Source organism: Protopterus annectens, chromosome 4.part0, assembly GCF_019279795.1.
Source record: "Protopterus annectens isolate FY-2018-M chromosome 4.part0, PAN1.0, whole genome shotgun sequence".
NCBI lineage: Eukaryota > Metazoa > Chordata > Ceratodontiformes > Protopteridae > Protopterus > Protopterus annectens.
The window spans coordinates 993,185,634-993,329,812 of record NC_056733.1 but is presented as its reverse complement, the minus strand read 5'-3'; positions in this window follow the sequence as shown (position 1 = coordinate 993,329,812).

The window sequence follows — 144,179 nt, the reverse complement described above, 5'->3', positions numbered from 1 at the left end:
GAGTTTGCTGCCCTTCCCACCTCAAAAAATCGTGGTCGAATATTCCTCCCCCCTGCAGCCATTCCAATGTCCCATTACTTGGCTATTTTGCCCCATTTACCATAAACATTGTAATGTGCATACTGCTTTACTTCTACAATGATTTGGATTTCATTTAAAAGTTTTATTTTACATTTTACACCACAAACACTAATAGACATCTGCTAAACAAAGCAAAGTAGTCTCACAATGAAAATAGACTTAGCATTAACATTTCTCTGCCCTTGAAACTCACATTCATTGGAGCAGCATTGAAATCCACATTCAAAGAAAATATATCTGGCCAGTGGAAGATAAAGATTAACTTTTGGCTGTTTTCAAATCATAGGCCCCCTTGCACACGAAACATACATGTGTTCCTTGATACATCTTCCTGATTGTATTAAATTATATTCCTTGTATAATACAGTACAGTTGTTAGAGGGTGTTTTACATTTATTGTTTTGAACATTTTTCCAGTAAACAATGAAACAAAATACATGCACCAATAATGACAAAACTACCCAATTCAGAACATTTCCATCATAAAAGTCTGCTCAAATTTCTACAATGCACCAGTATCTGTAAATATACACAATCTTTGCAGAAGTAAAAATCATTTAAATAATTCCACATTAAAGAAATCTGTAGCCAATGAAGAAGTTGCTGCAATCAAACAACTTTATATTTCATTGTTTCATCTACAAATAAAGTGCCTGTTGCCATTGAGGAATAAATTGCCTATGTTACATTAAAAAAGTGATAAAGCTAGTAATATTGCAATAGAGAATGATTGGCAAACTGAGAACAGGTTCATAGTTACTAAGCATCTCCACCAAAGAGGACATTCTCAGGACTGCAGCATCCACCCATTTTAAAAGTACAACACAGTACAGTATCAGCAATGCATCTACATACTGTGGGAGTAGAACCCACAGCCTTCTACATCAAAAGCAAGTATTCAACCTGTTATGCTATTAACAATGCAAGCAGACTCAGCATAAGCAGCACTAAACTTATCTTCCCCCTGAAGCTCTCAGATACTTGTAAAATCCACTTGACACTCAACCGTATCTCTCAATTTTGCAGCAGAAGAAATCTGGAAAAAGCCAAAATTTATTGGGTGGGGACAAAAGCCCAAAAACAGGAACACATTTTAAACATTGCTTGTATAATCTTGGAAAGATGCTAGAATAAAATGTGTTACCACCATGCGTTTCACTGACAAGACTTGAACCCAGGACCCTGTGCACTATATCAGTGCAACATACCACTATGCCAACTCAGCTCTTTCTTGAAAGACAGGAAGACTGAAAGTTAAATGGCTATCATTAAGTGAATTCTGTTCTCACCATAGCTGTCAACCTCTTAGCACAAAAAACCTGGACAAAGCCAATAATGGGGGACAAATTTCAAATATTGATCTTATAAATTTAGAAAATTGCTAGAATAAAAGGTTTTGTGTTACCATGTATTTTCTGAAGAATATGAAGTCTGAGATTCAAATGTCTGTCATTATTTAGTGAATTCAATCCTTCACTGATTACAAAAATCCAGAAAACCACATATTTTATGAGGAACAGAACAGAACAAAAATGATATATCTTTGTATGAGCCTAGCTTTTAGAATTAACAGATTATAATGTCCTTATTTATTTAATCGGCCTTGGTTTGTCCACCCTCAACAGTGTTTCTTCACCCTATCTACTTCCTCACTTCTCAAATTTCTAATTCATGACTCCCCACATTATGCCCTTACTATCAGTCTTAATCATAACTACATTCTCTGCCTCTATGAAGCAAAAATTTCTAAACACGGAACTCACATGAATGCACAGTTCGAGTTACTTTAACAGTGACTCAGTTGGACTTCAGCTATGCAGCCAGTATACACTATAGTATATTAATGATTTTACTTTTTAAAATTATTTTTCTTTTTTTTTACAGCTGGAGAGCTGCAGTCCTGCAGTCCGATAGTACAAGCCACTGCAGTTTATAAGGCATAGGAGGTTTTTGAGTTTTAGGAAGATAGATTTTTGTGCCTCAGCATATAAAGGTCTATATGTGTGGTAAATAGTATGTGTGAAGGATGCAGTGTGTCTGTTCTTGACAACATTGTTTGTTTGCAAGATCTTTGCCTCCAGTGAAATTGTGTATGTGTATTTCTTGCATGCTGTGTTTGTTTCTTTAAGGATTGAATGGTTGTCTGTGAACATGTGAAAATTGCTACATTGTCTCAGGATGTACATATCTAACAAGCTGGCTAAGAAGACATTTGGAAATTGCATATCCATGTTGTCTGGACCTGCATTTGGGTGGTCTACTGTAAGTTGTGAACAGTGTTATAGAGAGGTCTGCTTGGGTGGTCTCTGGGGTTTGGTACTCTACTAGGTTAGATGATTGTATGAAGATTTGATAGTATTGCTATTTAATGTGCAAAATAGCTGCTCTAAGCTTGTTTCAGCAAAATGGTTTTGTTTTAGCCACACTATGTTACAGGTTCAGATCTAAGGATAGTTTTATTGATAAAACATTTACATTCTGGGCATTTGTGTCTGTAATGGGCACTACTAAATATCTTGATGTAAATACACTAAGAAATATTGCTTGTGAGTGTAATGCTAATGCAAAACAACTGAAACTACCTTGACAAGGGAAAGTATTTGGGACCTTTACAATCATTTAAAGGCAAAAACAACAAATGAAACAAAAATAAAACAGCAGCACTCTAAACAGTTAACTGAACTGTAAAACAATAAAATAAATCTCTTATCTGGAAAGGATGAAACAGGATTAACTCAGGACCCCTCAGAGTGTGGTGAGGGCACCAAGCAGATGGGAGCTTTGAGAAAAAGAGCAGGAGACAATTTGTAGCATGGAAGGTTTACTCAAGTGCAATGCTGGTTTGGTGAGTGGGCACTTAGTGTTATGGATATATGGAAGCCAGTGGGTGGTAAGACAGACAATAGCAATGAAACTAGAGAGGAAGGGTCTTTGGAAGTCAGATAACCATAAGGAAGGAAACCAGAGACACAGCCTTTTAAAACCATAACTTGCTGTGAAACAACTGATAATGTGTGACTGCAGTGGATTCTGTATTAGGTTTCTTCATTTAAGGTTTGGGTAGTTCCATTTATTATTATTATTATTATTATTATTATTATTATTATTAGTAGTAGTAGTAGTATTTATTTTTGATTTTTTTATATTACAGTTTTATATTATTTTAAATCTGATTTTACCTTAAAGTTTTTTTTTTTTTTTGCAGTTTTAAAAATGTTTTCCTATAGTCAGTTGGGGAATAAAACTTCCTTTTCCATTCACTGATTGAAAAGGAATTAAATCTATTTAATTAGTAGGAGAAGATTAGAAAAATTATTCCTTATTCAGTAGCATTATTGATTAGCTGTATTCTTATTTTAAGTGCTGTATAATTACATTGGTATGTGACTGCATTGCATATTGTACTTTATTTCTTCATTTTAAGGTTTGGATGCTTCCATTCTTATATTATTTTTATTTTTATTATATTATACTTGGTTTTACTTTAAGTTTTGTATCACCCGGAGGATTTTTTTCTTGGAGTTTTAAAACTTCTTGGTATAGAACATTTTGAAAAAAAATCACTGCATTCATTGATTGAAAAGGAGTTACGTCTAGTTAACTGGTGGGAGGACCTATGAAATAGGATTTGTATTTTGCTGCATTTTTCTTGAGCTGCAAGCCCTGTGAGACTACTGCTGGTGTGAGACTGCACTGCTGTAAGACTACTGCTGGTGTGTGACTGGACTGCTGTGAGACTACTGCTGGGTTGTGACTGCACTGGTGTGAGACTACTGCTAGTGTTTGACTGCACTGCTGTGAGACTACTGCTGGTGTGTGACTGCACTGCTGAGAGACTACTGCTCGTGTGTGACTGTACTGCTGTGAGACTACTGCTAGTGTGACTGCACTGCTGTGAGACTATGCTCGTGTGTGACTGCACTGCTGTGAGACTACTGCTGGTGTGTGACTGCACTGCTGTGAGACTACTGCTGGTGTGTGACTGCACTGCTGTGAGACTTCTGCTCATGTGTGACTGCACTGCTGTGAGACTACTGCTGGTGTGACTGCACTGCTGTGAGACTACTACTGGTGTGTGACTGTACTACTGTGAGACTACTGCTGCTGTGTGTGACTGCACTGTTGTGAGACTACGGATGGTGTGTGACTGCACTGCTATGAGACTACTGCTGGTGTGACTGCACTGCTGTGAGACTACTGCTGGTACATGGCTGCACTGGTATGAGACTGCTGATGCATGACTGCACTGGTGTGAGACTACTGCTGGTGTGTGACTGCACTGCTGTGAGACTACTGCTGGTGTGTGACTGCACTGCTGTGAGACTACTGCTGGTGTGTGACTGCACTGCTGAGAGACTACTGCTCGTGTGCAACTGCACTGCTGTGAGACTACTGCTGGTATGACTGCACTGCTATGAGACTACTGCTGGTGTGTGACTGCACTGCTGTGAGACTACTGCTGGTGTATGACTGCACTGCTGTGAGACTACTGCTCATGTGTGACTGCATTGCTGTGAGACTACTGCTGTTGCGTGACTGCACTGGTATGAGACTACTGCTGATGTGTGACTGCCCTGATGTGAGACTACTGCTGGTGTGTGACTGCACTGCTGTGAGACTACTGCTGGTGTGTGACTGCACTGCTGAGAGACTACTGCTCGTGTGCGACTGCACTGCTGTGAGACTACTGCTGGTATGACTGCACTGCTATGAGACTACTGCTGGTGTGTGACTGCATTGCTGTGAGACTGCACTGCTGTGAGACTACTGCTGGTGTATGACTGCACTGCTGTGAGACTACTGCTCGTGTGTGACTGCACTGCTGTGAGACTACTGCTGGTGTGACTACACTGCTGTGAGACTACTGCTGGTGTGTGACTGCACTGCTGTGAGACTACTGCTGGTGTGTGACTGCACTGCTGTGAGACTACTGCTGGTGTATGACTGCACTGCTGTGAGACTACTGCTGGTGTGTGACTGCACTGCTGTGAGACTACTGCTGGTGTGACTACACTGCTGTGAGACTACTGCTGGTGTGTGACTGCACTGCTGTGAGACTACTGCTGGTGTGTGTCTGCGCTGCTTTGAGACTACTGCTGGTGGGACTACACTGCTGTGAGACTACTGCTGGTGTGTTACTGCACTGCTGTGAGACTACTGCTGGTGTGTGACTGCACTGCTGTGAGACTACTGCTGGTGTGTGTCTGTGCTGCTTTGAGACTACTGCTGGTGGGACTACACTGCTGTGAGACTACTGCTGGTGTGTTACTGCACTGCTGTGAGACTACTGCTCATGTGTGATTGCATTGCTGTGAGACTACTGATGGTGTGTGACTGCACTACTGTGAGACGACTGATTGTGTATGACTGCACTGCTGTGAGACTACTGCTTGTGTGTTACTGCACTGCTGTGAGACTACTGCTGGTGTGTGACTGCACTAGATTTCTCCACCTACCTGCACTGTCCTTCTTGTGCTTTTAAACTTTGTGGTTTTGAGCTGACACTCCTACTGCAGATTTTAATTTGGAAGGTCCTCCTTCTACTGGCCATTGAAAGATCAACTTTGGATGACCCTTATTTTAGACAGTTAAAAGTTGCTTTACTGTTTCATATTATCTCACTCAGTGCACACTGCAGTCTTCAGAGTGTTAACCATTTTTTTCATCTTTTCATCTTCCATTTAATATCTCTAACATCTGGGACTGGGCTCAATCACTATAGAGCCTAGGAACTACTTCTTAGGAATCGGTTTAGAATTAGTTATTCTATATTTGCTCCTGCTGAGATAAGGAACAGAGTGTCATTATTTCTTAGCCTTTCTAGAAATTTCCAGTCACTGGAAAGCCCAAAAATTGCTTGTTCTGAACCATCTCAGGATTGGTACTACGGCTTTACTTCTGGTGAAAGAAGGAACAGAGGAGCACTGTCTCCTGCTGGTCCCTGAATTGGTCATGTATATTGGACTTCAATGAATGGTTGTGTTGCATTTCTGGTGATAACCTTTAGAGGGTCTTTGTACAGCTTGGGGGTCTACTGCATCCAGCTGCTTTTGGTTCCATCTAGGCCATCTACCAAGAAAAGACTGCAGTAAGTGCACTGAACCCCGCAACATCTGAGTTAATATTAGTTCTCAGAAAGCAACTTGGGATTAATGCTACACATCTGCTTTTGGTGAGAGAAGGAACTGAAGATCATTAATTCCTGGTTACATGCACCTTTACTGAGACCCTACAAATCCTCTAACCAGAGAGATATCACCTCCAAAAGTCAACTACAGGCCTCACAAGGGCTACTGCCTCTTTAATACCTAGAACCATGGATCCGCTCTTCCCAACTGTCTCTATAGCCAGCTTGGTTGAAATGGACATCCTGAGGTAATGTAGCAATTGTCTCTTGTTTACTGACAATCACCTACTACTTAAACAGAGTGACAATTTGTATGAGAGATGACATTATTTAATGTTATTGGAGGTAAAACTCATATCTAGACACAAAAAATAACAAATAAGTTGTCAGTATGATATAACCCCACTAAATCAGTCAATTACACAGCAGGTCTGACCAAACACCTAGACCTACTTAAGCTAAGGCTCTCAAAGTAACCCTGTCTAAACCACAAAGGTCTCCTAAATGTAATTTAAGAAAAAAGTACTCTTGGCAGCCTCACAAACACACAACACAGGCAACTCATAAGTTGAAACATGCATCTAAGAATCACAATCTCTCAATTTATTTATTTCTTTATTTATTGCTATTTGTTTACCTGGATTGTTCACTGAGCCATTGAGAGCCCATTTTCAGTGGAGGACCAGGGAGAAAACCTCCACAAAACATGAATATACAAGAGAATATAATTCTTCTTCTTCTTCTTCTTCTTTTTTTTCGTTAGGACAGGGATCAGCGGATCACCCTGTCCACCTTCCACAGAAGGCACACTTACACTACACTAGGGGGGCCAATTTAGAGTGTCCAATCCACCTGCAGTCTTTGGGGGAGGGAAACGGAGCACCGGACCTGGGACACTCACTACAGGAGAGGCATGCAGACTGCACTAGAAGGCAACCCTAGCCAAGGATCTAATCGAGAAGAACTGTTGCACCAAGAGAATATAATAATAAGAGAATATAACAACAAGAATAGTTACAAAGCATTTGCACATAAGCAAAAATAATTAACAATTAGTTAAAGTAAAGGTAAGTCAGAAGTTATCAATATGGTACAACTAAATGCAAACATTAAATATAGGATAAGATAAGAACAATAAGGAAAAGGCTAATGTTACATAAAAGCTTCTGCCATAATTTTGTCCAGGTTATCTCCAGACAGTTAGCAGACAGTGGTCACTGAAGTATGAATAAACATCATGAAGTAAAGGCAGTCATGTAATAAAGGGAGGAAGCCTGATGTAGGTGCAGTTCCATATAGAAGACAGTTATCTTTGTAAGGAAGCTTTAAATGAAATATAGTTCTGATCAGCTGTTATTATACGTGGTAGGGCATTCTAGGTTCTGGCTAAAGAGCAAGAGTAAAGAAGCTGTCTAGCTGGTGAGTTTGGTTTGTGGACCTGCAAAAGGTGTTGATTCTCTGATCTGAAAGACCTTTTTGGAAGGTAGTATCTAAACAATGAACTAAGAGTGGGACAGTCTGTAGGTTTGTAAATTATTTTGTGTGCAGTTGTTAACTGCAGGTAAGACAGATAGTAAGGAAGTTCAAGCCATTTCAGGGAATGTAGAGCTGTGCAGTGATTGCCAGAATGCACGGCATTTGTAGCAAACTTGGCAATTTTAATGTAACATGTTTTCAGCTTTGTTTGCAAGGCAGAGTGTAGGATAGTGAGTACAGGGGCACCATAGATGAGAAAGGGAAGTAGTGGTAGCCAGGGTTTGTTTAGTGATAGCGTTAAGGAAGTGTATGTGCCTATAAAGAATGACTAGCTTTTGGTGGGATTTGTTGATGTTATGCTGTATGTGCAGGTCAAATTTTAAGTGTTCATGTATTATTACTCCAAGTAGTTTAGTGTGAGTGACAACTTCATTTGTTGTGTTGCTCTGAGAAAGTATGGAGAACTGGGCTTTGGTTATGGGACTTTTTTCTTGGGCATAAATATAATTAATTTGGTTTTGTTTGGATTGGTAGACAAGTGATTATTGTATAACTGGGTCTCTGTGGAGGAAAAGGCCAGTTGAATGCTTTGTTGAAGTTCCCACATGGAATTGGTAGAACATATGGCAGTAGAGTCATCTGCATACTGAATGAGATATCCCTGACTGAATGAAGAATGGAGACTATTAATAAAGATGCTGAAAAGGAGGGGACCTAATACAGAGGTTTGGAGAACCTCACTAAAGCTGTGAAGATATGTAGAGAGAGACAGTTTGGCTATTTAACTGCCTGTTGTCTGTCCAATAAGTAACTTGAGAACCAGTTAATTGAAGAGAGGGAAAGACCAATTTTTAAGAGTTAATTTAGAAGTAAAGGGTGAGAGACAGCATGGAAAAACTTGAGATAAGTCAAGAAATAGGGAGGAGACAATTTTGCCTGAGTCTTAGGCTTTACTAATTGTATCCAAGAAGGATAGCAAGGCAGTCATAGCACTATGACTGGGCCTAAATCCATGTTGTGAAGAAGATAAGATTTGGTTATTAATGAGAAGTTGTGAATGTATACATTTTTCCAGGATCTTGGAGTTAGGGTCAGAATCGGTATGGGATGATAGTTGGAGATGTTGGTAGTATTGACTCCTTTGTGAAGGGGCAGAATAGAAGCTTTTTTTCCAAATAATTGGGACATAGGATTCCAAGATAGATCTGTTGAGGAGTATGCTGATAGGCTAGGCAATGGCTTCGGCTGCCAGCTTTAGATATTCTCTGGGAAGGTTGTTGGCTACATTGGAGGTAGGGTTGAGTTTGTGAGGGATTCCTTACTGTAGTAGTTGAATGGGATTCAGTGTGACTGCAGGGGTAGTAGGAGTTGAGGCTTCATAGGAAGGAAGGGAAGATGTAGCAAAAGGGGAGTGAGAGAAAGAGGGGATGGTGTTAATGGTGCAATATAGCTAGTGCTATAGTACAGTTGGGGAAAGTTAGCAATAATGTTTGCTATAATAGTAACAAAGTGAGGGTTAAAGAGACTGGCTATTTGTTGTGGTATTTTGTTATGATGTGGATGATGATTGTTTTTTGTGCCCAGGTTAAGAAGTGATGTTATGGATATCCAGAATTTCTTGGGATTCTGCTTGTGGTTGGAATGAAGTTTTAGATAATACTCTTTTTATCTTTGGTTACCTGTCCTTTTACCTGGTTTTGAAGCTGTTTGAATTTCAACAGGTTGGGGGGGGTTATTTTTGAGCCATTGTTCCCAAATTTTGTCTCTAGTCCAATTCAAAAGTCCATAAGTCAAATCTCCAAACTTATCTATCATCCTAGTCATATGTGACTCAAATCTGAGGCACAAAGACACTGGGCAGTACATGGAGAGGGTCATAGTCAGTAGCCTCTCAGGTGCTTGAATTTGCCACATATAACACAGTCATAGTACATGTGGGGTGAATGACTTGAGACTCACTACCCTGGACTATATGCAGAGATATATGATGGAGCTTTGAAATATATGTCCAAGGCAGGTATGAGCCTGGCATTGAGCAGCATTTTTATATCTCCAAGAATAATGCTACAATACGAACAAACTATCATTGACTTCAACAGTTGGCTTAGCTTCTGACATCATTTAAAACAGCTCTAATATATGTCAGCCTGGGAAGAGATGGCAGACAGTCCTAACTGCTTTGTGAAGAATGGCCTGCACCTATCCCCCAAGGGTTTTGTATATTGGTTAAAATCTTGTTCACTCCTATAGTGCCATTTTTAGACAATGTTAGCCCTCAAAAGGTTTAAACATGACAAAACCAAATACAGATAACATAAAGGTATTGCCTTAAAAAAGTCTCCACTCCTTACTCTATAAAATATTGTTATATGTCCTATTTTTTATGTAGGGAAAGCACGTAAACAGTTTAGAAATAAAATAGCCGGACATTTGTTTTATATCAAACATGGTAGATTAACCAATGCTTTAAGTAGACATATTAATACACATAAGGACCATAAATTCAAATTTTTGGTTATTCAACAGGTTGTTAAAGCTTCTCAGGGTAGAATTATAGATATTCATTTAGATATATGTGAGCTTAAATGGCAGTTGTGTTTAAATGAAATGGAATACCCAGGCATTAAAGAAACTACTGTAATCACATGCATTTTAAAATTGAATAATATTTTAGGTTAATGCTTTTATTGTAGTGTCATTTGTATACAATAAATATATGTTTTTATTTATGTATGTTACTTTAACTGTTAATTGATGGTTAATTAATGAATTCATTAATTAAGGATTTGGTTTGTTTTATAAAGGCTGGGTGAGTCATTTTTCATTGTTCTGAGGAAGTCCATATTGGTGGGAAGAAAGCATTAAACCTTTGTGAATAAAGAATTGTACCCTGCAGTTGTTGTGCTGTGCTGTGCTTTTGTGGTTCTACAGTTTTTTGTGGCACTTGGTTGATTAGACAAAAATAGCCTCTCAGGCAAACGACAATCACAAAGCCTCCTTTAAGTATCTTAGAAACATTAGAAACAATGCCCAGCACTGTGGAGAGCTTCGAGTAAATTATATCACATACTTAGACTGAGATGACATAGCCAAATGCTAGTGAGTAAATTTAGCTCTAACATTACCACTTTTCCCCTCCTACATTCTTACATCTCATACCCACATCTGCAACCCCAACAGTCTCTCACAAACAAGTCCACAAGGCACTATCCAAGGCAAAGAGCACTGCTTCTATGTGGCCAGATAACATACCTGGATGCTTACTGGCCAGTCTGAAATAGGACCTTTCAAGCCGCAAACAGAGGCTATTATATATCAGCCTCCAAAAATCTTCATGCTGGACTAATGGAGGACAACAATTGTCACCCACTTGCAAAAAGGTGGGATGTCAGTGGACCCAGAAAGTTATAGATCCATAAGTCTGACTAGCTTCATTTGTAAGGCTATGGAAAGGAGCATTATGGAACTAACAAATAAGGACATAGTTAAACTAAAAACTCTTTACCTAAGTCAGTTCAGATTTGTCTCAGGCAGATCCTGCTTACTTAACTTGTTTTATTTCTTTGAGGTTACTGAAGCAATGGATGAGGGCAAATAAGGACACATCACATCACAGTGGGTGCTCAATGAAACCTACAAAGATGAAGACAGTGGACACGTACTTGCTTTCTCTTTTTTAAATGTGCCATAAATGAGCCTTCATTTGGTTATATAGCAGATGACCCAATATGAGACAGAATGGTAAAATTAAAGTAAAATTAAAAGCATGAAAAAAAGATCAGAGATGAGTAGTTTGGAATAAAGGGTTACCACAATGGGCACTGGAGATGCTCTCAGTTTCTAAACATGAGCATGACAGCTAATATGTCATAATGTAAAACTTCATGAAAATATACTCAGATCCTCAGAAATTTATTAATGATTATCTTTAAGCAGTGCTGCATGAAACCAGGGGGTCTCTCATTACACTCAGCAGATGGGACTACAACATGCAAGTACATATACTTATACTTTTCCATCATGTGGGCTTACCAGTGTACTATAATTCAGTCTTGACCATGCCTCTCAACCTCTTAGTGTAAGAAATCTGGACAAAGCCATAAATAAAAGTGCAACAAAGGCCCAGAAACAGGGACAATATTGCTCTTACAAACTTAGAAGCTTGATAGAACAACAGGTTGTGCATTAGCATGAACCTTATGAAGGGTATGAAGTCTGAAACTCAAATGTCTGTCATTATTTTCTAACTTCAGTCTTTAATGATTTGCCACTAATTTGTGAGAAAACCACAATTTTATGAAAAACAGTCAGAAAATATGAGGCAAAAATCTGGACATTCTGCAAAAATCTGTACAGTTGAAAGGTATGGTCTTGACCCATAAAGAAGACATCCTAGGCTGATATAGTAAATGTCTCTTTTTAACATAATGGTGCAGGGTCTAATGATAGTATATTTTAACAAAGAGACCCAATACAGTAGTTGTGAGAAAAGGTGTAAATTAATGGACACTGGTTACACAAGAGGTACAGATCATACAATATAGCAACATTATGTTAGCTCATGTGCCATGCACACATGGGCACAAATAAACCATTTTTTGCTTGACAGCCTCTAACACCTGAAGCACAAATATTAGTGGACTTGCACGTGGCACAGTTTGAGCCTCACCAGGATAATTATATCTGTTTATACCTATCCTGTTATAATGTTAACATCTTATTATACTAATCATCAAAATCTATACTTGTATTGCCTAGATAAAGCTCTGAAATGAACAAAATAGCAGAATTAATTTTTAGACAAAAAGTAAAACAAAAAAAAATGTCTTTTTATTTCATAACTGGGTAAACCCACTGGACACAGCTTCCTTCTTCAGGGGCATCTGGAATCACTGTGTGTTTTAGCAAGTTGTTCATTCTGACACAGTATGGAGTTGGAGCCTGAATGGATCAAACGCCACATTACAGGAGGGAGATTGGTGACAGCTCAGAGTGTTGGTCCTATGCAACACCTTTAAGTCCTAAAGTCTCAGGCATCTCATTGGTAAGTCACTCATAGCAGAATAGCAACCTGCATCATTCTTCATCATTGTCATCATCATCATACCCCTTATTTCCATTCTCTACATGGGGTCAAGGGTCAAGGTCTAAATCATTCTACATGGTTCTACATACTTTTCCCAGAGAACAAGTCATTGCACCTCTGTACCCAGATATAGGAGGTCCAAATGGATGTGTGACTTGTACTATCTTTATGTTAAACTGACAAAACAACTTAAGTTAAAATGGCAGAAAGAGACCCAAGTAACAGATGAAGATTTAAAGTTTTCTACAGCAAAATGCACATTACAGCTACTGCAGAAATATAACAGCACAAAGCTCATTTAACCCCGAGTGCTAACAAACCTACACCTCCATTAACTAGACAAACATCTAACCCAAGTCCAACAGAAGAAGACAGTATGTCATTGTTTATAATGTTTTGTAATTCTATAATCACTGCACATGTGGTTTTATATTACATGTGTATTCCACTTTTGTCAGTATACTATGTAGCACATTTGCTCTTATGTAATTATAAGAAAACAGGAACTGGAACAACTCACCAAGCCTGAATCAAGAACAACGTTAGGATAACTGGAATCTGTTCATGCACAGCAGAAAATTCTGTAAAAATCCTCCAGTACTAGTTAAGTACCAAGCCAAACAGTACAAGTAGAGTACCGAACCAAACAGAACAAATTTCTTCCTCAAATGGTAAAGGAATGACAGTCCAGGTAGTTCCACCGCAAATCTTTTATTAACAAAGTAAAGACCAGAACAATAATCCAAAAGTGAACCAAGCGCTTTCGCCTGGACAATTCCAGGCTTTTTCAAGGATAAAATGCAAGTGTGGCCACACTGTATAAATACACAAGATAATCGGCCAATTAAGCAGTTAAGTTAACAATTGGAATAAAACAATCAACTTTTAAAGTGCAATAGTGCTTCAAACATTATACTTTGTTTAACAATGTAATCATTTAATGTCAACGAACATTAACCAGCAGCTAAACAAGTTTAAGTGCTACTGAAAATGGCAAATCTCTTCTATATTCATTAAATATGTAAATGAAAACATTGATAGTCATAATTAGTAAATTTAAACTGCACTTGAAAAAAAATCTCTCTGTTAGTCATAAGGTAAAAACATCAGTAAAAGTATTTTCTTGATTAAAAAATGTAAATATTGTAATAAAAAATGTATTAAAAAAGAGAATGTCACATTGTTTGAGGTTACTAATATATAAAAGTTGTGTAACATTAATACAAAATTAATTCTTTTGCATTCACAATTTTCCTAATATTAGTTACCAAATCTATAAATAAATTAATTAATGTGATAATCTTTCTTTTAAAAACTAGTGTAATATAATTAAATGTAAATATTTATGAAATTTCTTAAATATTAAACACTAACCAAAACCTAAAAATATTTATAGTTTATTCCTTTTCATTTTCAGTATGCTATTAATACTGATGCTCTCATTCATCCCTGGATTTCTTGAAGCATCTAATTTGAGTTGCCAAGTTTACTCTCTGGTTTCCAGGTATACTTATGTAATTATATCAATTTTCTGCAAGTATGCAGAAAGTGCTCAGGGGTACATGGGTAATATGTTAACCACTTATGTGGACGCTGTTTTCCCAGTTCACTACTCATATAACTACATTTTATCCTCATAGCAAAGCTTATCATAATACTATGTGTTAAGGGGTAACATAGCTTGTGGCACAGCTCAGAAGTGGTGCGTGAGTGTATTATTACAGTTTTACACTTTGTCACAATACTAGCTTGTATAAAGTAATACTGTGTTACTGTTCCACGTTGCTTAATACAGTAACAATGATCAACACTGTATACACACATGCTTGTACTGCTCAGCCTATGGCGTGCTAACAGATAACAGCTTCATGTGTATCCACGCATGACCATGCTGCATGCTACACTATAACTATCTGTGATATTTTGGATATATCTGCAGAATCCAGGTTTCCGTGATTAAACTTATTCTGGTGATGAGAAGTGCATCATATGCATATTCTTCGGGAAAATGTGCTTTTTTTGTTATTGCAAATTCATGGAGGTTACATGAGTTGCAACTATGTGCTACCAGACCCTGGCAAGAGACACGTTTTGCAGAGAATACGATTTTGAAACATTGCAATAGATGTTAATGAGCCCAATTAGTGATGCATGACATTCGAGAGTTAAATATGGTGCTGGTATATCATACAAGACCCTAGTATTCTGAGATGTGCACATGTATGAGATCAAGAACACTATATAAGGACATACACATCTCTAGTATTCTGACATGTGCACATGTATGAGATCATGACCACTATATAAGGACATACACATCTCTAGTATTCTGACATGTGCACATGAATGAAATCATGACCACTATATAAGGACATACACATCTCTAGTATTCTGACATGTGCACATGTATGAGATCATGACCACTATATAAGGACATACACATCTCTAGTATTCTGACATGTGCACATGTATGAGATCATGACCACTATATAAGGACATACACATCTCTAGTATTCTGACATGTGCACATGTATGAGATCATGACCACTATATAAGGACATACACATCTCTAGTATTCTGACATGTGCACATGTATGAGATCATGACCACTATATAAGGACATACACATCTCTATTATTATGACATGTGCACATGTATGAGATCATGACCACTATATAAGGACATACACATCTCTAGTATTCTGACATGTGCATATGTATGAGATCATGACTACTGTATAAGGACATACACATCTCTAGTATTCTGACATGTGCACATGTATGAGATCATGACCACTATATAAGGACATACACATCTCTAGTATTCTGACATGTGCACGTGTATGAGATCATGACCACTATATAAGGACATACACATCTCTAGTATTCTGACATGTGCACATGTATGAGATCATGACCACTATATAAGGACATACACATCTCTAGTATTCTGACATGTGCACATGTATGAGATCATGACCACTATATAAGGACATACACATCTCTTGTATTCTGACATGTGCACATGTATGAGATCATGACCACTATAGGTTCATAGGTTCATAGGTTGGTACTAGGCTATCAGCCCTAGGGTCTATACAAGCCTAGCCATAACAATTCCCTGGCTATTTCTTCCCACATTATTTACTTTCCTGGACCCCTGTCTAGCAGGGCGACTGATGTGATCCCTGGGGTGAATTTCCTTTCTCCCATCCAATCGTCAAGGTTCCTCTTGAAGAGGTCCAAAGAGGCACTCTGCTTGACATGTATGGGCAATCTGTTCCAGAGTCTGGGGAGTCTCTGGGTCAGGAACCTATCCCTCCAGCATGTTTTGTTTATTGTGATGACAAGGTTTAGATCCCTGGAGCGTAGCTCTGAGGGATTGGGATTTCTTTCTTCCATGTCCAACAGCTCTGGGTTTGACATGGCCTTGTATGTTAAGCAGAGATCGCCTCTGAGTAGACGATATGCAACAGAGTATAGCTGGAGTTTTTTAAGGCGGTCAGCGTAGGGCATCTGCTTTAGGCCTGTGATTCTTTTAGTGAGGTATTTCTGAGGCCTTTCCAGTTGTTGCAGATGTCTTGAGAGGTACATACCAAATGGGGCGTTGTATTCTATAATGGGTCTAATGAGGGATGAGTACAGTGAGACAATGACCTCCTTTTTTCTGGATGAAAAGCTCTTCGTGATGAGGTGTGCCACATAGAAGGATTTCCTGACTGTTGTGGCAATGTGGTTATCGAAGGTGAGACCACTGTCCATCTGTGTCCCTAAGTCTCTTATCACACTTTCTGTGTTTAGTGTACTGCCACCTATATGGTAATTCATGGATACATGTTTTTTCCCAAAGGGGATAACAATACATTTCTTGGCATTGAGCTTGAGCCCATGGCTCTGGCACCAAGCATCTGTTTCTGTAAGGCCCTTTTGTAGAGTATCCACATCATTTGGGGATTCAATAATGGCTCCCAGTTTGCAGTCATCTGCAAACTTTGTTAGCTAGAGTCCCTTAGTGTTGACCTGTACTTCAGAGAAGTAGCTGCCAAACAAGAGCAGCCCCAGGACTGAACCCTGAGGTACTCCACTTGTCACTTGTCTGGAGCTGGATTTGGAGTCGGCTACTTTTACAGTGTGGGTTCTATCAGTAAGCCATTTAGCAACCCATTGGGTGACATAGGGATTAATGCCCAACTTAGTAAGTTTATCTATGATTCCAGAGTGGGGGATGGTGTCAAAGGCCTTGGCAAGGTCTAGATAGGCTGTGTGGACCACCTTACCCTTGTCCATGGCTCTGGAGACTGATTTAAAGAAGTCAATCAGGTTCAGGAGACAAGATCGGCCCTTCACAAACCCAAACTGAGTGGGGTCCAGTGTTTGAAGGTTGCCAATGTCTTTGTTTATAAGTTCCATGATAATACACTCTATGGCCTTGCAGATAAGGCTTGTCAGACTGATGGGACGGTAGTTTCCGGGATCCAAGGTGGATCCCCCCTTGTGGATTGGGATAACTGTAGCTCTGCGCCACTCAGTGGGCACGAAACCTGAGGTGAGGCTATGATTAAACATGACACTTAGGTGAGGTGCCACTTCATATTGTAGTTCATGTAGTACACAGCCCGGGATGTCATCTGGTCCCATGGATGCTGTATTCTTGGCTTTCGAGAGTGCATTTTGTACCTGTGTGGCTGTTATTACTGGAATTTGGCAATCTTCCGGTATTGAGATGGGCCATTTAGGGGGTGAGAAGGGGATGAAGTTGGCACTAAATCGATCTGCCAGGATATTGGCAATATCCTTCGGATCAGTATATTTAATTCCATTCTGTTTTAGCTCAGAGCAGATCTGAGCATTGCCATTTAGATTCTTGACATAGTTATAGAATGCTTTGTGCTTGTCTTTGGAATCTTTGGCAATTTTATTTTCGTAACTAGCTTTGGAGGATTTTATGAGGCATCTCAGTTTCTTACTGAGGCTAGTAAGGGAGTTTTTTGCAACCTTGGATTTTCCTCTTTTCTGCAAAAGTTTCTTCCTTTTCTTGTAAAGTTATATATAAGGACATACACATAGTATTTTGACATGTGCACATGTATGAGATCATGACCACTATATAAGGACATACACATCTCTAGTATTCTGACATTTGCACATGTATGAGGTCATGACCACTATATAAGGACATACACATCTCTGGTATTCTGACATGTGCACATGTATGAGATCATGACCACTATATAAGGACATAAACATCTCTAGTATTCTGACATGTTCACATGTATGAGATCATGACCACAATATAAGGACATACACATCTCTAGTATTCTGACATTTGCACATGTATGAGGTCATGACCACTATATAAGGACATACACATCTCTGGTATTCTGACATGTGCACAAGTATGAGATCATGACCACTATATAAGGACATACACATGTCTAGTATTCTGACATGTGTATTGTATGAGATCATGACCACTATATAAGGACAGATGCATCTCTAGTATTTTGACATGTGCACATGTATGAGATCATGACCACTATATAAGGACATACACATCTCTGGTATTCTGACATGTGCACATGTATGAGATCATGACCACTATATAAGGACATACACATGTCTAGTATTCTGACATGTGCATTGTATGATATCATGACCACAATATAAGGACATACACATCTCTAGTATTCTGACATTTGCACATGTATGAGGTCATGACCACTATATAAGGACATACACATCTCTGGTATTCTGACATGTGCACATGTATGAGATCATGACCACTATATAAGGACATACACATGTCTAGTATTCTGACATGTGCATTGTATGAGATCATGACCACTATATAAGGACAGATGCATCTCTAGTATTTTGACATGTGCACATGTATGAGATCATGACCACTATATAAGGACATACACATCTCTGGTATTCTGACATGTGCACATGTATGAGATCATGACCACTATATAAGGACATACACATGTCTAGTATTCTGACATGTGCATTGTATGAGATCATGACCACTATATAAGGACAGCTGCATCTCTAGTATTTTGACATGTGCACATGTATGAGATCATGACCACTATATAAGGACATACACATCTCTAGTATTCTGACATGCGGATTGTATGAGATCATGACCATTATATAAGGACTTACACATCTCTACTATTCTGACATGTGCACACGTAGGAGATCATGACCACTATATAAGGACATACACATCTCTAGTATTCTGACATGTGCATTGTATGAGATCATGACCACTATATAAGGACATACACATCTCTAGTATTCTGACATGTGCACATGTATGAGATCATGACCACTATATAAGGATGTACACATTGCTAATATTCTGACATGTGCACATGTATGAGATCATGACCACTATATAAGGACATACACATCGCTAGTACTCTGACATGTGCACATGTATGAGATCATGACCACTATATAAGGACATACACACTTCTAGTATTCTGACATGTGCATTGTATGAGATCATGATCACTATATAAGGACATACACATCACTAGTACTCTGACATGTGCACATGTATGAGATCATGACCACTATATAAGGACATACACATCTCTAGTATTCTGACATGTGCACATGTATGAGGTTATGACCACTATGTAAGGACATACACATCTCTAGTATTCTGACATGTGCACATGTATGAGACCATGACCACTATATAAGGACATACACATCTCTAGTATTCTGACATGTGCATTGTATGAGATCATGACCACTATATAAGGACATACACATCGCTAGTACTCTGACATATGCACATGTATGAGATCATGACCACTATATAAGGACATACACATCGCTAGTATTCTGACATGTTCACATGTATGAAATCATGACCACAATATAAGGACATACACATCTTTAGTATTCTGACATTTGCACATGTATGATGTCATGACCACTATATAAGGACATACACATCTCTAGTACTCTGACATGCGCACATGTATGAAATCATGACCACTATATAAGGACATACACATCTCTAGTATTCTGACATGTGCATTGTATGAGATCATGACCACTATATAAGGACATACACATCTCTAGTATTCTGACATGTGCACATGTATTAGATCATGACCACTATATAAGGATGTACACCTTGCTATTATTCTGACATGTGCACATGTATGAGATCATGACCACTATATAAGGACAAACACATCGCTAGTACTCTGACATGTGCACATGTATGAGATCATGACCACTATATAAGGACATACACATCGCTAGTACTCTGACATGTGCACATTTATGAGATCATGACCACTATATAAGAACACACACATATCTAGTTTTCTGACATGTGGATTGTATGAGATCATGACCAATATATAAGGACATACACATCTCTAGTATTCTGACATGTTCACATGTATGAGATCATGACCACAATATAAGGACATACACATCTCTAGTATTCTGACATGTTCACATGTATGAGATCATGAACACAATATAAGGACATACACATCTCTAGTATTCTGACATTTGCACATGTATGAGGTCATGACCACTATATAAGGACATACACATCTCTGGTATTCTGACATGTGCACATGTATGAGATCATGACCACTATATAAGGACATACACATCGCTAGTACTCTGACATGTGCACATGTATGAGATCATGACCACTATATAAGGACATACACATCGCTAGTACTCTGACATGTGCACATGTATGAGATCATGACCAATATATAAGGACATACACATCTCTAGTATTCTGACATGTGCACATGTATGAGATCATGACCACTTTATAAAGACATACACATCTCTAGTATTCTGACATGTTCACATGTATGAGATCATGAACACAATATAAGGACATACACATCTCTAGTATTCTGACATTTGCACATGTATGAGGTCATGACCACTATATAAGGACATACACATCTCTGGTATTCTGACATGTGCACATGTATGAGATCATGACCACTATATAAGGACATACACATCTCTAGTATTCTGACATGTTCACATGTATGAGATCATGACCACAATATAAGGACATACACATCTCTAGTATTCTGACATTTGCACATGTACGAGGTCATGACCACTATATAAGGACATACACATCTCTGGTATTCTCACATGTGCACATGTATGAGATCATGACCACTATATAAGGACATACACATGTCTAGTATTCTGACATGTGCATTGTATGAGATCATGACCACTATATAAGGACAGATGTATCTCTAGTATTTTGACATGTGCACATGTATGAGATCATGACCACTATATAAGGACATACACATCTGTAGTATTCTGACATGCGGATTGTTTGAGATCATGACCATTATATAAGGACTTACACATCTCTAGTATTCTGACATGTGCACATGTAGGAGATCATGACCACTATATAAGGGCATACACATGTCTAGTATTCTGACGTGCATTGTATGAGATCATGACCACTATATAAGGACAGATGTATCTCTAGTATTTTGACATGTGCACATGTATGAGATCATGACCACTATATAAGGACATACACATCTGTAGTATTCTGACATGCGGATTGTTTGAGATCATGACCATTATATAAGGACTTACACATCTCTAGTATTCTGACATGTGCACATGTAGGAGATCATGACCACTATATAAGGACATACACATCTCTAGTATTCTGACATGTGCATTGTATGAGATCATGCCCACTATATAAGGACATACACATCTTTACTATTCTGACATGTGCACATGTATGAGATCATGACCACTATATAAGGACGTACACATTGCTATTATTCTGACATGTGCACATGTATGAGACCATGACCACAATATAAGGACATACACATATCTAGTATTCTGACATGTGCATTGTATGAGATCATGACCACTATATAAGGACATACACATCTCTAGTATTCTGACATGTGCACATGTATGAGATCATGACCACTATATAAGGACATACACATCTCTAGTATTCTGACATGTGCATTGTATGAGATCATGACCACTATATAAGGACATACACATCTCTAGTATTCTGACATGTGCACATGTATGAGATCATGACCACTATATAAGGATGTACACATTGCTATTATTCTGACATGTGCACATGTATGAGACCATGACCACAATATAATGACATACACATCGCTAGTAATCTGACATGTGCACATGTATGAGATTATGACCACTATATAAGGACACACACATCTCTAGTATTCTGACATGTGCATTGTATGAGATCATGACCACTATATAAGGACATACACATCACTAGTATTCTGACGTGCACATGTATGAGGTTACGACCACTATATAAGGACATACACATCTCTAGTATTCTGACATGTGCACATGTATGAGATCATGACCACTATATAAGGATGTACACATTGCTATTATTCTGACATGTGCACATGTATGAGACCATGACCACTATATAAGGACATACACATCTCTAGTATTCTGACATGTGCATTGTATGAGATCATGACCACTATATAAGGACATACACATCGCTAGTACTCTGACATGTGCACATGTATGAGATCATGACCACTATATAAGGACATACACATCACTAGTATTCTGACATGTTCACATGTATGAAATCATGACCACAATATAAGGACATACACATCTCTAGTATTCTCACATTTGCACATGTATGATGTCATGACCACTATATAAGGACATACACATCTCTAGTATTCTGACATGCGCACATGTATGAGATCATGACCACTATATAAGGATATTCTGACATGTGCATTGTATGAGATCATGACCACTATATAAGGACATACACATCTCTAGTATTCTGACATGTGCACATGTATGAGATCATGACCACTATATAAGGATGTACATCTTGCTATTATTCTGACATGTGCACATGTATGAGATCATGACCACTATATAAGGACATACACATCGCTAGTACTCTGACATGTGCACATGTATGAGATCATGACCACTATATAAGGACACACACATCTCTAGTATTCTGACATGTGCATTGTATGAGATCATGACTACTATATAAGGACATACACATCCCTAGTACTCTGACATGTGCACATGTAAGAGATCATGACCAATATATAAGGACATACACATCTCTACTATTCTGACGTGCACATGTATGAGGTTTCGACCACTATATAAGGACATACACATCTCTAGTATTCTGACATATGCACATGTATGAGATCATGACCACTATATAAGGATGTACACATTGCTATTATTCTGACATGTGCACATGTATGAGACCATGACCACTATATAAGGACATACACATCTCTAGTATTCTGACATGTGCATTGTATGAGATCATGACCACTATATAAGGACATACACATCACTAGTACTCTGACATGTGCACATGTATGAGATCATGACCACTATATAAGGACATACACATCGCTAGTATTCTGACATGTTCACATGTATGAAATCATGACCACAATATAAGGACATACACATCTCTAGTATTCTCACATTTGCACATGTATGATGTCATGACCACTATATAAGGACATACACATCTCTAGTATTCTGACATGCGCACATGTATGAGATCATGACCACTATATAAGGACATGCACATTTATAGTATTCTGACATTTGCACATGTATGAGATCATGACCACTATATAAGGACATACACATCTCTAGTATTCTGACATGTGCATTGTATGAGATCATGACCACTATATAAGGACATACACATCTCTAGTATTCTGACATGTGCACATGTATGAGATCATGACCACTATATAAGGATGTACACCTTGCTATTATTCTGACATGTGCACATGTATGAGATCATGACCACTATATAAGGACATACACATCGCTAGTACTCTGACATGTGCACATGTATGAGATCATGACCACTATATAAGGACACACACATCTCTAGTATTCTGACATGTGCATTGTATGAGATCATGACCACTATATAAGGACATACACATCTCTAGTATTCTGACATGTGCACATGTATGAGATCATGACCACTATATAAGGATGTACTCCTTGCTATTATTCTGACATGTGCACATGTATGAGATCATGACCACTATATAAGGACATACACATCACTAGTACTCTGACATGTGCACATTTATGAGATCATGACCACTATATAAGAACACACACACATATCTAGTATTCTGACATGTGCATTGTATGAGATCATGACCAATATATAAGGACATACACATCACTAGTACTCTGACATGTGCACATGTATGAGATCATGACCACTATATAAGGACATACACATCGCTAGTACTCTGACATGTGCACATGTATTAGATCATGACCACTATATAAGGACATACACATCGCTAGTACTCTGACATGTGCATTGTATGAGATCATGACCACTATATAAGGACTTACACATTGCTATCATTCTGACATGTGCACATGTATGAGACCATGACCACTATATAAGGACATACACATCTCTAGTATTCTGACATGTGCATTGTATGAGATCATGACCACTATATAAGGATATACACATCGCTAGTATTCTGACATGTTCACATGTATGAGATCATGACCACAATATAAGGACATACACATCTCTAGTATTCTGACATCTGCACATGTATCAGGTCATGACCACTATATAAGGATATACACATCTCTAGTATTCTGACATGCGCACATGTATGAGATCATGACCACTATATAAGAACATACACATCTATAGTATTCTGACGTGCACATGTATGAGATCATGACCACTATATAAGGACATACACATCTCTAGTATTCTGACATGCACACATGTATGAGATCATGACCACTATATAAGGACATACACATCTATAGTATTCTGACATGTGCACATGTATGAGATCATGACCACTATATAAGGACATACACATCTCTAGTATTCTGACATGTGCATTGTATGAGATCATGACCACTATATAAGGACATACACATCTCTAGTATTCTGACATGTGCACATGTATGAGATCATGACTACTGTATAAGGACATACACATCTCTAGTATTCTGACATGTGCACATGTATGAGATCATGACCACTATATAAGGACATACACATCGCTAGTACTCTGACATGTGCACATGTATGAGATCATGACCACTATATAAGGACACACACATCTCTAGTATTCTGACATGTGCATTGTATGAGATCATGACCACTATATAAGGACATACACATCGCTAGTACTCTGACATGTGCACATGTATGAGATCATGACCACTATATAAGGACATACACATCTCTAGTATTCTGACATGTGCACATGTATGAGGTCATGACCACTATATAAGGACATATACATCTCTAGTATTCTGACATGTGCTTTGTATGAGATCATGACCACTATATAAGGACATACACATTGCTAGTACTCTGACATGTGCACATGTATGAGATCATGACCACTATATATGGACATACACATCACTAGTACTCTGACATGTGCACATGTATGAGATCATGACCACTATATAAGGACATACACATAACTAGTACTCTGACATGTGCACATGTATGAGATCATGACCACTATATAAGGAGAAAATGTAGTTGCCTGATACCAGTATATGTCCACTTATCTATTATATCATATCATATCATCTAGGTTGTATCACATGTTAGGTCTGTGTTGCATATGTACATAATTATAGTGCTCCAGCCATATGCTAATGCTGAGGAACACTTTTAAATGGAAGATACAAGCTGTATATTGTGATTCTATCTATATTCATGAGGCTGTTTAATGTAGATAGCAAAATTTCATTGTAATACTTTCTGTGGACACCTCTTATGGATACCAATGTATATTTTCAGCATATGTACATTGTGCATAGCTATGTTATATTGTTAGCATTAGAAAGTTATTTGCCATCTGCAACTATCTATAAAGGTATGCATGTTGTGTAACTGTGCATACATGTAAGTAGGTGCATATCTATGTAGCTGTGTAGAAAAATGAATCATTTAGATGTTCTAACAACCTGACAGTGCATACTTTATCACTGTGTGTGTGTGTGTGTGTGTGTGTGTGTGTGTGTGTGTGTGTGTGTGTGTGTGTGTGTGTGTGTGTTTGTGTGTGTGTGTGTCTGTGTGTGTGCATATGTGTGTGCATGTGTGTTTGTGAGCATGTCCGTGTGTGTGTGTGTGTGTGTGTGTGTGTGTGTGTGTGTGTGTGTGTGTGTGTGTGTGTGTGTGTGTGTGTGTGTGTGTGTGTGTGTGTGTGTGTGTGTGTGTGTGTGTGTGTGTGTCTGTGTGTAACCATAATGTAAGCAAAACCAACATACACTGCATTGCTCATTGGATCAAATCTGTCTTATCAGCAATCCTTTTCCCTTGCATATCACACATGTATGGTTTGCTACATTAACTCTTTAATTATTCAGACAACTTAGGAGTAGTTTTTTGAAAGACATTTCAGAATCTAAGCCTGAATTTACTTTTTCTTCTGCCATTATAATGCACTACATATATGAACATGAAAAAAAACATGCCTCTCAATTATCATAGATGTTTATTAGGCTAACAACCACAAGGGCCTTTTTAAGCCTAGCCATGCATCCCAAATCTCTGACAAGTTCTGATACCCTTGAGAAGTGTAAGCATGGGCCTGGGAGCTGAACCATTTACAGGTTACCTGTTTGCATTAGAGACATAGGCGCCATACCAGGGATGAATTTCCAGTTTCCCATCCAATTGTCCAAATTGCACTTGAATTAGGTTAGGGAGGAACTCTGCATCACATGGATGAGAAGTCTGTTTCATAGACGCAGTAGTCTCTAGGATGCATACCTACCTCTGCAGCAGGTCCTATTTATATCACAGGCAAGATTTAAGTTTTAGAATGGGTAATTCTGGTATTGTTTGTTTTGTGGATATGCAGAAGGTCCATCAGAGTGGGGTCTGACAATGCCTTGTATGCCAGGCATAGATCTCCCCTCAAAAGCCTATAGGAGACAGAATACAGGTTCAGGCCCTTGAGGCAGTCTGCATAGGACATATTACTTATAGCCTGTATTCTTTTAGTGAGGATCCTCTGTGGACATTAGAATTTTTGGATATGCCTGGTTAGGTACATACCAAAAGGGGCACTGTACTTAATGATAGGTCTGATGAATGCCAAATACAGTGGAACAATGACTTTCTTGGACTTAGATGCCATACCTTTGTTTATAAGTTGTGCAACACAGAATGATTTCCTCATTGCTGTAGATATGTGATGATCAAGGGCTAGAACACTATCTATGTGTGTCCCTAAGTCCCTGACTACTGGGTCATTTCTAAGGGGTGTGTTGTCAATATGATAGTTACCAGGGATGGATGACTTCCCAAAGGATACTATTATACATTTCTTGGCATTTACTTTTAGTCCATGTCTCTGACATCAGTTATTTGTCTTTGTCAGCCTTTCCAGGAGAACATTTGTGTCAGTGTGAGATTCAATGACAACTACTAATTTGCAATCATCTGCAAATTTAGTCAGCCAGAGACCATCAACATTGGACTTGACTTCTGAGAAGTAAATCCCAAAAAGGAGTGGTCCAAGGACTGATCCCTGAGGGACTCCACTTGTGACTGGCCTCTTTGTAGAGATGGACTCCCCAAGTCTAACTTCCTGGGTCCTGTCTGTGAGCCAGTTGTTTATCCACTGGGTGACATACGGGTCTGTACCTAACCTCTTGAGTTTGTCAACAATGACCGAGTGGGGTATTGTGTCATCAAGATTGAGTTTTTCCACAGTATTGTTACTTCCCTCCTCTTTTGTTTAAAATGTGAGCTTACTAACACTGCACTTTTATTTATATTAAGTTTATTAATGTCTTCTTGTATAAGATGTATCTCCTGTAAGCAAAAAAAAAAAAAAAAAAAAAACATTTGTGCATTAAACATTTTCAAATATTTTAAAAGACTTCTCCTTTTATAGCTGTTATTCAGACCATTTATACTGATGGAAAAGCATTTCATACTTGGATTACTACCATTTGAATTGTTTGCCATGTTCATATAAGTTTAAGAATGAGCAAACATGCTTAACTGAAGAGAATGACAAGCTTTCATTTGATGTAACAATATGTATAAACACCATAGTCACTCAATACAAAATGCTAGTCTATAAAACTTTAAAGAATGATATAAAAAACTATCAAGCCCTCTCATGAGAAAAAAAAACTTCCATGAAAAGTCTAGCCATTCAAGTGAACCCTCTATAACTTCTTTAAGAGTAATTTCTTAGCCATACCGTCTACACACTTTATAATAGAAAGTAGCCTGCTATCTTTTATGATCAATTAATATAATATGTTTTCCATAAATATGCATGTGCTTAAATTCCAGAAAACCTTTTAAAACACAGTCATATAATTATTACATTATGTTCTTTGACATCATACCAATATAATTCATACTGATACTTAATAGTTGACTGTATTAGTCTAAAGGTACTTATTAATGAAAATTATTTTAATATAAATGCTCTTATACTTTCTATTCTGATTTATTTACACAATATATACATGTAATCTTTTACCATTCTTATAAAGTTTTTTATCCTATATTTGCAATGTACCCAACAGTATTATGCTGTGAAGTAATTATGCTTGCTTCACATTATTTTCCTATCATATTTATTTTTGATGTCAAATATTATAGTGTTTTAAGTAGTCTTTTATATTATGTCTTTTTCACTAATTCAGTAAAAAGTTCACTATTTGTAAATCTAATTCAAAAACAATGCCTTTTTTTATTAAATTAAGTGGATATCACTTTAAAAATGTGAGAAACTCAAACAGATCATTTTAACCATTGGTTGAAGTGCTTACATCACATTTATTTTTATTTATTTATTTATTTAACATTTGTTGACCGGGAATGTCCGACTAGGTTCCATAGAGCCTGTTTTCAGCGGAGGCCCAGGGAGAAAATGCTCCAGATGCATGTCTTTGGAATGGAGTAATGAGGAAACCCACGCGAACACAGGGAGAACATGCAAACTCCACACAGAAGGCACCCCAGCCAAGAATCGAACCGGAGAACCTCTTGCTGTGAGGTGACAAAGTTAACCACTGCACCACTGTGCCGCCCAATTAATCTGGGCCATTTAGTTTCATTCTGAGCAGTTCACAGATTCAAAGGTTCTAAATGATTTAGAAATGGAAAATTCCATCCAGATAAGAAGAAAATAAATACTACAGTTCATGACCTTTGGTAGGAAACCAAGAAACAAGTAAGTGAAGATTTTAGGGTGGGAGGTTGGCGTAATAGTTAAGGTGCTTACCTTTGAAACACAAGGTGCAGGGTTTGATTCTGTCATGGGGTAATTGGCTAGGCTTAAAATGGCCCATAAAGGGGTTTAGCTAGTACTAACCAAAATTTAGAAACAGATTTGAGTGTAACATGGGCTTTTAAAGTGTAACGGTTTTCCCTGCTCCATATGACTATGTAAGAAAGCCAAGCAAAGTCTTTACATTTTAATAAAGTTTTCACATTTCTAAAATGGCTTTCAGAGCTGTTATACCAAATTCTATTAACCCTATAGTTAGTACTAACATCTTTCTTTATATTTCTAAAGTAAAACAACACTATTATTTTTTATGCCCTGACAATATCTTGTAGAAAAGGTATGAAAATAAGCACACGACGATTAACTGTTAACAAAGAACATTATCCTATTTAGGATGTCATTCATGATTCAGTATGGTAGTAAATCAGGAAGTAGTGATAATTAATTAAGTTATCACCTTTTTTCTTACTGAAGCTAGTAACACTTTTCTATAATAGCACTATGTAAAAGAATATATAGAGTTATGTACTACATTGAGAACTTTTCATTCATCTTTTAATCACTTTGTTTTATTTTCATAGAGAAGGATGACACTTCAGTATTGAGACAATCTATTACTATGTATTCTTGAATGAAGGGAATATTCAGAGTATATTACCAGATCATGCATTATCTAATGGTCAAATTACTGGCAATATATTTATATGAACAAGAATAAAATATTTTACCTTTTGTCCTTTGGAAATTAATTATTTTGGTTAAAATGTATTATTTTTTGTTGTACATACCAGATTTATTTAAATTGAATATCTGAGTAACTGCTATTCCATTTGAATAAGATGCAGTTGATTATACAAGAGAAGCACAGGGGAGAGTGTATGACATTTATTTGTTCTTTAGTTTTTTTCTTCTTCTTGATTGTTGTATTTCAGTCATTTTTCTCTGCTTGGCACTTTATGGAAAAGCTAGTCCAGTCCATTTCTTCGGTTTGATCCATAACATTGCTGGATGACAAAAAGATACTGCTGCATCCAATGTGTCAAAGATTTTGGGACCTTCAGAAAGGAAATTTTTCAGTCTTGCGGGAACCAGCAGATGTACTTTATACTGTCTCTTTTTCAGTTTTTTTATTAATTGCAAATATTCCTTTCTCTTAGAGATTACTTCTGCTGAGTAATCATTATCAAACTTTATTATATTGTCTTTAAACTTAACTGATGTGTTTGACCATGCAGTCTTCAGGATTAGCTCTTTATCCTGAGAAGAAAAAAATCTCACTATTATTGATATCAGACTTTTCCTTATTTTATTAGGTGATGAAGAAACTGTCATTGATCTATGGGCTGTTCCTATTTCCAAAGAAAGAGACTGTGGCAAATTTAAGACACTTGGAAGTCAGGATGTAAGAAAAATTAACATATTGTCTTCATCAGTCTTTTCTGGCAAACCATAAATATGCAAATGATTTCTTCTGGACCTATGTTCTAGGTCGTCTATTTTGCTTAGTACAGAAGCAATTTGTTTAGTGAGAAAATCAAGCTGCAATTCTTGCGCTCTAAGTCTATCTTCAAAGTCAATTTGACTTGAAAAAATAGAAGTTGAGGTTATGGAGTGCCTGTGAAGTGAAGGATTTGGTGTAGAAGGTCCAACACAGGTTACATCACAGCATGATGGAACAAGTCCCTAAAGTGAGGAGAAACAGGAAGATCAGGAGACATCTGAAGAAGAAATATGGACATGGGAAAGAAAAAGACATTTAATATTGTATAATATTTATGCAAAGGAAAAGCAAAACTAATCAATACAAAAGGAGCAGCACCAAAGATATTTGAAGAGAAATACAGGCAAAGCAATCTGGACATGGGCAACTTTACAATACAAAAAAAAAAATAAGAAGACAAAGAGTAAAAGTAGAAAAGGAGATTAGCAATGTAAAAGTTAAAGAAATAGAAACTGAGTTTATGGAGTACCTGCAAAGTGAAGGATTTAGTGTAGAAAATCTAATACAGAAAGCACCACAACAGGATAGAGCAATGGACATCCAAATTAAGGGGAAACGAGTAGAATGGGAAGCAATTGGTCAGGTGCCATATGAAGATATTCTGGAGCCTTCCACAGGAAACCAGTATAAACGTTCCATGAAGTTGGGCAGCAAGGAAATGAACAGGAAACTGTGGAAACTCTGACAAAGTCAATGTTGAGGAGTGATAGGGCAAGGAGTTCCCATACGACAGAGCAACAGATGGCACAGGATGAAATTGAAGAGAATGTGCCACAGGAAGATGCTATAGAATTTTCTGTAAAATGCACACAGGAAATGGAAAACAAAAAATGTGCCCTTACTTTAGAAGAAAATGAGCTAAAAGAAGAGTTGCTTGATTTAATAGCGATAGATATACTAAGATCAATGGAAGAAATAATCTGCAGAAGGTCAATAAAACCCCAAAAGTCAGAAGTTTGATAAAACAAATTAACACATTAATTAGGACTATCCATGGAGATCCATGTGATATAACAGAAGTAAACAGGATATATTACTGTGCAGCTAAATTAATAACAGATACAATAACACAAGAACACAGGGTAGTAAGGGAAAGGAAGGGGATAAATCAAATACCATCATGGAAATATCGAACAGAGAAAACTGTAAAGCAGTTAAGACAAGGAGTGTCATTGTTAGAGGAATATAGAAGAGGGAACAGATCAACAAAAATACTCAGAAAGATAGACAGTAATAAAAGCAATGTGCAGTAATATAACAGATCAGGATCTATCAAGCACTGTTGTAAATAATAAACTAAAAATATCAGCACGGGCAGAAAAACTTAATAGATACACAGAGAAATATAACAGAACAGTACAAAATAAGCAACTTATTGGTGACCCAAAAAAGGTTTTTATAGAAAATTGGGAAATGGGGTAAAAGGAATTGAAAGACCACGCAGAAAGTATGAGATAGATACATTTTGGAGAAGTATTTATAAAGATCATGTGGAACATAACAAAGATGTTAAATGGATAGAAGAAGTAAAAAAAAGATTTTTTTTTTAAGTGCAACCTGGATAACTGGATGGGGAACAGAAAATAACCCTGGGATTTCACCTATGCCCCTGCTGGACAGTGGCATAGGGTGCTGACTTGTTGGAACATGGGCTAAATTCTTGGCTAGACTTACAAGGGCCCCAGGGCCAATAGCCTAGTAACTTCCTATGATCCTATTATCCTATTTAAAGTCTCTTCCATAGCAGCAATGAGAGTTTTGCTGCATTATTAGTTCTTGTAAATGATCCATTTGTTTGTGCATTTTTCTTTGAAAAAGTCTAACTTATTGTCCATTTTGTCAAATTTTAAAGATAAGTCATGCATTGTAGATAACAAGGATTGTAGTTCCTTTCTCATTAACTGATCTTGCAAGGTATTCTTTGAAGAACTCTCTTTGGAAGCAAGTTAGATCCCTTTTTGCTTCAGTTTTGATAAGAAAACAATTAATAAAAAATAAAATACTCTGATATTGACTTCTAGAAGCAATAATAGAAGTAACTCAATAAATATATTAAGACTACAAATACCTTTTTTTTAAATTTTCCTGTCAGAAATTGATCTGATACCAGAGCTAAGAAAAAATGCTGTCAGCACCTCTGCATCCTAGACCCCCCATTGTTTTCTTCTTTAAATCAGTAGGTATCTGTCAGGTAGTAATCATTAGAGATTCATTCTTCTTGACATCCAGACAATGTCTGTCAAAGCAAAACTTGTTTTTCTAAGTTTTGGCATTTTATTCCCTCCCATTATTTTTAGCTGTGTCCAGAATTATTAAGAAAAGTAGTTGATAAGTATGCCATACCTGTGTAATGAAATAATAGATATGCCTTACAAATGAAATTTTATTAGTTGCAAAACCTATCAAAGTTCTAATAATATTAGGAAAATAGAAAGTTTCACCATAAGTTACACAGTCTGCAGTAAAAAAAATAGAAAATTATTCTATCGTAATGGAGATATATCCAGCTCTATGTGCCAGTCTTTTATTATTACTATAAGTGAAAGCACCATGCTTATGTAAGTCTAACAATGTAGTTCTACAGGAAAACTGACAAAGCTCATGTAATCCATTACTATACTCTATCATGGGAAGCATATATTTTGCAAATTGATAAGAGCTAATAAGTGCTAAGACCTCCCCTGGGGTATTTAAAATCACAGGGTCATATGTGAATACTAGACTAAGTGCTCTGAAGGGCCATTTTAATCCTAGCCTGTAACCTGAGGCCTGAATCAAACCATGTACCTTGTGTGTTAGGTGAAGACCTTAACCATTATGCCAAACCCACCCCTACTCGTTTAATATCCAACATGCATGTTATGTGCAATCTAGAGGATTGGCATTTCACACAACACCCAGAAAAAACCCACATGGTAATTTATCTGAACAAACTCCATCCTTTCATTACTTTTGTTTTAAGAATATTAATAAAAAAGAGCTTACATGGTTGGGAGGGTAGCCTAATGGTTAAGGTATTTGCCTTATAAACACAAGGTGCAGGGTTTGAGTCTCACAAGGGATAACTGGCCAGGCTTAAAATGGCTCACAAGGGCAGTTAGCCTAGTAGTAATCTATGAACCTATGAAGACGCACCCAGTCTTATGCAAATGCAGAACACACAGTGCACTATAACATATTATCAGAGTCACCTAAATGCAGTGCACTAGAACACATTATCAGATTCACCTAAACACAGGGCACTAGAACACATTACCAGATTCACCTAAACACAGGGCACTACAACATATTATCAGAGTCACCTAAATGCAGGGCAGTAGAATACATTATCAGATTCACCTAAACACAGGGCACTAGAACACATTACCAGATTCCCCTAAATGCAGTGCACTAGAGCACATTACCAGATTCACCTAAACGCAGGGCACTAGAACACATTACCAGATTCACCTAAACGCAGGGCACTAGAACACATTACCAGATTCCCCTAAATGCAGGGCACTAGAACACATTACCAAATTCACCTAAACACAGGGCACTAGAACACATTACCAAATTCACCTAAATGCAGGGCACTAGAACACATTACCAGATTCACCTAAACGCAGGGCACTAGAACACATTACCAGATTCTCCTAAAAGCAGGGCACTATAACATATTACCAGATTCACCTAAACACAGGGCACTAGAACACATTAAAATATTCACCTAAATGCAGGGCACTAGAACACATTACCAGATTCACCTAAACGTAGGGCACTAGAACACATTACCAAATTCACCTAAATGCAGGGCACTAGAACACATTACCAGATTCACCTAAACACAGGGCACTAGAACACATTAAAATATTCACCTAAATGCAGGGCACTAGAACACATTACCAGAGTCACCTAAACGCAGGGAACTAGAACACATTACCAAATTCACCTAAATGCAGGTCACTGGAACACATTACTAGATTCACCTAAACGCAGGGCACTAGAACACATTACCAGATTCACCTAAATGGAGGGCAATTGAACACATTACCAGAATCACCTAAATGCTGTGCACTAGAGCACATTACCAGATTCACATAAATGCAGGGCACTACAACACATTACCAGATTCACCTAAATGCAGGGCACTAGAACACATTACCAGATTCACCTAAATGCAGGGCACTAGAACACATTACCAGATTCACCTAAATGCAGGGCACTAGAACACATTACCAGATTCACCTAAATGCAGGGCACTAGAACACATTACCAGATTCACCTAAACGCAGGGCACTAGAACACATTACCAGATTCACCTAAACGCAGGGCACTAGAGCACATTACCAGATTCCCCTAAATGCAGGGCACTAGAACACATTACCAAATTCACCTAAACGCAGGGCACTAGAACACATTACCAGATTTACATAAACGCAGGGCATTACAACACATTACCAGATTCACCTAAAGGCAGGGCACTAGAACACATTACCCGATTCACCTAAACGCAGGGCACTAGAACACATTACCAGATTCACCTAAATGCAGCACACTACAACACATTACCAAATTCATCTAAATGCAGGGCACTAGAACACATTACCAGATTCACATAAACACAGGGCACTACAACACATTACCAGATTCACCTAAATGCAGGACACTAGAACACATTACCAGATTCACCTAAACACAGGGCACTAGAACACATTACCAGATTCACCTAAACACAGGGCACTAGAACAGATTACCAGATTCACCTAAACGCAGGGCACTAGAACACATTACCAGATTCATCTAAACGCAGGGCACTAGAACACATTACCAAATTCACCTAAATGCAGGGCACTAGAACACATTACCAAATTCACCTAAACGCAGGGCACTAGAACATATTACCAAATTCACCTAAATGCAGGGCACTAGAACACATTACCAGATTCACCTAAATGCAGGGCACTAGAACACACATTCACCTTTTAACATTGCACTCCTCCTCATTCTACTGCAGGGCTCTCTTTCACTAATTTGTCTGCTATGTGGCACTCACATCTGCATGGATACATGGGCTTTATTGTATTTTAGTTTTAGTATAATTCTGGGCTTCCTTATGATCTGGTACTGTAACCTCGCTTGTACTTGTACTGCTTTTTAGTTATACCCGTATGGTTGGTTAACTTCTGCTTTGCAACATGGGCTAAGACTGCAACTTGTCAGATTTGTTCACTTCTCTACTGTGGTAAGCAAACATAATAAGTAACTAAAGTAAGTGACAAAACACGCAATGTTGAAAATCCTAGGCCAGCTCAGCCATCATATTACATCTTACAATATTGATTTGCTGTATTTGATTGCTGGGAAAGTCTGACTGTGCAATAAAACCCCTTTTCAGCTGAGGCCTGGGATGAAAAGCTCTAGATGGCAAATGTCTGCCTATGATGCATACAGTTTACAGAGATAACAATTATTTATTTATTTATTGACACTTGTTTACCAGGAAAGTCCACTGGGCCAAACATAGCCCATTTTCAGTGGCGGCCAGGGGAGAAACGTTCTGATGTACAAATACAACAAGGTCATAACATTTTTCCTATTTACAAAAGTCTCCACAATATAAACATTGGCAATAATATGATACAACTTGCTACATAGCAAGATTTAGGAATAAAATGAAACAAATACCAATAAGCAGATGATGCAAAAGTCAACCAGTTCACAAAATAATCAAATTTTCAGAAAGAATAAAGCAAGATGTGTTGATCTGAGAGTGGAGCAGCTGCTGGTTATATATCTGATATTAAGTATGGAATGAACAGAAAAGCAAAGAGAAAAAGCTAAATAATTTACATAAAGTAAGAGTGCCTAAAATGAGGATGCAAGGGATTTAGTAATGCTTGATAGGGCAGAAGGACCCTTAGAGTAGAGGAAAAGGATGCTTTAGGAGGTTGGATAGTCAAGGTCTGGGGAAAGGGAGTTAGGTGACAGTGTTAGACAAAGAGGACCAGCTGCAGATCCAGTTGGAAAAAAAGTGTTCATAGATGGCAGTCTTGAATTTGATAGGGAGTTGTTCAGAGTGGATGGAGGAGGGGAGATTATTCCAAAGTCCGGCCATAGTCCAGGAGTACAGGAGTTTACCTGCAGGTAGATTAGGTTTCTGGACTTGGAGTAGGTTTTGATTTTCTGTGCGTAATGACTTAGTAGGGACATATAGAGAGAATAAGGAGCAGTGTGAAGGGCAGTCTGGTATTTTTTAAATTAGTCTATGAGAGGTACTTAGTTGAAGGTGTAGTAGCTAATGAGGGAATTCGAGCCAATGAAGATTTTTTTAAGACTGTACAGTGATGAGATGAATGGTGGCAGTTAGATGCAAATTTGGCAATTTTGTTGTAACAAAAAGACTCTAATTTTAGTTTTGGAAAGGACTGCAGATTAGTTAATAAGGGAGCACCATAGCTAGGGAGGGAAGAAGGTAGGAGAGTGCAAGGGCTTGTTTGGTTGTAGAGGAAAGGAATTTATTATGCCTGTAGACGAGGCCAAGTTTTCTTATCAGTTTTAGAGATATTAGATTGGATATGTAAAGCAAATTTTAGGTTGTCACCTATAATTACATCTAAGAGTTTGGTGCTAGTTACTAGTTCAAGTTTTATTGAATTTAGAGAGAGAATGTTAAAGTCTTGTGTGTTGATAGAAGTATTTTTTTTGGGGGGTGAACAACATGAGTTTGTTTTTTCTGGCATTTAAGGAGAGATTATTTTTGTGAAGCCAAGTTTCAACAGTAGAGAAAGCTGTTTGGGTCATTTGTTGAAGGATATCAGGGTTTGGTGCAGAGCAGACTATTTTTGAGTCATCTGCATATTGGACTAAGGAGGAATGTGGTATGGCTTTGTGTATGTTGTTAATGAATATGTTAAATAGAAGGGGAACAGGGACTGAACCTTGTGAGACACCTGTAAGCTTGTGGAAGTAGGGAGAGATAGAGTGTTGCCATATGACTGCATGTTGCCTATTGGAGAGGTAGCTTTTGAACAATTTAATAGATTGAGAGGATAGTCCTAGGGAAGAAAATTTAGAGAAAATGATAGAATGGGATATAGTATCAAATTCTGTAGAAAGATCTAGAAAGAGAGCAGATGCAATGTGTCCAGAGTCATGTCTTTTATTGATGATGTCTAAGAAGGATATTAGTGCAGTGGAAGTACTGTGTCCAAGACGGAATCCATTTTGGGTTGATGAGAGGATGTTGATGTTTAAGAGATAGCGGATTAGTTGTTTTTGGATACATTTTTCAAGAATTTTAGAAATAGGGGAGAGAAGAGCGACGGGTCAGAAGTTAGAGATGTCAGAAGATGGGCCCCCTTTATGGAGGAATAGAATAATGACTTTTTTCCATAAGGAGGGAACATATGATTCTTGGATTGATCTGTTAATAATAATGCTGATAGGATAAGATAACATTTTTTACAGTGGCAGTGGGAATAGGGGAGAGATTAAATTCAGTTTGAGTAAGGCGTTTACTCCAGTTTTGTGTAGGAATATTTATTGAAGTGGTATTATTTGGGAGGTAGGAAGAGGAGGAAGAATTGGGCTGATGATTGTTAAATAGAGAGGAGGAAAAGGTGGTTGTAAGGTTATATATTGTGCCAATGAAGTACGAGTTAAATTTGGAGGCAATAAGGTCTTGAGCCATGTCTGGGAAAGAAGAAGGGTTGGTTTTAGTGGCAGGGTTCAATAGATTATTTATGGAAGACAAGAAGTATTTGGGGTTATTTTTCTTGTTTGATTGTAGGTTCCAGAAGTATTGTTGTTTATCTTTGTGAATAAGTTTCTTTGAAAGGTTGTGGAGTTGTTTGTAATGGATTAGGTTGCCAGAATTTAGCCAAATCTTGCAGGCTTTGTCCCTGTTTCTCATGGTGTTTTTGTAGTTTTGGAAATCCAAGGGGCATGATTGGATTTGGTTCTAATGGATCTAATAGATGCCAACTGTGGAGAATGCTAAGAAAGGTATTATACAGACGGGCATCATCTAGTCGTAAGGTTTTAAGACAGTGCCAATTATGGGTACTAAGAATAGCATTAAATTTGTGGGGGAAGAATTTTGATAAATTCTGTGTGATTCAAATGTTATGGGATTTTAAGAGAGATGCACAGATACGGATGGTGTAGGCTGGGAGATGATCACTAAAGGAATTTACAATGGTGCTGACAACTGGATATTTAGAGGGGTCTGAGACCAGGATCCAGTCCAGAATTGAGCCATTGTTAGATCTGAAGTTATATCCAGTAGTAGAAGTAATAAGCTGAGTAAAGTGGAATAAGTTAATGCTTTTAGGGGATCGGATAGAGGAAGTAGCAGCCCAGTCTATGTTCATGTCAGCTAAAATAATTATTTCATTTTTTATTGAGAGGGTGATCCAAGAAAGAATGTTTTCTCAAACTGGGATATTATTCCCAGGTGGAATATAGATGACTATAATACAGATTTTGTTTTTTGTCTGAGTTGTTAAAGTCAAAAAAAGAAATTAGGATCTCAGCATTCAGGAACTGAGGAATAGGATTAGGAAAGGTGGAAAAGTTAAAGGTATTAGGGTGAATTAAGGCTACACCACCTCCTTTTTATGTTGTCTGTCAGCCCTGAGTACATTAAAGTTAGGAGGAAGGAATTCAGGGTCTGGATGTTGGGTTTCAGCCAGGTTTCAGCAGCTGCTATGATGTGTGTATTATTTTGGGTTAGAAAGATGTGAAAGTCAGAGTTTTTTTTGCAGATTCTTTGAAAGTTAAGGGTTGTTAAATGGAGGCATTTAAAGAAGGAGGGACCTGGGTTAGGGTATATGTCACCTGAACGTATAAGCGAGGAGATGAAGAGAATACATTTGTATAGAGAGTCTTTCAGCATGGAGAGAAAGAGGGAAGGAAGCTATACTAGACTACTGTGTTTGAAGGATGGTTAATAGTAGCAAACATCAGGGGTTTACTGCAAAGGAGAGGAGAATATGGGTAGAAGCTAGGAGAGATTAGGGACTAGTAGTGTTTTCTAGGATTAGATTGTGAGAGTTGGGTTGAATCTAAAAGTTGGGGAGTATGGGCCAAGTGTTGTGAGGTTAGAGAGGAGTAGCAAGGCTATAGTAAAAAGGAGTCTGTATTTTATGGATGTGGCCAAGGGGGACATAGTGAGTGGTAATCTATAGTGATAAGAATAGGATCTAGTGGCAAACATGAAGTTCACATTTACACACAGTGTGCAGGATTACAGTCTTCAGTACACAACGTTTCATTTCCATTGCACTGAACTGGAAAAAAGGCAGTGTAGAATCCTCAAAACACGGAAACATTCATACAAACAACAGGGATAAGCCATGGTCAGAGGGAAGATTTTAAATCTGGGCTATTTTCAGTGACTGTTGTATGTGTTAAAGATAGTAAAGCAAACAAGTACTTTTTAGTTGTAAGAAATATAGGCTTTATAGTATACATGAGAAGAAAGTCTGGACAAAACAAGATTAAGTTAATATGCTGTGATCTTGGGTTGCTGGGGATGTGTGCACAAAAGTGCACAGATTATACTAAGTGTGGAATTAAGATAATTTATCTTGTTTTTACAAGAGGGGATGTCTAGATTGATGCTCTTGGCTTAAACTGTAAACATGTTTTTTAAAACAAGTTGGCTTTAAAAGGACAAAATGATGAAAGCCATGAAAAATGCTAAGTTCCTTGTATCTGAAAAGATATTAGTATATTTTTTCCATTAGCATCCATTCTCATTGTGAGTCAATATGTCTGCATCTGAAGGCAGTTGCACATTCTGTTTAGAGTACAATTTACAAAGATTCCTTCATGTGTCTGTAGAGATGCAATTTTTTTTTCTCATTGCTGACTACTTTTGATATCTGCGTGTGTAAGCACTTAATCTTGAGAGTTCTGAAATGTCTTTGCTAAGGGAAACACAAAAATTTAAAAATACACTGGCAGGCAGTTCAGAGAAAAGCTGGAAATAATAGGAACTAAATAACAGATAGCAGCCTCCCTTGTAGCTTCAGTACTGTAATGCATTTAGTAGAACAACGTGCAATTTAGTTTTAAAAATAGCTTTTGCTTTTTACCTCAGGGCTAAAAGTTAATATTTTGTGAAAGCATACAAGCTGATTTTCATGTCTTGGAGGAGAAAATAAATGACAACAGTGTAAGTGGGAACACTGCCTGTAATATGCAGTTTAGCATGGGTAAACTTAATTTGGGGTTGGATAATGCCTCCGGATGCAGCTGTTGATTTGGATTAGTTGTTCCTATCTGGAGGGTTTGTTTCCGTACTTGTTTTGCAATATTTTTGCTGTCTAATGATATGCTTGTGTTTATCCTAAAAGATTAAAATATGTCATGTGCCTTTTTCTGTCCTTTAGTAGGCTAAGATAAAACTGACATTTCAAACTAAGGCTAAACCTGGAGTGCATGCTCTTCCAGAACTTTCCTTCAGAATCACTTGCATCCTGCAGCTTTACTTCCCATCATGCACCTCCATACATCTTCACGGATATGCCCATAAATAATAATTATGCCGTGGGTTTCTGTGTGGCATGTGCACCACCTGTGTTCCTTATAATGTAAAAATAGTCCTGGCATCTCCCAGATATAACTAGTTATTTGCATGAAATGGCCAGCCATGCTTTGACTTTTCAATGGAAAAAGTTAAACTGGAGTAAAATCAGGCATGCCTCTCTTATTTCTCCCTCTTTGCTTAGATAAGCCATGTGAATGATATATTTATAGATTAGGTTAAATCAAAGAGAAGCACTACCTTGGAAGTCTATCCATAAGTTTCTGTCTGTAATCTGTAGAACATCTAAATCCACACAGAAATGTGTCACTCATCTTTGAAGTAGGTACATATTCATGAACCCAGCATACCTGTCGGTAATTGAGTTGTTAAAATCTGTGCTTTGAACCTGTATTGTTCATAAGTGATTTATCTCATTCTTGAAATAAAATGTTTTATTTGTACACTATCTGTGAGAAAAAAAAATGCATTTGGACACTAATTATATGCTTTGTGTAACAGTTACCTAACCTTGTTTCTATCTGATAAATGTATCTCTAAAGTTAAAGAAATGCTTTGGATAGCAAGAATAACATCTCAATAGTTCACCAGTTCTCCTTATGTGTCATTGGAAAACATATGTTTATATATTTTAAATTATTTATTATACAAGATCTCAAACAAAACTATCAGGTGAACAAGATTGTTAAACGGACTGATTCAAAAGTTTTGATTGTACTAGATGCCTTGTAAAAGAGGGATTGTGTGGTAGATGTTATGGGAATCAAACCTGTTTCTGCAAATCATGCTTAATTTGATTTATGTTAATCAGTATACTACTGTTACAACTCAGCAAAACTTGAATAGTTTATCTGTTTTTTTCTTGCATGGATATATACAACTCATTGCAATAATGCAAAAATGGTAACAAAGAAAAGTTTCTTCAGAAATGTCAATGTGAGGTGATGAAAGATATATTTGTTTTGTTAGCCAACATCCCTGTGGTTAATGTTGCTTTCAAAGCTGAAGAGAAAGCAGATTGAAATATATTATTAGTTCTACAAATTCTCCTGTGGAAGAGAAATGCAGGCACTTCCAAGAGCAGAGTATGATGCCAGTCTGACCCTTTTACTTTCTTCCTCACACCAGGGAGGACAAAATGAAAGCACAATGTTTGGGAAAATTACCTTGTAGTCACCCTGATGGGGAAAGTTCAGAGTAGGAAATTAAATTCATCAAACTGCATAAGAACAGCTGTCTATAGTCACACGTTGCTGATTTTAAATGTGCGGTCATTTTTTCTTCTAAGCTGGGAACACAGTGGAACCATTGTTTATTAACTCTTTGCTTCTCAGAATACCTAAACACAAAACAGCAGCTTGAGCTGAATTTGATTCTGTGATTTTTGCTTCCCACCTTCATTTTACAGGATTTCTGATTGCGCGTTCTGCATCTACACATATGACAGCTGACATTTCAGTGACATGCAGTGCACATAACTTTGCTCAAAGTAAACAATAATAACATTCTTGTTTGCAATATTTGCTACAGCAAACCAATTAAAATATGTATGGGCAGTACTCACAGACATAGTGTATAGTGACTAATATTGTTTCACAGGTGAATGTCTGAAAAAAAAAAGACTACAACCAGATGACTGGCAGCAGAATACAAGTATGGGATAGGACATACACTACTACTTGACAAGCTATAAACTGCTATGCAGAATATATATTAATGTGCTACACTACAGGAATATCCGTGGTTGTACAATTTGTGTGTGCTGAGGCTGTTATTGTCCATGGTGTTGTAGTGCTTTTAGCACTAGTCATACATCTGTACATATACATACTCCTCCATGATCATGCCAGAATGGCTACCATAACTGCCAGTGGTATATTCTAACCCCAAGGCATGCTCTTATCACACACACTCTCACACACACACACACACACACACACACACACACACACACACACACACACACACACATACACACACACACACTTTTACCCCTATGCAATAAATAGCATAAATATATACAATCATGGGGCATGTATCCTACACTCATAAAATATTAATATACTGTACATAAAGTCATTGAATCCAAACTTATCTGAAGCCATATTATTTCAAACACAAACTTATTTGAAGCCGGTATGCTACAACAAATACATTGATTTCTGATCAATTAAAATGATACAAAAGTGGCTTTGCAGGGGCAAGCCTTCCTGTTCCTCAACTCCTGGCATTATAAATATATTAACTCTATTACTGACTAACAATGCAAGGTAAGTGAAAGCTTATCCAACTGCACTGCTCTGTAACCACACCAACAGAATCCTCTTGACTACTGCAAAGCCAGGAACAGGGGCACTTTCTCCAACATACATTCATGTTACACCCCCCCCCACAGAAAAACACAGACTCAGAGAACATTAAAGCAGCATCATAAATTAATTGCTGCTGTTTGTGGAGCACAGCTACTAAACAGTTGCTTTGATCAACAAGTGTGTAAATAATAACCCACTAGACAGAGCAATAGGGGCCCTGAGTGTAATAGGAAAGTGCTCTCAGAGTCCTTGGGAGATGCAGTAAGAAGCAGATGTGAACTAGTAGGCAGGCAGGGGTAATATGATGCACAAAGGTACATGTTTCAGACAGTAGTGTGGGAATGTCTGTGTTCCAGACATCCAGGGTCATTATACCCTCTCCCTCTGTGTAAACACTAATTGAACAAATAGAACATCTACATATATATATATATATATATATATATATATATATATATATAAAACATCATATTTCTGAACCCTTTTAATAAAACGTGTTTCTTAAATAAAATCAGTGTTGAAAATTTCTGACTGTGTTTCTGCTTAACCAAAATGATTTTATGCCATGTCATTAATAATGCTAAGCATTGCTGTCTGTGTTTACATGCTTTTTATTACATTATCCAAAGGGACCACACAATTTAGTGCAGCAAAACAAAACCTTCACACTGTATGAACCTTACAGATATCCCATTAACCACTTATATGCCTTTATGGTGGTCTGTTTATTTATTTATTGATATTTGGTGACCAGGAAAGTCTGACTGGGTCAGGAACCCATTTTCAGAGAAGGCCCGGGGAGAAAGGCTCCACAGTACAATGTTAAGTCATAAGTTTAAACAATTACAAACAAGAACATTAGCATACTAACATACATAGTGTAGACCTAGATTAATAGTACAATATTGTTAAAACATGCAATCAAATAGGGGCTTGCATGGTTTACATATAAGTAAATTTACCATTTGCTGTGGTTTGTAGCAATAAAAATCAATAACTCAGTTTAGAATGTTATCTTGATTAGCACAGCCAAACTGTGGAAACAGAGCGTTTTGACTTTGTAAGTAATAGGGATAGACGTTAGTAAGAATTTAATGTTGGGGAGAGCAAATGGTTTTAATACTAGTAAAAGAAGCAGGGGGTTACTAAGATGTAAGAGATGAGGGGAGATTAGCACAAGAAATTAGATTAAGATGTATAGCGGAAAGATCATATGAGAGATATGGTAGGGGTTGATGAATACAATATCAGTTTGGTAGGAGTGAGAATTTATGAATAGGGTAGTGCAATAAGAAAGGAGGCATTATGGAGGTTAGGAAGAGAGTTGTTAGTGATTCAGGAAAGATTAAAAGAGTTTATGAGATAGGTAATTGACTTTAGCAGACTGCTATTTGATAGGATAAAAGACAGGTGTAAAGAGGTTAGATGGGTAAAGGGAGAGTGGGGGAGATAGTTTAAGTCTCTTAGATGATACTTAGGTGCATGAGCAAATGTGAATGTTGAGGTAGTAGTCTTTCAATGTAAATTTGAAGGTCTTAAGGAATTCTATGGCAGTAATATTTGGAGGTAGGGTGCTCTATAGTTTAGCAATGCCATAGGAGTACAGGCTTTGCCGGGCTCTTTGGGTTGGTTTATATACTTGTAGAAGTAGTTTGTTAGTGGTAATGGAGATTTCTCAGTGGGGTGTAAAGCTGAAAGATAAGTTTAACGTAGGGCAGCTGTCAGGTTTATAGATTATTCTGTGACCTAGAGAGAGTTGTGCTAAATTCAAGTATTGATGGAATCCTAGCAAATTTAGTTTTTTTGAGGGCAAAACAATGTTGGGTGTGATGTGGTACACTAGTTGCAAGTTTGGCAATTTTATGATAGCATGATTGTAGTTTGTTCTTTAGGGTTGTATGAAGATGAGTATGAAAAAGAGCCACATAAAGAAGAGGGGGGAGTAGGAGAGTATTGGCTGCTGTTATTTTAGTAGAAGCATCTATGAACTGTTTGTGCCTGTGAAGTTTGACAAGTTTGATGTTTTTTTTTAATTATATTAAGTGTGTGTTCTTGAAAGGTAAGTGTATTGTCTATAGTAATACCTAGAATTACAATTTCAATGTGAGCTTTGTTCTGAGAATATATTTTGAATTCATGTGGGAATGGCTTTGAAGAGAAAAATAAGCTTAGTTTTATTTGGGTTAAGTAGTAGTGCTTTGTTTAGCCAAGTTTTGATAGAGGTAAAGGTGTCTTGTGTAATTACTAAGAGATAGTGGGGGTTGTTGGATGTAGCGATAGTAGTGGAGTCATCAGCATATTGGATGAGTGTGCTTTGGAGGGAGGCAGTATGAAGGTTGTTAATGAATATATTAAAGAAGAGGGTTCCTAAAATAGATCCTCGGGTGACTCCAGTAGTGTTCACTGGGTATTTGGATAGGCTAGTTTACTACTTGACACACTGTTGCCTTTCAATTAAATAGCTGAAGAACATTTTTTGAGTAGTTTGGGAGCAACCTAGTGATGAGACTTCTTGTAATAGTTTAGAATGAGACACTGTGTCAAAGGCCTTTCATTGCTCTAGTAAGATTACTGATGCCAGTTGGCCCCTGTCCAGAGCTTTGTATATAATGTCTGTGAAGGATAGTAATGCTGTGGTAGTACTATATGCAGGCCAAAAAACATGTTGGGTAGGTGTAAGGAGATTGTTGGCTAACAGAAACTTCATTACTTTTATGTGTATTCACTTTTCTAATAGTTTAGATAGAGGGGTCTAATACAAATAGTTCATGCATACAATATTTAGATCTCTTTCCTCATTATCATAAAACTCCTCAACACATACAACTTGAAGCAGTAATAAAACACAGAAGCACTTCTCTTTACTTTTAGTTACAGGCCATCTTCTTTCTTGCTATTTGCAATCCACCCCGGACACGCATAGACACAAATTTAGCTTTTGCCCAGCATGTGTCTGCAGTAGTCAGGAAATCATTCTATGCTGTGCAAGCACTCTGCATTACCAGGCTATAATTCATGCTACACCTTTCCGCTACCTAACCTGGACCAAAACACTAAATGTGGAGGCGTGTCCATATTCATTAAGGATATCCACACCTCCAGGATAGCTGCTCAGCATAATGCATCCGCGATTATCCAAGTGCAACTAACTCTGGGCAAGACCGCAATCCAAATTGTAACCTGCTACAGATCCCCCACCATGCCCCAGGATTCCCACTCCTCATTTCTTGATACACTGGAAAACATTAGGGTACAACCCAACACCCTAATAATGGGTGATTTCAACTACCCCACCATTAACTGGGAAAACTACTCATGTACCAACTTTTTTGCTCAACATTTTCTGGAATTCATAAATTCCAATGCCTTGAATCAACTTACTCACACCCCCACCAGGGGCAGCAATATCCTAGACCTGGTCATTACCAACATAGACAACTGGTGTTCCACACCAGAGGTCATTTCCTTGTTGGTCAGATCCGACCACAAGCTAATCACCCTAGACATCCACATCCCACCCCCATCCCCCCACTCCCATTAGGGAAACTACGGTAGAAAACTTCTCCAAAACCAACTTTACGCTTCTTAAGACAATAGTGGCAAACTTCACGACACCCATGCAAATGAACAATAGAGGTATGACTGTTGAATCCTACACATATGCACTTTATAAGCACTTACATGAGTGAAAGGATCATGCTATCCCTAACAGAACCAAGATGCTATCCTCCAAAAAAGGAAGCCAATCTGGTGGTCCCCTGCCATAAACAAACTCTACAACAGAAGAAAGAAACTGTTGTAATAAAGAGTAAAATCCCATGACTGGAGGAACTCCCTGGTCAGCCTCAGTAAGAAGCTGAGATCCCTTATAAAAATCCTCCAAAGCTAGTTACGAAAACAAAATCGCCATTGATTCTAAAGACAACTACAAATCATTCTATAGCTATGTCAAGAATCTCAATGGCAACACTCAGATCTGCTCTGAGTTAAAGCACAATGCACTAAATATACAGAACCAACTGATATTGCCAACATCCTAGCAGATAGGTTCAGTGCTAACTTTACCCCCCCACCCCCTAAAGGGCCCATCTCTATATTGGAAGAATGCAAAGTTCCTGTAATCATGGCTGCACAGGTAAAAAACACACTCTCCAAAGCCAAGAACACAGCATCCATGGGACCTGATGACATCCCAGGCTGCATTCTACATGAACTGCAGAATGAACTGGCACCCCACCTAAGCACCATGTTCAGTCATAGCCTCACATCAGGCTTTGTGCCCACTGAATGGCACACAGCGACAGTTATCCAACTTCACAAAGGGGGAGTCACCACAGACCCAGGGAACTACAGCCCCATTAACCTAACGAGCCTGGTCTGCAAGGCCATGGAACGTATCACCATGGAACTTATAAAGACAATGGTAATCTCCAAACTCTGGACTCCAACCAGTTCAGGTTTGTAAAAGGCAGATCATTGTCCCCTAAACCTGATTGACTTCTTTGAAGCAGTCACCAAAGCCGTAGACAAGGGTAAGGTGATTCACACAGCCTATCTAGATCTTGCCAAGGCTTCTGACACCATCCCCCACTCTGGAATTATAGATAAACTCACTAAACTAGGTATAAATCCCTATGTCACAAAATGGGTTGCCAACTGGCTCACTGACAGAACCCACACTGTGAAAGTAGCAGACACCAAATCTGACTTCAGACCAGTGATAAGTGGAGTACCACAGGGTTCAGTCCTGGGTCCTCTCCTGTTTGGTATCTACTTTTCTGAAGTACAGGGTAGCACAAAAGGTCTTTGGCTAACAAAGTTTGCAGATGACTGCAAACTAGGAGCCATAAACTCCTAACGATGTGGACATCCTACAAAAGGGCCTCACTGAGACAGATGCCTGGTGTCAAAGCCATGGCCTCAAGCTCAATGCCAAAAAGTGCACTGTCATCCCCTTTGGTAAAAACTCTGTACCCATGAGCTACCACATAGGCGGTACTCTACTTAACACTGAATGTGTGATAACAGACCTTGGGACACAGATGGACAGTAGTCTCTTCTTTGATAATCACATCACCACAGTAGTCAGGAAATCCTTCTATGTGGCACACCTCATCACAAAAGGTTTCTCATCCAGGAAAAAAAGAGGTCATTGTTCCCCTCTACTCATCACTCATTAAACCCATTATAGAGTACAATGCCCCTTTTGGTATGTACCTCACAAGACATCTACAACAACTGGAAAGGCCATAGAAATACCTCACAAAGAGGATTACAGACCTCAAACAGATGATCTACACAGACTGTCTCAAAAAACTCCAGCTTTACTCCGTCGCTTATCATCAACTCAGAGGCGATTTCTGCCTAACATACAAAGCTATGTCAAACCCAGAGCTGTTGGACATGCTCCACTTAAATAAATCCCAATCCCTCTGAGCTACATGCTCTAGGGACCTAAACCTTGTCACCACAATAAACAGAACATGCTGGAGGGATAGATTCTTGTCCCAGAGACTTCCCATACTCTGGAACAAACTACCTATCTGTATCAAACAAAGGTCCTTATTAGCACTCTTCAAGAAAAATCTTGATGATTGGATGGGAAATAGGAAATTCACCCTGGGGATGCCCTCTGTGGCTCTGCTCAACATGGGCACAGGAAAATAATGCTCTTGGGTGGCAAAAGCCAGGGTACCTTTTTGGCTAGGCTTATATAGGCACTAGGGCCAATAGCCTAGTACCTACCTATGAACCTATGAACCTATGAAGTTATAAATAAAGGTATGGCATCTAGGTCCAAGGAAGTCATTGTTCCACTGTATTCATTGAGTACAGTGCCACCTTTGGTATGTACCTAGCCAGGCATATCCAACAAATAGAATGTCCACAGAGGTTCCTCATTCAAAGAATACAGGGCAAAAGTAAAATGTCCTGTCCAGACTGACACAAAGCCCTAGCTTTGTATTCTGTCTTCTATAGGCTGTTGAGAGGAAATCTATGCCTGGCATACAACACATTGTCAGACCCCAGTCTGAGGGACCTCCTGAATAGTCATTGACCTTAAATGGACACTGTCACAGGTATTGTTTGGTGGCCATGCTGAAGTTAATATTGCCATTAATTAAATTGACCACCTTCAAATACTAGTCTTGTTGAAACAACAATCAAGGGACTCCTAGATACTCAAAACATAACAAAGTTGTCACATTAGAATAATTCTGTCTTGATTTAAATGGTTCATGTAAAGTCAAACATCAAAAGGTCTTTCCAAATACAATCCTCCTCAGGTAGTAATGAGTGAAACTCGACTTAATCCATTTTCATGGAAATATTCTTTCCTTGCTATCATATCATTTGTAATATTCCAGAAAAGCTGAAAATATTACTAACTTTCTGAGATAGTTTGAGTGATCATAGCCCATAATAATCATTTACTTGGCTATCTCTTTATGACCTGTTACAACTACACTTCTCCTAGTCACATCTGTTAACAGGCTACACCACACCAGTCCATCTGATGTTAACAGACACACTCACCCTACCTCTCAACTCTCAGGTGTATATACTCTACTTACTCCAGTTCAAGACAAATCATTTCTTCTTGGAAAGATAAGAATTAAAGGCAACAAAGTTCCACAGACTGAACCAGATGTAAGACAATTATCTGAAAAAAAAAGGGCTGAGTTGGAAAACCAGAAGAAAATTTCACAAAATAGTGTTAAATTGCAATATTATTCAGGGCGGATCAGTACCCTGGACTTTTCTGAAGTCTAGAGGGCTTAGGTAGAGGTAGGATTGTGTTTAGATATATATGTTTTTTTATATTTTATACTTTTTATGTATATATATATATATATATATATATATATATATATATATATATATATATATATATATATATATATATATATATATATATTTCATATTTTTATATGTATAGTAGGTTCATTCAAATGCTTATATGTTTAGGTTTTGGTATATAGATGTTTGTTGTTTGAAATATGTCACTTTAAGGCCATTTATTATTGTTTTTGTTTCACTCCATTTGTGAGGATATATAAGGGAACATTTATTTTATGTGTGTTTACGGCCTGATGAAGCCCTGTTGGGTGAAAGCACTTACCTCTATAATTTTTATTGTGTTTTCTGAATAAATTGTTTTATAGTGGACTGGATGTTCTTTGCCCTTATCAGTTTTGTGTAGCTCTGGTACCTGTGGTTTCTGTTGACTTAAATTAATTGTTTAATGAGAACTGATAAATTGTAATAAATAAATCTCATAATTCCTTAAAAACTTTAACATTTCATTTACAAAATGATTCCTATCACGTTTGGTTCAGGGACAATAAAATGAACATCAGCTCACAGGACTCCATAGTAATGTTTTTTACAGCTAGTAGCTTTTGGCTTTGTTGGCCTGAATCTATCCATAAAGACGTAAAAAGGAAAAAGGAAAAAGCCATGGACATTCAGACGCCATATAGTTGAAACACACAATGTCCTTACGGGGCCATTTGCATATATCCCATGGGCTTCTATTCCAGGAGGTTTAAGATATCACCCTGTGAAATCTCTAGTGTGGCTAGTTTTATCTTGTAGTTTGCACTACTAAAGGTATGGTAAACCAACATCTGCTGAGTGAAAGTGACCTTGCAAACACACTATTACCATACACCACATAACAAATGCACTTAGGTATTCTACTAAATCAGATACTCTCCTTTTACATACACGCAGAAATGATAACTGACAAATTTCTAAATCACATCAAAGTTGCATATAAAATATCCTACCTCCTTACCACTTGCACACAGCAGGAATTGCAACAGATGCTTTAATATCTAGGTTGAAATACCAACAACCAGAGTTTTCCCACTCTCCACAATTAATATGCAGACAGCAATAATAAAATGCTCCGACTTATTATCTGGCCAATATTAAAGAACAACATTTCTACACTGCAAAATGTGAAAGGTTTGCCCATCTCACTTCATTTCCCTTAACACTTGCAAGTTGGTTAATGAAAGGCATTGTCCTGCTTTGCAAATAAATTAATAATATGAGATATCGCTTACTCTTAAAAAGCATGGGGGTATTACAATGCACAGACCACAGCTTTCTTTCTGTTTGTAATGATTTTTTTTTTTTATTAAACTTCTCCAGCAAACAGGAGTATGCTGCCAAAGGAAATCACAGGAACTGACAATCTTCTTTTGAAGAAAAGAGCTGAAGAAATATTTCACAGATTAATATAATTATGTCTGCATCCAAGACAACAGATAATATGGGCATAAACTGCATCCAAGACAACAGATAATATGGGCATAAAGAAATATGGTAACACTATTTGTTCACAGGTCATACATAAAGAATATCTAAATTTGGAGTTCTAAAAATTCAAAAGATATTTATAAACCTCTTTTTTTTTGATAATTGTTCTTATACTTGTATCATTTCAAAAATTCTTAACTGTTTTAACATATTTGTACATTTGTACATTCTTTTCAGTGCCTGTCTGTTTCTGTCTTTGGTATTGTATCATCTATGCCATTTGTACTACAAGAAGTCACTTTTTCAAATATATTTCTATCTCTTGTATCACAGTATGTTTAGCATTTGGCCCAGGTCATGGCTGAAAAGTATCTTCAGAGCAGTCCACCCAATCATTAAAATGCCATAAATAAATAAATGCTGGGTTCGTATTATGTGATCGAAGATGCATTCTGTCAAATGCGTCTTGATCGACTGTAAAATAATGAAAAGGCAAAATAGCAAAGCGACTTTTAAGAAAATTCTTTCCCTAGGAAAAAATTCACTTGGCCACTTCCGTTACTTGTCGTTTTTGGCACTGTAGTGCGATCTCAGAGTTGGTATATTTAAGTAGGGGGGTGGGAGGGCATAGCCCCCCACGTTGGGAGGTGTGAGGGCGAAGCTCTCCACTTTATGTACTGTTTTAAAGTTTTTTTTGTGTTTTTTTTTTTTGGAACAGTGATTTTTTTTCCCTTGGAAAAAAATATCTGTTCTGGCGTTTTGACATTGTTAGCTTTTGCTTACATTGGGTCGATTAATCATCATTCACTTATTTAAGTATTCAGTGATGTAATATAGACCCATGAATACTTACATACATAGCAGCATACAGCTTATTCTATAGAATGGCATATTACATTCACGTACACGTGTCTCACACACACACACACACACACACACACACACACACACACACACACACACACACACACACACACACACACGCACACGCGCACACGGACACACACACACGCACACACACACACACACACATACACACACACGTGCACACATGCACACAGACACATGCACACACACACACACACACACACACACACACACACACACACACACGCACACATGCACACACACACACACACACACACACACACACACACACACATACAAGGGTGTAGGCATGCACACACGCACACACACACGCACACACACACACACACACACACACACACACACACACACACACACACACACACACACACACACACACACACACACACACACATGTCCATGTACTTCTGAACATGCAGATTGTTTTACTGTCTGCCCTACTAAATTGTCCCCAACTTGTCCTAGTTTTCTCACTGAATAGCTAAGGGTATATGCAGGATTGGACAAAGGTGGTCAAGCTTTTACTGCTGCCTCAATCTACTAGAGGCATCTATATTAAATAATTAAAAGTTGAATTCACTGAAAGGTATTTCCATTGAAAATGCCATTCAGCGAATTCTGAATATTGCAATTGCAGTACAGTGAAGATTGGAAAATTTGCCCTTTCCTCACTGTAGTGCGATCTTGGATTTAGTATATATAATTAGTGGGAGGGGGGGGGCTTAGCCCCCCCACAAGAGCAAATTTGCTGAATAGTATTTCGGTGAATTCACCTATCGATTATTTAATATAGACCCCAACTAGAGACATAGGTGCCAGACCAGGGGTAAATTTACAGTTTCCAATCCACTGGTCCATGTTATACTTGAACTGAATTTAGGGAAGAACTTTGCTTCATATAGATACGAAGCCTGTTCCAGAGAAGGGGTGGTCTCTGAGATAGACCAGGGGTACATTTACAATTTCCAATCCACTGGTCCATGTTATACTTGAACTGAATTTAGGGAAGAACTTTGCTTCATATAGATACGAAGCCTGTTCCAGAGAAGGGGTGCTCTCTGAAATACATACCTGTCCCTCTAACATGTCCTGTTTATGTTGCATAGAAGGTTTAGGTGCCTAGATTGCATAAGTTAGATGCTATTTGTTTTGCAGATGGGCAATATGTCCATCAGAGCAGGATCAGAGGACACTTTATAGGCTAGGCAGTGATGACCTGTCAGAAGACTGTAGGACACTGAGTGCAGGATAGTGCTATGAAGTGGTCCACACTGGCCATGTTGTTTATGACTTGTGTTCTTTTTGTGAAGTACTTCCTTAAACACTCCAGTTGTTGCATATGCCTGGTCAGGTACAAACAGAAAGGGGTGTTGTACTCACTGGTTGATCTGATGAGGACTGAGTACAGCAGAACAATGACATCCTGCGACCCAGATGACATACTCTTGCTTATAAGTTTGCAAAATAGAATGATTTTTGTTCTGCTGTATACAGATGATGGTCAAATGCCAAGTTACTGTGTACATTCATTCCCAAATCCCTGAACAATAAGTTTACTCTTAGAGGTCTATTGTCAGTATGGCAGTTTCCAGGGGTAGATATCTTCCCAAAGGATATTATTATTATGTATTTTTTGGCACTGAGTAATAGAATGTGGCTCTGGCACCAGTTATGTGTCCTGGTTGTTTATTTGGCAGATTCTATGGCTGTACCTAGTTTGCAGTCATCCACAAACTTGGTCATCTAGACGAACTTGATGTTGGACTTGACTTCAGAGAAGTAGATGCCAAAATGGAGTGGCCCCAGCATTGATCCTTGACAAACTTTGCTAATGACCACCCTCCTTATGAAGGTAGACTCTTCTATCCTACCTTCTTGAGTAATATCTGTGAGTCACCTGGCTATCCAGTGGGTGGCATAGGGGTTTATACCTAATTTCATGAGTATTGAATGGTTTGACCAGGTCTAGGTAGGCAGTATACACCTTTTTGCCCTTGTCCATTGCTTTGGTGACTTTTTTGAGGAAGTCTACCTGGTTGAGTATGCATGATCTACCTTTGATGAAACCAAACTGGGTCAGATTCAGTATCTGAAGGTTTCCTATGTCATTGTCTATCACTTCCATGATAATTAATTCCATGGCTTTCCATATGAGACTAGTCAGGCTTATGGGTCTGTACTTAACTAGGTCCATAGATGTCGCCACTTGTATAGAATAAATAAATACTTACATGCATCTGCATCAGCATACAGCTTATTTTGTAGATTGCCACTTCAATACTGAGGACTGTGCAAATATCATTGCATTGAAGTGGCTGAAAAACACTGGGAACATGAGTGACAAAGCATCATTGAAAATGGTAAAGTCTACATCACATGGCACCATCCATTACCAAGAGTTCAAAAAGTAGATGCTAGAAAACTGGATATAATGATGCATGAAAAAAAGACAAAAGTAGCATTGATCATTAAAATCTCCATACCCAGTGACTACAGTGTCCTGCATACAGAGAGAGACACAAAATCATAAAATATCAGGATTTGCAAGCAGAAATTCATAGATTCATAGATTCATAGATTAGTACTAAGCTAACTGTCCTTGCGAGCCATTTTAAGCCTAGCCAATTATCCCTTGTGAGACTCAAACTCTGCATCTTGTGATTGTAAGGCAAACGCCTTAACCATTAGGCCACCCTCTCAACCCAAATAATGAGGAGAGCATGTGGAAGAAATGTACCCAGATAGTTCCAATAGTAGTAGGAGCAGTGGGTCTTATAAAAAAAGAGTCTACAATTGTACTTAGATATGTTATCAATACATGTAATGCCTTATGAATTTCAGAAGGAGTCATTACTGGCCACTGCTGCGAAGAGCACTTTTAGTTGACATTAAAGAGTTAAACAATACTAATTTCATGAACTTTAATCGTACTTTGAATTAATAATGGGGTCCATTTCCATCACAGTATTAGAAACCCAAAGGACTTGGAGAAATAAAAAAAAATAGATTGGCATATGACACAGTAAGTCAAGGTCAACATCAAGGTCCTCTAGATGACCAAGTCTGTGGATGACTGCAAACTATGTCCTCCATTCGCTTGGCATAAAGCCTATCTAGAGTCTGTGGTTAAACAGTGATTCTATTGGCCCTGTTTGGTTGTGTTCTGTGCTACAAACAGTAATCCTAGGATATTATTGGGGCCCATTGATGCAGCATCCTAGCCTTGGAGAGGGCATTGATGACCTGTTACCTAATGATAGTTTGAGAAGTTATGGTTGAGGACATTTCCTTAGGGTGTCTGGAGGAGGTGGTAAATCCAGCTAAATTTGTCAGCCATTTAAGTTTTTATATCTTCCAGCTCAGTATAGCTTGCTCCATTTGCAATTAGTTTGGCACAGTGTTGTGTATTGCCTTGATTGAGGCTGCGGTTTTAGTTGAAGAATGTCTTGATTGTTCTTGGCGTAGGGGGCTATTTTTACCTCAAATAAGGCTTTGTTAAGTTTGATTAGATCCCTGATTTGCTTGTTTAGATTGATAAGGGAGTTCTTAATTATAGCCATGATATTCTTTCTTCAGTTATATAACCGATTGGTGTTGGGATTCTACCTGGTGACCTGTTTTAGAGTCTGTCCTGTGTTTATTCCAGGTAAGTACAGATGTCTCATTGCAGCCATTAACAAGATTATATGGGTTTACTGTGAATATTTCCATAAAAGCAGCTGTTTTCTCAGGGACTGGGGTGTTTGAAATGTTGCCAAGGTATCATTTAATAGTAGGACATTTGCCTTAGTCATTGTCTACGTGGGTTCAAGTAACCTGAGCTGTACCACCCCCAGACTATATGAAGACACCTGACAGATGTGTCAGACTATGTTTTCACATTTGGTATGATGTTAATATTGACCTGCATCTTCTACCTTCCCAAGAATTATACCACAGTATGAAAAGAAGATAATTGGTTGTAATTGTATTGAATGTGGTGACATTCAAAGGTGGTACAAGAGTTATACCACTATATGAAAATGAGATAATTGGCTTTAATTGAACTGAATTTGGAGACATTCAAAGGTGGTACAAAAACTATACCACAATATGAAAAGAAGATAATTGGCTTTAATAGGACTAAATTTGGTGACATTCAAAGGTGGTACAAGAATTATACCACAATATGAAAAGAAGATAATTGGCTTTAATTGGACTGAATGTGTGACATTCAAAGGTGGTAGAAGAATTATACCACAATATGAAAAGAAAATAATTGGCTTTAATTGGACTAAATTTGGTAACCAAAATATAAAAAGAAGATAATTGGCTTTAATTGGACTGAATTTGTGACATTCAAAGGTGGTAGAAGAATTATACCACAATATGAAAAGAAAATAATTGGCTTTAATAGGACTAAATTTGGTGACATTCAAAGGTGGTACAAGAATTATACCACAATAAGAAAAGAAGATAATTGGCTTTAATTGGACTGAATTTGTGACATTCAAAGGTGGTAGAAGAATTATACCACAATATGAAAAGAAAATAATTGGCTTTAATTGGACTAAATTTGGTAACCAAAATATAAAAAGAAGATAATTGGCTTTAATTGGACTGAATTTGTGACATTCAAAGGTGGTAGAAGAATTATACCACAATATGAAAAGAAAATAATTGGCTTTAATTGGACTAAATTTGGTAACCAAAATATAAAAAGAAGATAATTGGTTTTAATTGGACTGAATTTGTGACATTCAAAGGTGGTAGAAGAATTATACCACAATATGAAAAGAAAATAATTGGCTTTAATAGGACTAAATTTGGTGACATTCAAAGGTGGTACAAGAATTATACCACAATATGAAAAGTAGATAATTGGCTTTAATAGGACTAAATTTGGTGACATTGAAAGGTGGTACAAGAATTATACCACAATAAGAAAATAAGATAATTGGCTTTAACTGGATTGAATTTGGAGACATTTAAAGGTGGTACAAAAATTATACCACAATATGAAAAGAAGATAATTGACTTTAGTTGGATTGAATTTGGTGACATTCAAAGGTGGTACAACAATTATACCACAATATGAAAAGAAGATAATTGGCTTTAATTAGACTGAATTTGCTGACATTCAAAGGTGGTACAAGAATTATACCACAATATGAAAAGAAGATAATTGGCTTTAATTGGATTGAATTTGGTGACATTCAAAAGTGGTACAAGAATTATACCACGATATGAAAAGAGGATAATTGCCTTTAATTGCACTGAATTTGGTGACATTCAAAAGTGGTGCAAGAATTATACTACAATATGAAATGAGGATAACTGGCTTTAATTGGACTGAATTTGGTGACATTCAAATGTTGTACAAGAATTACACCACAATATGAAAAGAAGATAATTGGCTTTAATTGGACTGAATTTGGTCACATTCCAAGGTGGTACAAAAACTATACCACAATATGAAAAGAAGATAATTGGTTTTAATTGGACTGAATTTGGACACATTCAAAAGTGGTACAAGAATTATACCACAATATGAAAAGAAGATAATTGGCTTTAATCGGATTGAATTTGGTGACATTCAAAGGTGGTACAAAAATTATACCACAATATGAAAAGAAGATAATTGACTTTAGTTGGATTGAATTTGGTGACATTCAAAGGTGGTACAAAAATTATACCACAATATGAAAAGAAGATAATTGGCTTTAATTGGACTGAATTTGCTGACATTCAAAGGTGGTAAAAGAATTATACCACAATATGAAAAGAAGATAATTGGCTTTAATTGGATTGAATTTGGTGACATTCAAAGGTGGTACAATTATTATACCACGATATGAAAAGAGGATAATTGCCTTTAATTGCACTGAATTTGGTGACATTCAAAAGTGGTGCAAGAATTATACTACAATATGAAATGAGGATAACTGGCTTTAATTGGACTGAATTTGGTGACATTCAAATGTTGTACAAGAATTATACCACAATATGAAAAGAAGATAATTGGCTTTAATTGGACTGAATTTGGTCACATTCCAAGGTGGTACAAAAACTATACCACAATATGAAAAGAAGATAATTGGTTTTAATTGGACTGAATTTGGACACATTCAAAGGTGGTACAAGAATTATACCACAATATGAAAAGAAGATTATTGGCTTTAATCGGATTGAATTTGGTGACATTCAAAGGTGGTACAAGAATTATACCACAATATGAAAAGAAGATAATTGGCTTTAATTGGACTGAATATGCTGACATTCAAAGGTGGTACAAGAATTATACCACAATATGAAAAGAGGATAATTGGCTTTAATAGTACTGAATTTGGTGACATTCAAAGGTGATACAAGAATTATACAACAATATGAAAAGAAGATAATTGGCTTTCATTGGACTGAATTTGCTGACATTCAAAGGTGGTACAAGAATTATACCACAATATGAAAAGAGGATAATTGGCTTTAATTGCACTGAATTTTGGTGACATTCAACGGTGGTGCAAGAATTATACTACAATATGAAAAGAGGATAATTGGCTTTAACTGGACTGAATTTGGTGACATTCCACGGTGGTACAAGAATTATACCACAAAATGAAAAGAAGATAATTGGCTTTAATCAGACTGAATTTGGTGACATTCAAAGGTGGTACAAGAATTATACCACAATATGAAAAGAAGATAATTGGCTTTAATTGGACTGAATTTGGTGACATTCAAAGGTGGTACAAGAATTATACCACGATATGAAAAGAGGATAATTGGCTTTAATTGCACTGAATTTGGTGACATTCAAAGGTGGTGCAAGAATTATACTACAATATGAAATGAGGATAACTGGCTTTAATTGGACTGAATTTGGTGACATTCAAATGTTGTACAAGAATTATACCACAATATGAAAAGAAGATAATTGGCTTAAACTGGACTGAATTTGGTGACATTCCAAGGTGGTACAAGAATTATACCACAATATGAAAAGAAGATAATTGGCTTTAATTGGACTGAATATGGTCACATTCCAAGGTGGTACAAAAACTATACCACAATATGAAAAGAAGATAATTGGTTTTAATTGGACTGAATTTGGACACATTCAAAGGTGGTGCAAGAATTATACCACAATATGAAAAGAAGATTATTGGCTTTAATCGGATTGAATTTGGTGACATTCAAAGGTGGTACAAGAATTATACCACAACATGAATAGAAGATCCAAAATACTGCTCTCACTGGTAAATGCTCTTGTGGAAACAACAAGTAAATATATAATAAAAAACGTAGCACAAGAGCAAAAGCAAGGGTCAAATCTTATATTCAAAGCCAGATACGTTTATTAGTAAAACAATGGATAAGCGCTTTCGCTAAAAAATAGCTTCATCAGATCACAATGTTTGCTTAACATAGACAGTTTAAATACTAAAGCACATGGTGAGTACAATTCAAATGAACCAATCATCATCACACATCAATTAGTTCACGTAACATTTAAAGCAGCAAATACAAAAGTATATCAGTGCATTCATTACTGCTACTAATCATATAAAAATATATATAAATATATATATATATATAAATATATATATAAAAAACTAACTCCATTTAAAAAAGCGCATCCTTTGAATACAACAAATGATAGTATAAAACTTTTATAAAAGTTTTCTTGTTGTTAAAATGCATTATAAAAATGATTTATATATATCTATTACAATTTAAAAATGACTAAATATTCTCATATCTTTATGTGTCTGCGTTTTCTAAGTACAGGTTTGATAGAGACTTTGTCATTTAGTCCTGAGCCTCTATCTGTTCTTAGCAAAATAATCCAGTTGTTTTCCTTCTCCTCTGTATATGTCATTATGTTACCTCCTCTTGCATTAGGCTCTATTACTTCTAGTACCCTAAATTGAAATTCATGTTGAGTGTTGTGTAAGACAGTGTGCTTGGCTAAAGCATTCTGTGTATTACTTTTTCTGATGTTATAAATATGCTCTCTTATCCTGTCACATAGTGGGTGGTTCGTCTTACCCACATAAAATGATGAACATATTTTGCAAACTGCCAGGTAAACAACGTTAGGTGTCATACAATTCGCATGTGTTCTAAAATAAAATGTTTTACCATTATCTGGATGATTAAATGTGGTATTGCTGTCAATATAACAACAAAAATTACAATGACCACATTTTTCTGTATGTCCTGAAATAACATGCTGTATAGCTTTCTTAGGATAACAGAGGAGTCTTTTTAAGTTGTTTCTGTTCCTATATATAAAAGAGGGTTCTTTGCCAACTATGTTAGAAATCTCTTCATCAGCCTTTAGTATATCCCAATGTTTACATATGATATTCTTGACTTCAAATAAGTCTGTTGTATAACTTGTTGCAAATTTGACATTCAAGGGTGTCGAAGAAATATCAGTTCTAATGATATCCTGTACTGGACCAAAATAAGGTTTACCTCTAGCATCACGTGAATTGAGGGCTTCAGTAGTGTATTGATCTATTTCACTAATTTTGTAGCCCCTATTCTTTAATCTATTTCGTAAACATGACAGATCTTTTTCTAAGCCTATTTCTGACGGTTGTAGCCTAGAACATCTTAAAGATTGTCCTTTAATTATATTTTTAAAAATGTGGGGTGGGTGCATACTTGTCCTATGTAGTAACATGTTGCTGTGACAAGGTTTCCGATATACCCCTGTGTTGATGAGACCATTGTGTAACCTTTCTACATAAACATCTAGGAACACCACTTTCTCATAGGAGTATTGCATAGTGAATTTCAAACAATTTGTCAAGCTATTCATGATGTTTAAAAACTTTTCTAAGTTATCTACTGTTCCATTCCATAGAAAAAAAGACATTGTCTACAAATCTACGAAAGAAGATGACATATTCCTTAAAAAACTTTTCTTTAAACAAAACTTCTTGTTCCCAAAATGCTAGAAACATGTTGGCGTAGCTGTTGGCACAAGGAGTGCCCATTGCTACGCCTTCATGTTGCTTGAAAATCTTATCATCAAACATAAACATGTTATTATAAAGCACAAGTTCAAGAAAATGGACAATCAGATCTATCAACAATTCAGAATAGTCACTACATTCTTTTAAATAATTCGTGACAAAAGTTAAACCTAGTTCATTGGGTATTACAGTGAACAAGGACTGTATATCTAGGGTGACAAAATAACAAGCATTAATATTGTCACAATGTGTGATGCATTCTTAGAGGTCTACCAAAAATTGCTTTGTGTCACGTAAGACAAATTTATTTTTATTCAAAATGGGTCTTAAATGCTTCTCTATGAATATTGATAAATGTTCAGTAACCCACCCTCTTCCAGATACAATGGGCCTCATTGGTGTGTTACTTAAGTCTTTATGTAACTTAGGAAGTCCATAAATTAGAGGCAACATTGGTTGAATTTAACTCTCCCTTTACCCGTCCGCATGGACAAAGGCCCAAGGAGGTCACGTTCCATGAGCAGGGGAAGGCAAAAGAGGAAATGTCAGAAGACTCTCTACACAATAGCACGATAAAGAAAATGTGGGTAAAGAAAAGGTAGTGTTCAACCTTTCTTCTGTTGAATTAACTGACTCTGACATCTCTTTGTTAAGTAAGGGCCTGAATTATATACCGAAGACAACTGGCTGTCTTACTGATACAATTATGGATTTAAGAATATTTTGTAGAAATTTAATGTTGAAATATAATTTCAGGGATAAGGATAGCACTGTCAGAGAAGGCCCTATATTCAAGAATCTTAGTGATTATGTACCGTAAATCACCCTCTAGTAGAGGCTTTTTGAAAGTAACTGAGGAAGAGTTGCATCACTACTATGAAACTAAGACATATAATAAATTAAAGAAATCAGATAATTTAACATTCAATGAAAGAAAAAGCTTGAATAACCTGCAATTAAATAAGAATATTGTAGTTCGGCCAGCAGATAAAGGTTCTGGTGTTGTTGTCCTGGACAAAGAACATTACATGAATGCTATGCATGATATGTTACAAGACAAATTTTATGGTATCATTAATACATCAGATGTTCATGACACCTGTAGGTATGTATTTGATACCCTTACTGATATTTACAAAAGTAATTTAATTGATAGAAATACCTATGAATACCTTATGGCTGATAGATCTGATTGTCCATTTTCTTGAACTTGTGCTTTATAATAACATGTTTATGTTTGATGATAAGATTTTTAAGCAACATGAAGGCGTAGCAATGGGCACTCCTTGTGCCAACAGCTACGCCAACATGTTTCTAGCATTTTGGGAACAAGAAGTTTTGTTTAAAGAAAAGTTATTTAAGGAATATGTCATCTTCTTTCGTAGATTTGTAGATGATGTCTTTTTTCTATGGAATGGAACAGTAGATAACTTAGAAAAGTTTTTAAACATCATGAATAGCTTGACAAATTGTTTGAAATTCACTATGCAATACTCCTATGAGAAAGTGGTGTTCCTAGATGTTTATGTAGAAAGGTTACACAATGGTCTCATCAACACAGGGGTATATCGGAAACCTTGTCACAGCAACATGTTACTACACAGGACAAGTATGCACCCACCCCACATTTTTAAAAATATAATTAAAGGACAATCTTTAAGATGTCCTAGGCTATAACCATCAGAAATAGGCTTAGAAAAAGATCTGTCATGTTTACGAAATAGATTAAAGAATAGGGGCTACAAAATTAGTGAAATAGATCAATACACTACTGAAGCCCTCAATTCACATGATGCTAGAGGTAAACCTTATTTTGGTCCAGTACAGGATATCATTAGAACTGATATTTCTTCGACACCCTTGAATGTCAAATTTGCAACAAGTTATACAACAGACTTATTTGAAGTCAAGAATATCATATGTAAACATTGGGATATACTAAAGGCTGATGAAGAGATTTCTAACATAGTTGGCAAAGAACCCTCTTTATATATAGGAACAGAAACAACTTAAAAGGCTCCTCTGTTATCCTAAGAAAGCTATACAGCATGTTAGTTCAGGACATAGAGAAAATGTGGTCATTGTAATTTTTGTTGTTATATTGACAGCAATACCACATTTATCCATCCAGATAATGGTAAAACATTTTATTTTAGAACACATGCGAATTGTATGACACCTAACGTTGTTTACCTGGCAGTTTGCAAAATATGTTCATCATTTTATGTGGGTAAGACGAACCGCCACCACGTGACAGGATAAGAGAGCATATTTATAACATCAGAAAAGTAATACACAGAATGCTTTAGCCAAGCACACTGTCTTACACAACACTCAACATGAATTTCAATTTAGGGTACTAGAAGTAATAGAACCTAATGCAAGAGGAGGTAACATAATGACATATACAGAGGAGAAGGAAAACAACTGGATTATTTTGCTAAGAGCAGATAGAGGCTCAGGACTAAATGACAAAGTCTCTATCAAACCTGTACTTAGAAAACGCAGACACATAAAGATATGAGAATATTTAGTCATTTTTAAATTGTAATAGATATATATAAATCATTTTTATAATGCATTTTAACAACAAGAAAACTTTTATAAAAGTTTTATACTATCATTTGTTGTATTCAAAGGATGCGCTTTTTTAAATGGAGTTAGTTTTTTATATATATATTTATATATATATATATATTTATATATATTTTTATATGATTAGTAGCAGTAATGAATGCACTGATATACTTTTGTATTTGCTGCTTTAAATGTTACGTGAACTAATTGATGTGTGATGATGATTGGTTCATTTGAATTGTACTCACCATGTGCTTTAGTATTTAAACTGTCTATGTTAAGCAAACATTGTGATCTGATGAAGCTATTTTTTAGCGAAAGCGCTTATCCATTGTTTTACTAATAAATGTATCTGGCTTTGAATATAAGATTTGACCCTTGCTTTTGCTCTTGTGCTACGTTTTTTATTATGAATAGAAGATAATTGGCTTTAATTGGACTGAATTTGGTGACATTCAAAGGTGGTACAAGAATTATACCACAATATGAAAAGAAGATAATTGGCTTTAATTGGACTGAATTTGGTGAAATTCAAAGGTGGTACAAGAATTATACCGCAATATGAAAAGAAGATAATTGGGTTTAGTGGATTGAATTTGGTGACATTCAAAGGTGGTATGCTTCACCTCAAAAAATCTAGATCCCTCAGAACCACAAGGGCGGGAGACTTAAACCTTGACACGGTTATTAATAGAATGTGCTGGAGGGACAAATTCATCACCCAGAGACTCCCTATGCTGTGGAATAAAATCCCGGTACATGTGAGGCAGAGCACCTCGCTGGCCTTGTTCAAGAGGAATCTTGACCAATGGATGGGAGATCGCAGATACACCCCAGGGATTACTTCAGTGTCACTGCTTGACAGAGGCACAGCAAAATAATAGGCATAGTTTTATTCAAACTAAAGGGGTGGCGAAAGCCACATAACTATGGGCTAGGCTTTTAAATGCCCTTGGGCAGATAGCCTAGTATGAACCTATGAACCTATGAACCTATAAGAATTATACCACAATGTGAAAAGAAGATCATTGGCTTTAATTGGATTGAATTTGGTGACATTCAAAGGTGGTGCAAGAATTATACTACAATATGAAATGAGGATAATTGGCTTTAATTGGACTGAACTTGGTGACATTCAAAGGTGGTACAAGAATTATACCACAATATGAAAAGAAGATAATTGGCTTTAACTGGACTGAATTTGGTAACATTCCACGGTGGTACAAGAATTATACCGCAATATGAAAAGAAGATAATTGTCTTTAATTGGACTGAATTTGTTGACATTCCAAGGTGGTACAAAAATTATACCACAATATGAATAGAAGATAATTGGCTTTAATTGGACTGAATTTGGAGACATTCAAAGGTGGTACAAGAATTATACCACAATATGAAAAAAGATAAGTGGCTTTAATTGGACTGAATTTGGAGACATTCAAAGGTGGTACAAGAATTATACCTCAATATGAAAAGAAGATAATTGTCTTTAATTGGACTGAATTTGGAGACATTCAAAGGTGGTATAAGAATTATACCACAATATGAAAAGAAGATAATTGGCTTTAACTGGACTGAATTTGGTGACATTCCACGGTGGTACAAGAATTATACCACAATATAAAAAGAAGATTATTGGCTTTAATCGGATTGAATTTGGTGACATTCAAAGGTGGTAAAAGAATTATACCACAACATGAACATATGATAATTGGCTTTAATTGGACTGAATTTGGTGACATTCAAAGGTGGTAGAAGAATTATACCACAATATGAAAAGAAGATAATTGGCTTTAACTGGACTGAATTTGGTAACATTCCATGGTGGTACAAGAATTATACCACAATATGAAAAGAAGATAATTGTCTTTAATTGGACTGAATTTGTTGACATTCCAAGGTGGTACAAAAATTATACCACAATATGAATAGAAGATAATTGGCTTTAATTGGACTGAATTTGTAGACATTCAAAGGTGGTACAAGAATTATACCACAATATGAAAAAAGATAAGTGGCTTTAATTGGACTGAATTTGGAGATATTCAAAGGTGGTACAAGAATTATACCACAATATGAAAAGAAGATAATTGGCTTTAATTGGACTGAATTTGGAGACATTCAAAGGTGGTACAAGAATTATACCACAATATGAAAAGAAGATAATTGGCTTTAACTGGACTGAATTTGGTGACATTCCACGGTGGTACAAGAATTATACCACAATATAAAAAGAAGATTATTGGCTTTAATCAGATTGAATTTGGTGACATTCAAAGGTGGTAAAAGAATTATACCACAACATGAACATATGATAATTGGCTTTAATTGGACTGAATTTGGTGACATTCAAAGTGGTAGAAGAATTATACCACAATATGAAAAGAAGATAATTGGCTTTAATCGTACTGAATTTGGTGACATTCAAGGTAGTACAAGAATTATACCACAATATGAAAATAAGATAATTGGCTTTAATTGGTCTGAATATGGTGACAGTCAAAGGTTGCACAAGAATTATACCACAATATGAAAAGAAGATAATTGACTTTAATTGGACTGAATTTGGTGCAATTCAAAGTTGGTACAAGAATTAATTATACCACAATATGAAAAGAAGATAATTGGCTTTAATTGGATTGAGTTTGGTGACATTCAATGGTGGTACAAGAATTATACAACATTATGAAAAGAAGATAATTGACTTTAATTGCACATGAATTTGGTGACATTCAAAATGTGGTACAAGAATTATACCACAATATGAAAAGAAGATAATTGTCTTTAATCGTACTGAATTTGGTGACATTCAAAGGTGGTACAAGAATTATACCACAATATGAAAAGAAGATAATTGGCTTTAATTGGATTGAATTTGGTGACATTCAAAGGTGGTACAAGAATTATACCACAATATGAAAAGAAGATAATTGGCTTTAATCAATTGAATTTGGTGACATTCAAAGGTGGAACAAGAATTATACCACAATATGAAAAGAAGATTATTGGCTTTAATCGGATTGAGTTTGGTGACATTCAAAGGTGGTACAAGAATTATACCACAACATGAAAAGAAGATAATTGGCTTTAATTGGACTGAATTTGGTGACTTTCAAAAGTGGTACAAGAATTATACCACAATATGAAAAGAAGATAATTGGCTTTAATCAGACTGAATTTGGTGACATTCAAAGGTGGTACAAGAATTATACCACAATATGAAAATAAGATGATTGGCTTTAATCGTACTGAATTTGGTGACATTCAAAGGTTGTACAAGAATTATACCACAATATGAAAAGAAGATAATTGGCTTTAATTGGATTGAGTTTGGTGACATTCAATGGTGGTACATGAATTATACCACACTATGAAAATAAGATAATTGGGTTTAATTGTACTGAACTTGGTGACATTCAAAGGTGGTACAAGAATTATACCACAATATGGAAAGAAGATAATTGGCTTTAATTGGACTGAATTTGGTGACATTCAAAGTTGGTACAATAATTAATTATACCACAATATGAAAAGAAGATAATTGGCTTTAATTGGATTGAGTTTGGTGACATTCAATGGTGGTACAAGAATTATACCATAGTATGAAAATAAGATAATTGGCTTTAATCGTACTGAATTTGGTGACATTCAAAGGCGGTACAAGAATTATACCATAATATGAAAAGAAGATAATTGGCTTTAATTGGATTGAATTTTGTGACATTCAAAGGTGGTACAAGAATTATACCACAATATGAATAGAAGTTAATTGGTTTTAATTGGATTGAATTTGGTGACATTCAAAGGTGGTGCAAGAATTATACCACAATGTGAAAAGAAGATAATTTGCTTTAATCAGACTGAATTTGGTGACATTTAAAGGTGGTAAAAGAATTACACCACAATATGAAAATAAGATAATTGGCTTTAATTGGACTGACTTTGGTGACATTCAAAGTTGGTACAATAATTAATTATATCACAATATGAAAAGAAGATAATTTGCTTTAATTGGATTGAATTTTGTGACATTCAATGGTGGTACAAGAATTATACCACATTATGAAAAGAAGGTAATTGTCTTTAATTGGACGGAATATGGTGACATTCAAAGGTGGCACAAGAATTATACCACAATATGAAAAGAAGATAATTGGCTTTAATTGGACTGAATTTGTGACATTCCACGGTGGTACAAGAATTATACCACAATATAAAAAGAAGATAATTGGCTTTAATTGGATTGAATTTGGTGACATTCAATGGTGGTACAAGAATTATACCACATTATGAAAAGAAGGTAATTGTCTTTAATTGGACGGAATATGGTGACATTCAAAGGTGGCACAAGAATTATACCACAATATGAAAAGAAGATAATTGGCTTTAATTGGACTGAATTTGGTGTCATTCAAAAGTGGTACAAGAATTATACTACAATATAAAAAGAAGATAATTGGCCTTCATTAGACTGAATTTGGTGACATTCAAAGGTGGTACAAGAATTATAATACAATATGAAAAGAAGATAATTAGCTTTAACGGACTGAATTTGGTGACATTCAAAGGTGGTACAAGAGTTATACCACAATATGAAAAGAAGATAATTGCTTTTAAATGGACTGAATTTTGTGACATTCAAAGGTGGTACAAGAATTATACCACAATATGAAAAGAAGATAATTGCTTTTAAATGGACTGAATTTTGTGACATTCAAAGGTGGTACAAGAATTATACCACAATACTAAAAGAAGATAATTGACTTTAATTGGATGGAATTTGGTGACATTCCAAGGTGGTACAATATCTGTTAGCATGAGATGATATATTTGGCTGACTATGCTTCTTTGCTAGGGATGGTTTGTACTTGTCACTTCTAGGCTTTTAAATATTGGCCAAAATTTTGTCTACGTCATGGTGCCTTTTAAGATACTGTCAACCTGAAAAAACTCTCTGACATAGCCTAAAAAAAAAAAAAAAAAAAACAACAAAACAAAAAAAAAAATAAATAAACAGCAAGAAAATCTAGAGGGGTCGTTGCTCCATGCCAAGGGTCTAGGCAAGAAACTCCACTCCCTGCAAGCCCCCCTCCCCCCGGAGAATGTGAGCCTCTGTGCAGTTTTTGAGACATATTTTACAGTCATCTAGTGCAGCCTGGGAGTGAAGGGCTATAATCTCACACAGATTTAGACCAGCTACATAGGCACCACAACCATAGAGCGAGGTGGAGGGAACACTTTACTTTTACAGCTGTTTTAGGACCTAATGGAGGACTCGCATGCATCACAGAATTTTAAACACAAATGTGCAGGAATCACATTACTGCTGCCAGAGAGTCACCCACAGTAAGCTCTGTTTTATGTACCTGAAACTGCTCTGGCTGTGTTTTATGTAACTGAAAATGTTCCAGCTCTGTTTTTTGTATCTGAAACTGCTCCGGCTCTGGTTTATGTATCTGAAACTGCTCTGGCTTTGTTTTATGTAACTGAAACTGCTCCAGCTGTGTTTTATGTAACTGAAACTGCTCTGGCTCTGTTTTATGTTTCTGAAACTGCTCTGGCTCTGTTTTATGTATCTGAAACTGCTTCGGCTCTGTTTTATGTATCTGAAACTGCTGTGTGTGTCTGCTCTGGCTCTGTTTTATGTAGCAGGTTTGTGTGTGTGTGTGTCTGTGTGTGTGTGTGTGTGTGTGTGTGTGTGTGTGTGTGTGTGTGTGTGTGTGTGTGTGTGTGTGTGTGCGTGCGTATGTGTATGTGTGCATGCGTGTGTGCGTGAGTGTGCATGTGTGTGTCTGCATGTGTGTGTGTGTGTGTGTGTGTGTGTGTGTGTGTGTGTGTGTGTGTGTGTGTGTGTGTGTGTTGGTTGACTCCATAACAATGCATTAACATTTTTGTGATTGAGACACACAGTGACACAGCTATGATCACAAAAGAGTGATATCACCTGATCATTCAATTTATGTAGCTATAAAAAAAAAATCACATTACTACTTCCACACCCAGTATATACCAACTCTTTGGTTACTGCATATCAAGAAGAAAAATGTGAAAAGCTTTACAAAACTTGTAGGTGTTATTTCAGTAAAGATGCAGCAAAGATGTGAAATATAATGAAAAGATTGATGCAGCTAAACTTTGAAAAATGTTAGTTCCTGAAAAAGATAGATTACCTTAACTGGTTTAGAACTTTCTGGTTATTTAAACCATTGTGCTTTGGATGCTGTTTGGATTCAGAATTTTAAATTTGCAGGAAGTGATATCACTGCCCAGTGGTGTGAACATTGTTTCTAGATGATTGTCACTGTTAAAGTGACACCTTTCTCCCATACGGGGAAAAGGGGTTGTGGATGGATAGATGATATAATTTGAAGGTGAGCATCATTCAATATAAAACAAGTGCACACACACACACACACACACACACACACACACACACACACACACACACACACACACACACACACACACACACACACACACACACACACACACATCACTAAAATAGGTGTTTTGTAGAAAATAAGTGTGCTAGGACACCTCCTGATGTTTTTTGTCAAGTCACATGACTCTTCTCTAAACGTTCAGTGCAACACGCTAGTTCATTGTGCTTTAGGATGGGGAGCATTAAAAAAATATTTTCATGAATTTAGATAAGAACAGATAATAGTTGTTGCCTAGATCAGTTAACTAACATCTAGACGTTTTGCCTGTCAGTTTTTTCAACCACTAAATCGGAAATAGATTAGTAGTAGGACCGGCTAGGTGAAAGTCAAGTATAATGCCATCTTTTTGTTCAAAACTATATTTATTTTATATTCCCTGTGCAAGAATATATTTATTTGTGTATTTAATTTTCAGGGTGTATTATTGCCCAACTCCTTTAAGTATTTTAGCACTCAGTTTCAAAAGCCTGTGCAATGGTTAGCTGTTTGTTGAATTATAAAAGGGTAATTACATAAAACTGGTGGATTGATTAAAATTGTTGACTTCAGTCTTTTAACGAGAGACTGCTGACCTCTATTAAGTTAAGAGAATGGCTGATTATTTTTAAAAGTGTAAAGTAATTGTATCCTGAATATGCTAGACTGCACTGGCAAGTAGCAGTGTCAGTGTTACTATAAAAGATGGAAGGGATATTGTCATTTAAAGGGTATTGTGGTACTGAAAAGGTATTAACCCACTCGTGGAAATCATTATGTATATCAATATAGTAGTCTTAAGCAAGACACAATCACTGGTACAATAGCACTAAAAAACATAGGCTGATAGGAAGTGCGTGAAATCCTGTGAAGCCACTGACCACAGCCTAGATAGTATCCATTTGTCAAATGTACTAAAGGCCAAACACATTTAATTTTAGGTAGTAATACAGTTTGTTGGGTTGCCCTGACACTCTGCAGACCATAGTTTGAAGATGATGAGGGTGAATGTGAAGATGGGATTGTCTCTTCCTTGATCTGGCGTACTGATGGATGGTGCACTCCTTACCTGCCTTCATTTCTAGCAATTTCTTTGAATAACTTCTTACTAGCCAGTCTTCCAACTCACTACAGGTGAAACTGTAAAACAGCTTCCAGGTGTCAATGTAAACAGGTGGATCTACTTCAGATGTGGTTTTGCCTTCAGGATCACAGCCCTTAATTTGTCACCTTCTACACTGATGGTGGGTCATAAAAGATGGTAACATTAGTGTTGATGCTGTCAATGCAAGGCATTTCAGCTTTTCCAGCAGCTGGGGTGAGGCTTTCAGGACCAGGATTGGAACTGATCTTGTCAGCATCATTGCAAGTCTCTGAAGCTTTAACCTTTAGATCTTTCAGCCCAAAGTTCATGATACTGAGCTCAGGCCTGTTGGGTCATCCGGTGCCAATGTCTGTGGTCGGCAGTTGGTGCTAGGCTTTATACCAATATCATTTGTGTCTACATTAATGGCTGTTGACTTTCAGGTGCTTGGTGTTGATATTTCTGGCTGTGAGTGTTGCTTCAACATTAATTTCAGCATCAATATTACAGAGTGTGCTGTATGTGTACTGCTTGGCTCTTGAAAATGCATTGACTTCAACTAGATATTCTCTTCTGCCTGCTCTTTCAGTCACTTAGCCTTCTCAGCAGCAAGTTGGAGTGTGAAAGATGATTACTGTTGTCAGAAATGCATGGAATGTACCAGATGATGGGGCACATATTTACAGTACTCTCCATTCTGGTCTCAGTCTGCTTTGGTCTCATGTTTTGGAGAAGCCTCTGCATCTGAGGTCTTCACAACCCAGTTAATGCAAAAATCTGGCAAGCCTGACCTGGACTTTCACTCCCTTTAGTTAACTGCATGGTTACTCCACTTCCAGGTATGGTCAGGGAGACTTGGCATGTCTGCAAAATAACGTGACTGAACTCAGAAAATTTTAATTCAAGCACCAAAAGGGAATTGGCTAAGCTTAAAATTTCCTCCAAGAGAACCTATATTGTGGTACTAAATAGTTATAAAAATTTGCCCTTTTTAGATCACTAAGTGCCCCACTCACCCTTCACCCCCCCAGTCTTCAACAGCTTCAAGTGCCTATGACCAGCTACTACCTAGTACAATGAACTGCGAATATTATCTTGTGTAGCAGTCAATGCATTAGACATACAAGCAAATGATCCGATGTTCAGTCCCTGTTTTTAAGGGGTTGGGGATTAACATGACAGTTTGGGGGTTGTCATAATACTCAATATGAGTCCAGTACCACAAATGAAGTGCAACAGTTGATTTTTAATAACTTAAAAAGCAGATAAATGAGCGCTTTCGTCTGAGACACAGACTTCTTCAGATGAAAGCACTGGTGCCAAAAATGTAGTTATATACATGTTTTCTAATTCAATAATTACCAATCAATTCACCAATGAACCTTTCCCATGAATTTTTAAAGAAATATTCTACACATCTATTCTCAATAAGAAAAATAAGAAAAAAAAAATATATATATATATATATATATATATATATATATATAATAGATGTTAAATTACAAACAACATGCTTTCTACTTAAAAATATCAGTATAATAAACTGCCTATTTAAAATTTAAAAACATTATATAAAATTAAACATGTTACATGTTGTTGCTTATCTAACACATTCAGCTCTAGCTGTTAAAATAGATTTAATACTTATGTAGTCATTTAGACTTGGTGGTATGTTTGCCCTCAGTCTAAGTTGCCATTTAAGCTCTAAATTAAGCAAAAATGTTTTAAGATTACCCCTTCCCCTAAAATTATTTTCTTTTACTAATTCAATAATACCAGACCTGTACCCATTAAACAAAGGACACATTAAAGTATGCTTATACAAAGCATTAGTAACTTTGCCTGTTTTGATGTCGTATTGATGTTCATACATACGTTCTTTTAAAGACCTTTCCGTTTTCCCTATATAGAATGCATAACATGACTTACAGAGAGCTAAATAAACAACCATTTTAGTTTTACAATTTCCTTTGCAGAACCTTACCAAACTATTTAATCCATTATTTAACTTTATTGTAGGTTCACTAAAAATCATGGAACACATATTACAGTTTCCACAGGCAGTAGTTGCTCTGAATATTTTAGAATTTATTTTAGTATGCTCAAATGTCCTTTTAAAATTTCTACCAACTTTATATGTAAATACAGGTTTGTTTCCAACCACATTAAATACTTCTTTATTCGTTTTAAATATATTCCAATGTGAATTCAAAGTTTATGTAACCACATCTGAAAAAGTGTCATATTCTATAATACAAGAACCTTTAAAGTTTTTTCTTCCTATCAGCTCAGCACTACCCGTTAGTGGTTGTCCCAAAAGGGCCTTATATTTAACACCCCACCCTGAGTATACCTCATTTAATACATCCTTAATCATATTAATGGGGTATCCCCTTTCAACGAACATGTTACCAAGAGTAGATAAAGCACCCCTGAGATCCCCATGTTCAGAGGTCATTCTAGCGATCCTCACTGCCTGACCCTTAATTATACTTTTCTTTTGTAAAGTAGGGTGATTGCTTGAAAAATGTAAATAACTATTGCACCATGTGTTTTTTCTATAAATATTGGACTTAAAACCTTTTAAGGTTTTACAAATAGTGACATCTAAATAATTTATACTCACATCATTACATAGGTGTGTAAATTTTAAAAAAGATGTACATGAGTTCAAATAAGACATGAAATTATTTATGCCATCTGTTGTTCCATACCATAAGACAAAAATGTCATCCAAAAATCTTAAATATAGTCCAATATTAGAAATGAAAGGACAGTTAAATATATATCTATTTTCCCATTCAAGGAGAACTAAATTAGCGAACACGGGTGCGCAAGCCGCACCCATTGTTACTCTGCTGATTTGTTGGTAATATTCTCCTTGAAAATGGATATAGTTTGAATCTAAAACTACTTCCATAAGTTCCAAAATTAAAGTTATTTTATCCCTGGATAAAACTTGGTCAAGCTATCACCGAAATACTCATGTCCTTCATTTCTTGGGATGCATGTAAAGAGATCCCTAACATCAATGGTCAAGAACATAGAGTCTTCTTTCCATAAGTGGTCATTGATTTTACTGAGGAATTCCCAAGAGTCTTTTATCAAATGTGTGGTCCTACTAATAATATCTTTTGTGTGGTAATCAATATACACAGCTAAATGATGCGTCTTTGAATAAGCAACAACATGTAATACATGTTTAATTTTATATAATGTTTTTAAATTTTAAATAGGCAGTTTATTATACTGATATTTTTAAGTAGAAAGCACGTTATTTGTAATTTAACATCTATTATATATATATATTTTTCTTATATTTCTTATTTTTCTTATTGAGAATAGATGTGTAGAATATTTCTTTAAAAATTCATGGGAAAGGTTCATTGGTGAATTGATTGGTAATTATTGTATTAGAAAACATGTATATAACTAAATTTTTGGCACCAGTGCTTTCATCTGAAGAAGTCTGTGTCTCAGACGAAAGCGCTCATTTATCTGCTTTTTAAGTTATTAAAAATCGACTGTTGCACTTCATTTGTGGTACTGGACTCCTATTCGTTGTTTGGTTTGGTATCAGTCGCCTTTTGTTGATTATATTTGTTTTTCGGAACCAGTTCCGCATACAAGTGTTTGGTCTTTAATTTATTTAAACATTGGTGCTGTGATGAACATTTCTCAAAATGATTCCCCCACTTTGGTGGAATGTGAAGATTTGCATCCTGGATCTATTGATGGTATTCACACTGAAGTGAACCAGATGCGTAGGGAGCTTAGTTCCGTGAAAGGTGACTTGACTAGGCTCATTGAATTGTTGAGCCAAAAGGATCCAATAGATGGCGCTCGTACTACCGGTGGGGAAGTTTCTTCTGGACATGTTGTTGGTACTGCCGTGATGACATCGTCTCCACGCTCGAACATTGAGAGTAATGGTGGTGTATGAATGCAAATGGGTAATTTAGCTGTTAGCAAAGAAAATACATCAGGAACTATACCTGCTGGGTCTACAAAGCCAGTTTTGAGGTAACAATTTAATCGACGGTACTAATATGATTCTTCTAAGAAAGGTACTGCATTTTCTAATACACAACGTGTTTTAAAATACTTTAATGGAGGTTTAAATGCCTCTGGTGCTAATGTTGTCACTAATTCTACAAGAGTTTTAAGTTTTAAAGATGTGGTAACAAGGACTTTTAGTTTTGACTGTGGATCTTCTTCAACAGCACCACATTATTTATCGGAGGCGACAAACGCAAATTCATTGACACTCAAAGAAATGATTTTTCTCCTGGAGAAAAAACTTCTTAAACTAAAACGCCTACAAATTGACAATAATTATTTAAAGTTTTGTGTGAACAACGACATTATATCACAGGGACTAAGAATATATACATATCCCTTTGGTATTTATTATTCTGAAGAGGTGATTAAAGAATGGAACAGTTTTTTTAATGAGTGTGGTAAAGGACTGGTTGAAAGACTTATTAAACATAATGACTGTATATTGATTGATTTGGAAATTGAGACTAATACACTGAATGCTGATATTATAAATGATTTATTGTTTGACGAATATGAGGATTTATACAACAGAATATTGATTAAGATTGATAAGAAAGTTTTAAATGTTTTTCAGACTAAACAAAAGAAATATGCATGTGATAAGAGACAGTATGAGGTAGGGAGGGCATACCCGGGCCCGCTTAAAATTAAAAACAACAGTGATATCAGAGGGTATAGTAGGGGTACACACCCTGAGGTTAATTATAATGATAGGTATGATGAGGGTACTGTTAATACTGTTAATAACAGTTTACATAGGGTAGATAGGAATATACATAGACCATTATATTGGGTGACTTCAACTACCCAAACATAGACTGGGAGCATTACTCTAGCTCCAACACCCTAGCCCAAAGGTTCCTAGAATTTATAAACTCAAATGCTATGGAACAACTTGTTACCACTCCCACAAGAGGGGAAAACATACTGGACCTGATCATCACCAACATGGGGACTCTATGCTCCAGACCAGAAGTGTATCCCTCACTGGTAAGATCAGACCATAAGCTAATCTCACTGGATGTTCACATCCCGACACCAACCGCTGCCCAGAAAACCACAGTGAAAAACTTCTCTAAAGCAAATTTCACACTCCTCAAAACTGAGGTGGAATCCTTCAAAGCCCCCTGGCCTGTGGAAAATACGGCCCAGACCGCAGAATCCTTTATAAACGCATTCTATGAAGACCTTCAGGAATGCATGGATCATGCAATCCCAAATAAAACCAAGACCCAATCCTCCAAAGGCAGACGTCCTATCTGGTGGACCCCAGCCATAAACAAGCTATACAATAGAAGGAGGAACTACTAAATGAAAATTCCAAAAAGGAAAGGCATCTCTGATCAGTATTAGCAAAAAACTACGGGCACTAATAAAATCATCTAAGGCCAGCTTCGAGAGAAAAGTTGCACAGGACACTAAGGATAATCACAAGGCTTTCTTTAGTTATGTTAGGAACCTGGGTGGTAATTCCCAGATATGCTCAGAATTAGTCCAAAATGACAAAAAATACACTGAACCCACAGACATTGCCAACATCCTAGCTGACAGGTTCAGTGCAAACTCCCCCCCCCTCCCCACCAAAAGGGCAAATATCTATTCCAGCAGAGTGCTGCCCCCCTGACATCTCGGATGCTCAGGTAAGAGCCGCCCTCTAAAAAGCAAAAAACACAGCATCAGTGGGACCAGACGGTGTCCCGGGCTGCGTCCTATATGAACTCCAAGAAGAGCTAAACCCAAAAATAAAACTACTGTTCAATCTCAGCTTTACTACAGGATATGTACCCAAAGAGTGGCGTACAGCAACTGTGGTCCCTCTCCACAAAGGTGGTGCCTCAACGGATCCTGGAAACTATCACCCCATAAGCCTGACTAGCTTGGTCTGCAAAGCTATGGAAAGGATAATCATGGACCTCATAAATAAAGATATTGGGGACCTACAGTCACTGGATCCTACTCAGTTCGACTTTGTTAAGGGCAGATCCTGCCTCTTAAACCTGGTTGATTTCTTTGAAACAGTCACCAAGGCCATTGACGAGGGGAAGGTGGTCCACACAGCCTACCTGGACCTCGCAAAAGCCTTTGATACAATACCCCACTTGGGCATTATAGATAAGCTCACCAGCTTAAATATAAACCCCTATGTCACTAGATGGGTTGCAAACTGGCTCAAGGACAGAACCCACATGGTTAGAATTGCTGGAGCCATGTCAGACTCCAAACCAGTTACAAGTGGCGTCCCACAAGGCTCAGTCCTGGGACCTCTCTTGTTCAGTATATATTTCTCGGAGGTACAGGCCAACACGGAAGGACTGTGGCTGACCAAGTTCGCAGATGATCGCACACTGGGCGCCATAATCGACTCTCCAGCCGACACAAGCATCCTCCAAAAGGGCCTCATAGAAACAGACAACTGGTGCCAGAGCCATGGCCTCAAGCTAAATGCCAAAAAGTGTATCGTCATCCCCTTTGGCAAAAACAAAGTGCCCACAAATTACCACATAGGTGGTAATCCATTAAGTACAGAAGAAGTAATTAGGGACCTGGGGAATCAAGTTGATAGCAATCTCTCATTTGACAACCACGTGGCCAAAGTGGTTAGAAAAACATTTTATATAGCCCACCTAATCATGAAGGGATTCACATCTAGATCAGGGGAGGTCATCGTGCCTCTTTACTCATCCCTCATCAGGCCCATAATTGAGTACAATGCCCCTTTTGGGATGTACCTTACCAGACACCTGCAGCAACTGGAAAGACCCCAAAAGTACCTCACCAAGAGGATCAAAGGGCTCAAACAGATGCCATATGCTGCCCAGTTAAAGAAACTCCAGCTCTACTCAGTGGCATACCGCCTGTTCAGAGGCGATCTGTGCCTGACGTATAAAGCCATGTCCAACCCGGAATTAATGGACATGCTGGACCTCAGAAAATCCAAATCCTATTGAGCTACACGCTCGAGAGACTTGAACCTCAGCACTGAAATAAATAGGACATGCTGGAGGGACAGATTCATAACCCAGAGGCTCCCTTCACTCTGGAATAAAATCCCAGTCCAGGTTAGGCAGAGTCCCTCATTGACTCTCTTCAAGAGGAATCTTGATGAGTGGATGGGAGATCGTAGGTTTACCCCGGCTATCACTTCTGTGTCACTGTTAGACAGAGGCACAGTATACTAACCTCAAAAAAGGGCATAGCAAAATTAATTTAAAATGGGTGGCGAAAGCCAAACACATTCTGGCTAGGCTTATAAATGCCCTAGGGCAGATAGCCTAGTATGAACCTATGAACCTATTAGATGAATTAGATTCCTTTAACCAGGACGATGAACTTTTTTTAGCACCCAGAAGATCGGAAAGGTTAGCGAGCAAAAGCAGATTTCCATCAGATCCGGGACTTTCCAGCAACAGCTATGGGAAGGAATACGGGTGGAAAAAAGTGGTGATGAAAGGGAAATAAGCATTTTGAATGATGTTGATGGTATTATTAATGAATTTAATGGGTTCAAAATCTTTAATTACACATCTTGTACTTTGACTAAATTGCATTTTTCTTTATTTTCAAAGGGTTTTAAATTTGTGAAATCGCACTATGGTGATATAGCTAACCACCTTGTAGATTTAAAACTATATTTAAGGAAATTAAATTTAAAAATTATATGCAATAACGAAAATGAAAACAACTGTGGTCAACACAATGAGTTAGTAAGGAGTAGCACATTTAACCCCCCGCTTCATCCAATACTTCTTATGTTCGAAAGGATAGTCACAGAAGAATTGTATGATTTATATGTTCAAAATAGATGGCAAACCAAAAATTTTAGCTTGACTAGTGAGGAAGGAAGATTATTAGAGGAATTACAGACTCAGGATCCTTTTCGTATTATGAAGCCGGACAAAGGTGGGGGAGTAGTTTTATATAATAGTGAAGAATACAACAATGTGATTACTAATATTCTTTTGGACAACAAAACTTATGTACCTGTATCCATTAATGAGATTAATATTGGGTATAGTAGAATCGATTCGTTATTAGAAGAGTATCTTATTGAAAATAGAATTGATGACAAGACTTATAAGTTTTTGAAACAGGAATATCCTGTTATCCCCAATATATTAGGAATACTTAAGGTACACAAGTCTATTCTTGAGCCCCCATTTAGACCAATTGTATCAGCAAAAAATTCAAAGTCGCATCCTTTAGCTGTGTATATTGATTACCACATGAAAGATATTATTAGTAGGACCACACATTTGATAAAAGATTCTTGGGAATTCCTCAGTAAAATCAATGACCACTTATGGAAAGAAGACTGCATGTTCTTGACCATTGATGTTAGGGATCTCTTTACATGCATCCCAAGAAATGAAGGACATGAGTATTTCGGTGATAGCTTGACCAAGTTTTCCACTTTATCCAGGGATAAAATAACTTTAATTTTGGAACTTATGGAAGTAGTTTTAGATTCAAACTATATCCATTTTCAAGGAGAATATTACCAACAAATCAGCAGAGTAGCAATGGGTGCGGCTTGCGCACCCGTGTTCGCTAATTTAGTTCTCCTTGAATGGGAAAACAGATATGTATTTAACTGTCCTTTCATTTCAAATATTGGACTATATTTAAGATTTTTGGATGACATTTTTGTCTTATGGTATGGAACAACAGATGGCATAAATAATTTCATGTCTTATTTGAACTCATGTACATCTTTTTTAAAATTTACACACCTATGTAATGATGTGAGTATAAATTATTTAGATGTCACTATTTGTAAAACCTTAAAAGGTTTTAAGTCTGATATTTATAGAAAAAACACATGGTGCAATAGTTATTTACATTTTTCAAACAATCACCCTACTTTACAAAAGAAAAGTATAATTAAGGGTCAGGCAGTGAGGATCGCAAGAATGACCTCTGAACATAGGGATCTCAGGGGTGCTTTAACTACTCTTGGTAACATGTTCGTTGAAAGGGGATACCCCATTAATATGATTAAGGATGTATTAAATGAGGTATACTCAGGGTGGGGTGTTAAATATAAGGCGCTTTTGGGACAACCACTAATGGGTAGTGCTGAGCTGATAGGAAGAAAAAACTTTAAAGGTTCTTGTATTATAGAATATGACACTTTTTCAGATGTGGTTACACAAACTTTGAATTCACATTGGAATATATTTAAAACTAATAAAGAAGTATTTAATGTGGTTGGAAACAAACCTGTATTTACATATAAAGCTGGTAGAAATTTTAAAAGGACATTTGAGCATACTAAAATAAATTCTAAAATATTCAGAGCAACTACTGCCTGTGGAAACTGTAATATGTGTTCCATGATTTTTAGTGAACCTACAATAAAGTTAAATAATGGATTAAATAGTTGGGTAAGGTTCTGCAAAGGAAATTGTAAAACTAAAATGGTTGTTTATTTAGCTCTCTGTAAGTCATGTTATGCATTCTATATAGGGAAAACGGAAAGGTCTTTAAAAGAACGTATGTATGAACATCAATACGACATCAAAACAGGCAAAGTTACTAATGCTTTGTATAAGCATAGTTTAATGTGTCCTTTGTTTAATGGGTACAGGTTTGGTATTATTGATTTAGTAAAAGAAAATAATTTTAGGGGAAGGGGTAATCTTAAAACTTTTTTGCTTAATTTAGAGCTTAAATGGCAACTTAGGCTGAGGGCAAACATACCACCAGGTCTAAATGAGTACATAAGTATTAAATCTATTTTAACAGCTAGAGCTGAATGTGTTAGATAAGCAACAACATGTGACATGTTTAATTTTATATAATGTTTTTACATTTTAAATAGGCAGTTTATTATACTGATATTTTTAAGTAGAAATCACGCTGTTTGTAATTTAACATCTATTATATATATATATATATTTTTTTCTTATTTTTCTTATTTTTCTTATTGAGAATAGATGTGTAGAATATTTCTTTAAAAATTCATGGGAAAGGTTCATTGGTGAATTGATTGGTAATTATTGTATTAGAAAACATGTATATAACTAAATATTTGGCACCAGTGCTTTCATCTGAAGAAGTCTGTGTCTCAGACGAAAGTGCTCATTTATCTGCTTTTTAAGTTATTAAAAATCGACTGTTGCACTTCATTTGTGGTACTGGACTCCTATTCTTTGTTTGGTTTGGTATCAGTCGCTTTTTGTTGATTATAATACTCAATATGTTTACCTGACAGACTCTTAGTGGTTTGATTTTCACCTTTGAGGGAAATTGTCTAGGCTTAAAATAGCCCACAAGGGCAGGTAGCCTAATACTTACCTATGAATTGAAAGGAACAAAATATGGAGGTGTCTCAATTTTCATTAAAAACAAACACACCTCAAGGCTGGCCAAATAGTGTGAAAAGTTTGAGAGTCTCTATGTCCACATTGTTATAGGCAAGATCTCATACCATATCCTTTTAAGGTACAGAATCCCCCCATGACCCAGAAAACCATTAACACATACTTAAATGTACTAGGGACACTCCTCATTCAGCACAACACCATATTCATTGGTGACTTTAACTCACTATAAAACTAGAATTGTCCATGACCCCAAACATGCTGGCCCAGAGATTCCTGGACTTTGTAAACATGAACACCCTGGACAAGCTAGCTGATACACCCACTAGGGGTGCTAATATTCCTGCCTGGACTTTGTAAACACAAACACCCTGGACCAGCTAGCTGATACACCCACTAGGGGTGCTAATATTCCTGACCTGGTCCTCATGACATAGGAGAACTTTGCACCTTCCCAGTGTAATGTTTTCACCGGTCAGATCAGACCATCAAGCTGTCTCCTTTGAAATAAACAATAAAACCCAAGCCCTCAGCTTACCTTGGAAATTTTAAGAATTATTCAGAGTCATACTGGTTCATGTGGCTCAATGACTTGAGTGCATGTGTGATATGGCAGATCTTGGCCCCTGACAGACCAGTGACTGTGACTCTCTCCTTATTCAGCTTGGTGAGCCGAACATCTGTATGTCTTACAATGGAGTCTCTCATTCTTGCCTGAGTTTGAGTGAATTAAGTACAGCAGCCACGGTGAGGGAGTGAGAGGGGTTTAAGGATTAGGGAAGAGGGATTTTTTGGATAGGGAGTGCAAGGAGAATTTTAGGGTTAGGGGCAGAAAGAAAGTTTTAGTTTGGGGAGAGGGGAGTTTTAAGGTAAGAATGTGTAAGGGTCACTTTATGTTTAGGGAGCGATCATGGACTTTAGGGCTAGGGAAGGGGAGTGAAGATTTAGAGTAAGGGAGTGAGGACCTGGGTTAGGAGCTGGTTTGGAGTTTTAGGATTAGAGTTACGGCTCTGGTAGGGCTATACAGTTTTATAGGACTTGGGTGTTAGAAGGACTACGCAGAAATGGGAGATCAAACTAGTGGGAGCTTAAATATTTGTTTTTTCCAAGTAAGTGACAGAAAGCAAGTGTGTGACAACCTACTGGTATGAGTAACTTTAGTCGTCCCTAATATAACTTCACTTTAAACTTATAGTTATGCCATACTAAAGGAATACCATAGTAAGAACTGAAATAGTATTTAAAACTTCAGAATGTTAGTGCATTTATCAATATATAGTCTCTGATTAGTCCAACCTTGTTAGTGAATTTTTCATACAGAGTTAATATACCTTTTAAACAAAAAGTTAAGGACATCTCAAAAACAGGGAGATCCGGGCTTCTTCAGATTTTTAGTAAAGGTTTTTCCAGCTGTAAGAGATCTCTGTGGCGCATCCAAGCACACCCAGGAATAAGGGTGTTAAATACTACCCAAACATTTGATAATGTGAAATTTTCAGACCTCAAAATTCGTGTAAATCTTTCTTTGGAAATCTTGACAAACCATATATAAAACTCATAGAAGTGAAAAAGATATGTCCCTGATCCACCTTTTTGGTGAACTTTATACTTGCAGCACACACAATTATAAATTTTTTGCAAATTTTTCTGATTGTACACAAAGTGAGAAAGACTCTCTGAATAAATGTCCATGAGAAGGCTCTCCAAAATCATGAAGAACTTGCATGAACAGGAGAATTTCATATAATTTGGTATGGAATATGATCCAAATCCAGAAATGAAGAATAAAAGAAATAGGAATGAGTGACATACAATCCAAAAGATGTTTGCATAAAGTAGATTAATTGAGATTTGTTCATGTTATCATGATTCCAAATTGAGTGTAAATATAACTTTGGAATTGTATTTTTCTGCATACTTTTGCTTGCCTGCCTTCTGACTATCAAGTCTCCTCAATCAGACCCTGCAGATTTGTTCCTCCATGCTAAACAATTACCCTAGTCCAGTATGGAGAGACAGCCTTCCATAGTGGTCATCATATAGGCAGCCAAGACCATTGTTTATTTCCTCACTGGAATCTTGTCAATGCAGAGTTTTTTAAAGAGAATGAGATACCAACCTCTCCTCGGGATACACAACATCTTTATGTAAGTGCACACTCTTGTGTACTTACCAGATGGCTACCACCAAGCCGTGTCTTGGAGGGCTAAAACCCTGTCCCCACAGGATGTGTACTGTATCGCCAGCCCTCTTGCAAGAGATTGTGGTTGGACACACCCTGCTCCATCTTGTCGTCATTCTAACATGGAGATATTCCTCTGCCAGAACCATCAACTATCTGAGCCATTAATCAAATTCCACTTGTCTGGACACTCATCAGAGCTTTGTCCACTACTCTAGCAGGGCTGGTTAATGGTCTTTTATAAGTTTGAACATCTGACCAATTATCCTTATTTAAATTGTATCTGTTTAAAATATATTCTAAACTCATAACATGAGGCTTTGTTAAACAGACCAGTAAAGCAAAGCAATAAGATTGTATTACTCATATTTGGAATTAGTAGTACGTGAACTAGTCGCACAATTAACGAGTAAAAAAAATAAAATGCAGTATTCAAATATTTTATAAATATAAAACTTTTAAAGCTATGTATTGAATTATTATTGTTTTGAATGAACAAATGATGGGAAGTTAGTTTTGTTTTCAACATAAAATTGAATGTGCATTCTGCTATATCTATACATGGGATCAAGCCAGTGACCAACTGTTTTAAATGAAGATGCCATTATCTAGAAAAAGAATAATTCCTTCCATTTTTCATGGTCATATGTTATTTTTGAATACAACAATCAGCTTAATATGAGAGAATAAAGTATTAAAAAATTATACTAATCTGATTTTTATATGATATTTTATAGTGTAAGGAATGTATTGAGCAATGCATAACAGTTTGAACAATCAAACCATCTCAAGTAAAAATCTTCAAAGGTAATAAAAATATCCAGTGAGATACAAGATGTTTAAAGTTACTAGTAATACCATTGGAATTTGTTTTTTTATTGTAAATTGAAGATCCAATTTTATTATAGTACATAGGTATTTTAATATTTGATCTTTCCAACTATAACAATAGTATTTACATCAAACCCTAAATATTAGTTTATTATTAGTGTTTTTGCTATTATTGAACATTAAGTTAGAATGATAATTAAATTGTCTCAATGAATTATTAATGTTCACCATATTGATCACTTCTGCAGTAGCCTTAGCTATATGGGTTATATCCTGCCAAGAATATAACATCCGGCCATCTTCCAATATTTCAGGGCACCTTCCACATGCCCAAACGTTCATGCAGCTCAAGCTGAGCTGATGAAAAAACAAGTTTGGGCACATAGACCTTCAGAACTGCCACCAAAGAGTGCATAATTCTGAACAGTTTATTTTAGAAATAGAAATATGCAAATTATATTAAACAACACTTACATTTCCAAATTAATTCCAGTTGTAAAACATAAAACATTGTTGTTAGGATTATAGCTGAAGTAATTTGCTAGAGGTTCAAATTACAGTACAAAAAGTGATAGGGATAGTTGACACCCATGTTCTAAAATGTGTATATGTAATATTTATTTTGGTAACTATTATTGAGTTTAACATATTAATGTTTTGTTATTACAAATATCTTTTAATAATATCAGTTTAAATAATTGTACAATTATATTTTTTTCCAGTATAAATGAACAAGCAGCTAGTCAAAACCCTGCTAATTACCAAGGTCAATACAATAACTATCAGTTCTATTTTTCCTCGGTAAGTGCATAAACTAAATAATTTAATGTAACCTTTAGTTTGTCTTTTTGTTCTAGATTTTTGCCACATTGTCTACTGACCATGAATCTCTCCCCAATGAAATGTGAGCCCATTTCCGTCAGCTAGGTAAGCCTGCCTTACCCCGCAGAATGGGACCCAATGGCATCCATACCTATCTCTTCCTATTTGACAGGTACATCCAATCATCAGCTGTATCATTCTGGTACAAGTTATACAGACATTTCCTTCATAATCTTAGCACCATTCTTTGACCGATGATGGATCCACCACATCATCTGTCAAAAAGCTATAACATCTAAACCCCTCTTAGGTGACATCAGGCTAAAAAATTTCACCAAAGCTAATTATACCCTCCTAAAGGATGGCATAAATAATTTCCAAGCTTCTGTTTCCATAGATGGCATTGACAACTATACTAAGGTATACAAATACATTGTACAAACACATATACAAATGTATTGACACAGCTGTACCTGATAGGATCAAAACAAGATCCTCAAGAAAAAAACAAGCCTGCCTGGTGGACATCTAGCATTAATACATTGCTGTCTAAGAATAAAAATGAGAGGTCCCAGCACTGGAAGAACACCATCCTCTGCCTGAACAAACAAACAAGATAACCTGTAAGATCCTCTAAGGGCAACTTCAAAAAAAAAAAAATAGCAATCATGGCTAAGGATAACCATAAAGCATTCTTCAGCTATATTCATAACCTGAAAAGTAGGACCCAAACATGTGCTGAATTAGCTGTGGAAGGCATCACACACACACTGATCTTGTGGAAATAGCTAACCTAATAGTTGACAGGTTTGGTGAAAATTCTCCCTCCCCTGTCCCCTCCACACATCACACAAAGCCTTCCTTCTACATCTCCCTCACCTTGCATCTCCAATGAACAAGTCATTAATGCTCTCTCCAAAGCCAAAAACATAGCTTCTATGGGACTGGATGGCATCCCATGTTGCATTTTATATGGTCTAAAACATGAGTTGGCAACTCCATTTTGCTACTCTCGTCAACCACAGCCTGAGTACTGGTTTTGTCCTGCTGAATGGAAAAGAGCAACTGTCATCCCTTTCATAAAGGGGGTACAGCAACAGACCCTGTGAACTACAGATCTGTAGCTTAAGCTTATCTGTAAGGCCATGGAAGGAGTCATCATGGACCTTATAAATAAGGACAGAGGTGATCTACAAACCGTTGATCCGACACAGTTTGATTTTGTCAAAGGCAGGTCACACCTGTTAAACCTGGTAGACTTCTTTGAAAATGTCACCAGAGCCTTAGATAAAGGCAAATCTGTGCATACAGCCTACCTTGACTTAGTCAAGGCCTTTGACAAAATCCCACATTTGGGCATCATTGATAAACTCTCCCAATTGAATATTAACCATTATGTCAACAGGTGGGTTGTTAACTGGCTCAGTGACAGATCACAGTAAGTCAAAGTTGGGGACTTTACCTCAACCAGCAGATCTATCATCAGTGGAGTTCCACAGGGGTCAGTGCTGCCCCCCCCTATTGTTTTGAATATAGTTCTTAGATGTTCAGGATAAAACAGAAGGGCTGTGGCTGACTTAAGTTTGCTGATGACTGCAAATAAGTTGCAATCATTGAATCCCCAATGTCAATATGCTTCAAGAGGGACTTACAAAAACCAGTGATTGGTGCCAAATCCAGGGACTCAAACACAGTGCTAAAAAATACACTATCATCACCTTCAGTAAAAACGATATCCCTGCAGACTATCATATAAATAATAATACTTTAAGTAACAACTCAGTAGTGAGAGATTTGGGAATGGGAATGCAAGTTGACTGTAGCATAAACTTTGACCACCATGTATTTACTGTGGTAAGGAAACCATTCTTCATCACACACACCTCATTAGCAAAGGCATCACCTCAAGAGCAATAGAGGTCATAACTTCCCTGTACTCGACCCTCATCAGGCCAGTAATTGAGTACAATGTTCTCTTTGTATGTACCTTACCAGGCATCTGCAGCAACAGAGACCTCAGAGATTTCTAACCAAGAAAATTCAGGTTCTCCAGCACATGTCATACATTGACAGACTAAAGTCACTGTCACTGTACTCAGGAACATACAAACTACTTAGGCAAGACTTGTGCCTGGCCTACAGAACAACCTCGGATCCAAGCCTAATGGAAATTCTGTAAATCTGCAAGTCAAATGTGACAAAGGTCACCCGCTCCAGGGACCTTAATCTGGCCTGCGGCATAAATAGGACCTGCTGGACAGACAGATATGTCTCTCAGAGGTTGCCACTCCTCTGGAATAGGCTATCAATTCACATCAAACAGAGCCCCTGTATGACCCTGTTTAAGCGCAGCCTGGATGACTGGATGGGAAACCATAAATTACCGCCATGGATTTCACCTATGACTTTCCTAGATATGGGCAGTCGTTGCTAAGTAAGGTCTCGAGTTTTGGCAAGCACCTTTATATTGGGTTTCTCTAGTATTACATTGTGTACACACAGCTAGGCTTATAAAGACCTTCAGGTCAATAGCCCAGTAACCACTTATGAACCTATGAACTATGAGGCATCCATTGTCCTCATCTCCATATGTGTTTTCTGCTACACACATGTCCTCTGACAGCTACTATCACCAGCTTGTGATACCAAGTCCATATTACCCTAGTCACTGGCCTTCAGTATAATGATCTATTGCACTGGAAGCTATAGACAACTAAAATTACGGTAGCTTATAGCTGTAGCATAGTCCAGATACAGGTTTGTTGCATCTGGATGTGTTTGTAGTGGCTGTTTGTTCTGACTACTTTTTCTAGGCCATCCTGGATTGAAAGGGACCTTTCTGCTCTCTAGTGAGATGATTGTGTTGATTGGATCCCGTCTGGTTAAGGGTGGTGGTCTAGGGCTTAGAATAAGCATCCTCATTGATTCTTTCAAACCTTTTTAAAGTTTTTTTTTTCAAGTTTTTAGTTTCTGGCATTTAAGCCCTGTATTTGAGCAGGTTTCTGTTTGTTTGTACCAAGATGAATTAAGGTGGGCTACCAGCCACAACTCTTAGTTGAGATACCAGATGACTAGATGCTTCTGAGCTTCCAAAAAATCGTAAGTTGCCTATTTTTTTGGTAATTACTGCACTTTTTATTACCTGCTGCCTACTTTAATACTGCAATTATATAATGTGTATTAATCTACACTGTTGTACTGCAATTGTCTGCTTGTTAAATTGTATTGTTGTTTTCACTGTTGTACTGCAATTGTCTGCCTGTTAAATTGTATTGTTGTTTTCACTTTTGTACTGCAATTGTCTGCCTGTTAAATTGTATTGTTGTTTTCACTGTTGTACTGCAATTGTTTGCCTGTTAAATTGTGTTGTTGTTTTCACTGTTGTACTGCAATTGTCTGCCTGTTAAATTGTGTTGTTGTCTTCACTGTTTGTGAAGCTCTTTTTGCTATTTTCACTGTTTGTTAAGTATTTGCTGGTGTTTTTCACTGTTGCAAAGCAATCTGTTCTGCTTGTTCTGGTTTTCCAGCCAAGCAGTGTTATAATAACTCACTTGTTAGCAGTTTAAAATATTCTTTAGCATCTCCTTGCTGCTTTTCTGCTACTTCAAACCATTTTTTAGCATCTCACTGCTATTTTTTTCTGCTGTGTTAAACATTTTCTAGTGATTCCCACTGAAACTAGGGTAGCTAGTAGCTGTAGTATAGTCCAGGTACAGGTTTGCTGCATGTGGGTCTGTTTGTAGTGGCTGTTTGTTCTGAGCACTCTTTCTAGGCCATCTTGGACTGGAAGAGGTCTTTCTGCACTCTAGTGAGACGATTGTGTTGATTGGATCCTGCCTGGTTAAGCGTGGGTGTTCTAAGGCTTGGAATATGCATCATCATTGGTCCTTCTAAACCTTTTTAAAGTTTTTTTTTTTAACATTTTTAGCTTCTGGTATTTAAGCCCTGCATTTGAGCAGGTTTCTGCTTGTTTGCACGTCATGCAGCATCGTGCACTGCCACTCAGTTTTGCACCATATCCAAACAGATAAAGTCAACATTTTCCCTTATTTATAGCTGTAACACAGTAGTCTATCTCTCGTCCTTACTACTTTCCCAGTCAAAAAAAAAAAAAAAACTGCCAACAAAGAAAGAAAACCCAGGCAGAAATATCCATCCACTGAGCTCCTCCTTGATCGATCTTGAAAAGCACCTCCCCCCCAGTAACAACAATCCAGTCTTCAGCCTAGCATAATGGCCAGTTGCACTACCCTTGTTTCTCCTGCCAACCTAGTTGACTTGGGTCTCTTGAGGCATTGTAGCAATTGGCTCATGTACACTGACAACCCTCTACTAATAACTCACTCTAGTACAGTGTGAAAGATGTATCTACACCAAGAATCTTAAATCCATGCATTCTTATACTCAAAACACTAACATGGAAGAAGTTGTCAACCCACACACCAGTACATATGGACATAGTACCACTACTCATACACATAGTACACATTCAAAACTAAAATCATCATACACAGATGTTCTCTCAAAAAACCTACCGAGACATCAGAGACCTCCAAAACATAAGTCTGCTACAACTAACACAGTTCCCACAGCAACCATGGCACATAGTGACACCAGCATCTAAACTACCAAGTCCATAAGGTGTAACACTCAAAAAACAAATTTTCTAGTCAGTGGAGACTCAATAGTGAGACAAATGAATGTTCCACTCACTAGGTTGGACAAGGAGAAAGTCACAGTCAGCTACCTGTCCAGTGCCAGGATTCATCAGATCACTCATGCACTCACGTCTCTTAGCCACAAGTACCATTATGAATCTGTCATAATTCATGTTGGAGTGAACGACCTGAGATGTACCTCACTGGACTATATGAGGAGAGACATGGTTGAGCCCTCTGGGCAGGTATGTCCCTAGCCTTGAGCAGCATACAACCCTCACCTAGAATGATGCCACAGTATAAACAAAAATGATTGATTTCAATAACTAATGTAGTTTTTGGTGTCATTCCAAGGGGATCCATTTCCTGTCAGCTGTGGAAGCCATGGTCAACAAACCTCACTGCTTTGTCAGAGATGGTTTGCACCTGGCACTGCTTGCCTTTTGGCTGCTGACAAAGGCTCTTGCCTCCTCCAAAGTGCCATTTGTAGGCAAAGTCTCGAAAACAAACTTACCAACATGAAATTTGCCAATCACAACAAAATAAGGATTCATGCTGCTAAATGCTAGGAGCTTAAACCAAAAACTGCACACCCTGGAAGCACTTCTGTCACTGGAAGATGTAGATGTCTGTGCAGTCACTGACGCCTGATTCAAGGCTTTAGAGAGTTCTTTGGCCTTGCAAGGGTTCAATGCCTTCCACACCTTCAGACAAAATGAACATGTAAGAACCAAAGGAGGTGGTGTTTCTATCTATATTAGAGATAAATTAATCTCCGGTCTAATTAGACTGGACAACTACAAGTAATTACTCTAAGTTCAGGTTACAGTGGGTAAGACCCCCATTCAAGTCATAGCCTGTTATAGATCCCCCTCCATATGTCATGACGTGCATGAAGCCTACTTAACGAGACTGGAGATAATCCATATATTACCAAACACTGGTGATGGGGGATTTCAATTACCCCACCATCTACTGGGAAGCCTACTGTAGCCCGAACCTGCTAGTGCAAAATTTCCTTGACTTTGTTAACTCAAATGCCCTGGAACAAATTGTTCATACCCTGACAAGAGGAACAAACATACTAGATCTGGTCCTCACTAACATGTCAAATGGATGCACTATTATTTATTTATTTTTATTTTTATTTATCATTTGTTAACCGGGAAAGTCCGACTTGGAACAAAGCCAACTTTCAGCGGAGGCCTGGGGAGAAAGGTTCCAAATGCATGTCTTTGTAATGTGGGAGGAAACCGGAACACCTGGAGAAAACCCATACGAACGCAGGGAGGACATACAGACTTCACACAGAAGGCACCCCAGCCGAGAATCAAACCGGAGAACCTCTTGCTATAAGGCAACAACACTACCACTGCACCACTGCGCCATCCACTACTGCAACTGTTGGACCTTCATTAGTTAAAAATGACCACAAATCAGTCACCTTAGAGCTGACTCTAACCCCAGAACTCACAATGGGTGAATTCAGACTAAAAAACGTCATCAAGGCAAACTACACCCTCCTAGGCGAAAGTATAAATGCATTCCAAGATCCACCCCCAGCTGGAAGTAGCAGCTACACCAAAGCTTACAATAAAGCCCTTTACAATCACTTGCATAATTGTATAGTCTCAGCTATACCAGAAAGAATCAAAGCTAGAACCAAAAGTAAAAACAAGTGGCCATGGTGGACATCCAGCATCAATAAACTTTACAATAAATGCAAAAAGTTGTCCATGAAAATGAAGGCGAGACACCAATGATGGAAAATCGCCTTCTTCAGCCTCAACAGGGAAATAAGACAACTTGTCAAATCCTCTAAGGGCCTCTTTGAGAAAAACTTACCTAGCACAGCCAAGGATAACCATAAGGCCTTTAACAGATTTGTACATAGCCTAAAAGGTAGGACCCAATCATGTACAGAACTAGTGACCAACGATATCACATACACTGACCCCACAGAGAAGCAAGCCTGCTAGCAGATAGGTTTGGTGAAAATTTCAACCCCCATACCATCCAAATCTATCACAAACCTTGCCCCAACTTTCCCCTGACCCTACATATCTGAGGAACAGGTCATCAAAACCTTCTCCAAGGCAAAAAACACAGCCTCTATGGGACCAAATGGCATCTCAGGCTGTCTTCTAAACAGGCTAAACATGAACTAGCATCACTATTAAGTACCCTTTTCAATCATAGCTTAGCCACGGGCTTTGTTCCTATGGAATTGAGAACAGCTAAAGTTATTCCCCTCCACAAAGGTGGCCTAGCAACAGACCCAGGAAAGTACAGACCCATAAGCCTGACCAGCCTCATCTGTAAGGCCATGGAACTTATCATTATGGAACGCATAAATAAAGACATTGGCAACCTCCAAACCCTGGATCCTACCCAATTCGGCATCATCAAGGACAGATTCTGCTTGTTAAATCTTGTGGATTTTTTCAAAAATGTAGCCAGGGCCATTGATGAGGGCAAATCTGTGTACACAGCATAACTCAACTTAGCAAAGGCTTTCGACACAATCCAACACTCAGGCATTACCAATAAACTTAGCAAACTGAATGTACACCCCTTCACTGTAAGATGGGTTGCTGAAAGGCTCACAAACCAGACACACTATCAAAGTGGGTCACTCCACATCAACCAGCAGACTGTGTTACCAGTGGGATGTCACAGGTGTCAGTTCTGGGCCCCCTACTGTTTGGTATATATTCTTAGACGTTCAGGTCAAAACTAAGGGGTTGTAGCTGACCAAGTTTGCAGATAACTGCAAACTGGGTGCAATTACTGAATCTCCAGTTGATATCAGTATACTCCATGAAGGTCTTACACAGACCAGCAACTGGTGTCTTAGTCATGGTCTCAAACTGAATGCAAAGAAATGCATTCATCATTCCATTTGGCACAAACAATGTCCCTTCACACTATCAAATCAACAAAAATACCCAAGTACCCACGAAGTGGGAAGGTACTTGGGTTCACAAGTTGACCCTGACCTTAACTTAGACCACCATGTGTCTACTGTAATAAGGAAGGCTTTCTATGTAGCTCTCTTGATTAGTAAAGGCATAGCCTTGAGATCAAAAGAGGTTATAACTCCTCTATGCTTGGCACTTTTCTGGTCCATAACTGAGTATAATGCCCCATTCGGATTGTACTGTACAAAGCACCTGCAGCAATTGGAGAGACCTCAGAGGTTTCTAACAAAGAAGATCAAGGGACTCCAGCATATGCCATACACAGACAGACTTAAGCCCCTGTTACCTTTACTCTGTATCATATAGACTTCTTAGGGGAGACGGTTACACTTTAAATCATCGAATGTTCACAACATCGACGTTCTGATCATCGAGATCAGAACATCGATGTTCAGAACATTGAAGGTTTAAAGTGGAAGTGCCAGGTAAGTAAAAATGTAGAATTGTGTGTGTGTATGCAGGGCAGCAAGGTGTCCTGAATGTTGTGTGTGTGTATGTGCCATCTGAGTGTTGGCATTGCAGGTAGGGTATGGGAAATCTCTTGTTTAGTGCTACCGCATATAGCGGTAAATGGGAGATTTCCCTTACCCCACTGTAATGTGATCTTGGAGTTGGAATATTAAAGTAGGAGGGTGTGGGGGGTGCAGCCCCCCTGCATAACATAGTTTGTGTAATGTATTTGGTGTTTGTGTGGTTCATTTTGAAACTTTGATGTTCTGGTCTCAATGATCAGAACATCGATGTTCTGAACATTCGATGTTTCAAAGTGAATCCAGGGAGACTTATGCTTGGCTTACAGAGCAATCTCAGACCCAAACCTAATGAAATTGCTGCATATACGAAAATCAAACGGGACTAGGCCATCCATTCCATGGACCTAAATATGGCCAGTGACTTAAATAGGACTTAAATAGGACATGCTGGAGGGACAGATTTATCTCTCAGCAACTGCCACATCTTTGAAATAGGCTACCTATTCATGTGAAACAGAGTACCTCTATGACAATGTTCAAAATGAACCTGGATGAGTGGATGGGGCACTGTAAATTCTTACTTAGAATAATGACCCCAACCCTCTTGGACATGGGCAGTCATCACTAAATGCAATCATGGGTATTAACTAGCATTTCTATGGCATCACATTGGGATAAAATGGCTAGGCTTAAAATAACCTCCGGGTCGATGGCTTAGTAATGTCCTATGATCCTATGATCCTTAGTACCTCTGTCAACAACAAGAATTGGAAGGTCACTTAGTTCTATAACCCTTTCAGGTTCTGTCAACAGCTAAGATGCTACACAAATGAGGATTTTCTCTTTGTGTAACAAAGCTATGCTTTTTGAGCATGAATCCAGATTGGTCTCTACCAATTAAGGAAGAATTAAGGCTTAGATGCTAGCACTTACAATGGACATGAGGAATTTGTGATTTACATTCACTAAGAATATGGGTGCATACAAACCAAAATGTATGTAATCTTTATCCTATTTTAAAATGAGAAATGCAATAGAATACCTTCATGAAATGGGAGTTTGTTTTTTATAATATATAAAATATTTAATGTAAAATTAAAACAGATTTATGTGGCTGCAATGCTAAGATTTACAAGAGTAAAACCACCCCAACCAGGAACTTCATTTTTATTCTATATATATTTTTACTTTCATTTTTTTTTAATTTTTACATTTATCTTTAAATTCTATCATTTTAATTGTGTGGGCCAAATAAATGATGTTGCCATTTGTTAAACGTTTAGCATATTAATATTATTATTATTTTATCATCATTATTATTACTGTTAATGATATCCATTTTCTCTTAATTGTTATCATTTAATGTTTTATCATAAATTTTATCAAAACAGACTTTTGCATTGTTTAATATTTCTGCAGTACTCGTTTCTAATATGCTGTTTTTTGGATATTAATAGCTAACATGTTTATTTTTCATAGAATTTTGATATTCTTGCTAGCATTTTATAAACCTTGTAAAGTTAGACAATAACTTTTGTGATTTAACTTTTAAAGCCACAGCGGTTTCATATTCTAGAATGTTTGGACACTACGGGCCAGGATCCAAAAGAGTTGCTCTCAGTTGAAGTGATTTACTTTGGTGTAAAGCTTATCTATAAACAGGCTTACACTGGGGTCCAGATTCCAAAAGACCTGCTCTCAGCATGTTCTCAGTGAAAGTGGTCACTTATACTGAGAGCAAATCTTTCGAAATTGAGGCCTACCTCTTAGGAGACTGTGTTGTGTTCCACCTTGATCCAGTTATAATGGTATTCAGAGAAGAAACAACACCACCCGTCCATGCAGGCAGGCACACATGGTACTGGTGGGTGGGGTGGGGTAGTGGTTCTGTTATAACTCTTATTCAAACAACACAAACAAAACCACACAGGAGGAATGTGGCTATATCTACATGGTTTACTATAATATTTATTTAACATTTGTTAACTGGGAAAGTCTGACTTGGAAGAACGCCAATTTTCAGCGGAGGCCCAGGAAGAAAGGCTCCAGATGCATGTCTTTGTAACATGGGAGGAAACTGGAGCACCCGGAGGAAACTCACACAAACCCAGGGAGGACTTGCAGACTCCGCACAGAAGGCACCCCTGCCAAGAATCTAACCATAGAACCTCTTGCTGTGAGGTGACAACGCTACTGCTGCACCACTGCGCCATCCGAAACTGAACAGAAACTGAATGACATGCATCTTGACATGATACCCAGCATGCATCTCAGTCTTCTAGATATCTACCAGTTAAAGTGGTAATACTCATATCCCTGCTATTCCTCCCCTTAATCTTTAAGGTAAGAAATTACACAACATGATTATATGACTGCCACATGGGATACTTATCAAACTTTCATAATTTTTACACAAATACTGTAGCATTTGCTGTTTTTACATATAGTACCTGAAAATGTCTGCCACTGCAAACATAACCAGCACTGTAATCTTGCCATGTCCCGGGAATCTTGGTAAGGCCATCATACATGGTTGGTTTAGATTTGCAACTGGTAGAAATAGTCAAATATGAATGGTCTACCATATCTCATATTATAATGTCACATCAGAAGGGATTTGAGAGTCATAGTCATAACTGAGATGCATGCTGGGTATCATGTCAAGATGCATGTCATTCAGTTTCTGTTCAGTTTCGGATGGCGCAGTGGTGCAGCAGTAGAGTTGTCACCTCACAGCAAGAGGTTCTATGGTTATGTCTCATTCAGAATAGTCTGCTCAGGAACAACATCTCAGTAAGGTACTTGACATCATCTCCAGAACTTTCTCAATCATAGTTAGTAATCTAACTGGAATTTCTGTTTAGGAATGAAATCAGTACGGCTTTGTAAAATACATCTTGTGAAAATACATTCTGTTATATCTCAGCAAGTGCCTCTCTTTCATATTGTCAAGAAATTATATAGAAGTATCAGTTAATTCTACAGGAACAACTTCTTACAGATCTGACTGCTTTCCATTTATATTTTATATTCTCATCGTTTTCCCTAGATGACATGAAGATAATACTCTGGCTTTTTGTCACAGCAAGTTTTCTGTTTTTGTTGAATTCTTTGCTAGTAAGCATGGCTACTTGGTACAAGAACTGACTGAAGAAACACACTGATGGCACATGTTGTTTTGTCTTGAGTCTTCTCTCTATCAATAACTGCAAAGATGATAAACCCAACAGGTTATAGCTGAGTGTTTCTGTAGCCAGGCAAAGTTATGTAAAAGTCTTGCTTTGCATTAGCAACACACTTTTTTATTATATTTATCAGGATAACTCTACACTTGCCAGTCTGATGGTATACATCTCAGACTGGTTGTGGTATGTCTAAATTCCCATTCTTCAGTGCATTTGTCAAATTCTTAATTTGCAAATTGAGTAGCATTGTCAGAAATAAGGAACTTTGGAATTACGTGTCTTGAAAAAATTGCTTGAAATAGCACAGTGCCTGAATGTGATGAACTGTCTCTCATTTTGACCTCTTCAGGATATTTCATATAATACTCAAAACAAACTATATAATGACAGCCTTTAAACTAAAATATGTCAATAGCTAGCTTCTCCATGGTCTTTCTGGAATCTGACATGGAATCATATCTTTCTTCATTTTACTTTTTGTAAAACGTTGTACATACTTGGGTTTCTCAGCCTCATCTCAATTTTATAAGACATACCTGCAAAAGACATGTTTCATGCTCTCTCATTAGACTTCAGATTTCCAAAATGTGTTTTGCAAATTCTGGATGATTTTATTTCAGAACTAAAACCAGAATAAAAAGTGAGTGACAACAAACACGGCTATGTAAAATAAACAAAAAAAGCTTTTATTATACCTTAGTAAGCATTTTCATGTTGACCCCACGCTTCCTCAGTCTTTAAAAATACACAGATTAATATTCACTATTTAAACTACAAAGAACAAATCAGAGACTGATTCCAATTATGACATCGGAACAAACTATCCAATCAGCTATAGAAGCTCTAACAAAAAATTAGAAGATTGTATACGCTATCTACCCATGCATAATAAAAAATAAAACTAACTATAATTTCTATTATAACTTAAATATATATATTAAAAAAATACTTATCCAATCATCACCTTATTATAACAGTATATATGTGCTTGGTCATGGTAGGATATATAAGTCCAAAGCCATTAAATATAGTTCCACAAGACTCAAAAAAGGATTGTCAGACCAATAGATTGCCAGTCTTATTTATGCATGCTTAATTTAGCTCTCTACGTAAAAGAAAACATATAAAAGCTGTAGGTTCCTATCTCTTGCATTTAGAATTTCTAGGTATTTCCAACATATAAAATTCAATGCATACATGTGGCTATAACCCAAAAAAGAAAAAAGAAAAAAAACAGTACAGTGAATTCCTTGAGCATAACACAGCATTGCAATAAAACATAAAAATTCCTAAATGCATACCACGAAAACCAGTTCACACATATTAGACTCATCTTATTAGCAATACGGGTAGTCAGACACATCATAGTGGGTGATTGTCATGTTATAAAACATTTACACCATTCATCTACTTCTGAAATTCATGAGCACTGAGCAGAAAACTACAGTTATTGTTTCAGATACTTGTGGATGGTGAGTTCAATCAGATTTCAGCTGTGGTGCTGAATGTGCACCTGTCTGATGATTCTACAGCTCAGAAATAATTATCTGTAACTCTGTCTGTCCTGTTCCTTTTATCATGATACAATTTTACAAGGGTAATTTGTTGTAAGCTTGCTCAAAACAAGTTCTGAGATTTGATAAGGGCAGTAGACCTATACGGTAAATGTGGAATGTGCAATGACATTAAAATAATACATTTTTCTTGTCTATTTTTTGACTTTCCTCTCCTGACCATCAGGTCCTGCTAGGCCTCCCTCATCCACCAGGCCAATGAAATGCAAATAACCCTCTCCCAGTCTTCCATGAATATCATGCTGCTTCTGCAGAGGCATGTTTTCCTATTCTGTCACCACCCCAGTTCACCCAGCAGCACCTTGCGAGTGGAGTGTGCAATAGGGTATCAGTACCCCTTCACCCCTCACATCTGTAAGGAATTTACTGTCAGCAGGACTGTCACCTCATTCTCAGACAACATACAACATTATCGTTTCCCTGATCTCCATCACAGAAGTCAACAACACACGAGTGTTCAGACTGAGCTCCTCCCATTTCTAGATGGGCCTGCTCATTCCCCTTATCTGCACTGTAAATCATCTGATCTGCTAATTAAACTTAGGTTACCTGAGCCATAATGAAGGCTTTATCCTTCTGTGACACTGACACATGCCAGCCCTCCTAAGAATTGATTCATACCTTTTGTGGGCTGTCATGGAATTCCTTTCTTTGATGTGGATGCTGAATAAGAGTCCACTCCAAAAATAGGTGATGGGTTGGGAAATGTATGTATCACAAAAGCAGGTGCTGTTAACCTGATAACAAAAGTTAACTTCTGTAGAGTGGTTTTGAAGGAGATCAGTAAGCACAAAGTCATCCATAACAGACAGAACTAATCAAAAGATCTTGTCACAGGAGTCTGTACAAACTGAAGTGCAGGGAGAGGGATTTAAAATTTTTAGGATAACTTAGATTACGTAGTCATGATTTTTTTTGGTAAAGAATTTTTGAGGACTTTCTGGTTAGCTTAGTTGCTCAGATAGGTACAGGGCATTGTGTTGAATGATAGGTCTAATAAGAGATAAATAAAGTAAAAATGTACTTGCTAGGCATAGAAAGAGTGCCCTGAAAGAAAGGTTGAGCAAGACAAAATTACTTTCTAACCATGACTGACACATACATGGTGGTAGAAGGAAAGCTCATTACCAGTTTAAGCACCCAGATCTCTGATAACTCTGTCAGATTTGTGGAGAGTATTATGTGACATTAAAGGGAAATGAACGATTTCCCAAAGATTGATAAATATATCACATTTCTTAACATTAGGAAAAAAACACAACAAACATGGTGGCCATTGCTCAGATCTAACCCTTGCTGGAAAATCTAAGTACTAGAAGGGGATATGACAACCAAATCCAGTTTGCAGTCATGACAAAATTTAGTAAGTGTTCACAGAAGAAAAAAATATATATATTTTTTTGGGTCATTACTAATGCATGCAAGGATGGTGTTGAAGGCCTTGACCATGTCTAGGTGAGCAGTGTGAGACAATCCTTCATGCAAGCTCTTGGTAACCCTGTAAAACTTGAATAGCTTCAGCAAACATGGTCTACCTTTTATGAATCCAAACCGGTTGGGGTGAATGGACTGATGATCTCCTGTCCAAACTGGTTGGTGTGAATGGACTGACAATCTCATAATCAAACTGGTTGGTGTGAATGGGCAGATGATCTCCTGCCCAAACTGGTTGCTGTGAATGGACTGATGATCTCCTATCCAAAGTGATTGGTGTGAATGGACTGACGATCTCCGATGACACGGTTTATTTGCCCTATTATAAGTTCCATAACCTCAGTAGAAGACAGCAGAGAGAACAGCAGGTGTATAATTACTCAGTTGTTGGGCTGCATTTGTGCTGTGGTAACACAATGGCCTTTCTCCATGGCTGCAGGACACAACTTGTAGACATAGACATAGCTTGCAGAGGTTTAGGAGGCATCTTGTTTGATGGTGCTTAAAGTTAATCTTCAAATATTCAGGGAAAGGACTAAGACCCCTAGAGTCTGTAATATTGGTTGTATAAAGTGAAGACAGGATGTGTTCGGAAATTATTTTGGGAGTAGGAGCTTGGAGGCATGGAAAGGTGAAGGGTTAATAGGCAAAGTGAAAATAAAACTAAATTTGTCAGTGAGAATACTGATAGTGGTTTAGGGTCACTGTAGGAGGAACCATTTGATGTAAATTTTGTTCAGTACTGTGTGTTACTACAAATTTTCATAATAAAACTAGAGAAGGTCTTGCCATTGTCTTTGGTTGTGGTAACAACCTTAAATTTGTAATTGACCTAAAAATGCACTGCTTAATGGTGTTGCTCGCATGATTTAAATCCTTTCTGTTCTAGATAAGCAGAGATTTATTCCATATTAATCAATTTTGCTGTAAAGTTTGTACAATTGATAATTCTACCATATGGCTTTACTTTTGAACTTCTAACTGCACTAATGTATATGGGAACAGATGCCGCTATACAGCAATCTAAAAAGGAGTAAAATCTGTAGGAGAAAGCAATAGCATCATGCCTGGCATACTTGAGGATCTGTGCCATTTGTCATTATCAAGAAGGTCTATAAATAGTTAAAGTAGCTGGATATGGAATAGTCCTTAAATACAGTGAGATTAACTAGATCCTGATAAAAGCAACCAAAGATGTTAAAAGGTAATAGAAAAGCCACAAAGATATTCATACATAACAGCAGTCACTTAGGTGTGTGTGTGTGTGTGTGTGTGTGTGTGTGTGTGTGTGTGTGTGTGTGTGTGTGTGTGTGTGTGTATGCACATATACATACATATAATGCAATAGTGCATACACAAGTATATGAATGCATATAATGTGTGTTCATGTGTGGGTGTACACACACACACACACACACACACACACACACACACACACACACACACACACACACACACACACACACATGCACACAGAACAGGAGCATGGTACTACACTATGTCAGCCCCATTCAGCCAATCAACCATCCAAAAAGTAAGTACCCACTCCATTTCATGACTGGTACATCATCATTTTCCTTCAGCCTTATGTAGCCCACAAACAAAGGTGACACTTATTCCAGAAGCCTTATGTTACTCATCTGACAAATTTCAGCCATCAATACCCAGAATTCAGGTTCATAGGTTCATAAGTGTTTACTAGGCTAATGACTACATGGGCCTTTTTAAGAGTAGCCATGCATCCCAAATCTCTGACAAGTTCTGGTACCCTTGACAGGTGTAAGCAGGGCTTGGGAGACGAAACATTTGCAAGCACGGGTATGAAAGATAACAATTTACAGGCTGCCTGTGTCCATTAGAGATACAGATGCCAAATTGTTGAAATTACACTTGAACTGGGTTAGGGAGGAATTCTGCTTCACATGGATGGGGAGCTTGTTCCATAGATGGGGTAGTCTCTGGGATACATGCCTGTCTCTCCAGCAGGTCCTATTTATATCACAAGCAAGGTTTAAGTCTTTAGAACGGGTAATTCTGGTACTGTTTCTTTTGTGAATATACAAGAGGTCCATCAGAGTGGAGTATAACAATGTCCTGTATGCCAGGATAGATCTCCCCTCAAAAGCTGGTAGAAGACAGAATACAGGGCTAGGGTCTTGAGGCAGTCAGCATAGGACATTTTACTTACATCCTGTATTCTTTTAGTGAGGAGCCTCTGTGGACATTCCAGTTGTTGGATATGCCTGGTTAGGTACATACCGAAGGGGGCATTGTACTCAATGATAGGTCTGTTGAATGCTGAATACTTCTCAAAAAGCAGAAAAACCATGCCAACAACTGTAAAAAAAACCAGTATAAAATAAAAAGCAGTTTCTGTTGCTTCACCGACACACTTTATTAGAAAAACACACAACTTCAGTTAACGCTTTCATCTCCTTCACCTCTTAGAGACTTCTTCAGGCTGATATTCATCACTAATTGCACTCATTAAATACTCTAATTACTTACAGCTTAAAAGCAATATCCAATCCACACTTAAAAAGTCATATCACATGATATGATACGTTTAAGACTCATAACAATAAAAATAATATAAAATCAGTGTTTTAGCCCCTTTTTTAATACATGACAAATTCCTCTCTATTATTGAGCCCAGGGTAAAACATGCATTTAGCTTCACTTGCCAGCAGTATTCTAGCCATCCTAACTCTTCTACATTGATGGTGTTATTAAAACTTTTCAGTGCCTCCAGCACTAAACATTTAAAATTTACTTTGCATTTATTTTCTTTGTAATGTTTACACATGGCATTTTTGTCATCACACTGGCAATAGCATACTTATGCTCCTAGATTCTTCTATTGAGCTCCCTGGTCATTCTCCGTACATATAACGCCTGACATTCCATGCACATTATTAAATAAACCACATTTTTGCCTTTGCATGAAAAAGTCCCTGGTATTCTAACTAAATAATTGCCACTTCAACTTCATTAGAATCAGTATACAAATAATTGCACATATTACAATTAAAGCATGTAGACATTCCTTTTCTGCTTTTGACTGGTTTATTTCTATTCAATTTCTTCTGAAAAAAATCTTTGTAATTTTTAGCTCTTTTTTGAACAAATTTAGGTCCTGTACCAATTTTCTTTATTATTTCATTATTAGCATTGAAAATTCCCTAACTTCTACTAATGCTTTTTATTGCTTTGGAATCAACACTATTTTGTACTGCCGAAGCAGTCCTATGAATACATTTTTCTCTGTGTCTGTTGTTACCATTAACAGTCCCTCTTTCCTGTATGACCTTCTCTAACATACTATCCACTTCTTTTATTGGATACCCTCTAGACTCCATTCTGTTACAAAAGTTATTAGCTTCTTCTAAAAATTCACTATCATTCTTAGTCAGAGTATTTATTCTTTTTAACTGACTTTGATTATGTTTAGTTTCATTTTCTTAGGGTGAAGACTTGAATAGTGTAAATACATATCATTTTGAAACTCCTTTTATATATTTTAGATGTTAGTTTATTGCTTTCTTTATAAATGTTGAAGTCCAAAAAATGTATTCTATTTTTATCATAATTGTGAAAATCTATTTCCAAAAAAATGGGGTGGCTATGGGAGCAGCTTTAGCTCCCAGTTATGCCAATATGTTTATGCAAGGGTGGGAAATGGCGAATATAGCCAATAGTGAATTTAATAAATACATAATAAAGATGTATCGATTTATTGATGATGTTTTTTTTTTTAATATGGCGAGGTTCTATTAAAATATTAGAAGAGTTTCTAAAATACATAAATAATGTGTGTACCTATCTGAAATTTACTCACAATTATAATAAGAATAGAATTAATTTTTATGGACCTCACCATTTATAAAGAAAACAATAAACTAACATCTAAAATATATAAAAAGGAGTTTTAAAATGATATGTATTTACACTATTCAAGTCTTCACCCTAAGAAAATGAAACTAAACATAATCAAAGTCAGTTAAAAAGAATAAATACTCTGACTAAGAATGATAGTGAATTTTTAGAAGAAGCTAATAACTTTTGTAACAGAATGGAGTCTAGAGGGTATCCAATAAAAGAAGTGGATAATATGTTAGAGAAGGTCTACAGGAAAGAGGGACTGTTAATGGTAACAAACAGACACAGAGAAAAATGTATTCATAGGACTACTTTGGCAGTACAAAATAGTGTTGATTCCAAAGCAATACAAATCATTAGTAGAAGTTGGGGAATTTTCAATGTTAATAATGAAATAATAAAGAAAATTGGTACAGGACCTAAATTTGTTCAAAAAAGAGCTAAAAATTACAAAGATTTTATTCAGATGAAATTGAATAGAAATAAACCAGTCAAAAGTAGAAAAGGAATGTCTACATGCTTTAATTGTAATATGTGCAATTATTTGTATACAGGTTCTAATTAAGTTGAAGTGGGCAATTATTTAGTTAGAATACCAGGGACTTTTTCATGCAAAGGCAAAAATGTGGTTTATTTAATAATGTGCATGGAATGTCAGGCGTTTTATGTACGGAGAACGACCAGGGAGCTCAACAGAAGAATCTAGGAGCATAAGTATGCTATTGCCAGTGGTGATGACAAAAATGCCATGTGTAAACATTACAAAGAAAATAAATGCAAAGTAAATTTTAAATGTTTAGTGCTGGAGGCACTGAAAAGTTTTAATGACATCATCAATGTAGAAGAAGAGTTAGGATGGCTAGAATATTGCTGGCAAGTGAAGCTAAGAGCATGTTTTACCCTGGGCTCAATAATAGAGAGGAATTTGTCATGTATTAAAAAAGGGGCTAAAACACTGATTTTATATTATTTTTATTGTTATGAGTCTTAAACGTATCATATCATGTGATATGACTTTTTAAGTGTGGATTGGATATTGCTTTTAAGCTGTAAGTAATTAGAGTATTTAATAAGTATAATCAGTGATGAATTTCAGTATGAAGAAGTCTCTAAGAGGAGAAGGAGATGAAAGTGTTAACTGAAGTTGTGTGTTTTTCTAAAAAAGTGTGTCGGTGTACCAACAGAAACTGCTTTTTATTTTATACTGACTGCCGAATACAGTGGAACAATGACTTCCTTGGACTTAGATGCCATACCTTTGTTTATAAGTTGTGCAACATAGAATGATTTTCTCAGCACTGTAGACATGTGATGGTCAAAGGCTAGATTACTATCTATGTGTTTCCCTATGTCCCTGACTACTGGGTCAGTTCTAATGGGTGTGTTGTCAATATGATAGTTACCAGGGATGGGTGACTTCCGAAAGGATAATATTATGCATTTCTTGGCATTTAATTTTAGTCCATGGCTCTGACACCAGTTGTTTGTCTGTGTCAGCCCCTGCTGGATAAAATCTGTGTCAGTTTAAGATTCAATGACAGCTTTCAATTTGCAATCATCTGAAAATTTAGTCAGCCAGAGACCACTGATGTTGGCCTTGACTTCTAAGAAGTAAATGTCAAAAAAGGAGCTGTCAAAGGACTGAACCCTGAGGGACTCAACTTGTGATTGGCCTCTTTGTACAGGTGGACACACCAATTCTAACTTCCTGGGTCCTGTCTGTGAGCCAGTTGGCAATCCACTGGGTGAGGTTTATACCTAACCTCTTGAATTGTCAACAATGCCTGAGTGGGGTATTTTGTCAAATGCCTTGACCAGGTCAAGGTAGGCAGTGTGAATGATTTTGCTTTCACCCATTGTTTTGGTGACCTTCTCAAAGAAGTCCACCAGGTTTACTAGGCATGATCTGCCCTCTACGAAACCAAACTGGGTCGGGTCCCATGACTGAAGGTTTACTATATCTCTGTTGATCATCTCTATGATAATTCTTTGCATGGCTTTACATATATGACTAGTGAGACTTATGGGTCTGTAGTTTCCAGAGTCTGGAGATGGCTCAACTTTGTGCAGAGGGATGACTGTTCCTTTTCTCCATTCATGAGGCATGAAGCCTGTTTGGAGGTTACAGTTAAATAGTAATTCCAGAGGCCCTAATAGACCATGTTTCATGGTAGTTAGAAGGCATCCTGGGATATTGTCTGGGCCTGTTGATGCAGTGTTTTTGGTCTTAGAGAGAGCATTAAGGACCTGTTCCCTAGTGATAGTAGGGGGAGTTATATTGATGATATTTCCTGAGGGAAGGTTGAAGGGGAGACAGGGGTAAAGTTGGAGCTGAATTTATCAACCAGGAGCTTTGCTATATCTTTTGGCTCAGTATAGGTGGCTCCATTTACAATGAGCTCTGCACACAATTATATATTTCCTTTGAGGTTGCGGACATAGCTAAAGAATGTTTTTGTGGTTGTCCATGGCCTGGGAGGCCAAATTTACCACACATTTGGCTTTGGTAGACTTTATTTGTCCTCTGAGTTGTTTGTTTAGTTTGATGAGAGTGCTTTTATCCTGCTGGGCGCTGCACCTTCTGATTTTTGCTATGATTTTCTTCCTCCTGTTATACAGCCTATTGATTTTGTGATTCCACCAGGGGGGCTTGTTTTAATTAGTTCTGTACTTCTTACTGGTGGGTAGAAACATGTTTGTACAGGGTTTCATTGAACAGTTCTGCATAGGCAGCAGTGTTCTCAGGGTTTATGGGGGCTTGAAATTTTGCCAGGTTCTCACTTAATAAGAGGAGATTAGCCTTAGAATAATTCCTGAATATTCCCGGTTTAGCTGGGGGTCCAGGTTTTATTTTTACTTCAAAGGAGACTATTTTGTGGTCTGACCTTACCAGGGAAGGCATTACAGTAAGGGGTATGCAGCATTCTCCCATATTAGTGAGGACCAGATCCAGTATGGTTGCACCCTGTTTGGTGTATTGAATATCTGGTGCAGGGAGTTTGTGTTTACAAAATCCAGGAATCTCTGTGGATGTAAGTTTGGTGTCATATAGGATTCGCAGTTCATACTGTGGTAATTAAAGTCACCCATGAATATGGTACTGGGTTGAATGATTAGTGTTTCTAATAAGTTTAAATACATGGTGTGGGTTTCTTGGGTCATAGATGGGGTACCTATAGTTTGTAAGGCTCTGGTATTGGATTTTACCTATGCAGATTTGGGCTTGGAGCAGCTTGAGTACATTGTCCTGCCTGACCAGCCTTAAGGTATATTTATTTTTAATGTAAATCAAGATCCTTCAGACACACTTCCTGATAGCCTTCTTTGCATCATTACAGACACTCCTGTTACCTGAGGTGTAGCTTAAGCCACCCCATAGAAATGGGTCTTAAAAACATGGCAGCAGTAGCAAAATAAGCTCTTTGAAGCCAGAACCTCTTCACTAGTCTTCCCATCTCAACCTTAAACCTCTCAAAAAGTGAATCCACAAAATATATATTCTTCTCTATGCTATTCGTCCAAATGATCACACATTCAACAAGCTAGCATGACATTGGGATACATTTCAGATGATGTGTTTGCAAGTGTTTGTCCTGACGCTGTCACCTGAACATCCTGTAGAACTAACATTTCTTTTATATCTAAGAAATAAGCAGAGCTTTTCCCAGTATTGCTAAAAGTTAGACTTAGATCCCAGTTCTTCAAATGTTAAGACTCTACTCAGAGGGTGTGCAGCTTCAGAGCAGATTACATGAAATAATTGGGTTACAGGGCTAAAGCAACAACCCATGGATGGGTATCAGGGACTTCCCTTATCATCATAAAGGAAATGCAGTATGTATTTTTTCACACTGTCAGTAAGTTGTAACATTTCACTAACAGGGCTCAGTTTTTTTATACAACATCCACTTTTCCCAATGATACAGAACTAATGAAATGGGCAACTAGCTTTCCCATATTCTCTTAACGTGACTGTAGGCCTCCTTCCCCCTTTCAGCAGTAGCATTTGCACTCTCCTCACCAATCTACCAGTCTGCGTCTGACTAATTTCAAAACAAAGTCTAACAGTACTGGTCTACCTTCAAATTCCAACTGCAGCCCATTTTATAGTTTTCATAATATTTTCATTCAAAGAGATATATACTAAAAACTGACCCTTTAGAAATTCTTATTCTTCTCGACCTTGCCCAAATGACAGGATCTTCCAGCATCCAGAACCTGCTCTCAGTACAACAAATCTAACCTAGTAAAGTATATTTAATAGATCTGTACCCAAAGCTATTGGTCACTTTATGGGCATGAAGTCACCCACCCAGTCAGCAAGCTCAGATGTGTTTAACACCCAGGTTAGATTTTGTAATGTCATTTGTGCAGATGGACAGAGCTTCCTGTCTAAATGTAACTGGGAACAGTTCTGAAAACATGAGCAAGCTACTGGCTATGGGCCACTTTAGCCAAATCAAAACCAGCAAGTCGGTAAACAAACCCGGTAATACAACTATTGCAAGCAAAAGCTCCCAAGACACATATCTAAATTAGGGGCATCCTGTGCACCCAATTTTACTGGCACCATGGTTGTTTTCCCAAGGCTATTCCTCGTCCTCACCCACAAGAAAGACAAATAAACAGCTGTTTATCCTTTAAGATATAAGGTTGGAGGATAAGCTGAAACATCATGTACATCTCTTAACCCCTAAATGCAAGAGATATGGTCAAAGCTAAAAATAATAGGGGGCCAAAGGCCCAAAAGTAGGGTCCATTTTATAAATATTGCTCTTATAAATTAAAAAAGTAACTAGTATAACAGGATTTGTGTTAGCATGCATTTTCTAAAAGATATGAAGTCAAAACAGAAATGTTTACCATTACTGTTAAGATTCCTGCTTTTCACCCACATGGCCCAGGTTCAATTCCTGGTATGGGGATGGGTCACTTTTTTGTGAGACTCTGTTGCAAAGTGGTTTAGTTACTGGTTTTATAATCTAAACATTCTGGTGTCTGTAATGTATGTAGTCAGTGGAGTTTATGTCAGTGGCTCAATGAGTAGCACACTTATATTTGGCAGTGAAAGATCTAATGGTTATGGGTTCTGTTCCCATTCCTGGTGATTGGATTCATTTTCTGGTGGGTTTGGTAGAATGGTAAAGATGTTCATCTCATAGGTGCAAGGTACAGGTTTGATTCTGACCTCAGGTAACTGGTTATGCTTAAAATGCCCCCTACGGGAAGTTAGCCTGGTAATCCCTAATAATTTGCCAGAAAAAAAAACACAGATTTTTACAAGGAACAAACCAAAATTATGAGGAAAAAAACTGAACATTTTGCAGAAATCTGGACGGGTGAGAGTTATGTCTGTACCAAACATAATAATTAACATTGACACTCACATCCTAAAGGTACTCACTCTAAGACAGAGTTCTAGAAAAAAAACATTGCATTCAGTAACAGTCTAAAACATAATGATCATTTCTGCATTATTTAAAACATATTTACAATATTTCTGAATGGCATGTATGTCAGCCGTGGTGTACATTTGTAGAATTTTCAGTATAGTCTAATAATGCAATGGTGTTGCAATTTCTGTACTTGTTGAAAAGAATTATGATATGTTTTATGGCATTCAATTTCATCAAAACCAACTAATGCAACTCCATTCCAGTAAACAAACCTGAAAGTATAAGAAAAAATTATCTGTGGGTGGAGGGGGCAAGATCTCACTCTGCTAAACAGGGGCTTTGTCCTTGTGACACCTAACTTATAACAACCAATTCTAAAGTTTCATAGCCTTAAAGTAGGTTAAAATTCAATATGTTTGAGCCCTTTTTGTTGAATGTATTTATTGTTTGCTGACCAGATTAATCCCAAGAGGCTAGTAGCCTCTTTTCAGGGGAAACCCAAGGTGGTATTTATACTAGCAGAAATTTGAGCTGGGTATCAGGGAACTTCCCATATGGGATCTTTTACATCCACCTTAGCTACCACTAACTCAAACAAACCAAAACCAAACAAACTATTGAAAAACAAAATATGGCCAAGCAGGCTGTGAGCAAACCAAAAAGAAAACTTTTATTGTGAGCGCTTTCGTCAGATCCAATGCTCTAACTTCATCAGACAATCCAGGACAACCCATCATACCCTTAAATACATATAAAATATCAATTAGTCGATTAAGTCACAGTTTAAAATCATTGGATATCCCATTATTTAAAAACTATGGGATATAATCAAATTATTAATCACTTAAATGCATAAAAGAAACACCAAAAGTATGTTAGAAACAGTTCCCTGTCTATAAATTCATCCATCAAAAAAATGAACATTCATTTCTTATGTTTTATGTTTTGTGGATGCTTGATTGAAATCAAATATATGTATGTATATACAATTAAATCAATTGTACTTGCCTGTTTATATATAAATATAACTATTAATATCCATGTTAGACTTAAATATGTTCACAACAATATTAGAACCTGTAAGCTCATTATTATGGATAAAATGATCATAAATATATGTTAAAACCTTGATGACTATGTGGATACCTAAAGACTAAAATTATTATACAGAGATTATGGGCCGGATTCACGAAACCTCCGTGTAAGATTTAATATGTCTTACTTGGAGGCTGCAGTTGAACGGTATGACGTCAGCATGCCATGCATATTCATGAGGGCATGCTGAATCATACCCTAGGCTAACACGGTCCATGTAGGAAAGTAGGGGGCATGTCCAAATGCCGAGTACTGCAAAGGGACACGCCCCCAGAAGAGTCAGAGGCCTCAAAGTAAACACCCACGAGCGAGTCCTTAGAAATGTCAGGGAACACAACACCACACATCCCCACAGACTAAACCCTACTGAAAATGTGTGAAATGTAAAAATAGCAGTTTCATTTTTTTTTTATAATTTCAAAAATGTTTGCCCTCATTTGCGCGGGTATGCCCTTCGCTCAGCCACAGTTAGCAGACATTGAAAAGCATATAAGATCTACATATGCAAATTAAGCCAAGTAGCAATAGCGTAGCGGTAGAGACGTTGGCCAAAGAGGAGGTAGTCACGGTTCGAGCCCCCACAACATCATTCACCATTTTTATTTAAATAAGTATGAAACAATCCCCTGACATATATATATATATATATATATATATATATATATATATATATATATAATTTAAGTAAAATGTAATGAAATGGGCCATGTATTTGTGAAGAAATCCGACAGAATAATTTATAAAAAAAGGATTATAATTGCCCATAGCTGAGCAATGCTTTAGCAAGCTGAATATGAGTGCCCGTAGGTGAGCAGCACTTTAACAAGCTGCATATGAGTGCCCGGAGTTGAGCAGCGCTTTAACAAGCTTAGTATGAGTGCCCGGAGGTGAGCAGCAGTTTAACAAGCTTAATATGAGTGCCCATAGCTCAGCAGCACTTCACCCAGTGTAATATGAGTGTTCATAGCTAAATAATGCATTACCCAGCGTAAGCTGTTTGCGCTGAGCTGCGCAGCGTGCCAACCAGCTTACCAGCGGGCAACATTGGGCAAGCTGTATCAAAGCCGCCTTTACACAGACACACCTCCTAGCCTGTCTAGACAGTAGTAAAATAAAAAAAAGCAATGCCAAGGGTCAAACCCAGGATACTGTGCACCATAGTCAAAGTACTGAACCACTAAGCCATGACAGTTGTACTGATAAATACAGTATTAGCATATATATAGGAATGAATGAAAATAGAACCATGACAAAGCAGGTTTGCTTTAAGCTGATAAATATCCAAAATGGCCAATCACAGATAAGTGCGGGAAAACTGGCATATATAAGTCCCATAGGCGTGAATACACACCATAACTGATTGTGGTACCCATTTGCAGTCAGGATGGCAGGTGCAGGAGAGGGAAATTGCTTTAGAGCACAAAGGTGGGGTGTTGAGGAGTCAAAATATATGGTTTGGCTCCTAGTCCATGATCATGAAGCACAACTCATGCAGGGCCAGGTTCAATGGGGAGCATACAAGGCAGAGGCATGGAACATGTTGGCACATGATCTCACCAGTGCCACAGGCATTCCAAGGACTGGTGAACAGGTCCGTCACCACCATGCGGACCTGAAGTGACGTAAGGAGGACCAACTGAACCGTTGGATCCAGGAGGCCTGCCAAATGCCCAATGCCCCACTACTGAGTAAGTATCCATGTAATTACATATGTAAGAAATGCTATCCTAGCCTATAGTATGGAGAGGTATGTTCCAATATTCCTTTATTTATATTACAGCTGCAGGTGTTCGTTCCGAGAATCGGCGAGCCTATGCTGATAGGTTGCTGAGGTTGCGCCACCAGGCAGGTTAGTAATTATTTAGCTGGTATTGTTATAGAATATAAGTGAGACAGATTGTAAAAGAGTTCAGTGTTGTAACCCAGTAATAAAGGTGAAATAAGCCTAGAATACAGATTTTGCTAGTATTGTAAGATTAGATAAGTGATGCAGCCTGGAAAAGAGTGTATTGCAATCCAGTAATAAAGATTAAGCAAGTCTCAAATAGAGATTCCACCTGTATTGTAATATCAGATAACTGCTTCAGCCTGAAAATGAGTGGTAATCAATCAACAAAGGATAGACAAGTGTCGAATACATCCTTGTAAATTCTGCCATATGAAATAAGTGAGTCAGTTGGAAAGGATTGTTGTAACCCAGTAATAAATGTTAATAAAGCCTAGAATTAAGTACCATTCTGAAATGTAAATATAAAATAAGTGAGAGACTGTGAGAAAGACAGTTTGAAGCTACCAAGAAAGCTGTAATAAGTCTGGAATAAAGGTATACTGCATGCACTACATAATGAAATGAATGAGACAGCCACAACCAAAGAGTGAAATGTCTTTAATAAAGTACAGAACCTGGACTGTGTCCATCCCACAATTTGGATATGTTGCTGTACCCTTGCATTATGGAAATAGTATGGCTGTATGAAATGTTGTACATCCACAGTTGTCTAGACCCATATAAATAGGTTCATAGGTTTATCCAAACATAAAACTACTGTTCAATCTCAGCCTTACTACAGGATATGTTCCCAAAGAGTGGCGTACAGCAACAGTGGTCCCTCTCCATAAAGGTGGTGCCTCAACGGATCCTGGAAACTATCACCCCATAAGCCTGACAAGCTTGGTCTGCAAAGCTATGAAAAGGATCATCATGGAGCTCATAAATAAAGATATTGAGGACGTACAGACACGGGATCCTACCCAGTTCGGCTTTGTTAAGGGCAGATCCTGCTTCTTAAACCTGGTTGATTTCTTTGAAACAGTCACCAAGGCCATTGATGAGGGGAAGGTGGTCCACACAGCCTACCTGGACCTCGCAAAAGCCTTCGATACAATATCCCACTCGGGCATTATAGATAAGCTCACCAGCTTAAATATAAACCCCTATGTCACTAGATGGATTGCAAACTGGCTCAAGGACAGAACCCACATGGTTAGAATTGCTGGAGCCATGTCAGTTTCCAAACCAGTTACAAGTGGTGTCCCACAAGGCTCAGTCCTGGGACCTCTCTTGTTCGGTATATATTTCTCGGAGGTACAGGTCAACACGGAAGGACAGTGGCTGACCAAGTTCGCAGATGACTGCAAACTGGGCGCCATAATTGACTCTCCAGCCGACACAAGCATCCTCCAAAAGGGCATTATAGAAACAGACAACTGGTGCAAGAGCCATGGCCTCAAGCTAAATGCCAAAAAGTGTATAGTCATCCCCTTTGGCAAAAACAAAGTGCCCACAAATTACCACATAGATGGTAATCCATTAAGTACAGAAGAAGTAATTAGGGACCTGGGGACCCAAGTTGATAGCAATCTCTCATTTGACAACCACGTGGCCAAAGTGGTTAGAAAAACATTTTATATAGCCCACCTAATCATGAAGGGATTCACATCTAGATCAGGGCAGGTCATCGTGCCTCTTTACTCATCCCTCATCAGGCCCATAATTGAGTACAATGCCCCTTTTGGGATGTACCTTACCAGACACCTGCAGCAACTGGAAAGACCCCAAAAGTACCTCATCAAGAGGATCAAAGGGCTCAATCAGATGCCATATGCTGCCCGGTTAAAGAAACTCCAGCTCTACTCAGTGGCATACCGCCTGTTCAGAGGCGATCTGTGCCTGATGTATAAAGCCATGTCCAACCGGAATTAATGGACATGCTGCACCTCAGAAAATCCAAATCCCATCGAGCTATGTGCTCGAGAGACTTGAACCTCAGCACTGAAATAAATAGGACATGCAGGAGGGACAGATTCATAACCCAGAGGCTCCCTCCACTCTGGAATAAAATCCCAGTCCAGGTTAGGCAGAGTCCCTCATTGACTCTCTTCAAGAGGAATCTTGATGAGTGGATGGGAGATCGTAGGTTTACCCTGGGTATCACTTCTGTGTCACTGTTAGACAGAGGCACAGTATACTAACCTCGAAAAAGGGCATAACAAAATAAATTTAAAATGGGTGGTGAAAGCCAAACACATTCTGGCTAGGCTTATAAATGCCCTAAGGCAGATAGCCTAGTATGAACCTATGAACCTAAGAACCTATTATGATGTATGACTGATGTACTGTAATGATGGCAGCATTGTGATGTATGACGTACGTACAGTAACTGTAATGATGACAGCATTCTGATGTATGAAGTATGTACAGTAACTGTAACGCTAACCGCATTGTGATGTATGAAGTATGTACCGTACTGTAATGATGACGGCATTGTGATGTATGAAGCATGTACAGTAACTGTAATGATGACAGCATTGTGATGTAAGACATAGGTACAGTATCTCTAATGATGACAGCATTGTGATGTATGAAGTATGTACAGTAACAGTAATGATAACTGCATTGTGATGTATGAAGTATGTACAGTAACTGTAATGAAAACAGCATTGTGATGTATGAAGTATGTACAGTAACTGTAATGATGACAGCATTGTAATGTATGAAGTATGTACAGTAACTGTAATGATGACAGCATTGTGATGTATGAAGTATGTACAGTAACTGTAATGATGACAGCATTGTGATGTATGAAGTATGTACAGTAACTGTAATGATAACTGCATTGTGATGTATGAAGTATGTACAGTAACTGTAATGATGACAGCATTGTGATGTATGAAGTATGTGCAGTAACTCTAATGATGACTGCATTGTGATGTATGAAGTATGTACAGTAACTGTTATGATGACAGCATTTGGATGTATGAAGTATGTTCAGTAACTGTAATGATACCTGCATTGTGATGTATGAAGTATGTACAGTAACTGTAATGATGACAGCATTGTGATGTATGAAGTATGTACAGTAACTGTAATGATGACAGCATTGTGATGTATGAAGTATGTACAGTAACTGTAAAGATAACAGCATTGTGATGTATAAAGTATGTACAGTAACTGTAATGATGACAGCATTGTGATGTATGAAGTATGTACAGTAACTGTAATGATGACAGCATTGTGATGTATGATGTATGTACAGTAACTGTAATGATAGCATTGTGATGTATGAAGTATGCACAGTAACTGTAATGATGACAGCATTGTGATGTATGAAGTATGTACAGTTACTGTAAGGATGACATCATTGTGATGTATGAAATATTTACGGTAACTCTAATGATGACAGCATTGTGATGTATGAAGTATGTACAGTAACTGTAATGATGACAGCATTGTGATGTACGAAGTATGTACACAAACTGTAATGAAGACTGCATTGTCATGTATGAAGTATGTACAGTAACTGTAATGATGACAGCATTGTGATGTATGAAGTATGTACAGTAACTGTAATGATGACAGCATTGTGATGTATGAAGTATGTACAGTAACTGTAATGATGACAGCATTGTGATCTATGAAGTATGTACAGTAACTGTAATGATGACAGCATTGCGCTGTATGAAGTATGTACAGTAACTGTAATGATGACAGCATTGTGATATATGAAGTATGTACAGTAACTGTAATGTTAACTGCATTGTGATGTATGAGGTAAGTACAGTAACTGTAATGATGACAGCATTGTGATGTATGAAGTATGTACAGTAACTCTAATGATGACAGCATTGTGATGTATGACATATGTACAGTAACTGTAATGATGACAGCATTGTGATGTATGAAGTATAAACAGTAACTGTAATGATGACAGCATTGTGATGTATGAAGTATGTACAGTAACTGTAATGATGACAGCATTGTGATGTATGAAGTATGTACAGTAACTGTAATGATAACTGCATTGTGATGTATGAAGTATGTACAGTAACTGTAATGATGACAGCATTGTGATGTATGAAGTATGTACAGTAACTGTAATGATGACAGCATTGTGATGTATGAAGTATGTACAGTAACTGTAATGATGACAGCATTGTGATGTATGAAGTATGTACAGTAACTGTAATGATGACAGCATTGTGATGTATGAAGTATGTACAGTAACTAAGCTGTCATCATTACAGTTACTGTAATGATGACAGCATTGTGATGTATGAAGTATGTACAGTAACTGTAATGATGACAGCATTGTGATGTATGAAGTATGTACAGTAACTGTAATGATGACAGCATTGTGATGTATGAAGTATGTACTGTTACTGTTATGATGACAGCATTGTGATGTATGAAGTATGTACAGTAACTGTAATGATGACAGCATTGTGATGTATGAAGTATGTACAGTAACTGTAATGATGACAGCATTGTGATGTATGAAGTATGTACAGTAACTGCAATGATGACAGCATTGTGATGTATGAAGTATGTACAGTAACTGTAATGATGACTGCATTGTGATGGATGAAGTATGTACATTACCTGTAATGATGACAGCATTGTGATGTATGAAGTATGTACAGTAACTGTAATGATGACAGCATTGTGATGTATGAAGTATGTACAGTAACTGTAATGATGACAGCATTGTGATGTATGAAGTATGTACAGTAACTCTAATGATGACAGCATTGTGATGTATGATGGATGTACAGTAACTGTAATGTTAACTGCATTGTGATGCATGAAGTATGTACAGTAACCTTAATGATGACAGCATTGTGATGTATGAGGTATGTACAGTAACTGTAATGATGACAGCATTGTGATGTATGAAGTATGTACAGTAACTCTAATGATGACAGCATTGTGATGTATGACATATGTACAGTAACTGTAATGACAGTATTGTGATGTATGAAGTATGTACAGTAACTGTAATGATGACAGCATTGTGATGTATGAAGTATGTACAGTAACTGTAATGATAACTGCATTGTGATGTATGAAGTATGTACAGTAACTGTAATGATGACAGCATTGTGATGTATGAAGTATGTACAGTAACTGTAATGATGACAGCATTGTGATGTATGAAGTATGTACAGTAACTGTAATGATAACTGCATTGTATTGAATGAAGTATGTACAGTAACTGTAATGATGACAGCATTGTGATGTATGAATCATGTACAAAAACTGTAATGATGACAGCATTGTGATGTATGAAGTATGTACAGTAAATGTAATGATAACTGCATTGTGATGTATGAAGTATGTACAGTAACTGTAATGATGACAGCATTGTGATGTATGAAGTATGTACAGTAACTCTAATGATGACAGCATTGTGATGTATGATGGATGTACAGTAACTGTAATGATAACTGCATTGTGATGTATAAAGTATGTACAGTAACCGGAATGATAACAGCATTGTGATGTATGAAGCATGTACCGTACTGTAATGATGGCATTGTGATGTATGAAGCATGTACAGTAACGGTAATGATAACTGCATTGTGATGTATAAAGTATGTACAGTAACCGCAATGATAACAGATTGTGATGTATGCAGTATGTACAGTAACTGTAATGATGACAGCATTGTGATGTATGCTGTATGTGCAGTAACTGTAATCATGACAGCATCATGATGTATGAAGTATGTACAGTAACTCTAATGATGACAGCATTGTCATGTATGACGGATGTACTGTAATGATGACAACATTGTGATGTATGACGTACGTACAGTAACTGTAATGATGACAGCATTGTGATGTATAAAGTATGTACAGTAACTGTAATGCTAACTGCATTGTGATGTATGAAGTATGTACAGTAACTCTAATGATGACAGCCTTGTGATGTATGGCGGATGTACAGTAACTGTAATGATGACAGCATTAAGATGTATGAAGTATGTACAGTAACTGTAATGATAACAGCATTGTGATGTATGAAGTATGTACAGTAACTGTAATGATGACAGCATTGTGATGTATGAAGTATGTACAGTAACTGTAATGATGACAGCATTGTGATGTATGAAGTATGTACAGTAACTGTAATGATGACAGCATTGTGATGTATGAAGTATGTACAGTAACTGTAATGGTGACAGCATTGTGATGTATGAAGTATGTACAGTAACTGTAATGATGACAGCATTGTGATGTATGAAGTATGTACAGTAACTGTAATGATGACAGCATTGTGATGTATGAAGTATGTACAGTAACTGTAATGATAACTGCATTGTGATGTATGAAGTATGTACAGTAACTGTAATGATGACAGCATTGTGATGTATGAAGTATGTACAGTAACTGTAATGATGACAGCATTGTGATGTATGAAGTATGTACAGTAACTGTAATGATGACAGCATTGTGATGTATGAAGTATGTACAGTAACTGTAATGATGACAGCATTGTGATGTATGAAGTATGTACAGTAACTGTAATGATGACAGCATTGTGATGTATGAAGTATGTACAGTAACTGTAATGATGACAGCATTGTGATGTATGAAGTATGTACAGTAACTGTAATGATGACAGCATTGTGATGTATGAAGTATGTACAGTAACTGTAATGATGGCAGCATTTTGATGTATGAAGTATGTACAGTAACTGTAATGATAAATGCATTGTGATGTATGAAGTATGTACAGTAACTGTAATGATGACAGCATTGTGATGTATGAAGTATGTACAGTAACTGTAATGATTACAGCATTGTAATGTATGAAGTATGTAGAGTAACTGTAATGATGACAGCATTGTGATGTATGAAGTATGTACAGTAACTGTAATGATGACAGCATTGTGATGTATGAAGTATGTGCAGTAACTGTAATGATGACAGCATTGTGATGTATGAAGTATGTACAGTAACTGTAACGATAACTGCATTGTGATGTATGAAGTATGTGCAGTAAGTGTAATGATGACCGCATTGTGATGTACGTAGTATGTACCGTACTGTAATGATGACGGCATTGTGATGTATGAAGTATGTACAGTAACTGTAATGATGACAGCATTGTGATGTATGATGTACGTACAGTAACTGTAATGATGACAGCATTCTGATGTATGAAGTATGTACAGTAACTGTAATGATGACAGCATTGTGATGTATGAAGTATGTGCAGTAACTATAATGATGACAGCATTGTGATGTATGAGGTAAGTACAGTAACTGTAATGATGACAGCATTGTGATGTATGAAGTATGTGCAGTAACTGTAATGATGACAGCATTGTGATGTATGAAGTATGTACAGTAACTGTAATGATGACAGCATTGTGATGTATGATGTACGTACAGTAACTGTAATGATGACAGCATTCTGATGTATGAAGTATGTACAGTAACTCTAATGATGACACCATTGTGATGTATGAAGTATGTATAGTAACTGTAATGATGACAGCATTGTGATGTATGAAGTATGTACAGTAACTGTAATGCTAACTGCATTATGATGTATGAAGTATGTACAGTAACTGTAATGATAACAGCATTGTGATGTATGACGTATGTACAGTAACTTTAATTATGACAGCATTGTGATGTATGAGGTATGTACAGTAACTGTAATGATGACAGCATTGTGATGTATGAAGTATGTACAGTAACTCTAATGATGACAGCATTGTGATGTATGTCGTATGCACAATAACTGTAATGATGACAGCATTGTGATGTATGAAGTATGTACAGTAACTGTAATGATGACAGCATTGTGATGTATGAAGTATGTACAGTAACTGTAATGATGACAGCATTGTGATGTATGAGGTATGTACAGTAACTGTAATGATGACAGCATTGTGATGTATGAAGTAGTAACAGTAACTCTAATGATGACAGCATTGTGATGTATGACGTATGTACAGTAAATGTAATGACAGTATTGTGATGTATGAAGTATGTACAGTAACTGTAATGATGACAGCATTGTGATGTATGACGTATGTATAGTAACTGTAATGATGACATTGTTGTGCTGTATGAAGTATGTAAAGTAACTGTAATGATGACAGCATTGTGATGTATGAAGTATGTACAGTAACTGTAATGATGACAGCATTGTGATGTATGAAGTATGTACAGTAACTGTAATGATGACAGCATTGTGATGTATGAAGTATGTACAGTAACTGTAATGATGACAGCATTGTGATGTATGAAGTATGTACAGTAACTGTAATGATGACAGCATTGTGATGTATGAAGTATGTACAGTAACTGTAATGATGACAGCATTGTGATGTATGAAGTATGTACAGTAACTGTAATGATGACAGCATTGTGATGTATGAAGTATGTACAGTAACTGTAATGATGACAGCATTGTGATGTATGAAGTATGTACAGTAACTGTAATGATGACAGCATTGTGATGTATGAAGTATGTACAGTAACTGTAATGATGACAGCATTGTGATGTATGAAGTATGTACAGTAACTGTAATGATGACAGCATTGTGATGTATGAAGTATGTACAGTAACTGTAATGATGACAGCATTGTGATGTATGAAGTATGTACAGTAACTGTAATGATGACAGCATTGTGATGTATGACGGATGTACAGTAATTATAAGGATGACAGCATTGTGACGTATGACGGATGTACAGTAACTGTAATGATGACAGCATTGTGATGTATGAAGTATGTACAGCTACTCTAATGATAACAAGATTGTGATGTATGCAGTATGTACAGTAACTGTAATGATAACAGCATTGTGATGTATGAAGTATGTGCAGTAACTGTAATGATGACAGCATTGTGATGTATGAAGTATGTAGAGTAACTGTAATGATGACAGCATTGTGATGTATGAAGTATGTACAGTAACTGTAATGATGACAGTATTGTGATGTATGAAGTATGTACAGTAACTGTAATGATGAATGCATTGTGATGTATAATGTATGTATAGTTACTGTAATAATGACAGCATTGTGATGTATGAAGTATGTACAGTAATTGTAATGATAACAGCATTGTGATGTATGACGTATGTACAGTAACTGTAATGATGGCAGCATTGTGATGTATGAAGTATGTACAGTAACTGTAATGATGGCAGCATTGTGATGTATGAAGTATGTACAGTAACTGTAATGATGACAGCATTGTGATGTATGAAGTATGTACAGTAAATGTAATGATAACTGCATTGTGATGTATGAAGTATGCACAGTAAATGTAATGATGACAGCATTGTGATGTATGAAGTATGTACAGTAACTGTAATGATGACAGCATTGTGATGTATGAAGTATGTACAGTAACTGTAATGATAACATTGTGATGTATGAAGTATGTACAGTAACTGTAATGATGACAGCATTGTGATGTATAATGTATGTATAGTAACTGTAATAATGACAGCATTGTGATGTATGAAGTATGTACAGTAACTGTAATGATAACAGCATTGTGATGTATGAAGTATGTACAGTAACTGTAATGATGGCAGCATTGTGATGTATGAAGTATGTACAGTAACTGTAATGATAACTGCATTGTGATGTATGAAGTATGTACAGTAATTGTAATGATGACAGCATTGTGATGTATGAAGTATGTACAGTAACTGTAATGATGACAGCATTGTGATGTATGAAGTATGTACAGTAACTGTAATGATGACAGCATTGTGATGTATGAAGTATGTACAGTAACTGTAAGGATGACATCATTGTGATGTATGAAATATTTACGGTAACTCTAATGATGACATCATTGTGATGTATGAAGTATGTGCACTAACTGTAATGATGACAGCATTGTGATGTATGAAGTATGTACAGTATCTGTTATTATGACAGCATAGTGATGTATGATGTATGTACAGTAACTGTAATGATGACTGCATTGTGATGTATGAAGTATGTACATTAACTCAAATGATGACAGCATTATGATGTATGTACAGTAACTGTAATGATGACAGCATTGTGATGTATGAAGTATGTACACTAACTGTAATGATGACAGCATTGTAATGTATGAAGTATGTACAGAAACTGTAATGATGACAGTATTGTGATGTATGAAGTATGTACAGTAACTGTAATGATGACAGCATTGTGATGTATGAAGTATGTACAGTAACTGCAATGATAACTGCATTGTGATGTATAAAGTATGTATAGTAACTGTAATGATGACAGCATTGTGATGTATGAAGTATGTACAGTAACTCAAATGATGACAGCATTATGATGTATGGTGTATGTACAGTACCTGTAATGATAACAGCATTGTGATGTATGAAGTATGTACAGTAACTGTAATGATGAAATCATTGTGATGTATGAAATATGAACAATACCTGTAATGATGAGAGCATTGTGATGTATGAAGTATGTACAGTAACTGTAATGATGACAGCATTGTGATGTATGAAGTATGTACAGTAACTGTAATGATGACAGCATTGTGATGTATGAAGTATGTACAGTAACTGTAATGACAGTATTGTGATGTATGAAGTATGTACAATACCTGTAATGATGAGAGCATTGTGATGTATGAAGTATGTACAGTAACTGTAATGATGACAGCATTGTGATGTATGAAGTATGTACAGTAACTGTAATGATGACAGCATTGTGATGTATGAAGTATGTACAGTAACTGTAATGATGACAGCATTGTGATGTATGAAGTATGTACAGTAACTGTAATGATGACAGCATTGTGATGTATGAAGTATGTACAGTAACTGTAATGATGACAGCATTGTGATGTATGAAGTATGTACAGTAACTGTAATGATGACAGCATTTTGATGTATGAAGTATGTACATTAATTTTAATGATGACAGCATTGTGATGTATGAAGTATGTGCAGTAACTCTAATGATGATGGCATTGTGAAGTATGAAGTATGCACAGTAACTATAATGATGAATGCATTGTGATGTATGAAGTACGTACAGTAACTGTAATGATGACAGCATTGTGATGTATGAAGTATGTACAGTTACTCTAATGATGACAGCATTGTGATATATGAAGTATGTATGTAACTGTAATGATAGCATTGTGATGTATGAAGTATGTGCAGTAAATGTAATGATGACATCGTTGTGCTGTATGAAGTATGTAAAGTAACTGTAATGATGACAGCATTGTGATGTATGAAGTATGTACAGTAACTCTAATGATGACAGCATTGTGATGTATGAAGTATGTACAGTAACTCTAATGATGACAGCATTGTGATGTATGAAGTATGTACAGTAACTGTAATGATGACAGCATTGTGATGTATGAAGTATGTGCAGTAACTCTAATGATGACAGCATTGTGATGTATGAAGTATGTACAGTAACTGTAATGATGACAGCATTGTGATGTATGAAGTATGTACAGTAAATGTAATGATAACTGCATTGTGATGTATGAAGTATGTACAGTAACTCTAATGATGACAGCATTGTGATGTATGAAGTATGTACAGTAACTGTAATGATGACAGCATTGTGATGTATGAAGTATGTACAGTAACTGTAATGATAACATCATTGTGATGTATGAAGTATGTACAGTAACTGTAATGATGGCAGCATTTTGATGTATGAAGTATGTACAGTAACTGTAATGATAACCGCATTGTGATGTATGAAGTATGTACACTAACTGTAATGATGACAGCATTGTGATGTATGAAGTATGTACAGTAACTGTAATGATGACAGCATTGTGATGTATGAAGTATGTACAGTAACTGTAATGATAACTGCATTGTGATGTATGAAGTATGTACAGTAACTGTAATGATGACAGCATTATGATGTATGAAGTATGTACACTAACTGTAATGATGACAGCATGTGATGTATGAAGTATGCACAGTAACTCTAATGATTACAGCATTATGATGTATTACGTATGTACAGTAACTGTAATGATGACAGCATTGTGATGAATGAAGTATGTACAGTAACTGCAATGATAACAGCATTGTTATGCATGAAGTATATACAGTAACTGTAATGATGACAGCATTGTGATGTATGAAGTATGTACAGTAACTGTAATGATGACAGCATTGTGATGTATGAAGTATGTACAGTAACTGTAATGATGACAGCATTGTGATGTATGAAGTATGTACAGTAACTGTAATGATGACAGCATTGTGATGTATGAAGTATGTACAGTAACTGTAATGATGACAGCATTGTGATGTATGAAGTATGTACTGTAACTGTAATGATGACAGCATTGTGATGTATGATGGATGTACAGTAACTGTAATGTTAACTGCATTGTGATGCATGAAGTATGTACAGTAACCTTAATGATGACAGCATTGTGATGTATGAGGTAAGTACAGTAACTGTAATGATGACAGCATTGTGATGTATGAAGTATGTACAGTAACTGTAATGATGACAGCATTGTGATGTATGAAGTATGTACAGTAACTGTAATGATGACAGCATTGTGATGTATGAAGTATGTACAGTAACTGTAATGATGACATCATTGTGATGTATGAAGTATGTACAGTAACTGTAATGATGACAGCATTGTGATGTATGAAGTATGTACAGTAACTCTAATGATGACAGCATTGTGATGTATGAAGTACGTACAGTAACTGTAATGATGACAGCATTGTGATGTATGAAGTATGTACAGTTACTGTTATGATGACAGCATTGTGATGTATGAAGTATGTACAGTAAATGTAATGATAACTGCATTGTGATGTATGAAGTATGTACAGTAATTGTAATGATGACAGCATTGTGATGTATGAAGAATGTAAAGTAACTGTAATGATACCTGCATTGTGATGTATGAAGTATGTACATTATCAGTAATGATGACAGCATTGTGATGTATGAAGTATGTACAGTAACTGTAATGATGACAGCATTGTGATATATGAAGTAACTGTAATGATAGCATTGTGATGTATGAAGTATGTGCAGTAACTGTAATGATGACAGCATTGTGATGTATGAAGTATGTACAGTAACTCTAATGATGACAGCATTGTGATGTATGAAGTATGTACAGTAACTGTAATGATGACAGCGTTGTGATGTATAACGTATGTACAGTAAGTCTAATGATGAGAGCATTGTGATGTATGAAGTATGTATAGTAACTGTAATGATGACAGCATTGTGATGTATGAAGTATGTACAATAACTCTAATGATGACAGCATTGTGATGTATAAAGTATGTACAGTAACTGTAATGAATGCATTGTGATGTATAATGTATGTATAGTAACTGTAATAATGACAGCATTGTGATGTATGAAGTATGTACAGTAACTGTAATGATGACAGCATTGTGATGTATGAGGTATGTACAGTAACTGTAATGATAACAGCATTGTGATGTATGAAGTATGTACAGTAACTGTAATGATGGCAGCATTGTGATGTATGAAGTATGTACAGTAACTGTAATGACAGTATTGTGATGTATGAAGTATGTACAGTAAATGTAATGATAACTGCATTGTGATGTATGAAGTTTGTGCAGCAACTGTAATGATGACAGCATTGTGATGAATGAAGTATGTAAAGTAACTTTCATGCTGACAGCATTGTGATGTATGAAGTATGTACACTAACTGTAATGATGACAGCATTTTGATGTATGACGTATGTACAGTAGCTGTAATGAGGACAGCATTGTGATGTCTGAAGCATGTACAGTAACTGCAATGATGGCAGCATTGTGATGTATGAAGTATGTAGAGTAACTGTAATGATGACAGCATTGTGATGTATGAAGTATGTACAGTAACTGTAATGATGACAGCATTGTGATGTATGAAGTATGTACACTAACTCTAATGATGACCGCATTGTGATTTATGAAGTATGTACAGTAACTGTAATGATGACAGCATTGTGATGTATGAAGTATGTACAGTAACTGTAATGATGACAGCATTGTGATGTATGAAATATGTACAGTAACTGTAATGATGACAGCATTGTAATGTATGAAGTATGTACAGTAAATGTAATGATAACTGCATTGTGAAGTATGTACAGTAAATGTAATGATAACTGCATTGTGATGTATGAAGTATGTACAGTAACTGTAATGATAACAGCATTGTGATGTATGAAGTATGTACAGTAACTCTAATGATAACAGCATTGTGATGTATGATGTATGTATAGAAACTGTAATGATGACTGCGTTGTGCTGTATGAAGTATGTACAGTAACTGTAATGATGACGGCATTGTGATGTATGAAGCATGTACAGTAACGGTAATGATAACTGCATTGTGATGTATAAAGTATGTATAGTAACTGTAATGAAAGCATTGTGATGTATGAAGTATGTACAGTAACTGTAATGATGACAGCATTGTGATGTATGAAGTATGTACAGTAACTGTAATGACAGTATTGTGATGTATGAAGTATGTACAGTAACTGTAATGATGACAGCATTGTGATGTATGAAGTATGTACAGTAACTGTAATGATGACAGCATTATGTTGTATGAAGTATGTACAGTAACTGTAATGATGACAGCATTGTGATGTATGAAGTATGTACAGTAACTGTAATGATGACAGCGTTGTGATGTATGAAGTATGTACAGTAACTCTAATGATGACAGCATTGTGATGTATGAAGTATGTGCAGTAACTCTAATGATGACAGCATTGTGATGTATGAAGTATGTACAGTAACTGTAATGATGACAGCATTGTGATGTAAGATGTATGTACAGTAACTGTAAGGATGACATCGTTGTGATGTATGAAGTATGTACAGTAACTGTAATGATGACAGCATTGTGATGTATGAAGTATGTACAGTAACTGTAATGATGACAGCATTGTGATGTATGAAGTATGTACAGTAACTGTAATGATGACAGCATTGTGATGTATGAAGTATGTACAGTAACTGTAATGATGACAGCATTGTGATGTATGAAGTATGTACAGTAACTGTAATGATGACAGCATTGTGATGTATGAAGTATGTACAGTAACTGTAATGATGACAGCATTGTGATGTATGAAGTATATACAGTAACTGTAATGATGACAGCATTGTTATTTATGAAGTATGTACAGTAACTGTAATGATGACAGCATTGTGATGTATGAGGTATGTACAGTAACTGTAATGACAGCATTTTGATGTATGAAGTATGTACAGTAACTGTAATGATGACAGCATTGTGATGTATGAAGTATATACAGTAACTCTAATGATGACAGCATTGTGATTTATGAAGTATGTACAGCAACTGTAATGATGACAGCATTGTGATGTATGAAGCATGTACAGACACTGTAATGATAACTGCATTGTGATGTATAAAGTATGTATAGTAACTGTAATGATGACAGCATTGTGATGTATGAAGTATGTACAGTAACTGTAATGATGACAGCATTGTGATGTATGAAGTATGTACAGTAACTGTAATGATGACAGCATTATGATGTATGATGTATGTACAGTAACTGTAATGATGACTGCATTGTGATGTATAAAGTATGTATAGTAACTGTAATGATGACAGCATTGTGATGTATGAAGTACATACAGTAACTCTAATGATGTTAGCATTGTGATGTATGAAGTATGTACAGTTACTGTAATGATGACAGCATTGTGATGTATGAAGTATGTACAGTAACTGTAATGATGACAGCATTGTGATGTATGAAGTATGTACAGTAACTGTAATGATAACAGCATTGTGATGTATGAAGTATGCTCAGTAATTGTAATGATGACAGCATTGTGATGTATGAAGTATGTACAGTAACTGTAATGATGACAGCATTGTGATGTATGAAGTATGTACAGTAACTGTAATGACAGCATTGTGATGTATGAAGTATGTACAGTAACTGTAATGATGACAGCATTGTGATGTATGAAGTATGTACAGTAACTCTAATGATGACATCATTGTGATATATGATGTATGTACAGTAAATGTAATGATAGTATTGTGATGTATGAAGTATGTACATCAACTGTAATGATGACAGCATTGTGATTTATGATGTATGAACAGTAACTGTAATGATGACAGCATTGTGATGTATGAAGTATGTAGAGTAACTGTAATGATGACAGCATTCTGATGTATGAAGTATGTACAGTTACTGTTATGACGACAGCATTGTGATGTATGAAGTATGTACAGTAACTGTAATGATGACAGCATTGTAATGTATGAAGTATGTACAGTAAATGTAATGATAACTGCATTGTGATGTATGAAGTATGCACAGTAATTGTAATGATGACAGCATTGTGATGTATGAAGTATGTACAGTAACTGTAATTATGAAAGCATTGTGATGTATGATGTATGTATAGTAACTGTAATGATGACAGCATTGTGATGTATGAAGTACATATAGTAATTCTAATGATGACACCATTGTGATGTATGATGGATGTACAGTAACTGTAATGTTAACTGCATTGTGATGTATGAAGTATGTACAGTAACTCTAATGATGACAGTATTGTGATGTATGAAGTATGTACACTAACTGTAGTGATGACAGCATTGTGATGTATGAAGTATGTACAGTAACAGTAATGATGACTGCATTGTGATGTATAAAGTATGTACAGTAACTGTAATGATAACAGCATTGTGATGTATGAAGTATGTACACTAACTGCAATTATGACAGCATTGTAATGTATAAAATATGTACAGAAACTGTAATGATGACAGTATTGTGATGTATGAAGTATGTACAGTAACTTTAATGATGACAGCATTGTGATGTATGAAGCATGCACAGTAATTGTAATGATGACAGCATTGTGATGTATGAAGTATGTACAGTAACTGTAATGATAACTGCATTGTGATGTATGAAGTATGTACAGTAACTGTAATGATGACAGCATTGTGATGTATGAATTATGTACAGTAACTGTAATGATGACAGCATTGTGATGTGTGAAGTACGTACAGCATTAGTAATGATGACAGCATTGTGATGTATGAAGTATGTACAGTAACTGTAATGATGACAGCATTGTGATGTATGAAGTATGTACAGTAACTCTAATGATGACAGCATTGTGATGTATGAGGTATGTACAGTAACTGTAATGATGACAGCATTGTGATGTATGAAGTAGTAACAGTAACTCTAATGATGACAGCATTGTGATGTATGACGTATGTATAGTAACTGTAATAATGACAGCATTGTGATGTATGAAGTATGTACAGTAACTGTAATGATAACAGCATTGTGATGTATGAAGTATGTACAGTAACTGTAATGATGACAGCATTGTGATGTATGAAGTATGTACAGTAACTGTAATGATAACAGCATTGTGATGTATGAAGTATGTACAGTAACTGTAATGATGACAGCATTGTGATGTATGAAGTATGTACAGTAACTATAATGATGACAGCATTGTGATGTATGAAGTATGTACAGTAACTGTAATGATGACAGCATTGTGATGTATGAAGTATGTACAGTAAATGTAATGATAACTGCATTGTGATGTATGAAGTATGCACAGTAATTGTAATGATGACAGCATTGTGATGTATGAAGTATGTACAGTAACTGTAATGATGACAGCATTGTGATGTATGAAGTATGTACAGTAACTCTAATGATGACAGCATTGTGATGTATGAAGTATGTACAGTAACTGTAATGATGACAGCATTGTGATGTATGAAGTATGTACAGTAACTGTAATGATGACAGCATTGTGATGTATGACATATGTACAGTAACTGTAATGATGACAGCATTGTGATGTATGAAGTATGTACAGTAACTGTAATGATGACAGCATTGTGATGTATGAAGTATGTACAGTAACTGTAATGACAGTATTGTGATGTATGAAGTATGTACAGTAACTGTAATGATGACAGCATTGTGATGTATGAAGTATGTACAGTAACTGTAATGATGACAGCATTGTGATGTATGAAGCATGTACAAAAACTGTAATGATGACAGCATTGTGATGTATGAAGTATGTACAGTAAATGTAATGATGACAGCATTGTGATGTATGAAGTATGTACAGTAACTGTAATGATGACAGCATTGAGATGTATGAAGTATGTACAGTAACTGTAATGATGACAGCATTGTGATGTATGAAGTATGTACAGTAACTGTAATGATGACAGCATTGTGATGTATGAAGTATGTACAGTAACTGTAATGATGACAGCATTGTGATGTATGAAGTATGTACAGTAACTGTAATGATGACAGCATTGTGATGTATGAAGTATGTACAGTAACTGTAATGATGACAGCATTGTGATGTATGAAGTATGTACAGTAACTGTAATGATGACAGCATTGTGATGTATGAAGTATGTACAGTAACTGTAATGATGACAGCATTGTGATGTATGAAGTATGTACAGTAACAGTAATGATGACAGCATTGTGATGTATGAAGTATGTACATTAACTGTAATGATGACAGCATTGTGATGTATGAAGTATGTACAGACACTGTAATGATGACAGGATTGTGATGTATGAAGTATGTACAGTAATTGTAATGATACCTGCATTGTGATGTATGAAGTATGTACCTTATCTGTAATGATGACAGCATTGTGATGTATGAAGTATGTACCTTATCTGTAATGATGACAGCATTGTGATGTATGAAGTATGTACAGTTACTGTAATGATGACAGCATTGTGATATATGAAGTATGTACAGTAACTGTAATGATAGCATTGTGATGTATGAAGTATGTGCAGTAACTGTAATGATGACAGCATTGTGATGTATGAAGTATGTACAGTAACTGTAATGATGACAGCATTGTGATGTATGAAGTATGTAGAGTAACTGTAATGATGACAGCATTGTGATGTATGAAGTATGTACAGTAACTCTAATGATGACAGCATTGTGATGTATGAAGTATGTACAGTAACTGTAATGATGACAGCATTGTGATGTATGAAGTATGTAGTGCAGCTGTAATGATGACAGCATTATGATGTATGACTGTACTGTAATGATGGCAGCATTGTGATGTATGACGTACGTACAGTAACTGTAATGATGACAGCATTCTGATGTATGAAGTATGTACAGTAACTGTAATGCTAACCGCATTGTGATGTATGAAGTATGTACAGTAACTGTAATGATAGCATTGTGATGTATGAAGTATGTGCAGTAACTGTAATGATGACAGCATTGTGATGTATGAAGTATGTAGAGTAACAGTAATGATGACAGCATTGTGATGTATGAAGTATGTACAGTAACTCTAATGATGACAGCATTATGATGTATGAAGTATGTACAGTAACTGTAATGATGACAGCATTCTGATGTATGAAGTATGTACAGTAACTGTAATGAATTGTGATGCATGAAGTATGTACAGTAACCTTAATGATGACAGCATTGTGATGTATGAGGTATGTACAGTAACTGTAATGATGACAGCATTGTGATGTATGAAGTATGTACACTAACTGTAATGATGACAGCATGTGATGTATGAAGTATGCACAGTAACTGTAATGATGACAGCATTGTGATGTATGAAGTATGTACAGTAACTCTAATGATGACAGCATTGTGATGTATGACGGATGTACTGTAATGATGACAGCATTGTGATGTATTATGGATGTACAGTAACTGTAAAGATGACAGCATATGGTTTATGAAGTATGTACAGTAACTATAATGATGACAGCATTGTGATGTATGACATATGTACAGTAACTGTAATGACAGTATTGTGATGTATGAACTATGTACAGTAACTGTAATGATGATGTATGAAGTACATACAGTAATGATGAAGTATGACAGTAACTGTGATGCATGAAGTATGTACAGTAACCTTAATGATGACAGCATTGTGATGTATGAGGTAAGTACAGTAACTGTAATGATGACAGCATTGTGATATATGAATTATGTACAGTAACTCTAATGATAACAGCATTGTGATGTATGACATATGTACAGTAACTGTAATGATAACAGCATTGTGATGTATGATGTAACTGCAATGATGACAGCATTGTAAAGTATGAAGTATTTACAGTAAATGTAATGATGACAGCATTGTGATGTATGAAGTATGTACAGTAACTGTAATGATGACAGCATTGTGATGTATGAAGTATGTACAGTAACTGTAATGATGACAGCATTGTGATGTATGAAGTATGTACAGTAACTCTAATGATGACAGCATTGTCATGTATGATGGATGTACTGTAATGATGGCAATATTGTGATGTATGATGTATGTACAGTAACTGTAATGACAGCATTGTGATGTTTAAAGTATGTACAGTAACTGTAATGATGACAGCATTGTGATGTATGAAGTATGCACAGTAAATGTAATGATGACAGCATTTTGATGTATGAAGTATGTACAGTAATTGTAATGATAACAGCACTGTGATGTATGAAGTATGTACAGTAACTGCAATGATAACAGCATTGTGATGTATGAAGTATGTACAGTAACTGTAATGATGACAGCATTGTGATGTATGAAGTATTTACAGTAAATGTAATGATGACAGCATTGTGATGTATGAAGTATGTACAGTAACTGTAATGATAACAGCATTGTGATGTATGAAGTATGTACAGTAACTGTTATGCATGAAGTATGTACAGTAACTGTAATGATGACAGCATTGTGATGTATGATGTATGTACAGTAACTGTAATGATAGCATTGTGATGTATGAAGTATGTACAGTAACTGTAATGATGACAGCATTGTGATGTATGTACAGTAACTGTAATGATGAAATCATTGTGATGTATGAAGTATGCACAGTAACTCTAATGATGACAGCATTGTGATGTATTACGGATGTACAGTAACTGTAAAGATGACATCATATGGTTTATGAAGTATGTACAGTAACTATAATGATGACAGCATTGTGATGTATAACATATGTACAGTAACTGTAATGATGACAGCATTGTGATGTATGTACAGTAACTGTAATATTAACTGCATTGTGATGTATGAAGTATGTACAGTAACTGTAATGATGACAGCATTGTGATGTATGAAGTATGTACAGTAACTGTAATGATAGCATTGTGATGTATGAAGTATGTACAGTAACTGTAATGATGACAGCATTGTGATGTATGAAGTATGTACAGTAACTGTAATGATGACAGCATTGTGATGTATGAAGTATGTACAGTAACTGTAATGATGACAGCATTGTAATGAATGAAGTATGTACAGTAACTGTAATGATGACAGCATTGTGATGTATGAATCATGTACAAAAACTGTAATGATGACAGCATTGTGATGTATGAAGTATGTAGAGTAACTGTAATGATGACAGCATTGTGATGTATGAAGTATGTACAGTAACTCTAATGATGACAGCATTGTGATGTATGAAGTATGTACAGTAACTGTAATGATAACTGCATTGTGATGTATGAAGTATGCACAGTAATTGTAATGATGACAGCATTGTGATGTATGAAGTATGTACAGTAACTGTAATGATGAAATCATTGTGATGTATGAAATATGTACAATACCTGTAATGATGAGAGCATTGTGATGTATGACGTATGTACAGTAACTGTAATGATGACAGCACTGTGATGTATGACGTATGTACAGTAACTGTAATGATGACAGCATTGTGATGTATAAAGTATGTACAGTAACTGTAATGATGACAGCATTGTGATGTATGAAGTATGTACAGTAACTGTAATGATGACAGCATTGTGATGTATGAAGTATGTACAGTAACTGTAATGATGACAGCATTATGATGTATGAAGTATGTACAGTAACTGTAATGATGACAGCATTGTGATGTATGAAGTATGTACAGTAACTATAATGATGACAGCATTGTGATGTATGAAGTACATATAGTAATTCTAATGATGACACCATTGTGATGTATGATGGATGTACAGTAACTGTAATGATGACAGCATTGCGATGTATGAAGTATGTACAGTAACTGTATTGATGATAGCATTGTGATGTATGAAGTATGTGCAGTAACTGTAATGATGACAGCATTGTGATGTATGAGGTAAGTACAGTAACTGTAATGATGACAGCATTGTGATGTATGAAGTATGTACAGTAACTCTAATGATGACAGCATTGTGATGTATGACATATGTACAGTAACTGTAATGATGACAGCATTGTGATGTATGAAGTATGTACAGTAACTGTAATGATGACAGCATTGTGATGTATGAAGTATGTACAGTAACTGTAATGATGACAGCATTGTGATGTATGAAGTATGTACAGTAACTGTAATGATAACTGCATTGTGATGTATGAAGTATGTACAGTAACTGTAATGATGACAGCATTGTGATGTATGAAGTATGTACAGTAACTGTAATGATTACAGCATTGTGATGTATGAAGTATGTACAGTAACTGTAATGATGACAGCATTGTGATGTATGACGTATGTACAGTAACTGTAATGATAACTGCATTGTGATGTATGAAGCATGTACAGTAACTGTAATGATGACAGCATTGTGATGTATGAAGTATGTACAGTAACTGTAATGATGACAGCATTGTGATGTATGAAGTATGTGCAGTAAGTGTAATGATGACAGCGTTGTGATATATGAAGTATGTACAGTAACTCTAATGATGACAGCATTGTGATGTATGAAGTATGTACAGTAACTGTAATGATGACAGCATTGTGATGTATGAAGTATGTACAGTAACTGTAATGATAACTGCATTGTGATGTATGAAGTATGTACAGTAACTGTAATGATAACAGCATTGTGATGTATGAAGTATGTACAGTAACTGTAATGATGACAGCATTGTGATGTATGAAGTATGTACAGTAACTGTAATGATAACTGCATTGTGATGTATGAAGTATGTACAGTAACTGTAATGATGACAGCATTGTGATGTATGAAGTATGTACAGTAACTGTAATGATGACAGCATTGTGATGTATGAAGTATGTACAGTAACTGTAATGATGACAGCATTGTGATGTATGAAGTATGTACAGTAACTGTAATGATGACAGCATTGTGATGTATGAAGTATGTACAGTAACTGTAATGATGACAGCATTGTGATGTATGAAGTATGTACAGTAACTGTAATGATAACAGCATTGTGATGTATGAAGTATGTACAGTAACTGTAATGATGACAGCATTGTAATGTATGACGTCTGTACAGTAACTGTAATGATAACTGCATTGTGATGTATGAAGCATGTACAGTAATTGTAATGATGACAGCATTGTGATGTATGAAGTATGTACAGTAAGTGTAATGATGACAGCATTGTGATGTATGAAGTATGTACAGTAACTGTAATGATGACAGCATTATGATGAATGATGTATGTACAGTAACTGTAATGATGACAGCATTGTGATGTATGAGGTATGTACAGTAACTGTAATGATGACAGCATTATGATGTATGAAGTATGTACAGTAACTGTAATGATAACTGCATTGTGATGTATGAAGTATGTACATTAACTGTAATGATGACAGCATTGTGATGTATGAAGTATGTACAGTAACTGTAATGATGACGGCATTGTGATGTATGAAGTATGTACAGTAACTGTAATGATGACAGCATTGTGATGTATGAAGTATGTACAGTAACTGTAATGATGACAGCATTGTGATGTATGAAGTATGTACAGTAACTGTAATGACAGCATTGTGATGTATGAAGTATGTACAGTAACTGTAATGATGACAGCATTGTGATGTATGATGTATGTATAGTAACTGTAATGATAGCATTGTGATGTATGAAGTATGTACAGTAACTGTAATGATGACAGCATTGTGATGTATGAAGTATGTACAGTAAATGTAATGATGACAGAATTGTGATGTATGAAGTATGTACAGTAACTGTAATGATGACAGCATTGTAATGTATGATGTATTTAAAGTAACTGTAATGGTAGCATTGTGATGTACGAAGTATGTACAGTAACTGTAATGATGACAGCATTGTGATGTATGAAGTATGTACAGTAACTGTAATGATGACATCATTGTGATGTATGAAGTATGTACAGTAACTGTAATGATGACAGCATTGTGATGTATGAGGTATGTACAGTAACTGTAATGATGACAGCTTTGTTATGTATGAAGTATGTACATTAACTCAAATGATGACAGCATTATGATGTATGATGTATGTACAGTAACTGTAATGATGACAGCATTGTGATGTATGAAGTATGTACACTAACTGTAATGATGACAGCATTGTGATGTATGAAGTATGTACAGTAACTGTAATGATGACAGCATTGTGATGTATGAAGTATGTACAGTAACTGCAATGAAAACTGCATTGTGATATATAAAGTATGTACAGTAACTAACTGTAATAACAGCATTGTCATGTATGAAATATGTACACTAACTGTAATGATGACAGCATTGTAATGTATGAAGTATGTACAGTAACTGTAATGATGACAGCATTGTGATGTATGAAGTATGTACAGAAACTGTAATGACAGTATTGTGATGTATGAAGTATGTACAGTAACTGTAATGATGACAGCATTGTGATGTATGAAATATGTACAGTAACTGTAATGATAACAGCATTGTGATGTATGACATATGTACAGTAACTGTAATGATGACAGTATTGTGATGTATGAAGTATGTACAGTAACTGTAATGATGACAGCATTGTGATGTATGATGTATGTACAGTAACTGTAATGATGACAGCATTGTGATGTATGAATCATGTACAAAACTGTAATGATGACAGCATTGTAATGTATGAAGTATGTACAGTAAATGTAATGATAACTGCATTGTGATGTATGAAGTATGTACAGTAAATGTAATGTTAACTGCATTGTGATGCATGAAGTATGTACAGTAACCTTAATGATGACAGCATTGTGATGTATGAGGTATGTACAGTAACTGTAATGATGACAGCATTGTGATGTATGAAGTATGTACAGTAACTCTAATGATGACAGCATTGTGATGTATGAAGTATGTACAGTAACTGTAATGATGACAGCATTGTGATGTATGAAGTATGTACAGTAACTGTAATGATGACAGTATTGTGATGTATGAAGTATGTACAGTAACTGTAATGATGACAGCATTGTGATGTATGAAGTATGTACAGTAACTCTAATGATAACTGCATTGTGATGTATGAAGTATGTACACTAACTGTAATGATGACAGCATTTTGATGTATGAAGTATGTACAGTAACTGTAATGATGACAGTATTGTGATGTATGAAGTATGTACAGTAACTGTAATGATGACAGCATTGTGATGTAGGAAGTATGTATAGTAACTGTAATGATGACAGCATTGTGATGTATGAAGTATGTACAGTAACTCTAATGATGACAGCATTGTGATGTATAAAGTATGTACAGTAACTGTAATGAATGCATTGTGATGTATAATGTATGTATAGTAACTGTAATAATGACAGCATTGTGATGTATGAAGTATGTACAGTAACTGTAATGATAACAGCATTGTGATGTATGAAGTATGTACAGTAACTGTAATGATGGCAGCATTGTGATGTATGAAGTATGTACAGTAACTGTAATGATGACAGCATTGTGATGTATGAAGTATGTACAGTAACTGTAATGATGACAGCATTGTGATGTATGAAGTATGTACAGTAACTGTAATGACAGTATTGTGATGTATGAAGTATGTACAGTAACTGTAATGATGACAGCATTGTGATGTATGAAGTATGTACAGTAACTCTAATGATGACAGCATTGTGATGTATGAAGTATGTACAGTAACTGTAATGATGACAGCATTGTGATGTATGAAGTATGTACAGTAACTGTAATGATAACTGCATTGTGATGTATGAAGTATGTACAGTAACTGTAATGATGACAGCATTGTGATGTATGAAGTATGTACAGTAACTGTAATGATGACAGCATTGTGATGTATGAAGTATGTACAGTAACTGTAATGATGACAGCATTGTGATGTATGAAGTATGTACAGTAACTGTAATGATGACAGCATTGTGATGTATGAAGTATGTACAGTAACTGTAATGATGACAGCATTGTGATGTATGAAGTATGTACAGTAACTGTAATGACAGTATTGTGATGTATGAAGTATGTACAATACCTGTAATGATGAGAGCATTGTGATGTATGACGTATGTATAGTAACTGTAATGATGACAGCATTGTGATGTATGAAGTATGTACAGTAACTGTAATGATGACAGCATTGTGATGTATGAAGTATGTACAGTAACTGTAATGATGACAGCATTGTGATGTATGAAGTATGTACAGTAACTGTAATGATGACAGCATTGTGATGTATGAAGTATGTACTATACTGTAATGATGACGGCATTGTGATGTATGCAGTATGTACAGTAACTGTAATGACAACAGCATTGTGATGTATGAAGTATGTAAAATAACTGTAATGATGACAGCATTGTGATGTATGAAGCATGTACAAAAACTGTAATGATGACAGCATTGTCATGTATGAAGTATGAGCAATAAATCTAATGGTGACAGCATTGTGATGTATGAAGTATGTACAGTAACTGTAATGATAAAAGCATTGTGATGTATGAAGTATGTACAGTAACTGTAATGATGACAGCATTGTGATGTATGAAGTATTTACAGTAAATGTAATGATGACAGCATTGTGATGTATGAAGTATGTACAGTAACTGCAATGATAACAGCATTGTTATGCATGAAGTATGTACAGTAACTGTAATGATGACAGCATTGTGATGTATGAAGTATGTACAGTAACTGTAATGATGACAGCATTGTGATGTATGAAGTATGTACAGTAACTGTAATGATGACAGCATTGTGATGTATGAAGTATGTACAGTAACTGTAATGATGACAGCATTGTGATGTATGAAGTATGTACAGTAACTGTAATGATGACAGCATTGTGATGTATGAAGTATTTACAGTAAATGTAATGATGACAGCATTGTGATGTATGAAGTATGTACAGTAACTGTAATGATAACAGCATTGTGATGTATGAAGTATGTACAGTAACTGTAATGATGACAGCATTGTGATGTATGATGTATGTACAGTAACTGTAATGATAGCATTGTGATGTATGAAGTATGTACAGTAACTGTAATGATGACAGCATTGTGATGTATGAAGTATGTACAGTAACTGTAATGATGACAGCATTGTGATGTATGAAGTATGTACAGTAACTGTAATGATGACAGCATTGTGATGTATGAAGTATGTACAGTAACTGTAATGATAACAGCATTGTGATGTATGAAGTATGTACAGTAACTGTAATGATGACAGCATTGTGATGTATGAAGTATGTACAGTAACTGTAATGATGACAGCATTGTGATGTATGAAGTATGTTGAGTAACTGTAATGATGATAGCATTGTGATGTATGAAGTATGTACACTAACTGTAATGATGACAGCATTGTAATGTATGAAGTATGTAAAGTAACTTTAATGCTGACAGCATTGTGATGTATGAAGTATGTGCAGTAAATGTAATGATGACATCGTGCTGTATGAAGTATGTAAAGTAACTGTAATGATGACAGCATTGTGATGTATGAAGTATGTACAGTAACTCTAATACTGTAATGATGACAGCATTGTGATGTATGAAGTATGTACAGTAACTTTAATGCTGACAGCATTGTGATGTATGACATATGTATAGTAACTGTAATGATGACAGCATTGTGATGTATGAAGTATGTACAGTAACTGTAATGATACTGTAATGATGACAGCATTGTGATGTATGAAGTATGTACAGTAACTGTAATGATGACAGCATTGTGATGTATGAAGTATGTACAGTAACTGTAATGATGACAGCATTGTAATGTATGAAGTATGTACAGTAACTGTAATGATGACAGCATTGTGATGTATGAAGTATGTACAGTTACTGTAATGATGACAGCATTGTGATGTATGAAGTATGTACAGTAACTTTAATGCTGACAGCATTGTGATGTATGGCATATGTATAGTAACTGTAATGATAAGTGCATTGTAATGTATGAAGTATGTGCTGTATCTCTAATGATGACTGCATTTTGATGTATGTAGTATGTACAGTAACTTTAAGGATGACAGCATTGTGACATATGATGGATGTACAGTAACTATAATGATGACAGCATTGTGATGTATGAGGTATGTACAGTAACTGTAATGATGACAGCATTGTGATGTATGAAGTAGTAACAGTAACTCTAATGATGACAGCATTGTGATGTATGACGTATGTACAGTAACTGTAATGATGACAGCATTGTGATGTATGAAGTATGTACAGTTACTGTAATGATGACAGCATTGTGATATATGAAGTATGTACAGTAACTGTAATGATAACAGCATTGTGATGTATGAAGTATGTGCAGTAACTGTAATGATGACAGCATTGTGATGTATGAAGTATGTACAGTAACTGTAATGATGACAGCATTGTGATGTATGAAGTATGTAGAGTAACTGTGATGATGACAGCATTGTGATGTATGAAGTACGTACAGTAACGGTAATGATGACAGCATTGTGATGTATGAAGTATGGAGAGTAACTGTGATGATGACAGCATTGTGATGTATGAAGTATGTACACTAACTCTAATGATGACAGCATTGTGATGTATGAAGTATGTACAGTAACTGTAATGATGACAGCATTGTGATGTATGCAGTATGTACAGTAACTGTAATGATGACAGCATTGTGATGTATGAAGTATGTACAGTAACTCTAATGATGACAGCATTGTGATGTATGCAGTATGTACAGTAACTGTAATGATGACAGCATCGTGATGTATGAAGTATGTACAGTAACTCTAATGATGACAGCATTGTGATGTATGAAGTATGTACAGTAACTGTAATGATGACAGCATTGTGATGTATGAAGTATGTACAGTAACTGTAATGATGACAGCATTGTGATGTATGAAGTATGTACAGTAACTGTAATGATGACAGCATTGTGATGTATGAAGTATGTACAGTAACTGTAATGATGACAGCATTGTGATGTATGAAGTATGTACAGTAACTGTAATGATGACAGCATTGTGATGTATGAAGTATGTACAGTAACTGTAATGATGACAGCATTGTGATGTATGAAGTATGTACAGTAACTGTAATGATGACAGCATTGTGTTGTATGAAGTATGTACAGTAACTGTAATGATGACAGCATTGTGATGTATCATATATGTACAGTAACTGTAATCATGACAGCATGGTGATGTGTGAAGTATGTACATTAACTCAAATGATGACAGCATTATGATGTATGATGTATGTACAGTAACTGTAATGATGACAGCATTGTGATGTATGAAGTATGTACACTAACTGTAATGATGACAGCATTGTAATGTATGAAGTATGTACAGTAACTGTAATGATGACAGCATTGTGATGTATGAAGTATGTACAGTAACTGTAATGATGACAGCATTGTGATGTATGAAGTATGTACAGTAACTGTAATGACAGTATTGTGATGTATGAAGTATGTACAGTAACTGTAATGATGACAGCATTGTGATGTATGAAGTATGTACAGTAACTGTAATGATAACTGCATTGTGATGTATGAAGTATGTACAGTAACTGTAATGATGACAGCATTGTGATGTATGAAGTATGTACAGTAACTGTAATGATGACAGCATTGTGATGTATGAAGTATGTACAGTAACTGTAATGATGACAGGATTGTGATGTATGAAGTATGTACAGTAACTGTAATGATGACATCATTGTGATGTATGAAGTATGTACAGTAACTGTAATGATGACAGCATTGTGATGTATGAAGTATGTACAGTAACTGTAATGATAACTGCATTGTGATGTATGAAGTATGTACAGTAACTGTAATGATGACAGCATTATGATGTATGAAGTATGTACAGTAACTGTAATGATGACAGCATTGTGATGTATGAAGTACATATAGTAATTCTAATGATGACACCATTGTGATGTATGATGGATGTACAGTAACTGTAATGTTAACTGCATTGTGATGTATGAGGTAAGTACAGTAACTGTAATGATGACAGCATTGTGATGTATGAAGTATGTACAGTAACTCTAATGATGACAGCATTGTGATGTATGACATATGTACAGTAACTGTAATGACAGTATTGTGATGTATGAAGTATGTACAGTAACTGTAATGATGACAGCATTGTGATGCATGAAGTATGTACAATAACCTTAATGATGACAGCATTGTGATGTATGAGGTATGTACAGTAACTGTAATGATGACAGCATTGTGATGTATGAAGTATGTACAGTAACTGCAATGATGACTGCATTGTGCTGTATGAAGTATGTACAGTAACTGTAATGATGACAGCATTGTGATGTATTAAGTATGTACAGTAACTGTAATGATGACAGCATTATGGTGTATGAAGTATGTACAGTAACTCTAATGATGACATCATTGTGATGTATGATGGATGTACAGTAGCTGTAATGTTAACTGCATTGTGATGCATGAAGTATGTACAATAACCTTAATGATGACCCCATTGTGATGTATGAGGTATGTACAGTAACTGTAATGATGACAGCATTGTGATGTATGAAGTATGTACAGTAACTGTAATGATAACTGCATTGTGATGCATGAAGTATGTACAATAACCTTAATGACAGCATTGTGATGTATGAGGTATGTACAGTAACTGTAATGATGACAGCATTGTGATGTATGAAGTATGTACAGTAACTGTAATGATGACAGCATTGTGATGTATGAAGTATGTACAGTAACTGTAATGATGACAGCATTGTGATGTATGAAGTATGTATAGTAACTGTAATGATAACTGCATTGTGATGTATGAAGTATGTACAGTAACTGTAATGATGACAGCATTGTGATGTATGAAGTATGTACAGTAACTGTAATGATGACAGCATTGTGATGTATGAAGTATGTACAGTAACTGTAATGATGACAGCATTGTGATGTATGAAGTATGTACAGTAATTGTAATGATGACAGCATTGTGATGTATGAAGGATGTACAGTTGCTGTAATGATGACAGCATTGTGATGTATGAAGTATGTACAGTAACTGTAATGATAACTGCATTGTGATGTATGAAGTATGTACAGTAACTGTAATGATGACAGCATTGTAATGTATGAAGTATGTACAGTAACTCTAATGATGACTGCATTGTGATGTATGAAGTATGTACAGTAACTCTAATGATGACAGCATTGTGATGTATTACGGATGTACAGTAACTGTAATGATGACAGCATTATGATGTATGAAGCATGCACAGTAACTGAAAATGACAGCATTGTGATGCATGAAGTATGTACAATAACCTTAATGATGACAGCATTGTGATGTATGAGGTATGTACAGTAACTGTAATGATGACAGCATTGTGATGTATGAAGTAGTAACAGTAACTCTAATGAGGACAGCATTGTGATGTATGAAGCATTTACAGTAACTGTAATGATGACAGCGTTGTGATGTATGAAGTATGTACATTAACTGTAATGATAACAGCATTGTGATGTATGAAGTATCTACAGTAACTGCA